This window comes from Phaseolus vulgaris, chromosome 3, assembly GCF_051622355.1.
Source record: "Phaseolus vulgaris cultivar YP4 chromosome 3, ASM5162235v1, whole genome shotgun sequence".
In the NCBI taxonomy this organism is placed as follows: Eukaryota; Viridiplantae; Streptophyta; class Magnoliopsida; order Fabales; family Fabaceae; genus Phaseolus; species Phaseolus vulgaris.
Genome location: NC_143500.1, coordinates 2,952,784 through 3,078,560, shown reverse-complemented (window position 1 = coordinate 3,078,560; position 125,777 = coordinate 2,952,784). Strand labels below are relative to the sequence as shown.

The following is a 125,777-nucleotide window of genomic DNA, read 5'->3' as shown; positions in this document are numbered from 1 at the left end:
TAATGTCAAATGTAAAAAAAAAAATAATCGTATAAATACTAAATGAGAGTATAAAATAAATGTTGGATAAAAGTCGAATAATTGTAAAAAAGAATAAAAATGATTAAATGGTGACTTAGAAATAAGTTATGAAACCAAAAAATCCGAATATAATTGTTTTAGATTATCTAATAAATTAAAAATATTTTAGTAATTTAAAACCAATAGAAGGACGTAAATGAATATAGAGACTATGTACATATTCATTTCCATACTCAATTTAAAAAATTAAATATTATCCATATTCATATCCATATCCAATAAATGTAGAAATTTCATATTAAAATTAAGATAAATTTAAATAATATCCGAGAAAATGGAATCATTTGTGATTTCTATTTAGAGAAAATATGATAGCAATGAGAAGGAGTGTAGAGTGAGCATGAAGGATTGATAGAATATGTGTTAGCAACGAATCTGATGCTTACTTGACTTATATCTAATGATTTCAGTAATTTAGTTTACCAATTGTTTAATTGAGTAATCATCTTAGTAAGAAACCGTGTTTCTTTTCTTTATCTGTTGCTTTCAATTTCAAAATAACACAAATTCTTTTATCTTCCATAAACTCTTGTTTTTAATTCGCCTTCTTTCTGCAAAATTTCCCAGATTTTCAACAACAAAATATTGATTTGAAGATGAGACTTCGAGGATCAGTAAACGAATTTGTGAGAGTATTTGCACTCATGTAATTGTTATAGTATAGTAAGTATTCTCTCGGTTAATATAGTCTCATATCGTTTATTAGTTAAAGTTATATCGTTTATGAGTTAAAGTTAAAAGTAACTTAAATACACATTTTAAAAATAAAATCGTAATGAAATATCGATCTCTAAAACGGACAATACTTCAAATATGAAGATCGTAAACTTTTTTTCTTACCCCTTACGGGAGAGTTATTGTTCATATAAGTATAATTTGTAATTATATTTGATAAAAATAAATTATAGATAGTTATGTCTTTATGGTTAAATATTTAATAATATGTTAACCCTTAAATAAATTTTATATCATACGTGATTTGTTTTTTCTCTTTCAATTGAGTACCCAAAAAAGTGTTAATTGTTTTTCTTAATAGAAATACACTTTATGGATTTTTTTAGTAGCAACATTCTTAATTGAATTTTAAAAAAATCATAAAAAGGATGTGGGAGATATCTCTTGTTTAATGAATCCCTATTTATTATGTAATTTTTTTAGAAAAATAACTAAAAAGAAAGAATGTAATAAAAAGGGTGTCTAAAAGGTGTATTCCTAATATATTTATTTTCAAGGACTGGAATTTTGTGACTAAAAGAATAAACTTTAATTAAATTAACTTATTTTAGGCCTGGATTATTTAAGATTCAATATAAAGTATAAAATAGACTTGTATTTTCAATAATTACAACCCTAGAAATGTATGATATATAGCATTCACTACTTAGACACTATCTAGTTAAATGTTCGTTTTGAAAAGAAAGACTAAATCAGTATTCAAATTTAGACATAAATGTTGAAAAAAATCTTCACAAAACACTTACACATAATATGAATGATTTTTTTTCTTAGTTTTTAATTATGAATATTCCTTTAACATTATCATCAACATAAACATATGTGAAATCACATAAATAAGATAGACACAATATTAAAGAGTGTTTGGTGAACTAATTATGTTATTGTGTTTATTAGTAGATGAAGGTAGAAAATAATTGTAGAGTAAAAATATAATTAAAATGACACCTTTAATATATATAATAAAAAAATTAATTATTTAGATTTCATTATATCTTATCTAATCTTTTCTATTAGTATATATACTTTGTTTGAATTTTTAATCTGAAAAAAATAATACAATAACTTTTTTTTTTCTATAATATACAGATTTTAATGCATGTTTTCGTCTTTACCACCCTCCTTCTCGTAATACTTCAACCCATAATTGTATCTTTAAGTTGAAAATTATATTTTTACATTTTTATAATAAAAAAGTTTACAAGAGAATAGTCTTTATAATATAACCTCGTGGAATATTTTTTTATATGTAATAATATATATTAAGAATCAACTCTTTAATCATATATTTAAAACATGAAATCATGTATTATTTATATTGCACATGTTTTGGATAAAGATATATAATTTAATGAAAAACACTTTAATACAATGCATAATCATTATACGTTATCTATGTTTTTTTTATTATTAAAACTAATATATAAGAGTTCCAAAAAGAACTAATTATCCAGGTTTAATAATTCTGATCCGATTGAATTTTTAATCTCACTAAAAAAAATAAAAATATTTCAACTATCAAAATAATAATCTCAATAATATTATAAGTTAATAATATTTTGAATTTGATACTCAACCTAATTCAACAAAAAATATTAGATAGTATTAATATTTATAATAATATAAGTACGGTTTCTAATAATATAGGTATAAATAATGTTTTGTCATTAAACTCTTAAAATTAACTCTTAATATGACCTGTATATAATTACACACAAAAAATCAAGAATCTTATCGTAAGTGAAATATATCATTGATTCAAACGTAAAAAACTTTTAATCTGTGAATTATTTTCTAAAGGTAAATTTCCAAAGAGTGCCTAAAATGTATTTCAAAATTAATTTTCCAAAAGGTCATTGAATATATTTTTCCAGAATTAAATTTTGTATTCATAGAAAAAATGTTTTGAATATGTTCTAGAAAGAAAATACAAGAATGTGTTAAGAAAGTTATTTTCAAAATGTTTTGTAAATCGCTTTCTGAATTGAAATTGTGGAAGATATTGAAAATGTGTTTTTGAAGATTCAAACACAAAGCAAAGAAACTTGGATTTGAAATTTACTGTGTTCTGTGTTGCTTGAGGAAAAACAAGATGTAGTAGAGTTGAGCACTGCAAAAAGAAACCAAGAATAAATACGATACAGTGTTGCACAAAATTGAGTAACAAAATTCAATAAATAGAGCAGAATGCTATATCTTTTACATTGATCTTTTGATTGAGTGTCAAGATAATTCTTTTCAGTACTTACTTGGTTAAGCAAAATTAATTTCTCTCCAAATTTGTATATGCCAGAGCACCATTCTGGCTGATTACAGTAGCAGACCTAACTAAAATGAAAACAAAACCTTTTGTCCAGCAGCATTTCAGCTGAACTTCCACCTCAATGTCTAAGATTGAGAATTTCAATTCTCCTGAGCACTCTTTTCTGGTGAACCGGTATTCAGAGAGTCAAGGCTGAAAAGAAAGAAGCAGAAGATAATAATGGCAACTAAAATGGATAAAAAAGAAAAAAAAACGTTTAATAAAGAACAGAATCAAAATATTGAATGAGAAAGCATGAGTGTGTGGTCAACCTGCATTTCTGAGGTACCCTCCAGGAAATAATTGATAACCTCTTCAAACTTGGAGCTAAGGTCAAATAATATTTCCAATCTTGAAGCATGATTCTAAGATCATGAAGTTTACTATCCATACCATAGCAACAATTTGCATGCATCGTGCAAACTTTATTTAAATCTTTACTTGGTTCACAAAGCCCACCAAAATTAGCTGTATCCAAGAATTTCATCTTCAGTCCTAAATCAGTAATGAAAGGGTCAACCTTGATAAAATTGAGGACATCCTGATCATGGTAGCCAGGGTAGGTTTCTTGTGAAGAATACCAGAACTTGTAAAACTCAATTGACCTATTATTGGACTTTACAAAGTTGAACCCTCCATTGGGTCTGTTCTCTACATCATCAAAGCTGCCTGTGAAATGATCACATGCTATCTGGAAATCTGCATCCCTGTGAAACCGAGGAAACGGGTCTCTAAACCACATGATATCAGCATCCTGGTTGAGGACATAAGTATCAAATTTAGATATGTTATATTTAAATCTCCTCTGAAAGGAAATCAATAAAAGCAAAATAAGAAAAAAAATGCATAGCTGGAATGATACGGTTTGCTGATACAGATTATCCTAACCTGCTGGATATAAAATAAGGCAATTTAAATGATTTGCTAACATCAGAATTCGTGAAAGTATTTCCATGGTCTCAAGGATTACACAAGTTAGTCCAAGTAAACATGAGAAAGTTAGTGATTAGATACTTACTGTGAACACAAAATTGTACCCCAACTCTAGAACGGAGCGCAGGAAATCAATTCGTCTCCACATCATCTTCAAATAATGAGGAGTCATGAAGAATGCCTCCTCACGAAAATCAACAGCTTCACTAGCAAGCAAATAGCAAAATGGGTGTATTGCCTGACAACGTATAAAAGCTTTCGGGTCTAATGCAACAATTACTAAATGATTCAAAAGCCTGCGAGTACGATCTCCAATTCTAAAACTCTCAAGGAATAGATCAATGATTGAATTTGGTGCTGCCCAGGCTTCATTTAATGTGGTCAAGATAACAGTTTTGTCTTTCATAGAAGCCTCATTCAGAATATTTTCAAGTGAATACTCATTGCTTACCTGCAAAAGAATCATTTCAGAAAGAAAAAAAAAGAATGTGAATGCCCCTTCCATTAATAAATTACACAAACAAGACCACAATTATATTAAATTCTTCCAATTTAGGCTATGCCTATCATATTTTTAAAGATCCAGCCAAAATAGTAATATTCAGTCATAATTTAAGAAATGAAAAGGCATCAATTGGATCGTACTTGACAGAACTACTAGAGTGGTGTAGATGCAACTAGGATGTAAAAGTATTAAGGAGAATAGTTAAACAAACAATGCATGTATGCTTCTAGAACCATTATTGGAATTCACCATTTGAAATTAATGTATCTAAAAGTAGTTAAAAATATCCAGTTTTCCTTAATTCCAATGAAGATTTTAATATTTTTCTAAGCAGCAGTCTGTGTTTAATTTTGTTGCCAAAATTGTCCCTGAGAGATTTAACCAGTTACTAAATCTTTGAATAATGTGCCAACAAAGGAAGTAACAAAATCTTGGACGAACTAAAATAAAGACAACAAATCATTGAATAATTAATTTGACGATCAAAATTTGTAGGGGAACAATGTGGTAACACATTTAGCTTTGGAAGGCAAAATTTAGGATTTCCTCTGGTCCAAAAAGAAGAGGATAACAAATTCTAACAGGAGCTGGTATTTTCGTTCACCTAATTATGCACATTAGACAGTGTTCCAAATTTTGTTTCCATCCTCCACCTTCAACTACTCCTAGAAAACATAACAATAATAAATGAAATTCAACAAGATTTCAACCTCTTCCATTACTCTTCCGTCATCACTTCAATCTTTCTCAAGTGAATAATAAACCAAACACACAGAAGGATCGACACAGCATTTTTCGAGAACTGAATTTCATTCACTATATACAAAGTATTGTTCCAATTAACAGAGTCCGTTAATCTAATTCAACTTCTCATCACACTCGGCATACACATAATCAAACAGACAATTCAACAACACAATTTTCCGCTCAGAACCAAGGTTTAAGTTGTGATCTCACAGTTTGGTCGAGATCATTAACACAGGAAATTACAGACAAATGCGATTGCGAAATCATGGCAACCGTTTACGTTCTTTCAAATCTTACTCAGAACTATCGTAATCAGTATACCTTCCACAGTTAGGAATATCATGTCGAAGATTTTAACAACAATTTCTGTCACCAAAGCAAATGTTTCTTTTGTCCGCATAAAAGCGCGATGAAACCGCCACCGCAGTTCAAAACCTTGATCATAGCTAACACACAAACACTTTCCAAATCACGCTAAATTCGGAATTATCAACGCTAACAGAAATTACAACGAGAGAGAGTGGCGAAACGGTACTCACCGAATCGTTGGACGGAAAAACAGTGGATACGTGAACCAAGGGATTGGAAGAGGCGAAGCGAGAGTAATCGGCATTTCCAAAGAGGAGTAGGCACGAGAAAGAGACGAGGAGGAAGAAGAGCGCCGCACCGATGCTCCGGCGGAGAACGAGGGCGGATTCCGGCAACATGAGGACGGTGAAGTTACCTGCGTGGCGGTAAGACGTCGCCGGAAGTCGTCGCCGGTAGGAAGGGAGCGTGACACGAGGCATTGGGTGGCGGTAGAGAGGTCATTTCGGTGAACGACGTCGTCTGAGCAAACCGAATTTACTTAAAACGAAACTTATTTAAAATATTAATCTGATTTGAGTTGTGTGAGCAGTGAGGTTTAGTGTTTGTGATTAGTGTGAGAGATGAGAACTGGTGCTGAATTCAATGAACATGCATGTAACGTAACTCTACAAATATTTATTATAAATAAAGAGTGAGTCTTATGGAATTTTATTCACTTTCTAATTTTCATACTTTACCTACTTTGACTCTTAATTATTTATTAAGTTAGATAGTTATGAAAATATCAGAAAAATTAAGTTTTATACAAATAGAAGTTATGGTTTGTAATAACTATTTAGTTTTACTATATTTTCTATTTTCTATTTATTTTAAATGTTTATTTGAAACAAACCTTTTAACTTTCTTTCTAAATTTGTTAAATACAAACTATACTTTCTTTCCAAATATAATACTCCAGAAAATATAATCACAAATACTTCGATTGATAAATATTTTCATATTTGAATAGTTTATTTGAACAATCTTTATTTGACAATGTTAAATTTTTTTAATTTATTTAAATTGAAGAATATTTATAAAACTAGAATAAATAGTCACTCTATAAAAATTGTTGATGCTTAAATTCTTAAAAATATAAAAAGTTTAAGAAAAGGTCATTAAATTCTAAAAATAGGCTATTTCTCTCTTATTTTTTCCTTTTCTCTTTCTCTCACTTTTTTTTTCTCATGGTTTCTAGCTTCCTTTTCTTTATCATCTTGTTTTAATTTCTAAATTATTTTTCTTATTTTTTGTTCACAAATATATTCTTTTAGTTAGAGGATAATTGAATAAAGATGAATTATAATTGACTAGAACTTGATTTAGAATAAATTTTTATTTTACTCAAATGTTGTTGTCCTTATTTCTTTGACTTTTTATCTAGTTCACTACCAAACTGGTGAACTGGTTATGAGTGAAGCCATCAGTGGAAACAGGTAGAGTGAAAACGGATGTACTTGTTGCATTCAACAATTTGAAACTTTGAATATGCGATTGTTAGGTATGCTTAAGCATCTTGTAACTACATGTATGATTGATTACCTTTAAATCCTCCACTAAATTTAGATAATTATCTTAAGATAATTGTAGTTATAACTTGTTACTTACTCCCACTAAAATCAAGTGAGGATAAATTAATAAATCTATCTGCTTATGCATAACATGAAATATTATCTTCCTTCAAAGTTATTTTTATTTTTATAAATATTAAAATAAAAAGTATAAATATTTGTTGAGGCCATAGGATTTTCCTATGGAATCTTCAACTTCATATTATAAATATTTTTTCAGTCACCAAATAGTTAACAAACATAAATTAATTAATATCAGATTGTTACCGGACAAAATCATTATTAGACTTAATTACAGGAATATAATCACTATTAATGAGTCTATAATTAGACTTAATTATAGGAATATAATCACTATTAATGGGTCTATAATTAGTCTTAATTACAAATGTTATGTTAGAAAAAGAATCCGTACGGTTCTAATGCTATGGTTATATATATATATATATATATATATATATGTATCATTGCTATAGATGAAAGATAGATTGAATAAAGCAGAAAATATTCTTTCATGGTATCAGAGCACAAAACTCTGATACCCGACAAACACAAAGCAAAGGCAACGGTGCACAACCATGGCAGATGCACCAGAAAAGAATAATGCCAACAAAGCAGAGCACGAAGGAGGAGGTCGCCATATGATCTCAACGCGAGTGACAATCCCGGAAACATAATCACGCAAGTCCAATTGCGCGGAGAAAATTACGACGAATGGACAAGAGCAGTAAAGATCTCGCTTCGTGCCCGGAGAAAATGGGGCTTCATTGATGGAACACATATCCAACCAGAGGATGAGGCACCCGACCTTGAAGATTGGTGGACCGTGCAGTCCATGATTGTCTCTTGGATTCTAAACACCATTGAACCAAGCTTACGATCCACAATAGCATATGCTGAGACTGCACATAACTTGTGGGAAGACATTAAAGAAAGATTCTCGGTCGTGAATGGACATAGAATTCAACAACTAAGGTCAGACTTGTCAAGATGCAAGCAGGAGGGAATGGTGGTGGCAACTTACTTTGGAAAATTGAAGGTCCTTTGGGATGAGCTTGCTAACAGTGACAAAATTTCATCTTGTACGTGTGGTGGATGCAAGTGTGGGATTGGTGCTCAGTTGGAAAAACAAAGGGAGGAAGAGAAGGTTCATCAACTCCTTATGGGGTTGGATGACGCAAGCTACGGGACAGTAAGATCAAACATTCTGGCCTCAGACCCATTGCCGTCTCTGAACCGCGTATATGCTATGTTGGTACAAGAAGAAAGAGTGAGAATGATGGCCAAATCAACGGAAGAAAGGGGGTTGGTCGTGGGTCTCGCGATGCAGGCCAACTACAAAGAAAAAGGGCGTGGAGATATGGTAGAAAAATTAATGACGTGCAGTCATTGCGGTAAAAATGGTCACGACATGAAGGGATGCTTCCAATTGATCGGATATCCCGAATGGTGGGGTGACATACCAAAAAGTGAAGGCAAATGGAACGGCAGGGGACGCCAAGGGATGCGAAATAAAGGTAACCCGACACGTGCAAATGTGGCACACGCTAGTGGAAGCAACAGTCAAGCCAACAATGACGACAAGAAACTTGAGATGGCAGGTCTGAGCAATGAACAATGTAAGGTACTGGTTGATATGATCAGCAAACAAAAATCAAATGAATAAGAGAAAATGACTGGTAAGAGCATTTGGGATTTGTGGATTATTGACAGTGGGGCATCAAACCATATGACCGGGTCACTGGAAAATTTGAGTGAAAAGGAAACTATACAAGGGTGCCCCGTAGGGTTACCCGATGGTGAACGTGTTCTAGCTTGCGAACAGGGAACAGTGACTCTTGAAGAAGGACTTGAATTGAAAAATGTCCTTTATGTTCCCAAATTAAAATGCAATTTACTTTCAGTACCTCAATTGACGGATGAAGAAAATTGTGTTGTAACATTCACTGATAAATTGTGTATTATACAGGACCGCACTTCGAGGACGCTGATTGGAGCAGGTGAACGGAAAGATGGGCTTTATTGGTATCGTGGGGTACGAAAGACTCAAGCATGTCATGTCAAGATGGAAAATCAACTAGCACTTTGGCACCAAAGATTAGGACATCCGTCATTTAAGATTGTGCAAATGCTTCCTGATATAAGTGGGAAATGTACTCGTGATGAGTTGAATAAAGTTTGTGAAGTTTGTGAAAAATCGAAACAAACGATAGATAAGTTTTTCTTAAGTGCGCATCAAGCTTTGAATATTTTTGATTTAATTCATTGTGACTTATGGGGTCCTTATAAAACTCCTTCATCCTGTGGTGCTTCATATTTTTTGACAATTGTGGATGATTGTTCACGGGCAGTTTGGATCTATTTGTTAAAAGAAAAAACAGAGGTATCAGTGACTTTGAAAAAAAATTTCACACTCGTTGAGAGGCAATACAACAAATGTGTTAAAATGGTTCGCTCTGACAATGGAACCGAATTCATGTGTCTAAAACAATATTTCATTCAACAAGGTATCCTTCACCAAACTTCCTGTGTCGGGACCCCGCAACAAAATGGACGCGTCGAACGCAAGCATCGGCATATTCTGAATGTTGCTCGGTCATTACGGTTTCAAGGCAATCTTCCCATTAAATTTTGGGGGGAATGCGTTTTGACTGCAGGCTACTTAATCAATCTCACACCATCCTCCATTCTAAAAGGAAAAACCCCTTATGAAGTGATCCATGGATGTGTACCCAGTTACGCGCACTTACGAGTATTTGGTTCATTATGTTATGCTCATAATCAAAATAGACAGCGGGATAAATTTGATAGTCGTAGCCGAAAATGTGTGTTTGTCGGGTATCCATATGGCCAAAAAGGATGGAAATTATTTGATTTGAAAACAGAAACTTTCTTTGTCTCTCGTGATGTACATTTTTTCGAAAATAAATTTCCATATTTTGAAGCCAAAAAGATGGACACTGCACCACCATTGCAAAACCCAATTATTGCCACCTCTTTAGAAACTGGAACGGACCCACATTTTCTTCATGAAGTTGCCTCCTCAAACCTAGATGAATGTATCGTCAACCAACCCATTGCATCTCCCATCCCAGCCAAGGAGGATGCTACCCTCACAGATGACTTCGACCACACTATCAACGACTCCGATCCGTGTATAGAAGCCTCGACGCTACCCGCGGATCCACCGCCGCGTCCGACGGAGACGGCGCCGTCGGTTTCTTCACCACCGCTGACGGCCGCGGTTCCCCTTGGGCGAGGGCATCGCGTGAAGCTGCCTTCCGTACGGTTACGCGATTTTGTCGCAGCCACCACGATACCGTCAAGCCCCTCTGTTCCGTCACCTCCTTCAACAGAATCCTCAGGTGTTTCGTATCCTATACATGATTTTGTGAATTGTGATTCCTTTTCTAAACATCATCAAAGTTTTCTTGCCTCTTTACACACCGAGCAGGAACCCTTGTTCTTTTCTCAAGCGGTCCGAGAACCCCCGTGGCGTGATGCTATGGCACAGGAGATTCATGCTCTCGAACTCAATGACACCTGGAAACTCACCGCTCTCCCTCCTGGAAAGAAGGCACTTGGGTGTAAATGGATCTACAAAATCAAATACAACTCGGATGGAACAATTGAAAGATTCAAGGCTCGATTGGTAATTCTTGGCAATCATCAAGTGGAGGGTTTGGATTACAACGAGACGTTTTCTCCTGTCGTAAAGACGGTAACCATTCGCACAACTCTAGCAGTAGCAGCCGCAAAAGATTGGGAGCTTCATCAGATGGACGTTCACAATGCGTTTCTCCATGGTGATCTTGATGATGAGGTTTATATGAAACTCCCTCCTGGCTTCCAAGAATCTCAACCAGGGGCAGTGTGCAAGCTTCAAAAGTCTCTATATGGCCTCCGACAGGCCCCCAGGTGTTGGTTTGCTAAACTATCTTCTTCTCTCACTCGTTACGGCTTCCAACAATCCCCGAAGGATCATTCCCTGTTTACTCTCAATAATAATGACATACAGTTGGTTGTGCTAGTCTACGTTGATGATCTTGTGATTGCAGGGAATAATGGTACTGCCATCCAATGTTTTAAAGGCTACTTAAATCAATGCTTTCATATGAAAGATTTAGGCCGCCTCAAGTACTTCCTGGGGGTTGAAGTTGCTCGCTCCCCAACGGAATCTTCCTTTGTCAGAGGAAATATGCCTTAGATATCATTACTGAAGTCGGATTGTTGGGTTCGAAGCCCGTCACTACACCATGTGAAGAAAATCACAAATTGAGCTCCGCTACTGGTTCTTTTCTTTCTGACCCGGCTACTTATCGTAGACTTGTTGGGAGGTTAATTTATCTGTGTTTCACTCGACCTGACCTTGCCTACAGTGTCCAAGCTTTATCTCAATTTATGCAAAATCCACGCTCCGAGCATTGGCAAGCTGCTTTTCGTGTTGTTCGATATTTAAAGGGGCATCCTGGACAAGGAATACTCCTACCCCGAGAGAACAACTTACAACTCTTTGGGTGGTGTGATTCTGATTGGGCAAGTTGTCCACTGACACGGAAATCTCTCACCGGATGGTTTATTCAACTCGGCACTTCCCCAATCTCTTGGAAAACCCAGAAACAACAAACGGTTTCTGCCTCCTCTGCTGAGGCTGAATATCGATCAATGGCTAAGACCACCCGAGAATTAAAGTGGATTAAAGACCTTCTCGCTTCTCTACATGTTCCTCATCCTGACCCAATTCGTCTTTATTGTGATAGTCAAGCAGCACTTCACATTGCTAAAAACCCGGTCTTCCACGAACGCACCAAACACATTGAAGTTGACTGCCACCTTGTTCGAGATGAAATCATTCACAAGCGCCTTCTTCCATCCTATGTGCCCACACATACACAACTAGCTGACCTTTTCACCAAAGCTCTCGGTGCTAAAAAGTTTGGAGCCATCTTGGTCAAGTTGGGCATTCAAGACTTACATGCTCCAACTTGAGGGATATTACCGGACAAAATCATTATTAGACTTAATTAGACTTAATTATAGAAATATAATCACTATTAATGGGTCTATAATTAGTCTTAATTACAGATGTTATGTTAGAAAAAGAATCTGTACGGTTCTGTACGGTTCTAATGCTATGGTTATATATATGTATCATTGCTATAGATGAAAGACAGATGGAATAAAACAGAAAATATTCTTTCACATCTCATTCTCATTTGACAAATCTCACATCTAGAAATAAAGTGCAGACAGAAAACATAAAGCAAACAGAAAACATAATCTGAGGCTCCTATCTCTCCGGCTTTATAAAATAGAAAACATGAACTAAGACCTCCTATTGTCCTCAAGATGTTTGATTTGTTGCTCAAGATTTTCCTTCCTTTCTATAAGCATGTCCACACGTTCTTGACTAGCTTTTTTCTCCATCTCTTGCCTTACCAGATGTTCGTTGTATATATTCATTAGCCTTGCGTTTTCTTCGTTTGTATTCCTTACTGATGCTTCACAGTTTTGAGAGTTACTCTGCCAAAAAAAAGTCCATCATATATTAATAATCAGATGAAAAAAACAAGTGAAAGTAGAGTGGAAATCACCTCATCGCGAGAGTAATTCTGCTTTGCAAGAGACACATTGCGAGAGCCATTCTCCACTGCAAGATTGTACTCATGCAGTGCTTGTTGAACCCTCTGCTTTCCCAGCTTGATCTCCTCAACTACGATTCTCCTCTCCTCTTTCAACTTGTTAATATCGGAATTCATTTTTTCTATTGTGAGTGGGTGAGTAAGTGAGTGGATGAGTGGAGTTTAAGTAGATGTGAATCATGCTAGGTGCATGAGAGGTGTCAGGTGCATGAGAGGTGCATTCAGTAGGAGGAGAAGTTGATTTTTATAGATAAAACTTTCATGTGTTTAGTTTTTTTTCTGAATTCTTTGGTTTGGTAAGTTACTCTAATTCACAATGTTTTTTTTTTTCTCAATTGATTGGAATGGTTGTTAATAGAAGCACTAGAGTGCGCTTATGTGTCTATATTTCTATGAAATAATAGAAAATAACTATCATAACATTAAAAAAAAAGTTACCAAATAGTAAGAGTAAAGTTGTATAACAAAATGTCTACACTAAAATCCAAATTATATTAGTATAGCAGCACTTCACATTGCTAAAAACCCGGTCTTCCACGAACGCACCAAACACATTGAAGTTGACTGCCACCTTGTTCGAGATGAAATCATTCACAAGCGCCTTCTTCCATCCTATGTGCCCACACATACACAACTAGCTGACCTTTTCACCAAAGCTCTCGGTGCTAAAAAGTTTGGAGCCATCTTGGTCAAGTTGGGCATTCAAGACTTACATGCTCCAACTTGAGGGATATTACCGGACAAAATCATTATTAGACTTAATTAGACTTAATTATAGAAATATAATCACTATTAATGGGTCTATAATTAGTCTTAATTACAGATGTTATGTTAGAAAAAGAATCTGTACGGTTCTGTACGGTTCTAATGCTATGGTTATATATATGTATCATTGCTATAGATGAAAGACAGATGGAATAAAACAGAAAATATTCTTTCACATCTCATTCTCATTTGACAAATCTCACATCTAGAAATAAAGTGCAAACAGAAAACATAATCTGAGGCTCCTATCTCTCCGGCTTTATAAAATAGAAAACATGAACTAAGACCTCCTATTGTCCTCAAGATGTTTGATTTGTTGCTCAAGATTTTCCTTCCTTTCTATAAGCATGTCCACACGTTCTTGACTAGCTTTTTTCTCCATCTCTTGCCTTACCAGATGTTCGTTGTATATATTCATTAGCCTTGCGTTTTCTTCGTTTGTATTCCTTACTGATGCTTCACAGTTTTGAGAGTTACTCTGCCAAAAAAAAGTCCATCATATATTAATAATCAGATGAAAAAAACAAGTGAAAGTAGAGTGGAAATCACCTCATCGCGAGAGTAATTCTGCTTTGCAAGAGACACATTGCGAGAGCCATTCTCCACTGCAAGATTGTACTCATGCAGTGCTTGTTGAACCCTCTGCTTTCCCAGCTTGATCTCCTCAACTACGATTCTCCTCTCCTCTTTCAACTTGTTAATATCGGAATTCATTTTTTCTATTGTGAGTGGGTGAGTAAGTGAGTGGATGAGTGGAGTTTAAGTAGATGTGAATCATGCTAGGTGCATGAGAGGTGTCAGGTGCATGAGAGGTGCATTCAGTAGGAGGAGAAGTTGATTTTTATAGATAAAACTTTCATGTGTTTAGTTTTTTTTCTGAATTCTTTGGTTTGGTAAGTTACTCTAATTCACAATGTTTTTTTTTTTCTCAATTGATTGGAATGGTTGTTAATAGAAGCACTAGAGTGCGCTTATGTGTCTATATTTCTATGAAATAATAGAAAATAACTATCATAACATTAAAAAAAAAGTTACAAATAGTAAGAGTAAAGTTGTATAACAAAATGTCTACACTAAAATCCAAATTATATTAGTATAGAAATAGAAAAGCATTATCTATAAAAGTAGTTACCAAAACAATAAAAGTAAAATTATACAACAAAATATGTATATCAAATACAGTGTATAAAAAAGTTAAAATCTACTTTTTATAATTAATATAAAAGTGGAAGAAGATACAAAAGGTGAAGAAAGAATTTGTCTAATTTACAATTGTTATAAATTTTAGGAAGGCTAAAAAGTGTTAGGCCCATATTTGTATTTAGTGACAATGTCAAAGAAAGAAAAAGTAATAAAAAATTATAGGTTGTTTGTTTCTTCATCCCTCATTATTTTGAAAGAAAACTGTTTTATCCCTTTTAAAAATATTTCTAGATTTTTCTTTCCAAAATATTTCCATAACATTTTTTTCAAAATAGGATTTATCAATCTGAAAATCCAAAAATATTATTACAGAAAAGATATTTTGGAATGATTTTTGTCTTTCAGATTTTCTATTCCAAAAACACTTTTTACTTACGTAACACCTATTCTAGAAACACTTTTTTATACAGAATCCCTATTATGAATCACATAAAACTGTTAAAGGGCAATTTTGGTATTTTATAAAATGTGGGGTGCAGGAAGAAAAATGTAGGGGTGCATTAAGAAAATCCCAAAATTATAACAAGGTGTGTCAGTTTTGAACCCAATCTAACTCTAAAAATGAGTAAAAGAAAAGTTCACATTGGTGTTAAATAGTAAAAAATGGGGGCAAAAGGAAAACGAATCAAATCCAATACTTTTATTATTATTTTTAATGCAAGTTAAGGCAAGTTGTCACATGTTTCTCTAAACGCACCCAATAAATCCTAAAAGGGTCTCTCTTTATTTTGCCTAGAATGCAAAGAGAGTTACCAATGGAGGTGGGTTGATTTTCTTGTTGCTTCTGAATATTTGTATTCCTTCTCAAATTCTCCTCTTCCTCTGTGTTTTTTTTTTTCAGAATCTCTCTGTTCTATTAAGTTTTGATATTTAAAATGTTAGAACATATCAATTGAAAACATATAGTGCACAGGGAAAGAGAGAGTATATGAGAAATCTGTGTGTCACTGAATAATTGAGGAGGAGGTGATGTTAAGGGTAATAAAATGAATTAATTCATGAAAATGTGAATGACACCACCCTTCCAACAGATAGAAGCAATTTTCTTGGTATGTTAACACTGGATTTAACTCCTCTAGAAAAACTAAAAGCAAGGTAATTATGTTCCTTAAAACCACTATTCATTTGTGACATTCAAATGGCCAAAGATAGGTCCACATTAACTGTGTTTGGAACATTAGAAGAACTAGAACAGCCCATGTAGTTGTTGTTGTTGGTGGTGTTAAACTTAGGGCATAATGAAAAGGCCTCACTGATGCTGCTGACTGAAGAAGCATTACTTTTCTGTGAAGAAGGATGTGGTTGTGGCAATGAGATGGACAGTGACAACTCACAACCTCCCATGTTTTCATCCTCTGATTGTACCCTGCAACTGTTCTCAGCTTCATTCAAAGGCTGTTTATCATTTAAGTGTGCAACCTGTGAAAAAGGAATGCAGCACCCATCAGAAAGTCACAAGGCCATTTTTTTTTCATTTTGCAGAAAGTTATTCACATGGACTTTATAACAAAAGGAATTCAGCATATGCACAAAGGGGGCATTGATAAGGGAACAAATTGGAGTAAGTAAGCAACTAGATTTTGTCATGCTGATAAAAAAAGAGTAGATTTCTCTAAATTATGAGGCCTTTAACAAAGTTGTAATGGCGCTTCCAATACAAGTGTTACTGTATCGTCTGACCCCGACCGATATAGAAAGATAACTCTAATATGTTACTAGATCATCCGGTCCTAACCGATACAGAGGATAACTTCAATACAAGATGTTACTAGATTGTCCGGTTTTGACCGATACAGAAACATAACTCCAATATAGGATGTTACTAAATAGTCCCCGGTACAGAAAAATATAAGTGACTAATTCTCTACAGCATTTAGCAAGGAATGAATGGTTGAACTGTTTAAATATGTAGAAAATAAAGAAATTAACTAAGATGATTTGAATTTATATTTTCCACAAGGGAAAGAGGAAACTAACATTTGAACTGTGGCTGTCATTTTCATTTTTTGTTTGTAGAGTAAGGGGGTCCTATTACTGAGAATTTTTCATGGGCCATATCACATGACAGTGAAATATAAAGCCCATAACCAATGTCACACTCCACTTGAACCCCAACAATAAATGTTGCAGGAGGAAGAAATGAAGTACAAAAAGAAAGATAGATTGTCTCTATAAGAAGAGTACCTGGAGCAAATCTGATTCTTGGCTTGGTAGCATGGGAAGAAAGGTTGTGGAAAGAGGTTGAGTCTGCAATATTGAACCAGCACAAATCTTCTTTATTCCCTTCTGCTCAGCCATGCTCTGCAGGTAATCATAAAAAGTAGTGTATGGATTTGGGACTGCTTCACATATTCTTTGGCTGCAATGTGGGAATCCTGAGAATAAACTTGTCTTCTCGATTCTAGCTCTGAGGAGAGAATCCAAAAGTTAATTGAGAATTTTTCTTTTCTTTTCTTGCTCAAAAGTAAAAGTTGCCTCAGAAAAGTCAGAGAGAAGCAAAGACCAATCACTTTTTGTTTTGTTACTTTACATAATGTACCACTTTTTAGTCCTTTCAAAAGTTTGAAATTATTTCAACATGCAAAAGAAGCCAAAGTTTTAATGTAGGGTAAAAGTTATGTGTTCTTGACTAATCATTCATCATTTTTGGCATACTTTCTAAACAATAAGTATAAAATAATGAGATTTATTGTATACTTGTTGATCTGTGATTGAAAAATGGTACAAAGTTATTGTATTGTTTATTTGAAAAGTAAAAGTTAAGCTGACCTTTTTAGGGAGAAATTACTGCAACTGGACTGGGAATCAGATTCTTTTCCAATGGATTTTAAGCAAGAGTGAAAACCAACATCACCCTCTTCATCATCATGCTCCTGAAAAGATTGTTTTCTATGTTGGGTGGAAGTCTTGTCTGTCACTGATAACCATCAGACAAAGAGTAAGGAGTAAATCAAAAGCAGAATAACATTCAACACTTTAAACCAAGGAAAAGTTTCTTTTCAATGCATGTAATAGCTTTTTCTTTTTTTAAGATTTTGGGATTTCAATTATTTGCATGAAAACAAAGAAGAATATAATTTGATAACTCTTGAAATTGTATCTTGATGTGATGGATTTATATTAAATTATATAAAAATATTAAAATCATAATATTAGAAATTGTAATATAATTGTAAAAGAAGTACCACTACCCTTTGATTGGTGGAGAGATGGGATGAAGATGGAGGAAAGATAATTGTTTTTGGTTCTTTGTGGAGATATGGGTAAAAATATTTAAAAAATAAAATTATTATTTGAAAAAAATATTATTTTTAATCAAACCCATTACTTTTATAAATATGATGTAATATAATATAATTTCAAAATTACTTTAATATCCATATTTTAGTAAAAAAAAATGTTTTTTTCAGTTGTACTTATACTTGTCAACATATTACCATTTTTACTATTTTTTCCCAATGTGTTTAGACCATGTTGAATAATGGGTATTATATTATTCAAATAATCAATTTTTCATAATTACCTAATATTTTAATTATTTTATGTATTTCTCTCTAATTTTTCCATTAAGATTGGCAATGGGGTTATGCAGAAAGTTGATGAATAGTTACAGTAATAAAATGATTGTACAGAAAGAATGAAAAGTTTAAATTAATGGGTGAAATTGAAGCAGCAATGGGATTTGCACAGAGGTGATTAATTAATGAAGGCATATTAAATGTTGAAAGCAGAAAAGTTGTGGATTTCATAAGAATGCCATTATAAGATGGTAAAAGCACAGTGGTTTAGCATTCTCCCTTGTTCTATTCTGGCATGAACTATAGACAGGAAAAGGAGTACTAAATGAGCAACATTGCAGTTGCCAATTTCCTAAACTCGTGCATGGAGGCTAGCTTTTGGCTCTGGTTTTCAACCACAACTAGTAGCCAATAAGGGAAACAACACCATCCATAGAGTGAGTCTATCTATCTGCATGCTTTCAATGCAGAAAGCATCTACATTATTCATTGTACCACATGCAGATATCATCAATATTAACCCTGTTGACCAATAAATGCTACAACCAAGCTACTCAATAAATGTTTACACTCTATCCCTTTACTTCCTTTAAGAAGTGTTGAGCTTAAAACAAAACTCAACATTTGAGTTTTGTTTTCAAAGTTAAACAAAAAAAAATTAACACTTAATAACTTTATAGCACATGAATCTTTCCCATTCTTATTGCACCAAAAAAATGGAAAACTTGATGAGTTCTCTAACTGACCCAGTTTCCTTTTCTCTTTCTGTTGACCAGTTAACCATAAAAGGAAAAAGTAAGTGACACAATAAAAAATCATAAGATGTTAAAAAAATCTTTTTTAAGTAATGATTCATTTTATAAACAAGGAGATGAAGAACTCATCCTAGTTACTTTATAAAATAAGAACACCTAACATAACAAATCTGCACACCTTATATTTTTATCTTCTATTTCTCCACTATTTTATGGTAAAAATGTTTTTTTTTTCACATACAAAAAAAAGTGGAAAAAAATGTTTTTTTTCTCTCTCTCTTCCATTGATTTGATGAGTTCTCTTCTGTCCATTTTTTTTTCTTCTGTAAGCCATAAAAAGGAAACAATAGGGGCTATGAAAGAAGAATACTATAGAGATACTTTCTATGTTATGTCTTATCTGTTATGCAGGTTTTATTTTTCAATTGGCAAGTCCTATTTTCAAACTGGTATGATCAGAATCACCAAAACAAAACAAGTATATATATAATATGCAGCATGAAAGGTAATATTTTAGAGTAATGGAAGAAAAAATGATGCAGGTATTAATATATATTACAGTATATAAAATCTTCACTTTTCTTCCTCCTAATGTGTATATTCTTATTATTTTATACATCCAAATCTGTTAATAAATATGACTTTATGAACACAAAGCAAAGGCAGATGAGGGTAGGAGAAAGTATTGAAGAGCCATACACGTTTTGCAGTAAAGAAGGTCAAATGAAAAACGTTTGGTACCTTGTCTGCAGGAATCACCTTTCATGCTTCTGTACATCTGGTTTTTTGTGAAGAAGAGAAAAAACCTCAATAAGAATCCCCAAATCAATGAATGCAATTGCCAATTTTGTATTAAGCAGATTCAAACCAACCTGCAGATGGCTCTTTACATGGGAAATTGTGAGCCCTTTAACATCCATCAATTGAAGAACAAGCTTAGGAGTAGCCTCTGCACATATGAATAAAAATCTTTCATTAGAAGTTCATCATAGTATAGAGCAATAAAAACAAAAACAAAAGAATAATCTTGAAAACAGTCAATATATATACACTTACTCTATTTTTTCTTTCATTTCATTTCTTTTTCTACCTCATTTTCTCATAATTTATTATTTTTTTTGTCTCTCTTTCAATTCCCTCAGCTCCACACACCCCATTTCCTACTAAGCTTCAATTCTGATAAAAAGTTAACATTAACAGCACATATAGTAATGCATCTAAGCTTTGTCCTTGTGTTTAAGGGATCTATGAAAAATGAAAAACCTACAAAAGCATAGAAATTTTGAACTGGGTAAGAACAATGTACTTACTGTGATGACCTCCGAGAGTTTCAATGGCATAAACAAAGCAACGATGCAGTTCAGGGGTCCATCTTAAACGAGGGACTTTTGATCTTATATACTGTCTCACTACACCTTCCCTTCCACAGCTACCCATTTTTTCTTCTCTTCAAAGACTTTCACTTTCCAGTTCTAAAGCAAAAAGGGTGTTCAAAAAACCAACCCCTATCACAATTCGTGCTCCACAGTTGGATCTCTCCCTATATATAATTAAGAAGAAGAAGAACAGAGGATTTAGAAAAGCATGCCATGCATGCAGCTTTTCCTCAAGCAAACAGAAAAAAATAAGCAAGAGAACACAGAATCATCATAGTGAAAGGGGAAAATATCGAGAGAAAAGGACAAGACAGGGGAAGAAGTCCTGCAAATTCCCGAACATGTCACTGATAATACCTTATGGTAGGTGCTGTTGCTGCTTCCAGCGTGTATGCAGCTAGCCAAATGACAAAAAGGAAAAACGAAAGAGTAAAAAAATGAAAGAAAGGAAACGAAAATATAATCACGAGGAGGCTTCTGAACTCTGAAATGTGTTTGTTTTGCTTGCTCATACGAAATGATTATGCCTAGTTATGCCAATATATATATAGTGTCTCGTGTGTTGCCAAACTTTGAACTTTGTCTCTCTTTCTAGTTTCCTTTTTACACACACACTCTCTCTCTCTCTAGATGCACCAGTAATAGTAATATATGCGACAACATCGTTATAATCACTTGGGGAGAATACATGGATGCCATGAAATTACTTTTCAGATTTTTGTTTTCTTCTCTTCTCATGAGAACTGTTTCATTGACACCATAATATTCATATATTTTTTAACAGAGTTATGATCTATGCCACTAATATTATTATAAACAATTTTATTTTTTGTTTAGTAGTACTAACAAGTGAGACTAGATTTGGTGTTTTTAAGAAAAGTTTCGAATTTGAAATTCATTACTAAAATATAATTGAAAAAAAAACTCTATCAAGAAAGGGTTAATTTAACGTATTACAAAGTGGACTTTAAAACCGGTTCATAGGCGAGGTTTGCACCCACTTATATACAATGAATGTATATAAAAGGCTCTAATCTCTAGTCGACGTGGGATCTCCAACAATATTAATTTCTTGATTATTATTATTATAATTACCAATCTATCAAAATACTTTTTATTGATTATGATGATGCATGCAAATTAAAATCTTTGTTATAACACTTATTTTCTTAAATTTAGTTTAGAAGGAGTCTAATTTAATTTTTTTTATCCTTTTCTATTTTTCTTTATTTTCAAACTGTATTACAAAGTATTTATAACTATATTATGGGTGGTGACCGGATAAACCCAACAAATACTCGCTAGGATAGATTCGAAAATCGCTCTGATACCATGTTACGAAGTAGGCTTTAAGCCTAACTCAACCCCATAAAACCGGCTCATGAGAGGTGAGGTTTACACCCACTTATATACAATAAAATGTCTTTATCTTTAGTCGATCTGGATCTGGATCTCCAACCATTCATATATATTTCACTTATATATAAAATTCTCGTGTAACTTTTTTTAAAGTCAAGCTGTTTTCAAGTACTTTATATTCTATTGATTATATTAATTAATATTGATATATTTTTCTGAGGCATTTTTCGCATAACTCATTTTATTTTGTTTTTTTTTAAACTTATTTATGTATCCTACTTTCTTCTATTCGTTTAATTCATTTCCTTCCACTTTGTGAGTTTTGGGGTGTTCTCATTCCTAAGTTCAAGATTTACATCTATAAATGAAGAACATTTTATTTATATACATGTTCTAAATGTTAATATGAGCCTACAAATTTTGTAGTTACCATGAAATTCTTTTCTGGTAAATAATATAACAGTTTCATTTCTGTCTTTTTCTTATGGTAGATTATATATGGGGGAAAACTGTGATATATATAACTTAAACTTTCCAAGGTATTTGATGATTATAAAAAAATACATATAAAGGTATTGAAATTGATATATAATGATAATGTTTGTGCCCTAAAATGGCTAAAAACTAAAAATGTGAGTTGCATATTGTGGCTAGACAGCTACAAGACCTAAGGAAAATACCTTTCTTGTGACTCAAGAACAAAAGTAAATAAGGTGACATTTTAGATTCATTTTGAAGGAATCAATGGTTGGAAATGGAAAGGAATTACATGTCAAACACTAGAGGATCATTCCTATCAAGAATGTTCTTGGAAACTTCTTACCTTTATTTTCAAAAAAAAAAAAAAACTAAGTCATTAGTTTAAGAGTTCACTTCAAAAAAATATGTGTTATCATCCCTTATTCCTACCTAAACTATCTCAGTTGACCAGTGCTTTAGACCAAACTTTTTAAGCTTCAATTTAGCATAAAATATTATTTATAAACTAACTCTATCACCAATGGACAATCACATGTATCATGTGCTGCAGGCCAAAAAGATTAATTACAGAACCACTATAAGAGTACATTCTTTTACCAGTTTCTACACTAGAATTTTTAAAAGAAAAATAAAAAAATTAAATTAACTTCTTTATAAATTAAATTTATTCTATGAAAAAAAAACCCAAAAACTTACTTAACATTTTTTAAATCAGTGTAAACATAAACTAATAATAATAATAATGATTTTTTTTCAATAATTTTTTATTCAAAAAATTAGACATAATATACCATATAACATTTTCAAAATGTAGTCATCTCTTCATTTATTCTTTTGTTAGAATATTCATTTCACTGGCATTTTAGTACAATTTCATTCCTTTCACTATTTTTATATTCTAATTGAATAATATTTCTTTTTTTTTACCAAATGTCACCTGCAGATTAAAGAAAGATTTTTTTATGAGATCTATTCTCACTTGCATTTTATTATCCATATTTAAGGGAAAATAAGACGGACAAGATTAAAAATTATAAATTAAACTAACACTTAAAAAAAATTATGAAATAAAAATCAATTTTAAAGATTAAATCAGTTGTTATAACTAAATTAAAAATATTTTAGAGATTAATTTTTTTTTTAAAAATAATTTCTACTATTGATATGTAATTAGATTAATTAATTTTTTTTCTAAATCAGGTAAATAAAATTAGGTGAAAGATCTATACTCAAATGTGTTTTCTCAAAATTTGAAGGAATAAGAAGAAAATAAAGCAATACAAATTAAAAATTAAATTATTCTTATTTTTATATACTTTTATTATAGTAAAAATATTATTTATCATGTCATGTATTTTTTTTTACTTTTTAAACAAATAAAAACTTTTTTTTTATATTTCAACACATTTATCTTAAATATTTAAAATTATTACACCAACAACACCCTTGTACAGCACATAAAATTATTCAACTATTTGAAAATATAGTATGGTATTATTTGAAATGTTACAAAACTGAAAATAAGATAGAATAATTGAATGAAAACTACAAGACAAAAATAGTATAAAATGACTGTTTTATTTCTGCATGAGGATCATTGACTCAACACAGTGTCTAAACTCTAATACAAACTCTTTAAACAGAAATTAACCATTAGCAACTTACCCAGAAGAAACAGAAACAGAAACACAATATGACAGTGTGATAAGGATTCAAAGAGATTGATGTAATGAAAGTATTGAGATGATGTGTGTTATTTATATGATGCATGTGAGGTAGTTGACATTGGAGAAAGGAAGAAGAGGAAGAAAGGAAGAAGAGGAAGAAGAGGAAGGTAGGTTATGAGAATGAGGGTGGCAGAGTGCAGAGGTGTGGGGCTAGAAGGCAAAAAGAATGGAGAGAAGGCACAGCTTCTCAAGATTTTCTGATAATGTCAGTCTTAAAGAGAGGGAATGATGGGAATTCCTGTGCACATGGCATCATGCTGTGTGCAACAGTCCAAAACCACATTAAATCTAATACCATCATTACCACTCCTCTCACTCATATCTCTCTCTGCATTAATTTAATACTTCTTCACTTTCTCACATTGGGATCACAATAACAAAGGAAACTTAACTTTTTGTGTTTCATTACTACACATACACACTGCTCAACACTCAAAACTCTAAACTGTGAACCCAAAACAAGGACACTTGGGACCATTTTCTGCCTAGAGAGGCTCTTTGCCTTCTGCAACCACAACCCAAATTCTAATCTACACTCTCTCCGTTACTGTGTTCTTGCTCTTTTTTTCCTCAAAATAAATTTGATTAACTCCCCCTCTCAGATTTAACGACATTAAAGTTGTTTTAACTTGTTTTTCATTTTCAGATCGTTATATTGATGATTTGGTTTACGTGTTTTTAATTAAAAATAAGTGATTTATCGTAGGTTGAGAAAATGATTGTTTATACTATTTGAGTAAAAAGAGTTTCTATTTTTATTTGGAATATTAAACTATTTTGTCCAAAGTATATAAGGGTTATCCAACTTTTGAAGTAATTCGTATTTATTGATTTTTTTTTTATATTTTGATCCTTTAAATGTTTGGAAGGGAATGTTGTTTTTGTTTAGAATATTATGGATTATTTGTGTAAGATGTATAAGAATTGTGCTATCTTTATGTAAAGTGGTTATTTAGTCGGACTAAAAAAATTATAAAATAGGAACCAATTTTAAAAATAATTTTAAAAAATCATAAAATAATAAAAATTAATTTTTTAATTTTAAAATGATTTTAATTTAATTATTATTGTAACTAATTATTTTCGTTTTTAAAAAATATTTTTATTTGTAGTGTTTATTTTTTATTTTTAAAAAAAAGTAGAGATGAATGTTTGGTATGTTAAATATAAGATGTGACTTAATTTAGTGTAGAAAGTGATTTTCTAAATTGGATCTGACACCATCCATGTAGAAATTTTTATAGCAGACTTTGGTTTATCTATTTTTTGTTCTTATCTCTGTCAAAAAGCTTTTAAGATGTGTTGTATTTTTATAAGTGATGACAGTTATTGCTCTTTGTGTTTTATTTTGTAAAGTGATTTTTCTATTGGATAACATTAGTGTTTTTTTGTATTTTTATTTCATAAGTGTTCAACCATATGTTACAGATGTAGATAAGTGCTTTATATTTTATATTTTCGTTCTATTGTTAAAATTGAATTCATAATTAACTTTTGAGATTTTAAGCACAAACAATAAATGAATATTTTTATAATTGTTCAAAAACTTATATTAGGGATATAAATAATTGCTCTATATTTATATTTATATTTTATTGTTAAAATTACATTCACCATTAATTTTTGAAATTTCAAGGACCAACAATTCTTGAATGTATCAATTGATGTAGATTATTTATTAATGATATTGAAATTTAAAAAAAAATATTTAAAATAAAAAACTAAATTATTATAATATATATAAGTAAAAACTTGAACACGTTAAGAATATGCCATTGAGCATTTCTTTAGATTTTTAATATGTATAAACTTCGTATAGTTAATTAGACTGTTAAGAAGAGTTTTTTTTTTAATTATTTTTTTCACGAATTTGATTACTCTATGTTTTTTTTTCATATTTTATGTGATGACATTGATGGAGTTTGGAGTGTCTATTTATAGTTGTGATATCATAAGTTTTATAAAAAATTATTTAAAATTATAATTCAAATTTTAGAAGTAAATATCTTGAGCTTTTGAAGTATAGGTATTAAATTATTGCAATAAAAAAAATTAAATTAATTAAATTATAGGAACTAAATTATTTTAAACCTTTAAACGGTTTAAATTTATGTGTTTTATATATGATATACCATAACCGATATTATGTATACTTGATGTATATTTCCATCACGTCCTTCTACTAAGTAGTCTTTTCTAAGATTGTTGGAGGTCTTTTAGTGGATGCTCCCTCAGATATCATTTGTTATTACATGTATATCGTGTTCGATCATTTTCTCTAAACATTGTGAGACGCTCAACCCTTTAGTGGCTGAGCACGGATACCAATTGAAGAAAATAGGAAAAACACAATAAGAGAATGTTAAATTGTGTTTTAATATCTTTTTAAAAGTTTATGTAAGTATCATTTAATACTATGGAACCAGACAATAGTTTTATACTGTCAATGACTTTTTAACAAGGATCGTGTCTGATGAGAATATGTCAAACACAATTTTAAGTTTAATAGATTTAATTGTTTAAAATCATTTTTCAGATATTTTTTTATAAAGAATCTCCTTAGATTAGTGCAGATAATTAATAACATGCAATGTAAAAGAGATAAGAAAAATGAGAAATACACAATACATTTTTATAATGATTCGTTTGAAAAAACATACTATGTCAAATTCTTAATCAACACATTGAATTTCACTAAGAACAATAATGATACAAATAATAAATGAGTCTTTGGACTCATAGCAACTCTTAACTAACTCCTTCAAGTGTTATTTGGGCTCATAGCCACCATTGACTAACTCCTTGAATATTGTTTGAACTTGTAGTCAATCTTGAATAACCCTTTAAGTATTGTTTGAAACACAACAACTTTTGATTAAAATAAGTATTTTTTAGAACACAACCACTATTATTTATCATCTTAATTATATTAATAAACATTTTTTAAAATTTAAATTAGTTATAGTTATTAATGAGGATTAAAAAAGAAATATAAACTTGCAATGTAAGTAAAATCAGTTCCTAGAGAAGATAATGGTATGCTAGAACTCCACAATATAAAGTTTTTATATAAACATGCTAGGAAAAGTTGAGAATATTAGAAAAACATATTTAGAAATAAATAAGTAAAATAACTGGTAAACCTACCATTTTGAAGTTTTAAACAGCCTATTATTACTACTAAGTATGTATATAAATAATTTTTTATTTAATATATATATATATAATAATAAAAATAAAACTTTTACTAAATATTACATTATTTAGTACTTTTTTTTGTTCAAAAATATATTTTTTCTAAATTTATCATTAGATTGAAAATCCTTTTTCGGTCAATTATAAATATATTATACTAATTTAAATTTATTTGATATAAATTAAAATGATATATTATATACTTTGTTATTATTTATAATTTTAATATATATATATATATAATAATTAAAAAATTAGTAGTTAAGAAGTATTAATATGATTGGTTCTTTAATTCTGAAGGGATAATGTTGTTATTTTATTAATTTATTTGTATGGGAAGAGATATGATTGGATGTTCTTTATTGGTTTTAAATGGGCTCATCATGCTCCTTTAATACAGGCTCATCATGCTTCCTGCACCACTCAATTCTTCTCTTCTAACACTGCTTTCAAACTTTTAAATAAAACTATAACTACACAAATCAAATAAATCTATTCATCAACAAAATTAATTTATGGATGGATAAGTTAAAAATTAGAAAAAAATTCATGAATTAATTTACGTATAAAATACTTTTTATTTATTTTTTAAAGTATTGTAAAAGAAATTTATCAAACTGAATATCCTTCAAGCACACTGTCGTCAAATATTCTTTCCATTACTGAAAAAAAAATAGATATATGAACGCAGCCGTTCACTAATTTTAATATATAAAAACATTAATATATCTATATATTAAAAAATATAAAGTTATTAATTTAATTTCATAAACTATTTATTTTTAAAATATTATAATTGAATAAGATGATTTAAATTTATTATATTTTAATTTTTAAAGTTCTATCTTATCTTTAATCTTATGACGTATTATACTAAAGTTTGATTATTTAAGAAAATTAAACCAATCATAAAACACGTGTATTTATCTTATATTTTGGTTTTTAGTTTTAGTTCCAAATCATTCAAATTGAATACGTAAACATTATTTATATCCATCAATTTTTTTAAATCAAAATAAATGAAACTACGGATATAATAAAAAAGATTTAAGAACTGAAGGGGAGGACAGTGCAAATTTTATAAAATATATAAAAAAATTACAATTAAATTATAAATTATTATGATAGTTAATATTTATAGTATTTTTTTTTGGATAAATTATAATTCTGGAGAATGAAATATTATACTAAGAGGGGGAATATACATTTATGAGGAATTTTTCTGACAAAACAGTTTATCATAAATAAATCAAAGTGGATTCAAATAAATTATTTAAAAAAAGAAAAATATTGAAAATGAAAGTGATGAGGTAGCATGATAGCATTTTGAAAAACACAATTGAAGGACCATTCATTCATTCATCATGAAGTGACCTTTCTGATCTGATCCTTGCATGCATGGTAAGAATTCTACTACTAACATTTATATCTTTTGTTATCCCATAAAACTCTCCATACAAAATTTTCCAATACAAACTTTAATTATTGTGAGTAATTCATTTTTGTATTTTTAATCATACTATTAATCTATATATTAATATTTAAAATACTTTTTAATAAGTTGTAATCATGGAAGTTAAAGTAAAGATGCCAAATTTTACATAATTAATAGTGTTATGATGCATGTTAGGTGATTTGTTGTAAGGGGTTAGAAAGAGAGGAAATGAATAAATCAAGATGGAATAAGTTGGATGAAACCGTTTCTAAATTGATATCTAATTAGCTATCAAGATTTTAACACCAATTATTTAGATTCTAAATTTGGTAGCAAAAATCTCGGTAACTAGATATCAATTTAAAAATCATTTAACAATAATAGAAACTAATTTAGAAATTATTTTTTTTTAGTCTTTAAAATGTTCTCTAATTTATTCACTATACTTTTTTTATCTAAAATTAGTTTTTATTTTATGTTTTTTTTTGTGTAGTGATGGTAAGTAAGAAGTTGAAAATGAAGTAGTAGGTTTAAATGAAATAAAACATAATTAAATGCAGTATATAATTTTTTTTAATATGTTAATGTTGAGTTCGAAATCACAACATAAATTTCCCATCCATGAATATTAATATATTAATAGACGAATTATACACCTCAAAGGTAAAATAATGGATTACTGTGCGCAGGAGGTTTGAAAATTCTAAATATTCAATTTAATCTATAATTATACTGATTTAAATAATATTAAGTTAATTATAGTGGATTTATTTTAAACCTAAATTGATAATTTCTGATTTAAAATTTAATCCAATTGATTGAGTATGTAAATAGAATACTCTCATGGTTTTAAAAAATAAAAATTAGTTTCATTTTAGTTAGAATAATCATATCGTTTTCAAATTTGTGGCTAATTTGGTATGGATAGAAAATAATTTTTTTAAATAGATATAAATATTGAATCGTTCGCTGAAGTTGAATCTATGGATTGGACTCTTCCACTAATAATTTAAAAAAGAAAAAAAATCATTTAATTTTTAGATAATTTAGAATTTTAAGGTTTTAATTCATTATATTATGTGAAAAATTATAATTGATAGATAAAAGTAATGTTAAACCATGAAAAACTTAAAATTTATGTGGATTGTGAGTTAGTTGTTGTGACATTTGTAGCTTTTTTAATTGATTAAATATTATGGAAGTTTTTATTTTTAATTATGAAGTTTCTTTTTCATATAATTTTTTGACATGTAGATATTCGGACTTTAAGTCGGAGAGATAATATCTTACTGAAATTTTTTTATTACAATTTTATATTTAAAAGATATTTCGATAAGTTAGAGGAGGAAGAAGTATATAAACTGCTTCTGACTTCGATTTCGGAGAGATGTGAAACTATATTGAAAGTATCAGAATAATAGATAATTTTATTTTTTATTTTAAAAATTATTATTTTCAATATTTAGGCCTATCAATCCATTTAATCCATCTATAGCATCAGTCTGACTGATATTTTGGAAATTACATAAATTTTTCTTTGATTTGGACACCAATTGAGCCATTGTCAAGTCTTGGTTGGTATATTTTGGAGACATCCTTAAATTAAGTTATTTTTAATGTAGAATTTATTATTATTAATTATATATGTATATTATATTTATGTAATATTTTTTATACATAAAATATATAATATGCTTATTTAAATATATTAGCCCACCAAGCTAATTTTTTGTTAAAGCTTAAAACTTAAATTTTATAGTTAAAAATACTTTTAAAAAGTATAAGCCCAAACCTTTTTAGTAGAAGGATAAGGCCTTTGTAGGTCAAAATGTGGGCCCTAAACAAATCATCCAATTTAATTATAATATTAGTCGCTGATTTTCTAAAGACAAGTTGGACTCTAAATATAATATCTAATATAATTATAATTTTGATATGGTTATATAATATCTAATATAACTCAATTTTAATATCAATTCTGTCCAAATTAAATCTATATTGAACTAAATTAATTAAACTAAATGCACAAAATTCAAATCAATTAATTTGATCAAAATAAACAAATTTAGATTTGAAAGTTAATCTATTTAATTGAATTTATAAGAATCTAATGCATAACTTGAAATTTATGAATCTTTTAAGAAAGCAAAAACTATGATTAGTGGTTAAGGTCTTATTTATAAAAAATCATACAATGTATGTTGTTTTGGGAATGTATGTTGTTTTGGGAAGGGAAAGTGCATATAAATATTAATAATATAGGGTTTAAAACTTAGTTAGAGTATGCAAATCCAACAAACCTTACCTTACCTAATAATCATGACCAAGTTATGAGTTGAGTCAGAGCAAAAATTTCCATCAGATCTGGTGTTGCATTTTTTAACATTGATTTCTCTGCTTCCAGATTTTTCTGTTTTAAGTTATTGGGCTCTTTTTTTTTTTTGGTCCAACTTTCCTTTTCTGTTTCAGCTGGGTCTCAATTTTTTTCTAATATATACACTATGTATTTTACTCTCTAATACACAAGTGAATAAGAGTTTCTTTTGTATTTTCTTTTCTCTGCTTTTATCTCTCTTACGCTTGAGTCATTATCTCTTTTTTATTTGCAATTAGGGTTCATCAGAACCTTTATTTCTCCATTGCGATTATGTGCGCTCCATTGAAGCACCACATCAGACAAGTAATAGTTCATCTTCATTAACTGTAATATGGTATAAGAGTCATTTAAAGCATATCCTAGCGAATGTTTGTTGGGCTTATCAGGCCGCCCGCTATCAGGTCGTTATCGGATCACCCATAATATGTTATCTCACGCACAAGCTGTCATTCTCGGCGTGAGGGGGTGTGATGGAAACCTACCCGGGTGTGTTGGAGATCCCACATCGATATTAGAGATTAGAACATTTCATTGTATATAAGTGGGTACAAACCTAACTTATAAGCCGATTTTATGAGGTCGAGTTAAACTTAAAATTCACTTCATAATAATAGCCACTCACATACAAGTTCACTTTATAATAATTTCATCTTCTAGATTAGATATAAATTAAAAATAAAAAAAAATAAAAAAAAATAAAAATATATATATATATATATATCGAGATAAAATAAGTATAAGAGATAAAATAATCCATAAATCTTTATATAATATAATATAATATATGTTTTGTCACCAACTAAAATGGTGGTTAGAATGCACCCTCAAAGTTGTAGCTTGACATACCTAATCTAATCACACTCCACACAAAATTAATTAATCAAATCTTTATCTAGTAATCATGAATTATATTATGAACCTATTGTACTTCAATGGATGAAACCTGCCTTATAAATAAACTGTTTTCAGTTGAAAATTCAGCCATAAAAAACAATAAAATTTGAATAGAAGGACAAAGAAATATAAAAGAAAGGTGAATCTTGGAATGTGAGTAAAATAATTTCAAAAGAAAAAAGAAAGATATTCTAATAGCTATCCCTTTCCATGTGAGTTCATAATTTCCAATAAAGAACAGAAAATTCACTTTATTGAGTTTCGTACACACTGTACATAATTGGAATTGAAGTGTTTCTTGAAACTAAAAGACAATTAGGAAGTGCACTCTGATATTCTCAAATTGTCGTCTCAGAAAAATTTGTTTATTCTAAGTGGTTGGATTAGGTGTTCCAATGCATGTTCCAATTAGTATTTTTCTCTTTTTATCCTCTTCAGTTCTAAATTATTGTGATAAATTCACCAATTATTGTGATAAATTTATCAATTATTGTGATATTTACAACATATAGTCTATCATATCTTTTCTTATACTAAAGTCTAACTTTTATTTTCATAATTTCTTGAATGTATAAATATTTTCTTCATAAAAGATTAATGTTATGTTTGATCATTAGAACTTTTAAAATTAAATAATTTTTTAGCATAATGTATTGTGATTTTTTTTTTCTTACATCACTATTAAAGTTTATAATTAAACACTACTACGAATGTTTTATTTAATTAAATATTTAATATTTTTATTCTTGAAGGGCATGTTAATATTTTTTATTAAAAAATTTAAAATGTATTAGTAATAAATAGTAATTATTTAACTTTAGAAAAAGTAGAAAACTAATTGTGTAATTAAATATTTATAATGACCAAGATTGCACATTTGTGAAAAGATAGAGACCAAAATTATATTTTAATTCTTTTATTATTATTTAAAATTCAAAAAATTATATAAATTTGACTTTATATTTAATTAACTCAACTCATTATTGTACAATTTTAATAATTTTTAATTGAAAGAATATATCAAGTGAAGTATAATAAGACAAGAAGTTAAAATGACTTGAGTGAGAATGGAAGGAGGGATAATAGAGAGTTATGCAAAAGTATTCCATTTATATACTTTGTGTCAAATAGAATAGACTTTACTTGAACTTAGTGAAACAATAGTATTTGTGATGAAACAAAAAGGAGGGATACAAAATATTATTTATGGAAAGTTCCATCATATTCAAAACATTGCTGATAAATAACTCTTTTCAACTTTTTAGAACATCAACTTACCATGTAATGTTATCTTCTTTGCTTTGTTTGGAGACTAATAATAATAAAGTATAAATAAAAGATAATTTGATAAAAAAAAAAATATTACTCTCAACTAATAGAGTATGTAGTTTCTGACATGTATCTATTACTACAAGAAAATCATTCAATAAAAACTAATTTTAGAGATCATTTTAAAAATTAAAAAAGTTATTAATTTCTAAATTAGTTTCTATTATTGATAAATAGTTTCTAAATTGGTATCTAATTAACGACCAATGTTTTTACTATCAAATTTAGAATCTAAATAATTGGTAGTTAAAATCTTGGTAGCTAATTATATACTAATTTAGAAACTATTTATCAATAATATAAACTAATTTAGAAACCAATAATTTTGTTAGTATCTAAAATGGTTTCTAATTTAGTCACTATAGCAACTAATTATTTTTTATCTCTAAAATTAGTTTTTATTTAATGTATTATGTTATATGAAAATTGTGCTAGAATTTGTTGGAGAGTTAAGGGTCATTCAAAATGATAATAAACTTCTTGCACATCACTGCCACCTTTTGTTTAAGAAAGTAGAGTTTAATAATAGTAAGAAAATGTAATCTTTAAATTCTAAGGGTTTCACAATTTGTGTCATTTCTAGTATAAAATGTTAGACTCGTTAGATCATGGATCTAACAGTTTAAAAAAAAACATTAGTTGGTCTAAGTGGGGCAACCGACCTTGTTAGTCGACCACCTTGTCATGTTGGTTATGACTAGGTAGATCCTAGTGTCATCGAAGAGATCACTTAATTTTAGATGTTGTTCTCAGTTGATGACTTCATATCGAGAGTAACCATGATAAAACCTCACTCATCGTTGAATGTGGTTACAATGGATAGTTGTAGTCCTTTTTGAAAGTGTTTGTCACAGTTGAGAAGAGAAATCTAAGATTTTATTTATGTTTATACTTGTTTTTTTTTATTGATCTTCATATTACCCTTTCTTTTGATGAGTTCACAATGGAAGTCCTTAGGATTCTCAACGTAACTCCAACCAAACTCCACTCTAATTTCTTTTTTTTATTATCAATTTATATATTTTTACATTTTTAATAAAGAAATAGAAAAATATAAGAAAAGGAGTTGAGGGGTTTTTTTTTAAAAAAAAAAACGTGTGAGTCCAATATATATGCATATCTTATGAAGTGTGTAATGTAGATATCATTATTGAAATGAGTATTTATACGTTTATTTCTTAGTTAATTACAAGTAAAAATATGATTATTATGTTAGAAATAAATTAGTATTTTTTTATGTTATATTTTCCTAATTTTTTATTAATTTAAACAATATATATTAATTTGCAAATTTTTATATTTTTATTTTTTATAGAAATAAAAAAATGAAATAAGTTTGGAGTTTGGTTAAGAGGAATTGACACAATCGAATTCATATATCTTGTATAAAATGCGAAAAGTAGATATACCTAAATGAGTATTTACACTATTATTTTTTAGTTATAGTAAAAATGTTGATACTTTGTTAAAGATATTTTTGTAATATAATTTCCTTTATTTTTTATTAAATAAAAAATTATTTTAATTTTTTCACTTTATATATAAAAGTATAAAGTAGATATATTTTCTATTTTTAACATAAAAGAAAAAAAAATAATAGAAGTTGGAAGTTTGATGAAGAGGAACTATAACATGCATAATTAATAAAAGCGTGTAATTTACATGTATATCTTAAATAAAATACGAAAAATAAATATAAATACTTAAATGAGTATTTACACAATTATTTTTTAATTATAATAAAAATACTAGTATTGTGTTAAAGATATATTATTTAATTTTTTATAATATATTTTCCTTTATATTTTAATTTTGTTTACTTTATATACATTTTCTACTTTTAACAAAGTAATAAAAAAATATTAAAAATGAAGAGAAGTTGAGATTTTGATTAAGAGGAACTAACATGCATAATCAATAAAAGTGTTTAAGTCAGATGCACATTAAGTTGTGAATGATAGATGTAATTAGGGAATTGAGTAATCACACGGTTATTTTTTAATTATAAGTAAAAATATTATTATTGTTTTAAATACAAATTAATACATTTTGCTCAATAAATTTTCTTTAATAAAAGCATGTGAGTCTAACACACATATATATCCTAATAAAATGTGAAATGTAGCTGTAAGTAATGATGAGATGGGTATTTACAGAGTTATTTCTTAATTACAAATAAATTTTGTATTAATGTGTTAAAGATAAATTATTATATTTTTTATAATATATTTATTATATTTTTTTATTAAATCAAATTGTATATCTTAATTTTTTTCTCTACATATTTTCTTTTTTAATAGAGAAATTAAAAATAAAAATTGAAGAAAAAATATAATTTGCTTAAGAGAAACTCACACACATAATTAATTAAAGTAATTTTCGTCCAATGCACATGTATATCTTAAATAAAATAAACTAATTGACTAAATTAGATATCATTTTGTTGATTTCTAAATTAGTTTCTATCATTGTTAAATAGTTTACAAAGTGGTATCTAATTAGCTACCAAGGTTTTAACTACCAATTATTTAGATTCTAAATTTGCTAGTAAAAACCTTGGTAGCTAATTAAATATCAATTTAAAAAGTATTTAACAATAATAGAAATTAATTTAGAAACCAAAATTTTTTGTAGTCTCTAAAATGTTTCTAATTTTGTCACTATAACAACTAATTATTTTTTATCTTTAAAATTGGTTTCTATTTGATGACTTTATTGTAGTGTCAGTGAATGAGTATTTTTACACGATTATTTCTTAATTATAATAAAAATATTATTATTGTGTTAAAGATAAATTAGTAAAAAATTTATAATATATTTTACTTTATTTTTTATTAAATTAAAGAATATTTTATTTTTTGTCACTTTATATATTTTCTACTTTTAAGAAAGAATGAAAAAATGAAAAAAAAATGAAGAGAAGTTGGGAGTTTGATTAAGAGGAACTAACATGCATAATTATGCATAATTAATAAAAGTGTATGAGCATGTATATCTTGAATGAAGTATAAACCATAAATGTAATTAGTAAATTGAGTAATTATGTAATTATTTTTTAATTATAAGTAAAAATATTATTATTGTTTTAAATACAAATTAATACATTTTTTACAATAAATTTTTCTTATTTTTTTATTAAATAAAAATCTATATCTTAATTGTTCACTTTATACATTTTTCATTTTTAATAGATAAATTAAAAAAACTATGAGAAACTGACATGCATAATTAATAAAAATATGTGAGTCAGACGCACATTTATATCTTGAATAAAATTCTAAAATGTGAAACGTAAATGTAAGTAGTAAGATAAGTATTTACATAATTATTTCTTAATTACAAGTAAAAGTATTTCTTCATGTTGTTTGAACTGGTGTGGGCTTTCTGTCCAAGATGTATAAGGATTAGACCATCCTTGAAGTGGTTTATATTTTTTTTGTTGATAAAAAAACATGTATATCTTGAATTAAGTGTGAACTGAGTAATCAAACGGTTATTTTTAATTTTAAGTAAAAATATTATTATTGTTTTGAATATAAATTAATATATTTTTTACAATAAATTTTATTTATTTTTCATTAAATCAAAATTGATATCTTAGTTGTTCACTATAGACGTTTTTCATTTTAATAGAGAAATTAAAAAAAATAAGAGAAACTGACATGCATAATTAATAAAAACATGTGAGTCGGGCGCACATTAATATGGCGATTAAATTACGTGAAACGTAGATAATAAGTAGTGAGATAAGTATTGACATAATTATTTATTAATTATACGTAAAAATATATTAATATGTTGAAGATAAATTAGTATATTTTTATAATATATTTATTTATTTTTTATTAAATCAAACTATATATCTTAATTTTTTTCTCTATATATCTTAATAAAGTTTGAACTATACATGTAATAAGTGAAATGAGTATTTACATGCTTCTTTCTTAATTATAAGTAAAAAAGATTATTGTTGTGTTGAAGATAAATTAGTATTTTTTTCATAACATCTTTTTGATTAAACTAAACAATATATACTTGTATGTATTTATTTCTATTTCATATAGTAAACAAACATTACTTGGTAAAGAAGCAAGAAGAGAAAACAGATAAAAATAAACAAAAGTTAACAGTGTTAGATGATGTTAAAAATAAGTTTCACCATTTTAAAAATGATTCGTCCTGGTACATTAGTTTGATGTTCTGAGATGATTTGAAGATAAAAAGTTGAAGAAGGGGAAAAATGAATGGTGTGAAAGAAAAAGAGAAAGAAAAAGAAAATGAGATTATGTATTATTATTGGGTGTCCCTTTGTGATGTGACTTTGGGATAGTAGGAGCCAGGCATTGCATTGCATCATTGCATGCAACCCAAGGCAGCCAAAGGTGGGTTCAGAAACCTTTTATGCCCTTTCCATGTCAATGTCCCTAAACGGTATTCACACAGTACACATTTTCAGACAACACTTCCTTCCCCAATCAATCTTCAGGTGCTTTTCACTTCCATAAAAGTTTTTCTATGCCCATCAAATATACAATAATCAAAAAATAATATATCATCTCACACCATTTTTACATTACCCTGTAAAATATTCAACTCTCATAAATACATTTGTTTTCTGTTTGGACAAACTCTTAACAATATATTTAAGGGGTGTCTCAATCTTTATACAGACATGTCAGAAGTGTCTGTCAAACACATATATAACCTACAAATATATCTGCAAACCACCAAACCAATTCAGGGTATCCCAATTCTTATACAGAAAGTAGTCAATGTCAACTTGTCCAACATCTGACCTACAGACATATTTCAGACTCTGCAAACCAACAAACCAATTCAGGAGTATTCCAACTCTTATACAGAAAGTAGTCAAGGTCAACTTATCCAACCTGACCTACAAACATAATTTACTCTGCAAACCACCAAATTAATTCTTAATTAAAAGGCATGACAAACCACGTCAACAGAAATCATCATGTAGCATAAGTGAGGTGCTTATAACTCATCATTGCTACAATCTCTTTTTACTTTATGATAAACCTTGAGTAACATCTTATTTTTATGAACTTAGTTTAAAGAGTAATTAGTGACCCTTTAAGCAAAGTTACTATCATTATCAGTGTCTGAGAGAGAGTTTGAATTGATGTAAGAAGACATAGGTCACTTAACCACTGAAATTAAAAGTTCACTTTGAAGAACCTTTTGTGTGTCAATTCAAACCAGGTAAGTTCCATCGTTTTACATATACGGTTTATGGATGAATTTATGTAAAATACACACAGACACACGCGGTTTCAGTTCATCACCTTTTTATTTGTTTTTGCTTATGAATTCTTGTGGGGTCCAGTGGGGCTTGGTGATTAGAGAAAGTTTGTCTGGAAGTGAGTCAGAATATGCGAAATAGGAGAGAGAGAAAGAGAGAGCATAGCTGTTTCATTTCATGTTGCTTACACACATTTCATGTCGTTATGTGTCTAAGGATTGGGTCCACAGTGCCGTAGGCCTTTCTCTCTCTCACACATCAATTTTCCATTTTCTGAAATTTCATTAAATGCTCAAAAAAGCATTCAGCAAAATCTGGAAAAAAGTTTCAAGACAGAAAAATCAAAATTAAATAACAAAAAGATTAAGCAAAATGGGGTGTGTGTGTGCATATGTGTTGGTGTATCTGCATGACACCAAATCACTGCAAGAGACTCACAAAACCTCTACCTCAAAATTTCTCATTTAAAACAAGGCCAAGTTGAGAGAAATTATTCATATCAAGTGGCCATGGGGGTGGATTGAATTTCCCTCTTTCTTCCTCTCCTACTCCTCCTTCATCTCTCTGCTTCAAAAACTTTCTTTTTCATGGAACTTTTTCCCTTTTAGCCTCTCTTCTCTATTCCTCTGTACACAATTCAAATTCCCTTGCCTTTCAACTCAAATTGCATGTGGCTTTTTCCAGAATTCTGATCCACTTGCAAGGTTTTGAGTCAAGAATCTGAGCCACATACATATAAAGAGAAAGGTTAATTGTGTAGAGAGGTTTTTGTGCTGTATAAGACATGGCAGCACCTTTTTCTGCAGCATCTCTCTTTGGAATCAGAGAAGAGGATCAGAATCAGATGAAGCAGCAGCATTCCTCAACCACAACACCATCATCCTCATCAACTCCAGCTGCACCACCACCCCAGAAGAAAAGGAGAAACCAACCTGGAACACCAAGCAAGTATCTTAAAAACTTTATACATTAAAAAAAAAATCTACTCTTCTGTTCATTGTTCATCAATTAAATGAATTGGTTTTTCTCTCTTTCTGGTTCCATGTTTGTAAAAATTTAATTTTTACACCACCCACCATTACAATTTTTTTTTCCAATGACTAATTCCTCTCTGGGGTGGTGAACCCTAATCAATTCCCAACTTTGGAACAGGAATGAGAATGGAATATGGAATTTAATGGCGGTCTGTTTTGGAAACCTTTGGCTTTGTCTTCAAGCTTTCAGAAAAAAAATCAATTTTTTCTTTAATGGTTTTTTTTAATCCTGTGAATTTTCTAATGATTTGTATTTTTTGGCATTATTTAAAATAACTTTTTCTCTTTGGAATGGGAACATGTATGTGTGTATGGATGTGTGTGTGCAGATCCAGATGCTGAGGTGATAGCACTATCTCCAAAGACTCTAATGGCAACAAACAGGTTCATATGTGAAGTGTGCAATAAAGGGTTCCAAAGGGAGCAAAACCTACAGCTTCACAGAAGAGGACACAATCTGCCATGGAAGCTGAAGCAGAAGAGCAATAAAGAGGCAAAGAGAAAGGTTTATCTGTGTCCTGAGCCCACATGTGTTCACCATGACCCTTCAAGGGCTCTTGGAGACCTCACTGGCATCAAGAAGCACTTCTCTCGCAAACATGGTGAGAAGAAATGGAAGTGTGACAAGTGCTCCAAGAAATATGCTGTTCAATCAGATTGGAAGGCACACTCCAAAACCTGTGGCACCAGAGAGTATAGATGTGACTGTGGCACCCTCTTCTCCAGGTATATGCAACAACCAAACTACCAAATTATCTCACAAATTGACAAAAAAATTCTTTGACATGGGATTTTTATTGATGCAACAGAGAATTAAGCAGTGGTGTTTGGTTTGATTTAGGTTTAGTTTGGTGTGTGTTAAGGCTTATTATTAGATTCTTCAAGTGACTATAGTGGGGAAAAGGGCTTAGATGCTTTCTTTTTCTATTGAGTTTGGCTTCCTTCCAATTCATTCAGATTCTGTCCTCTCTTTCCCTTTCCTTTGTCTTCTTTCTCTTATATTTGGTACAAGTGAAGTGCAAGGAAACATCCCCCCACGTGAATTATCTCTCAAAATCATAAAAAAACCACAACCAAGAACAGTTTACGGCACAGTAAACTACTATATCATCCTCAACCTCACATTTTCCTTTTCTAATTTTCAAAAACACTTTCTTATCGTAGAATATAAAACTTCTATATTAGATATCACTATATAACTTCACATCTCAGGACACTCAGACACTAGTTCAATTAACAACAATCATCTAATATCACACAAAATTCATTCATTTATGCACTTTGGTGAGGAATTGATTTATCTGCTATTCACGTGCTGTTTTGCTGTGTAGAAGAAGGGGGTCCTAGTGCAGTGTGGTGTTGTTAGGGCTTTTGTTCTCTTGTGAATTGGCTAGATGTGTTCAGTACTGTGTTCTCTTGCAGGTGCTCCTTTCCATGGCCTAACAAACTCTCTCATTTTCTGCTTCCACTGTTCTCCTCTTTCCTTTCACATTATTTCATGTTAAACTTTGAGAACCTACTTCTCATCATGCTTGCTTCAGAACTGCAGTCAAAATAAGTACACCACATTACATACACAATCCAATCTATATATATTTCACAGTTTTGGTAGATTCTTGGAATTATTACATAAACTAAACAAATGAACCATAGAAAATTATATATATATTGACATTTTTTGACAGACACGTGTCTGTGTATTTATGTATATATATTCTCAGACACATATGGGAAAAATTGAACCCTTTTGAACACAAGCCTTCCATTCAATTCTGATCTTGACTGATTGAAAACTTGACTTTAGCAAAAGTTATACACATTCTTCAGTTCCATTTATTGGACATGAATTTTTTCAAAGGGCATGCACATCTTGGTTAAGTTTTTGTCTAGTCTTTTAGTCAAGTTTTGGTTAAGTTATTTCACCTACCTAGTTTATATCTAACTTGTCCTTTTCTGAGTTTCTACACATTTTCTGAATCATTTCAAGTGTCATTCACATTGTTCTTTTCTTTAACTACTCGTTTCATAAGTACACGCATATATTTATCCTTGAGCTCATTATGATTTACTATTGTCCTTTGTGTTGACATTTTCCTTCAACTCATTTTGTTTTCTTTTACTAGGAATGCCAACTTCTGCACCTTCTATACCTCTCTTAATTTCATTTCATTTTGACTTGTTTATTTCTTGAGATTGATATTAGTAAAGCTCTTCTAAAATTCTTCCAAGATTATTTTATTCCAATTTCTCTTTATGATAAAAGGAAAGGATAGAGAAACTTGGCTTTTGTTGAATTTTCCTCTTCTCTCTCTATTTTACCATAAATGAGGTGGAGATAAGTACAAAAAAGTTGAGTGTGATAAAAACATTATTCAAACTCAATTATAACAATTTATTACAAAATTGCAGTTATATGAATTCACCGACAATGTGTGTAAAATAATACTTTTATATTGCATTCTAGTCAATTATTATTATTTTTTTAAAATATTTTATTCTATATGTACTTTTTAACATAACTTTCGATGCTTTCTATGAGAAACTTCCCAAAACCAGATAGATAATATTTTAAGTAAACATTTTCATTCACTAGGCTTTTGCAAAGCAAGGTTTTTATTTATTTGTATTATTTATAAATTAGCAAAATATAAACAATGATCATAGCCTCTTTCAAGTTTTATAGAGCTACAACACTCTCAAGTGTTTTTTTAAATTGATTTAATTTTTTGCCAATAAAAAAACCACTCTATTTTTTCTTTCCTTTAGCTCATTCAAGTGCTACTTCAAATAATACTAGTACGAAAAGTTTTAGATTTATTTTGAATATCATAGCAACTCTCTTTTTGTTGATTGTATGAGATTTCATATTCTTACAACCCTACTACAAAATTATTAAATGAAAATCAATTTTATAGACTAAAAATAATTAATTGTTATATTGACTAAATTATATACTATTTTAGAAACTAATAAAATTATTGATTTTTAAATTAATTTTTTTTAATAAATAATTTTTAAATTGATATTTAATTAGTTATCAAAGTTTTTAGATATCAACTTTAAAATCTAAGTAATTGATAGTTAAAACATAATTAGTTAATTAGATATACAAATTTAAAAACTATTTATCAATATAATAACTAATTATGTTTTATTTTTTTATGTTTTTTTTTCTACTGCTATAAAACAAATGATTAATTCTTTGAGATATACATGGATTGCAGACGTGACAGTTTCATCACTCACAGAGCTTTTTGTGATGCATTGGCACAAGAAAGTGCAAGAGAGCCACCCAATTTGAGCAGTGCCATTGGCAACCAACTCTATGGGAACAGTAACATGTCCTTAGGCTTATCTCAGATCCCTTCAATCCATGACCAAAACTCCCAATCCAGTGACCTATTGCGTTTTGGTGGTGCACCAAGAACTGGTCAATTTGACCACATTCTCCCACCAAACATGCCCTCACCCTTCAGACCCTCCTCACACCAAACCATGCAAATGCAAAACCCTCCATTCTTCATTCAAGAACCAAACCAAAACCAAAACCAGAACTACCATGATCACCAACAAGGCTTAATCTCAAACAAGCCATTCCAAGGAATGATACAACTATCTGACCTCAACAACAACACCCCTTCTAACCTCTTCAACCTCCCCTTTCTCTCCAACCGAAACCACACCCCCAACTACTCCGAGGAGCACCACTTCACCACCACTGAACCCTCAAATTTCTTCACAGAAGGCACCATGATCGAAACAAGCTCCGCCACCGCCCCTTCTCTCTTCAGCACCTCTCTTCAGAGCAGCACCAACATGTCTCACATGTCAGCAACTGCACTGCTCCAAAAAGCTGCTCAAATGGGTGCTGCGAGTTCCAGCAACAACAACAACAGTGCCTCCTCTCTCCTAAGAAGCTTGGCATCCAAATCTGAGCACAGGCCACTGATCAGTGCTGCGAACTACAGCAGCATCCTGAACTCCAGCGTGCAGGAGATGATGAACCTTCCCGGGTTCGAAGCATACGATCATGCCATGAACAAGGAGCCAAAACTGAGCGTTGGAGGGTCTAATAGACTCACAAGGGATTTTCTAGGAGTTGCACAGCAGCAACAACAACAACGAGGGTTTAACTTGAGTTCCTTGGAATCAGAGACAAACAATGCTGCGCTGTCAGGTCAATCTTTCGGAGGTGGAGGGAACTTTCAGTGAACAAGTACAAAAAGGTACGTCATAACATAAAAGTCTCTCACCTTTTACAAATTATCCTTCTTGTCTGCATCATTAAACCATCATTACTCATCAAATCTTATACATAATTATTCTTTTCCTTAATCCATATAAACATAAATATATACTTTTTTAGTTAACCCTTATACAGTTCAAAATATATAAAAACAAGGATCAACTCCACCACCCTAAAGTCTATATACCAGATATTCTAAACACCAGTTAAAAAAATAAAGATTCTAAACACCAGTTAATTTGAGACCAAACAACCTTAACATGTGAAAAGAAAAACTTATTATACTATTTTAATATAAAACATTTTCCTCGTTACACCTGCCGACTTTACAATGGTCTAAAACTTTTGACTATGCAACACGTGAAAACATACATGAAATGAGTAGATTCCCTTTGGAAAGTGTTTTTGGTTTTTTGAAAATATTCCTTATAGATTATTATATGTATATATTTTCATTCCAATCTACTCCATTTTGGGGCACAGAGAGAGGGAGAGAGATAAAAATGTTCACCTTTTCTCTCTCTTGGTTTGTATGGTGGAGTGGTTAAGATGGAGTTGATGATGATGATGAAAGTGTGAAGGAATAATTTAGTTTTGAGATTTAGAATATTTTTGTTGAGAGAAAAGGGCTGTGTTGTGATCCTGACATGTTGTCTTGCATGGGGTGGACAGCGATGTGGTGCAGAAGTTTGTTTCTTCTATTGTCTTCTCCTTTTCATTTGGTTTCATTTTTGGATATTTTAGTGTATAGGGTTGCCAGAGTCACGAGTGTCCTTCAACCTAATTGGAAGGCCATGCCTCAACATATCAACTTTTCTTATCTCTCATTTTCTCTCTTTTTTAACTCCCAATTACCCTAACCACAACCCCACCAATTAGTTAAAACTTTTCACACCTTTTACACTCTTCAAAAAAAAAAATATTATAAGCCACGTCTTATTTTTCTATATGTTTTATTTTATATATATATATATATATAGTTCATTTTATACAAGTTTTTGTAAGAAAAAAAGCATTGTTTAATAAAATGATTCCTTGCTTTTAATTACATCAAGAAAGCAGTAATAAATAAGAAACTGTTTTTAATTCTAGTTAAGATTTTTGTGTGTCATTTTTATATTAAACCAATTATTAAAGAGTTTTCAGTTTTAAAATTCAACGAACTAATGATTTTTTTTTGACTAATTGTTTAGTTCGTTACTGTTTATACTGTTGATGTATACAATGTATATGAAATACGATTGATTAAATTGATTTATTGATTGATGATATTTTGTCAATTAAATAAACCGGTTTTATCAATGTGGTTTTATTCTAGTGAAAGATAGATGTGTTAACAAATCATAATTCGGGTATTTAGAGAGATTTAGCATCTTAATTAAGATTATATGTATAAAACAAATAGATCACTTTCAAAGAATTTAAAATAACTTAGACTTGAATTAGTTATTATATTAAATTAGATACTAGAGTTAAAAAAATTATTAGAATATAAAATAGTTTCTATTATTAATAAAATTTATAAATTGGATTTTTTAATTAGAATTAGGTTCAAAATGCAGTAAATAGGGTTATATTATGTATGAGGAAAAAACTATTAATAATATAATAGATATGTGGGTAGAATCTTTACAATAGATAGCTAGATAAATACTAGATAGTGAAATTGGTCCCTAGAAATAAAAATATATATCACATATATAATTGCTTTAGGCATTAATTTAACAAATGAAATGCATAATATAAGGGGTTCATCTCATATAGTTATCCTTCCTTAGGAACTATTTTATGTTTACTTTTTTACCTTTTTAAAAAAAAACTAAGATGTGGATATGTGTGTTTTTTTTACTTGACAACATTTTGATATAATTTATTGCAAACAATTGGGATACAATTTTAACTATATTTATAACAAGAGATAGTAATTGAAATCATTTTTTAACAATGATTGATAAAATTTTAATATTCAATAATTGATTACATTAGGGTGGTCTTAAATTCATCTTACTTCGAAAATAGGATCTATTATTGTTTGATAACTTGCTATGATTGAAATGTGTTTATAAATAAAGTTACAATATTTGTATAAGTTTCTTTTAAAGTAAATAAATCTTCTAAAATATTCATTTATTGGTTTTTTATAAAGTTAAAAATTCAGTTTCTGTAAGAATTTTTTTTTTTTTTTTGTATTTGATTAGCTAAAACACAATCTAACAATTAGAATCTGTGAAGTTTGGTTGCAGGGATATGAACATGATCCATTGAAAAGTGAGTTATTGGAAGCAGCATAATTGGAGTTTGTGTATAGAAGGAGCTAGTTTCAAGATTTTCAAACAGTTGAAAATTGACTTCTTCCTCATACTCTGGAAACCATAAACAAATTGGTATTAGGATGGATTTCAAACAAAACTTGTTTCAATTTTTTCATGGTTTAACTTAATTACTACATTTTCCTATTATATAGAACAATGTTTTTTTTTAGTATATATGTATATGACTAGGAATACTAGTCATAACATTTTATATATATAGCCCTATATATTATTTATAATTTTTACTATATATCATCTACTCTTTTACACACACACAAAAATAAAAAAATTATTGTTTTAAAAGCCTCTCCATTCAGAAAACTATTTTTAAAATATAAAGCATATTTAAATATTTTACATAACTATCTAATTTCTTAAAGTTTTGTAAACATTAAGAATATAAATTTAATTACTATCTTAGATTAGTGAATCTCATATCAGTGATTTTACTTGTTCAAAAAAACAAGGGTTTCAACATATAACCAATTTTATGAACAATCTCATTATTTTTAAATTATTATAGCCATTAATAATTAAATAAATTATTATTATTTCTTTTCATGCGTAGCACATTCGCTGGACCAATATCTTCTTGAAAGGAATCGTTTTTGGCCGAATCAAACCAAAATTTTAAGCTTAGAAAAATCATTAGTAAAGAGGTACGAATTAAAGGCACGCATACACAATATATGCAAGAAAATATCATTAACAATTCGGAATTCAATAATTGAAGATATGCAAGGATAAAATTGCATATTCAAAGACAGTTCTTAAATAATTTATATAAATAGAAATTTGTCCTATGCAAAGGGAAAGTACAAAATAAAGAATAATAATATGTGTGTGTCTTTGCATGTATACTTTTTTTTAAAAGTTTAACCACTCTAAATTGTTACTCATTCTGATCGAGAATATCATGTAATTTTTTATTTTTAATCGGTGTAGATGGTATATTTAGAAAATATATGTTAATGTGTAAGTCAGTATTCAGTATGAGATACTTAAATATCATAAATAATACTTCATGTCTATCTTTGTCTTGATTGATGTGTCTATTTATAGGATTGTGAAGAATCTGTGACCATCGAGATTAATGGATTGGAAAGTTTTCATATAGATACGGAAGGAAATCATGTTACTTTATGTACTCAATTATGATTTTGTGGTTATAAGTAAATTATATAGCCTAATTTGCAGGAAAGAAGATGCCTAATTGTGACTTTTGCCTAGTAATCTATTAAGTTTTTTCTTCTAATGGTTCAATTAATTGACCATATAGTACTTTTTTGAAAACTTTTATGATCAGGTGATGAACAAATTTTGAATTTTGTATAGGGATTACAACACTATTGAAATGTCTAATTTAATTTTATTAATTCATTTTGTTGATAAAAAAAATTAGATTATCGAATTAACTTTTAAAATTTAGATAAAATTTTATACCATATGTTATTAAGTTTGTATTAAAAAATGTTTATAAAAATTATATCGATTACGTCATTCAAAAAAATTCGGTCAACGATCTTAATTGAGATCCCTTGGTCTACAAATAATTAGTTGCTATAGTGATTAAATTAGAGACCATTTTATAAATTAAAAAAATTGGTTTTTAAATTAGTTTATATTATTGTTAAATTGTTTCTAAATTGGTATCTAATTAACTATTAAGGTTTTTCTACTAAATTTAGAATTTAAATAATAGAATCTAAAATTTAGAAACTAAATTTTTTTTTAGTCCGGTCTCTAATTTAGTTACTATAACAACTAATTATTTTTTATTTCTAAAATTAATTTTTATTTCATAATTTATATATATATATATATTTAAATTCGTGTTAAAAGAGTTATTTGAATTTAAAATGTGGATATATAATACATATATTTACCTAACTCATGGAAATTAGGCGATCAATTAAGATCTAAATTTTATTGTGGAGTTTTATTCTTTCTTTTTGTCTTGAATATAATAAATTGGTTTCTAACAACTATTTTGATGCTATTTGGTTTTGGTGAAGACTTGCTTTTTACTTGCTTTATTAGGTAATGCATTAACTTTCTTTTTTTTCCTTTTTCCACTCCTTACGTAAAGCTTCAGATTTTCTTTTATGAAAATTTCTTTCCCTTTCCGAGAATCTATCTTTTTATTAGAAAAATAGAATCTAAAAAATACTTCTAAAAATGTAACTATTTTTTATCAATGAATGAATGAATTTAGGTTATATTTCAAACAATTTTTATTTGCAAATTTAAAAATATTCATGCATATGAGGCTCAAAAGAAAGATAAAAAATGTGATAAATGTGTAAATGTGAATAAGAGAAAGATAAAAAAAAATGAATGTATAATATAAGTTGAATACATGCTCTGTATAAATTTCTATAAATATATTTATTCTGCTGATAAAAAAATAATTATTATTCTAAGAAATTATTTATTGAATAATAGAGAGAAACCGTGCATGTGTTGTGGCGAGGGCAAGAAGATGAAGATGATGGGTTGAGGAAACAGTCAACAATGAGAATAATTAAGGCAATTCTCGAAAAAGTAAGAAAATATTCTTCAAACTCATCAATAAACCTAGTCTTTTTAAAATATAACTTTTATTTCTTGTTAAATAAATTTTGTTAGAACTTAAACTCATTAAATTAACAAAACTTTTAATTAATCTTTCGATCACTAAAAAAAATCATTAAATAAAAATCAATTTTAGAGACAAAAGATAATTAGTTGCTACGTTGACAAAAGTAGATACTATTATGGAGACTAAACAAATTATTGATATATAAATTAATTTCTATATTGATAAATAGTTTCTAAATTTGTATTTAATAAGATACCAAAGTTTTAGCTACTAACTAGTTAGATTTTTAAAGTTGGTATCTAAACCGTAGATACTAATTTAGAAACTATTTATCACTGTAGAAACTAATTTAGATACCAGTAATATTGTTAATATAACAACTAACTTTTTTTGGTTTATAAATTTTGTTTTTATTTAATGATTTTCTTGTGGATATACTCCATCACAAGAAAATTATTAAATAAAAATTATTTTTAAAGACAAAAAATAATTATTTGCTATATTAACTAAATTAAATATTATTTAAAAAACTAAAAAAAATATTAATATCTAAAATAATTTCCATTATTAATAAAATTTATAAATATCTAATTAGCCATCAAGTTTTAACTATCAATTAATTTAGATTATATAATTGATAGTTAAATTCCGGTTAACTAATTAGATAACAATTTAGAAACTATTATATAAACTAGTATGAAGTTAGCTATCAAAGTTTTAATTAACTACCAATTATTTAAATTTTAAAATTGACACATACAAAAATTATAAAATTAAAATATTAGTTAACTTTAAAAAGGATAATTTTATTTTATAAAATCAGTTTGGAAATTAATATTTATATCTACGTTAATAAGAGATTAATAACCAATAAAAGATTGCCGAAATAAAGGAGAGAAAGTATCATGGGTCTTATGGCTTCCTGGCCCATCATAGAGAACTTTTGGATTTTATAACAAAAATATGGCTATATTCTACTACTCAAATCACCTCATTTTCACTCACCCAATCTTACAATTTGTAACCAAAGCTAATAATTTAAAGTTATTAACCACGACCTACACGGCAAGAAAATCATTAAATAAAAATCAATTTTTAAAGACTAAAATAATTAGTTGCAGTAATAACTAAATTAGATATCATTTTAAAAATTAAAAAAAAAAATTGGTTTCTAAACTGGTTTCTATTATTGTTAAATAATTTCTAAATTTGGTAGCAAAAATCTTGGTGGCTAATTAGATACCAATTTAAAAACCATTTAAAAATAATAGAAACTAATTTAGAAACCATTTTTTTTCTAAAATGGTTTATAATTTAGTTACTATAACTAATTATTTTTTATCTAAAATTGGTTTCTATTTCATGATTTTCTTGTAGTGATATAACACCATAATCACAAAAAGAAAAACCGAGAAGTGAATAGAAAAGCATTGACTCAGCTCAAGCTAACATCAATTAATTTTTTCTATGAGCAAAAAATAATAAATAATTAGAACATTTAAGGGATAATTTAAACTTTACACAAATCTAAAAGAAAACATGTGTACCTTTCCACACCAAAAACCAGATCTTATTACAGATGTTCTTATAAGTGAGTGAAAAATAAAAATATTACATTGGTTAGAGACTATCAAAAAAATGTATGTGTTTGCAAGAAAACTAAGTCTAAGTAGACATAGATTTGAGTTTTGTAAGATTCTTAGACATGGAAGATGCTAATAGATTGGAAAAAGAGCTAGATGGAATGTTGATTTGATTGAAAATATGAAAATGCATGTCAATAGACCTAAATATAGAGGAGTGAAATGACAACATTGGGAAGAAAAAGCAACCACACAAAACTTATTCACAAATACTAAAAGTTTTATAATAATAAAAAATAGTTTTATAATAATAAATATTATTTAATGATATAATATATATATACACTTAATTAAGTCATTTACTTAATTAAAAGTTCAAAACAATAAAAAATTGTCTTTTATAAAAAAAATGGTTGGAGTTATCCACTCAAGCACTAAAAAGTAATTTCATTGAGAAAAAAAACATATTCTCTTTTCAAGTTACCTAAAAATGAAGTAATTTAATATTTGTTTAAATTTTGTAAACTATGTAGATATCGAAAACCGTTAGCATTAAAAAAAATGAACGAAAGGGAAAATGAATTTGAAAGGTTTTGTTGGTCACGGACTAAATGATTCCCATATGAGGAATCAGAAGGCAAGAGATGCGACAAAAGTGTCACATAATGGTTACTATAATTGCTCTAACGAACATTGCAGGCTACTTTTTCTGCAGGATACAGTACGGTCACCCACCATCTCATTAACTTCCTAAAAATCATTCACAACTTCAATAAATCATGTCAAACCTAACCCTCACGACTATGCAAGTACGCTACAGTGCATGCCATCATGCAAACAGATCAAAAATGAGAGAAAAAGTGAGCACCATTTTCAATGCTAGTCAACTTTCTTAGGAATGTTTACATGAAAAATCCTACACCCTTTTCACTCCTTCTTAAGCAAACCAATGTCAACACAATTAAGCACCTCAAACTAATCTCATTCTTAGTCCTTTTCCTAAAACATGCATGGTATTATTAGGTAGTCTGGTATTGATCTCGTGGAAATCACACATCTACTAGAGATTAGAATCTTTCATAATATATAAGTGGGTGCAAACCTCACCTCATTGAGCCGGTTTTATGAGGTTGAATTAGGCTTAAAGCATGGTATCAGAGTCTATCTTAACGAGTATTTGTTGGGTTTATCAGGCCACCCGCCATCGGGTCGTTATCGGACCACCCATAACATATATCTCCACACACGAGTTGAATTAGGCTTACAGCCCACTTCTTAACAATCTGGGTTTCTCTTTCTTTGATTAGTGTCTAAAATCTGATATTATATCCTTAACTAGTTGTGACAATATAGACGATATTTTTTAACTAGTTGTGACAAGATAGAGAGTTGGAATCGGAATTTTGTTGAGTTACATGATGATATTTATTATATCTTTTGTTAGTGATAAAAAAAAGGAAAATCATTGTTAATTGTCTTTATTTTGAAGTTTGAAACCTTTTTAGCTAGTCAATATTATATGACAGCAGAGGAGAATAGTTAAACTGATGAAATGAAATCTGCAGCTAGCATTTGTCGCTTCTCTTGGAATATAGCCAACATGTGAAGATTCTCAGAAAGTGAGAGCCAGCTTCCTCGTTTGGTGTGTTTGTGCAGAGCCTGGTCTTTACCACGTTAGTAACTAGTTTAATTTACCTCAGGGTTGTAAAATTCAATGCAACAGTAAATTTATTAGATATCTATCACTGTCAAAGAGAATGAAATTTCCACAGTGAAAGTGAGAGAAAGGGGAAAGGGACCCATATATGTTTCAAGAAAAATACATTGCATACTTTAGAAATGAAACTAATTTAGCAATTGCCACTGGAACTTTCTTCAAGAAGGAAAAGTCAAGAACTGGAACATATATCTAAAACAATAAACTTTTTTTTTTCTGCCTAATAAATTTACCCAGCAGTGTTTTTTTTTTTCTTTGTTTTTCAATGTGTGCTTCTTGTTGATGGGAAGAAGCTAGTCCCTTTGAAAGCATAGAACTTGTTAGAGTGTTGAGGAGCCAAAGTGTTGGTTTGGTTGTGGTGATTCCAATTTAGGATCCAAGGGGGTGATAGTTCCCATGGAGTGCTGTTGTGAAAACCCACCACTGTTCATGTTTCTGACCATCCCTCCAACCCCCAAAAAGTCCAAGGTCAACTTATCAGACCCTCCAAAGCAGAGACCAAGATTTTGTGACATCTTCTTAGGCTCCTCCACCACGTTGTGAAACTGGCCAAGGTTGTTTCCATTGGCAAAAGAGTTCATCAACCCACGCAGATGGTTATTCTGCTCCCTCTCCATCCTTGCCCTCATACCTAATTCCTCTGTTCCTGTTCCTCTCAGTAGAGAGGAGGGAGCATTGGTGGTTGTGGTTGAACCCATTTGAGCAGCTTTCTGAAGCAATGCAGTGGCTGACATGTGAGGGGACATGTTATCTTGTTGCATAGATGAATTGCCAAAGAGTGAACCAACATGGTTAGGGCTGCTAGTACTATAGAGTGTTGTTGTTGTTCCTTGGTCATTTCCTCCACTTATGTTGCTGAATTGGTCGTTGATCATGCTGCCACTGGTGTTGGTATTGGGAAAGAAGCTGAGGTTGAAGAGATTGGTGTTATTAGCTGAAGCAGACACTGATGAAGCATCTTTTGCTTGGAGATCAGGGAGTTGCATGAGACCGTGGAGTTGCTTGGTTGAGAATAAGGATCCTTGTTGCTGAGAGTGGAGGTCTTGGAATGCTTGGTTTGGGTCAGTCATGAAGAATGATGACTGGGGTGGTGACTGCACTCCAAATGAAGATGAGTTGTGCATATTAGGAGAGATCAAGTGCTCAAACTTTGGTGCACTCCCAAGGCTCAATAAGCTGTTAGCAGAGGCTGCTTGGTTCTGAAGTTGGCCACCTAGCCCTAGGCTCATGTGGTTTGTGCCATACAGATGATGAGTTCCCAAAGGGTTCAGGTTGGAAGGGTGTCTTGCACTCTCATGTGCTAGAGCATCACAAAAGGCCCTATGAGTGATAAAACTGTCACGCCTGCAACAACATATTAACCATTTCAGGGTTATCATCCAATCCATATACAAAGAAAGAAACATAAACACCCTAACAACCCAACATATCTTGGAATTAAAGAACACAAATGTTATTTCTATACACATATCTTGATTCATGAAGTATATCATTGGTTAAAGGGTTAGAGGAGAAGAAAGGGTCCCCTATATACATGAAGAATTCACATAATTGGACTCTATGCAATGCAGCCACAACAACTCACATAAACAAGTTCACACTTGTCAAAAGAAGAATGAAATATGGAATTGGAAAGTATATAAGATCTTTAATTGTGTGGTGATGAAAAACGGTTGTTTCACATAAAATTATGTATAGAGTGAATCAAATGCAAGGGTCCCAAAAGCATGAAATAAGAAACAGCAAAGGAAGTATTGAAGTTGGAAAATAATTTTGGTGTTGAAATTGGATCTTCTATTTTGAACTTAATGGAAGTATTGCAGCAGAGAGCTAGGGCCCAGAGGATTATGCTAAAAATGTGATACACACCAAGAACTCCTTATCGAACTACCACTTTGAGTCCTCTCTTTGATCACTGAGAAGAAGGAATTATTTACACATTTGATGAAAGTCAATTAAAATAAGCCCAGTATGGGTCCAGCCTCATAAATGCAAAGTGCCCCATGAGTTGTCCATTCTCTACCCTGAGAAAAATTCTTGTGAAAACGATCGTACCAGCAAAATGGTTGCTAAATTCTCGGAAATTCTGAGTGAGAGAAACAACATATGCAACATTAATGATGCAGAGGATTGAAGTGATTTGTTTAGGAGCAGTGTGAGAATTAATAGGAAGCATGAGTGAAGTGTACCATTGCAAGGAAAAGTTGTACCTGATGAAGCATATTTGAAACCACGTACACGTATGAATTATATACGTATCCAACACGAAACAAAACAAAACAATGCAACTCCAACTCATGTGAGAACAAACCCAGTATCACTGTGCCTGAGCCTGTGCCCCCTCTTTTTACATTGTTTCTTATAACTACACGTGAATGGGGAATAAGGATAAGGGGCGTTGTTCCCGAGGAACAAACTTGTTTTTTTCTTCTCAAAAACATTTCAAATTTTTCAAACACTTTCCTTCACTGTGCTCACGTGCGACCACTCTTCTGCATCTTCCACGTCCCTCCACTAACACCCACATAAACCAACACAACAAAACTCAATTTCATGCTTTAACCTTGCACTAATATCTTTCTTTGTTTTTTTTCATTCTCCCACCACAGTGTTCTCCCAGTTGAGTCAAGATAAAATTATGAAATCTGATATATGGAAAAAGAGTTCATACGTGAAAACATCAGAATTGGTCAGTATTTTGTTAGAGAAATTTCCTTTCTGTTTTTGTTTTATTATTTTCACAACCCTTTTCCTTAGTCACGGAAAAGGTCTACTTTTCGATTGTGTTGAGCTTTGATTCGCAGTTTGCATTACACACTTTTTACACTTGGACTATCCCATTGGAAAGCTCACAATGAAATAATTAATTAAAAGGAAAGACTGAGATAAAACAAAAAAAGTACATAGAATAATAGAGAATGAGTATGAAAAATTAATCTTTTTATCTTTCTTTTACATTAAAGCTTACCCAAATCTACTAGTCCTATAGTATCCATAAGAAGCTCATTTTTCTCAGAAGAGTTAGGTGAAAAGTGTGTATGTAATATATGATGTATATCTTTTTTCCCTGTCAAAATGCGCTTAGAGTGGCTTTAGCTGAAAAGTTGTTTTCTATGATAACATTTTAGCTACACCAAACATTCAATATTAGAAATATTAGAAATATTAGAATGAGAGTGCAAGGAGCTTAGAGAGCTTAGAAGAAAGATGTTTTAGGCTAGATTTGTATAAAGTTTGAGGTATATATGAAATACTTCTATTTTATTTATTTGTTTTTTCTGATTAAAAAAAAATCAAAGGTAATTTTGTGAGATAATTTGGTAGTTTGGTTGTTGCATATACCTGGAGAAGAGGGTGCCACAGTCACATCTATACTCTCTGGTGCCACAGGTTTTGGAGTGTGCCTTCCAATCTGATTGAACAGCATATTTCTTGGAGCACTTGTCACACTTCCATTTCTTCTCACCATGTTTGCGAGAGAAGTGCTTCTTGATGCCAGTGAGGTCTCCAAGAGCCCTTGAAGGGTCATGGTGAACACATGTGGGCTCAGGACACAGATAAACCTTTCTCTTTGCCTCTTTATTGCTCTTCTGCTTCAGCTTCCATGGCAGATTGTGTCCTCTTCTGTGAAGCTGTAGGTTTTGCTCCCTTTGGAACCCTTTATTGCACACTTCACATATGAACCTGTTTGTTGCCATTAGAGTCTTTGGAGATAGTGCTATCACCTCAGCATCTGGATCTGCACACACACATCCATACACACACATGTTCCCATTCCAGGGTTTTCAAGAAAAAACATTATTAAATGAAGCCAAACAAATAATTGTGAGAGAATCTAATGCTAATGCTTCAATTACATGCTGAGATGAGAGAGTGAATAGGTAAGATTTCTCAGAGTTGAGATGTCAATTTGGATAATGATGTCAAACATAAGCACAATATGTTGACATAAGCACAGAAGAAATTAAGAACCCTTGCCAATTCTAATTAATCTTTACCGAGTTAAAGAAACTCCTAGTCCTTGTAATATGCAGGATTTAGGGTTTCCTTAAAAGAATGTAGAAAGAAATGACAGAAGGGGTATTTTCCATGAACATGCAAATGGTTTTTTAAGTAATGGAATCTAATGAAGAATGCATAGAGGTACTTGCATGGTGTTCCTGGTTGATTCCTTCTTTTCTTCTGAGGCACTGTGGTGGTAGAAGTAGTAGTTGAGGAAGCAGCTGTGGAGGATTGGTGCTGTTGTGACACCTGAGTTTGGTTTTCTTGTCTGATTCCCAAGAAGGGTGTTGATGAGGAAGCAGAAGCCATGAGCAAATCTGGAAGTTCTCAAAAGAAAGCAAAAAAACTCTCACATATTGTTGTCTCTTGGAAATCATAGAACAGAAGAAGGGAAACAAAAGGCATATACATGAATGAAAAAGGAGAAAGAACTAGGACCTGAGTGAGGCTATATAAGTTTGATTTTGTGTTCTTTGTTGTCTCTTGAAAAAGGTTTGAGATTAAACTCAGAAAAGACCAAGAAGAACTGTGAGAGGAATTAGAGAGAGGAAGAAAACAATATATCACTATGAATACCTACTCATCTCTCTCTAGCTCTAGCTACCTAGCAAGGTTATTGTTTTGTAATGCATAAAATTTTGGTGCTTCACTTAGCAACCTTGTTGTTCTTCTTCTTCTTGTTGTTGGCTTATTTCTCAATCATTTGATGTGTTGTACATAAATAATACACAGCAAAGTTCTCCACCCATACGCATACCCATCTCTCATATTATTTTTTATCTGTTTTGTCCGTTTGTTTGGCTTATGCATTTAGGTGTGTGAAGGGAAATAATATAGGGTGGTGAAGTAGGAAAAAGAAGGAAGAAGGGTAATTTATGTCCCTATTATGCAGGTCTTACAGAGCACACAGCACACAGTGAAGTGTGTCCCTTAGCAGAGGGTGGTTTTGGGGCCACCGACCCGTAGGCCTTACAGTCTCCTTATCTCTCTCTCTTCTTCTTCTTTCGTATCTTATTGCCAACAACACACAACTTGTTCTTTCCTTCTTTCCTTTCCTACACGCCAATTCTCAATTATTATTATTCTCATTACCCTTCAATTTATTTTTAAAGGACATATTCTCACATATATACATATATATATATATCTCAAAACTTTATGTTTCATCAAATGGTGGAGTTTGGATTAATTATGTTTCATCAACTTAAAAAAAAAATCATTAATTAGTAATTAAATTTAGAGATAAAAAATAATTAGTCACTTTATTAACTAAATTAGATACTGATTTAGAGACTAAAAAATCTAAATTAGCAACCTAGGTTTTAGCTACTAATATTTTAGATTTTAAATTGGTCTCTAAGTTAGAGATCAATTTAGAATATAAAGTAGTAAGTAGTTAAAACCTTGATAGCTAATGGTTAGATATCAATTTAAAAATCATTTTATAAATCTTTTTATTAATACAAACTAGTTTAGATACCAATAGTATTTTTAATTTATAAAATGGTTTGTAATTTAATCAAATAGTAACTAATTATTTTGGTCTCTAAAATTAGTTTTTATTTAATGATTTTCTTGTAGTGAACATACAAGTATTGTATGTTTAGTGGTAATTAAAATTTTTGTAGTTAATTAAATACCAATTCAAAAATTATTTATCACTAATAATAGAACCTAATCTAGATATCGATAATTTTTTTAAAATAATATTTAATTTAATCAATATAACCATTAACTATTTTTTTTATCTCTAAAATAGTTTTTATTTAATGAATTTTTAGTATCTTCTTCGAAAATTACTCGGAAGTTTCCGTATAATTATATGTTTTTAAAAATATAAATAACATCTTTTATTATAATTTGTTTATATTAAGTAAGTAACGATAAATATATTTTTCTGATAAAAAAATGATAAATGTATTTAATAATACAAAAAAGTTGTATAACTTTACTGATTCCATTGATGAACTTGATACATTATTCGTGATGATGCAAAGACATATTATAAGCAATCCTATATTTAGAATCCAAATTTAAAATTCCTAATTAGGCTTGTGTTTCATGTGCTCATGTCTTTTCACCATTAATTATGTATCAATCTAGTTATATTACTTCAACTATTACTATGACTATGTTTATATATATATAAGCAATAATTATGAGTATATTTATTAAATATTTTAAACTACTTTTGTTTTATTGACTTTAAAGTCTGTTTGATTACATTAGTAATTTTGGATAAATTAATTTATATAATATTTCATAACATATTGTAATTCACTGATTGAAATAATATTTTATTTTCTAATTTTATATTTTTCTAATTTTATTTTTAAAAATATTTATTTACTCTTTTCTGGGATTTTATTTTTCTGGCTTTTTTATTTTAATTATTGTATTGTTTTTATTGTCTATTTTATTGTTTTAAAATATTTTGGAGATACATATATAGCAATGGTGTTTAAAAAATTGAAAAAAAACATTTATTTTGGAGTCCTTAAATGTATGTTATTTTGTAGACAAAAACATGTTAGGTCCACCATAGTGGCAAAATGTATATTATTTTTATTTTATTTTAAACTCAACTGAAATAATTTGAAGTTATATTACAAATTAAGCTTAAATATAAATGTTTTAAGTCTATTCATATTTTTATAATTGGTATTAAAATGTAAACAAATGCAAGGCACACGTAATTTATAAAAAAATGTTACATATATATATATATATATATATATTACTAGAAAACGAAAATATAGTTCACAAAATTTAACGTGGGTCAATATGTGATATTATTAACGCGATACAAACTATTTATAATATTTTTAATAATATACAATGCGTAAAATTATTATAAATTTTAATGTTATGGTATAAAAATTTATAATTTGGTTAAGCGAACACCTACACATAAAATATTTTTTAAAATATTATAGTAAAGTTATCTGACTTTAATAATATTATATTCAATAATTTTGTATCAGTTTGACACACCTATAGTATTATTATATGATTTAATTTTACTAATAAGTATTTTTAAGCATCACAGAATCCACATTATAATATTATATTATTATTTAAAAAAAAATTAAATGCTAGTGTTGATTAACCAAACATTATTATGTTTTCACTTCTTAAAAATTAATGAAAATATTTATCGCCTTTAATATTTCTTTAATTTAGCATCGATTAAATAAGAATTTTGTAAATTATTTTTAATTAAAATATTTAGATTTAAAGATGAAAAAAAAAATTCACTCACAATTTTTCTTTTTTCACTTTATATATACATCTCCTTATACTTATTTCATTCATTTCCTTCACTTACACTATTCTTCTCATCTCATTCATTCACAAATATATACATTTCATTCGCTTATCTCCTTACCGACAATCATCTCACTACAAGTTATTTTAGAGACTAACAAAATTTTGGTTTCTAAATTAGTTTATATTATTGTTAAATAGTTTCTAAATTGGTATCTAATTAGTTACCAAGGTTTTAACTACCAATTATTTAGATTCTAAATTAAAAACTTTGGTAGCTAATTTGATACTAATTTAGAAATCATTTAACAATAATATAAACTAATTTAGAAACCAAAAGTTTTTTGAGTTTATAAAATGGTCTCTAATTTAATCACTATAACAACTAATTATTTTTTGTCTATAAAATTAGTTTTTATTCCATGATTTTCTTGTTGTGTCTCCTTCGCTCGCATTCATCTTTTTCATCCACACTTATCTTCTTCCTCCATTCTTTCTCTCTTTGTCTCCTTCATTCACACTCATTTCCCTCCATCCACACTCATCTTCTTCGTCCACTATGTTTTTATATTTTATTTTATTAAAAATGGAGGCATTGTACGAATTTTTTTAAAAATTATTGTAATTAGCGTCAATCAAATTTACATATTTAGATTACATTAAAAATTTATATTACATGACCAACAAATATTATATGATTAACTTCCTATTCTTGCTCCTTGAGTTGGTCTTGTTGGTCATCTTCTTGACATTGAACTTAGTTTTTCAAATGATTTTTACAAAGATTGTTGTATTGTAAAAGTGTAGATTGAGCCAAAGAGGTATATTTGAGTTGTAGTGCCATGGATTGTTACATTTGTCTATTTATTATATCTTAGAAAAAAAAATACAATCGTACATTATAAAAGTATCTATGTAATAGGAAAAATCTTACATGTTTTATGTTTTAAGAACAATCTCAGCTATTAAAAAAAAATTGTTTATTAACAAAAAAAATTTATGAACTGTTTTATCTAATTGTAAAGTAAAAATATTTGCAATATGAAAATTATAGGCTATTAGAAAATATATTAAAACATATAATTTGATAATGAAATGTGAAATAATGAATTGGATTATATATTTATATGATAGGTAAAGCAAAGTTTGAAGAATTTTTACGTTATGTATTTTATTATTACACAACAGATCTCAGATTGTAGTAATATAAGATCTCTTAGATAAGAATCATTCCTCTTATTCAACAATTTCATTTCATTTTCAACATTTTATGTGTCTTTTTCAGTAACCATCCAAATTTTCTCTGAAAAAGTTGTCGGTAAAGTATTTCTTTCTGAGTAAAAAATATTTAAAAAAATGAATGAAAACTCGTGACTAAAAGGCTGAACTGTTCATTGACTCCATTTTTTCAGGAACTTTATACGACTAATCTCTTAGTATATATTATCCATTAATAATTCACTTTTGTTCTTGTAATGTCCATTCAATTTTTGTTAATTTTAATGAACAATGTTGATTTTTTATTTTTAATAAAAAGATTTTAAAGAACATTCAATTTTTAATGAACATTATTAATAAATTGTTAATTTTTTTGAAATTTTGATATCACTCATCCCTTCATTTAAAAATGGTCATGACATTCCTTCCCTTATTTTTGAACAACTTTCAATCTGAACTCTCTATCAAAAATTATAACAATTTCAAGTATTTTTCTATAAAATTTGTCAAATTTTTAATAATTCAATTAATTGTTGTATTTAGAAAAAATGATTTCAAGTAAAATTGTAGATTTATGACATGCAAAAATCGAACTTTTGAAAGTAACACGTTGGAAAAGCTTTATATTGGACCTATAATGAAAAAGGTATCATCCAACTCATAAACATATTAAGTAATTTGAATATTATAAAATTGAAATTAATATAATAATATAAAATAAAACTAAAATATAAAACTAAAACTAAAAATACATATTTTTTAATAAACTTTTAATATTAAAAAATTTACAAAAACATAATTGTTTGGTTTGAAATTTCGATAACAATAATAATAGTAGTAATAATAATAGGAATAATAATAGTAACAATAACAATAATAAATTTAAATGTAGACTAAAAAATAAAATAACAAAATTTATATTAATCTTAAAATTAAAATCAAATGACGCTGAAATAAAAAAAAATATGGTTAACTTACCAATTTTCTTGTTGTTTGGAAAGAGGACTGGTAGAATGAATGTTTCTCAATTAGACTGTTAGGTTTTTGGAACATAAATAAAAAATAAATAAAGTGTTAATTATATACAAATTTATATTGTCATTCAGTCAAAAATTAGTATACATTAATTTATAAAACTATTCTAATAATATTTTAATAATTAATAATATAAGATATTTTACTTTCACAATATATAAAAGTTATACTAACTTCAAATACATACACAATTTCCTAAATGTTCATAAAGTTTAAACTTCATAACTAAGTAATATAGCCAACAAATACATATATTTTGTACATGTTGAAATCAAATGCACTCTTACTCAAGGTAGAAGTACGAGTGAACAACCATATCACCATTCTTCTTAGACAAACAAATATGACATTAAAACAAGTGTTTTTTTCTATTATGGAAATCAAAATATAGGTTGAGTATGTTTGGTAATGTTAAAAAAAATGATTAATAAAAAGAGAATTTTATATAACTAGAAATTAATATGTATTTATTTATAGTAAAAAGTATTTTTTTAATCATAAGTTATTTTTAATCTATTTGGCATTATATTGTAAAAGTATTTTTTGAATAAAAGACTTTATAATAACACTTCTAAAGAACATATTTCTTTAAGGCTAAAACGTAATATTCAAATAGTTGACGCTAAAAAACCTACTCTTTATGATTGGATGTTATGGTATTTATATCAATTTCTAATAATGCACACTATTAACAAAGCTAAACTCATGCTAAGACAAATTTTATATATTAAATATTAATTAATTATAGAAATGTAGTGTCAATTTAGTCAACTTAAAAGTTATAAAATTTTAAATATGATACTAAATAAAATATATTTTTAATATTAATTTAATTTTTATCGGTGTGATCAACATTAATGAAAGTAATTTCTAAACAAAAAAGTTTTCATATAATCTCTTCATCTTCAATAAAATGAAATATAAAAGATAGTAAGAAGTGTAATGGATGAAACAAATGAGTGTGAATGAAGAAAATGAGTATAAATAAAGGAAATCAGAAGAGTGTAGATGAAGGGCGTGTGTGGATGAAGAATATGGGTATAAATGAATGAGATGAGTGTAGATGAAGCAGATGGTTGTGAATGAAGGAGATGATATGAATGAAGGGACGAGTTTTAATGAAGGAGACGAGGAGAAGAATGTTGGTAAAGGAAATAAAGGGAGGGTTGAATTGTGAGTTTAAAACTTAATACCGATTAGAGATTGAGCTCTAATATCGATTGTGAAAACAAGTAAACACACAAGAAGGGAGGGTTGAATTGTGAGTTTAAAACTTTTTACGAATTTTTTGAGTATATCATTTGATAGTTAATAGTCAGACAAAAGTTTTATATATTAAGAAATCACTTAATGGTAAATGTATCGAACAAAGACATTGGACTTAACTAATTTACTTATTTATTTATTTATGAGAAAAACGTTTTCAATGTATGTGATATTGTGATGACTCTCTTTCTATGTTAGTAGAGATGATAATAACATACAAAGTAAAGAGATAAAGAAAGAGAAAATGCACATTGTAGTTATATCAAATCCAAAAAATTTGGTTCTTTTTCAAATTTGTGATATTTTATAATGCATATACACTACAACAAAATCATTAAATAGAAACTAATAGTAAAGACCAAAATAATTAGTTACTATTTTTAGGTAACTAAAGTGATTTCTATTATTAATAGAGACTAATTTAGAATATAAAATATTAGTGGTTAAAACATTGGTAGCTAATTTAGATATCAATTTAGAAACCATTTTATAAATTTTTATTAATAATAAAAACCACTTTAGATACCAATAATTTTGTAGTCTCTAAATTAGTATCAAATTTAGTTAATATAGTGACTAATTATTTTTTTTGTCTAAATTTAATTTCTACGTAATGATTTTCTTGTAATGATAAAGGTAACTCGCAAATTATACCAATAAAATTACTTTATTTACATTCTAAAGTAAATAAAAGTGTTAGTGAAGAGAATATTACTAGAAAGAAAAAACGAATAGAAAAATAGGATAATTTATGTATTTTGAGATAGTGTAAGATAAATTTGATGAAATTAAGTATATAGCTTAGTTCTAAAATGAGGTATATGAACTTTTGCATGTACGAAAAGAAAATGACCTCCAACCAAAGATTTATTCGAAATTGAGTCATTTTCTAAATAACCTAGCTATAGTTGCCTATAGTTTCATCACCTACCTATATAAATTTAATAATACTCAATGAAAAATCAACATTTTTGCAGGTACATATCCAAAATTATGATGAACATGTACGTCAATAGGCCAAATTGAGAAAGAGCCATGTGAGGATACAAAAAGGACTACTATGCTTCCAAATTTGGTGTTCCCATTTACAAAACTCAAGACAAAACCCTTAATATACTAAAACATGTACTTTATTAGTCTGGGTGAACTTTGGAATCTAAAATATTCCATTACAAACGTATGAACACTACAAGAAAATTATGAAATAGAAACCAATTTTTAGATATCAAAATAATTAGTTGCAATAGTAGCTAAATTAGAGACCATTTTAGAAACTAAAAATTTTTTTGGTTTCTAAATTAGTTTCTATTTTTATTAAATAGTTTTTAAATTGGTATCTAATTAACAACTAAGATTTTAGAAACCAAATTTAGAAACTAAATAATTGGTAGTTAAAACTTTGGTTGCTAATTAGATACTAATTTAGAAACTATTTAACTTTAGAAACCAATTTTTTATTTAGTTTTTAAAATGGTCTCTAATTTAGTTACTATTGCAACTAATTATTTTGGTATCTAAAAATTGGTTTTTATTCTATGCTTTTCTTTTCTTGTAGTGCAATGGTTACAAGGTTTGGGATTTTATATATATATATATACCTAATTTAACTATAGAGTCACCACTCTCACTCTATCATAAAATAAATCAATCTTCAAAAAAAGTAAATTTATGTAGGTAGTGTGCTTTTTGTTTAGTTTGGAGTGTTGAGAGATTAAAATGATGTTCTGTATAAGAGTTAAAATATTTCTTAAATATTCTTATTTAATTTATTTTTTCTTTGTTGATCAAAAGAAAAGATTTTCTTGTTAAATTAATAAAAAAATTAAAGATGTTAAGTTAAGATGGTCAAAAATTAACTCAAGAAATAAGAATGGATCTCTAAGTTATAAACTATTGTTGTATATATTAATTATCAATATAAAGTTTCTAATTCTCTTTTACCAAAAATCAGACATCTACATATAAATTAAAAATAATATATATATATATATATATATAATCAGCAATAATAATAATTAATAACATATATTCATTCACATCAAGTCCTTGTGCAAAATAATGATATTAAATATTTATGAGTATTCTTATAATGGTTTGATAATATGACCTAATAGATTCAATAATAATAAAAATAAATTATGTTTTAGAATTGTAAATTTGGATTAGAAGTGACCTTCAAAAGTTAGTAAAATTGAAAATTGTTCTAATTTATATACTCTATTTTAATTATGGTATTATTCTTTAGACTGTATAATTATATAAAAGGATTGGAATATCCAAGTATTCTACTATAAGGATTGCTAAAAACTATTTTAGTTTCGTTGATAAAAAACAATTATATTACCACTCTACAGCATTGTTTAAAATGACATAAAATAGATTTGAAGAAATTTGTGTGATGATGAAAGTGATGGAAAAGATAATGAGAGGTAAAATGTCCCTTTTATGAAGAGAGAAAATAGAAGAATGAAAAAAGGGAGAAATGCAGAGACATGTGAATTGCTTGTTTGTTTAGGGCGACGCAGACGAGTGGATTTGACATTGGAAGGACACACTATGGACCCTTTTCTCTCTCACCCTTCCTTTTCAGACCAACCTAAAGTACTTCTAAAAGGAAAATCATTCCCACACAATAATATTAATAATAATAATAGTAATTATTATTATTATTATAATCCATACCAAAGAAGGGTAAGTAAGTGCATGGTATTATCAATTGTTCCATTCTTTTTATTAGTTTATCCAATTTTATAGGTGAAGGACATTTCCTCGATTTAAAAGCAAAATTCTTAAAAAGGTTCATATATATATATATATATATATATATATATATATATATATATATATATATATATATATATATATATAAATAATTGTTGTTTATAAAAACCTAAAAAAATTGATACTTGATAATCTACCTCTATTAATAAAAAATTCTAAAAAAAACTATGTGAAAGTTTATTATATCAATAAAATTGTTCTTTATGATCCAAAATTAATAAGTTAGTCAACACATGCATTACCTTCACGAGAAACGTTAGTCCTAATAATAAATAAAGTACAAACTAAGGCAAAAATACATTTAAATCATAAGCTAGTAAGACTCATCTTTTTAACTTCTTCAATAACATGTATAACTCCATATCATCATTACAAACAGAGTGATATTAAATTTAACACCATTTTTTTTATTCATTATCTTATCATCGACTTGATCAAATCTATCATTTTTTTTCCTTTCACATAACATTAGTCACATCGACTCTGAATCCAACTTTTTTTTTTATGTTTTTTTATAATATATACTAGATCGATGCAATTCTTTTAATTAAAATACTTTATTTAATTAAAGTGTTTACTTTCACAACAAAATTATATACATAATGATCATCTAGTTTGCATTAGTTAAGGTGACATTAATAACTTTCTCACAATAGGTTAACACAAAATTCCATAATTTTTACACCTGAAATGTAGACTTATTACTGTGGTAAAACAGGCACTAATCACATTTTATCGTTGACTTTTTTTTACTTGTCTCATTTTTTTGTAGTGACCTTTTCTGGACTATGTTATAGTATGTGGTTGATCAACATTAAATAAAGAACTTTCAATTTCAACACTAATAAGTTAGTCCTTTAATTAGAATTAGATTTTATGTGGATAAAAAAAATGGTTAAAAATGTTAGTTAAATTATTCAACATATAGTTATAATCAAATGAGAAAATAAAAATGTTAGTTTTATTGTTTTTACTGATAAGCTGGTGCTTACTGTAGTGTACTTGAGTAGCAGCAATAAGGAATCAGTGGCCATCTTTTCATGGCAGGATGTTTCATGCGGTAAAACATCCTTTCTTTATGAGACAGTCAAAAGAAGAGACAAAGTGTGTGTGTAGCTATGCATTTGCTACCACAGTAAAAAGGTAGAGAAAAAAGTGTATAATGATGAATGAATAGCGTAACATTTTATGCAACTTAACTCATATATATCTTCTTGTACGTGGAGCTTCAACAAACCAGTAACAGCTTTTTTTTGGCTCCCTACCTTCCTCTTTCTTTCGTAACTTGTCTTATTATCACCACATTTGGAACAACATTAAGAGGCTTTCCTTTCCAATACTTTCGACTTAATCTTCACATCTTTTTGCCACTGTTCCTCACATAAGCTACGGACAACTCAAACTAAATGTCAAAAGACTAAATGTCAAAAGAGTGTATGATAATAACAAAGAGTATTAAGAAATGAATTTTAAATTTAACTCAATCTTATAAAGCACTTATAAGATGAGATTTGTCCTCGCTTATATACTATGAAATGTTCTTATCTCTAATCAAGGTGAGGTATTCAATACACATCCACGCTGAGACTTTCTAACTTGTGTGTGATATTATATATTATACAGTCACTCACGCCGAATCCTTTTAACTCGTGAAACTATATATTATAGATAGTTTGATAACGGATCGATAGTAGGTAGTCTGGTAAGTTCAACAAACTCTTGCTATGATAGGCTTTAAATGGGTTTGATACTATATTAAGAAGTGAATTTTAAACCTAATGAATCATAAGGTGAAGTTTGCATTCATTTATATATTATAAAATATTTTTATCTCTAATTAAGATGAAATATCTAACAAAAAAAATAGTGTTTTGAGCACTGTTTAGCATAAAGACTCCTTCAACAATGTTATGTTAACTTGTGTGTATGATAATAGCAAAGACAATGTAAAATTATGTACGTTTTTTAACATAACTTCAACTTATCATGTATGTATCTTCTTAAACGTGATTCATGTTTATGCAATTATGCTTATGGAAAAAAGGGCTTTGGAAATTCTTGGCAGATTTAAACTATTTGTTCATGAGGGTACTGACTTGTTAGAAAAAGACGAAACGTGTAGAACAAAAAATGAAGCATGCATGCTTAATTACCCAACAAGTAATAAAGAGAAGAGTTTGATAACGATTTGTTTTATTAGTTATATAATCTTACAAATTCGTAACTTTTTGTTTGTGGAGGGTCTTGGAATCTAGTGCCGGAAATTAGGAAAGTGCGTTAGCAATTATTAAATAGGTTAATTACCTTTTCTTAGTTCTGATTAATTTGAATGATTATCATCTAAGAGGAACAAAATGAACTCGTTTATTTCTGTGAAAAAATAGCCCAGTTTGTAGGTTGCGGTGAGCCTAAGTGCTTATTCCAAAATTCGAGCTTTTTGTCAAAGGATTGTTCATAAAAGTGTTTTTCTTTAAGAAATGCACAAATCCATTAGATCCATTAAGTTAAGTAGCTTCTTGTAAAAGGTAAACTAACACTTTAAAAAAGATGGACAGTAGCTGTTATGATTGGATCTTAGTTGGTGAGAATTTCTTGGCAACTCTGAGTTGGAGGAACACATCTAAGTATCTCTTTTAATTCATTTATTTTATTCATTGTTAATAAAAAAAACTGTTATGATTGGTTAGAAATTTAGACAAACTAAAGAGTAAAACTAAAATCATGCATTAAGACTCTAATCTATCCAATTATAATAATAATATAATGAGAATAATCACTACTAAAAAATCATTAAATAAAAATTAATTTTAAAGATAAAAATAATTAATTATTATATTAATTAAATTATATATTATTTTATAAATTAAAAAATTATTGATATTTAAAATAGTTCTTAAATTTATAAATTATTTTCTAATTAATTAGTATCTAATTAACTATCAAAATTTTATCTATCAATTTTAAAAATTTAAAATACATTTAGAAATTATGCAATCCAAAATAAATTCATGAATTGTAATACATTTACAAATCATGCAATTGATAATACATACCAAAATACATTTCCGAATTATATATTCAAAACCATACAATCGAATCCAAAATACATTATTGAAATCCAGATTCCACCAGACCCAAATACAGTGTAAACTTTTTTGCTAAAAGAAATTATTGGTAACATTGATGTTAGAAGGATAAAGGATAGCTGTAAAAGGCCTCAAAGGAAACAAACCTCTTGGAATTCGACACAGAATGAAGGGGATCCTCATACCTGCTTTATGTACGTCATCTAAGATTTGTTCTTAACAAATTAACAGTAAAAGAAAAACGTCGTATATTTATAATCAATATTAACAATAAATGAAAAAGTCAACCATACATCTTTCTCGAGCAAAAACAAGATAAATCAAAGTTGCTATTCACATATGTTACAGCTGTATCTGACTGGTTAAAGGATGTGGCAGTCAGAAGAAAAATATAGACGTGAAAAATTTAAAATGCAGTGTAAGAGCTTTCTTCATTAGGGCTTCCGGAATAATGTTTCAACAAATTTGCTAATCTCTACCATGACTTTTAAACTAATTCTCCTATTGATTCTAACTAAAAATGATTCACTGTCATCAACACGTGAACATAAAGACTAATTTACATAAAAATACTGGTTACCACATTCTCAACCAATTTGTAGGGCAGGCAGATCAACAGATTAATTCAAGATCGGAACTATAGGAAAGGAGTAAAGATAAATTAAACTGTGTTTTCCTTAGCTCAATATTTTAACTTAATAAAATAGCAGACAATATCTCTCCCATGGTCTTCTCGGGCATGGCACCTTCATTAATCTCCTCCATGGACTCGAGGACGGCAGCGTCTAATACTAACTTTCTTTTTGCAATCTCATACACATTTTCATCTACTGTTCCCTTCGTCACTAGCCTTCAGTGGAAAGTGTCAAAAGAAAATAGTCACCAACACATTCAAACAGTTCCAAATTATAAGGCTTGGACTTTAACAAAAAGAAAAACACAGGATTTAGCACTTTTACGAATGTTAATGGGAGTGAGGAAAATAATAGGTAAATACCGATATATGGTTACAGGCTTTGTTTGACCGATTCGATGGCAACGATCTTCAGCTTGCCTATCAATCTGTGGGTTAAAATCCATGTCATGAATTACAACTGTATCAGCTCCTGTTAAGTTTAAGCCCTGTCCACCAGCTCTCGTGGAAAGTAAGCATGCAAATATTGAAGTATCGTTATTGAACGTATCAACTATTGTTTGCCTCTCCGCTACCTGTGTACTGGCAATCAAAGAGTAGGATTTCTAAGATTTTAAGGAGCATGGGAAAACAGTGTCTGCTGACCAATATTGAAAATGGTAACATTTTTACAGTCCACTTTATTAAAGGAGAGATGAATACTGAATTGAACGCTTCTCAACCTTTCAGTATTCATTAATTAAAAGGAGCCATGAGTGACTTCAGAGAATCAGCACATGAAAAAGGAAACATTTTGTAAAGCTAAAATGCCAATCTACGAAGAATTTTTCATCCAATCCTTAAACAAATTTACCAACCTGTTTTATTGCATGATGTGGTGAACACAACAAAAAATATGCACACATGTACACAAACACTAAAATACTTTCGTCATATTACTATCATAGAAAACTTAACTTACTCCTTGTTTGTTAATGTACTGAATAAAATAATCCTCTATAAAGATACCATACCTTTTTAACTTTAAAGAAGTGTCTAAATGTCAAAAAATAAAATTACCTTCCATCAAGCCGTCTATAGGTCAATCCAATGACATCCAAACACCACTCCAATATGTCAAGCATTGAGGTCCATTGACTGAAGATTAAGATTCGATGGCCATCCTTCTTTAGTGAAGGAAGAAGCTTTGATAAGGCCTACATTTATCCATGGAGTAGCTCAATCTCAGGATACCCAGCACATAATTATGCCGCCACTGTATATTTGACGATTACAGAAATTTTAGAGTCATAAATCCATACCCGACATTTTGCAGAAAGCATAACATGCTTATCCGGAAGGATACCCTTTTTATCATTGACACCATAATGAAGTAAAAGCTGCAAATAAAAAATTTACAGCTTGAAATTTAAGCCATGCTATCCACAATAAACAATCATCAAGTAAAATTCTATAATTACAATATCACTACAACAGCTTGTATTAATGAAATGGCAAGGGGAGGAGCATTAAGCAGAAAAAGGCGAAAACAGCTTTTCTGAGAAAGAAAAAAAAAAAAAAAAAAAAAAAATGAAATGGCAGCACCACATTCTACCTTGCCAGAATGAGAGCATGCATAATACAGAGCATAAGAGGTGTTATGACAAAACTTTGACATACAAATTGTTAAATAGATAGAATGGATCAGCAAACATAAATCAATTAAACATTGTAATTTGTACCTAGAAACCATCTAGTATAATGCAATTACTGGGCATCCATAGAATGGGAAAAAAAGGTTGGTTGAAAGAAAAATTTAGCAGAAGTCACTTAAAAAGTAATCCAAATGATTTTATTAAATTTTAGTTTCTAGCATAGCCTGATGACCCTGATTGGTCCATTTAGCTAACCCAATGAGATGGTTCAGGCTGGTCTTCATTCATTGCAAGCAGGGTTAGACAGTTAAAGCCAGTTTTATTTGCCAATTATCGAAACATCATGAGCAGGACCACAGCTTTATTAAAGCATGAAGATAAAGAATATTCTCAGCTAATTGGTTTACCTTTTGTTTGGATAGGGAATTTCACAATATGTTTTGAAGAGGTTCTGAAGCAGCAAATGAAATTTCAAAATTAACCTTAAAAAAAAGCTTGCTAGTGAAGAAAAGGGGTAGGGAAAATATGTGTTTTTGTCCATTATTGGGGCAGAGAGAGGAGGTAACACAAACTACTTTAGCATATTGATGGAATCCGAACATAGAGAGGGTTAGTAAATGCATTGTTCTGAATAGAAGATTTACCCGATGAATAGAGAAGTCACTGTAATTTTTAAGTTCTTCTATAACTCTGTCCAAAGTACATTCAAAACCAAAAGCACCTACTGGATGTAGCTTCCTACCAAAGCGAATGACATCCTCATCACTGTAGATTCGCCTTATTAACAAGGGGTGATTTGCTATCTAGAATAAGAATACAGAAATATATTACCAAATAAAAGAGAGCAGTATAAACCAAACAAAATATAGCTTCATTTTAAGTCAAAACATAAATCAAGAACCTTGCGGAACTGAACGAAATAGTTATTTATCTGTCGTCGAGGAAGCACTTCTAGTAAACTTTTTGAATTAAGCTCAGAACATTTTGCCATCCGAGCTTGTGAAACCGCACGATACTCTTCAATGGCATCCTTGTAAGCAGATTCCTGCTGCCTTTCCATTATAACATATTCAACCTGCAGTAACAAAAGTTGGCAAATAGAAACAAGGACATGTTGAAGATTGAGTATAATAAAACAAAAAACTTTGCGCCGAAGGTGACAGACATACCTGCTGTATTTTTGGAACAAGTTGTTGCATCACATCAGATTTCAATCGCCGCAAAATAAATGGCCCTAAGATGGACTTCATGCGACCAATTAAATCTCTATCTTCTGCATTTAGTAACTTTTTTAGGTCAACATCTTCAGAAGCAAAAATATCAGGCATCATAAACTCCAACAATGACCATAACTCCTGCAACAAATTCACAGAAAAGCTTGCTTCAGCAACTACATTTATATTAATGCCAGCAAAGTCAACAGGTTGAGACAAATCATAGAGATTTTGATCAAGATTTAAGTACATTATTGTCTCAAAAATACAAATGACTTGGTATCTCCCTTTTCTCTGCCTTAACTGTAACTGTGTATTCTTATCCTAGAAAGGAGCTCAACTCAGATACTAGGATATTTACAACAACTTACATACACTACTCAATCAACTAAGCTAGACCTCCTTGGTACACAAGCTTATTAGACACTTATAATTCTACATTGTGTTTGCTATGTATTTTCAAAAGGATTGAAAACAAACCAGAAATTGACAGTTTCCCAACCATCATTCACCACACAAATCTGATGTCAATTTGACAAAGACCCACAGTTTAAATCCTACTGGCTACTGTAATCATCAACAAGCACACAACAGCTTTTGTTGGTGTATATATTTTCTTATTTCATAAAATTGTCACGTTAATGAAAGAACCTGTTAGGCAAGCAGTAGTGTTAGACACGCAGGGAGTAGAGCTGCTGACAACAAAGGAACAGTATGAAAGCTACAGGGAATATCCATAAATGCTTTGTTTGGATTAAGTGTGAAATAGCAAAAAAAATAGTAAGAATACAGAAGAGGTTGTTTGAAAGGAGAGAAATAGGAGGCAAAGTAGAGGTGTTTATCTGTACTTGTTTGGATGAGCGGAAAAGAAAGTAGAACTAAACAAATAAATTGTAGAAAAAAATTATTTTATAATAATTAAAACGGTAATATTTTTAATCCGATATTTTATCATAACATAAAAGTAATTACTATTTAAGAAAGTATACTTTTAAAACAAAAATTAAACCCAAAAAAAGAGAGATAATCACTCTCTCATTTCATTCCAATTTCGGACAGAAGTGTTTTCTAATGGTTCACACATAAATAACTTCCATCCTTCCACTTTCCACTTAATATGCCCTTTCTTCCTACTTTCTTCCACACCATTAGTTCATTGACGATAGCAGAGCAGTCACCTCCCGAACCCACTATAGTGGGCTAACTGCTATTTTGATCCCAAATAATGTGTGTAAAGAAAAAAACCTAAAACTTAAAACATGTTATTAAATTTCATAACCAAGAGGTTCAAAACCAAAACAGCGACAGAATCGCGCCAGAATCATTGCTGCAAGCTTTTCCAAAATCACTACAGGTGTCTCTGTCGCACCTGATTCCAGCCGCCATCACAGTAGGTGTCCACTCAGGCACTATTAACTACTCTGTTTCTACCCCAAATAACATGGGGTAAGAGAATAAGATAATCTCAGAAAGCAGGGAAGAAATAAGGAAGATGCAAGGTGCAAATTCACTTTGAGATGATGATTAAAAAACACAAGGATTAAAGGAAAACACATTGATAGAATACTAGGGATTAGCTTATTTTGCAATGGGATTGTGAAAAAGTTCTTGAAAATAAGGGATGTTATTTCCCATAATGTAGGAGTTCCTAAACACATGTTTTGTGATTGAATAAAAATTTGGCATCTTTGGAAAGGAGGAATCAGAGCCACCTATTATCACTACCATTTTCCATTTTTGTTTCATTTATGCTGTTTCTAATCTTTAACTTTGTGGATGATAAAGTTTCGTTTGAACAAGAGAACAAAGTCATATCTAAATTTGAGCTTTGAAGGAAAAAAAAGTTTATTTCTTGTAGATGACACAGTTTTGATTGAGGAATAAAAGAAAGAGATTAACTCTATCTTGAGCTTTGGAGAAAGAAATGGGAATCACAGATTTTCTACACGAGTAGGGTTAAGACAAAACATACAAATTGCAAATTTAACAAGGAAAGAGGAAAATGACTTGGGAGGTAATGATTGGATGGTCACATTAAGAAATTTAATTATTAGGGATCAATATTACAAAATGATTGGGAAATTAATAAAAATGTCAACACAAATAAAAGCTAGGTAGTTAAAATGGAGAAAGGTATCTAAAGATTATTTGTGACCACAAAGTACCAACCCAGCTCAAAAAAGAGTTTTATCATATTGTTATATAACTAGCTATATTCTATGGTACATTGGTACTAAATACTGAACTTTAACTGGACAAATAAAAAATTGGAAGTAGAAACAAGTAACCACAGATCCGCTTATACATATTTGAAATCTGTCAAAATGGATGTGTGGTCACACAAAGGATAGAATAGAATACAGAATTATTGTATTTAACGAGATATTGGTCTGAATCCTATTGAAGATAACAAAAAGTCAATTAAGTCTAGTTGGATACGGGGCAAAGTAGACCACAGGAAGCATTGTGGAGAGGGCAAACAGCACGGGCTTTAGTCCTTTGAAAAGATAAGGGAGACCATAAGGGATTAATGGACTTTGGAGGAGATTATTAAAAAGGATTTCATGGTTAGAATCTTTGAGAAATTAGTTTTTTCACAAAGGCACTGTTTTTTCACAAAGGCACTGTGCACTTCACGTAATCAAACTCACATGGGTAGATAAAACTATTGATGTTTTGTGTTCTTTCTATGCGTCTGTTTTAAAGGATTTATAAGTGTAACCTCTTCTGTAAGGACTTACTGCCCATGATTCGGTAAATAAATTGAAGTTCCTATTAGAATCACTGTAAGTCCGTAACTAATCCAGTACAAAATATACAGTACAACTAAATCTGCAGGAAAGAAATGTAATAGACGGACTACCATTTTGCTGTCAAAAAGAAAAAAGTTGCCATCAGCAAAATGTAATTACAACTCACAAGTATCAGCCACTCTCAAAAACCCAAAACATTTAATAAGCCTAGTCACCTGACTAAAAAAACACTCAAGACAGGGTCTTTATGATAAGATCCTGATTAAGAAGGCCAGATAAAGTCAATGCTCAGCTTATGTCAGTTTTTTTCTCCATTTAGGGTGAGGACTGACTTGTACAGAACAAATGAGAGGGAAAATTTGTTAGAGGAGAAAGAGAGAGACAGACAGCACGCCTGTTGTATTGGCAGTTCAGATGAAGGGAAAGAGAGGTATATTTAGGGTAAGGACTGACTTGTACAGAACAAATGAGAGGGAAAATTTGTTAGAGGAGAAAGAGAGAGACAGACAGCAAGCCTGTTATATTGGCAGTTCAGATGAAGGGAAAGAGAGGTATATTTTCAGTTTCAGCTTGTCATTTAGGGTCATAGGTGTTTTACCTTGGTTGGGAGTGTTTGCTCTTTCTTTATTTTTCTTCTACTTCTTAGTCAACAAAACATTCTACCTAGTGTAGATAGGAATTGTTCCTATCAGTACACCCTTCCTATTCTCCCTAAAAGTACTTTACAACTTCAGCTTTTATTCTGCCTAATCCCATCCACACATTTTATCAGTCAAAATAGAGTCAGATTCTACGTTAATAGAATTAGAATGAAAGAAGGAGAATCCCAATTACAAAGGACACATCGAACAGTTTTGAAGCTTATAGTCACATTCAGTGGAAAATTTAGAGTGTTATGTAGTGTGACACGCCAGATATTGATCAGTTGAAGGTAAGCACTTGTTCTATGCTTCAGCAATGATCACAGTTTTCAAATATGCTCTAACATTACCTTTGTAATAGTGTCCAGCCACAACATACGAATCTTTTTTAAGAGAAGAAATTATTCCACTGGTGCCACAAAACTAATAGTTTTTTTTTTGTTCAGCAACAACAAAAACAGCTACAATGCTGCAAAGACATTCACTTATGTAGATACATACATGTAGATCATTTTGAAGTGGTGTCCCAGTCAACATCAAGCGTTGGTTCGCATTTCGTGCAACAGACATCAGATTTTTCCACCTAAAGCTATTTTTGTCCTTCAAAGCATGTGCCTCATCCATCAACACACAGCTCCATCTCCATCGCTTCAGAATTTTGCGATCATCTTTCTGCTGTGCACTAGCATGAATATAAATTATAAAAATTTAATTAACATTTGAAGAGAATATATATAAATGGCACTTAAGAATATTGGAATGAACCTGTGACGTTCAAAAAGTGAATAACACACGAGAAGAACATTAAATGGAGGAGGCAATCCAGCCTTGGACAGAGAGTTCAACTCCTTGCAGTATGCTGCACGTCCAGCACCATGATATTGCAGAACAGAAAAGTGCGGACACCACCTTTTTAGTTCCCTTTCCCAGTTTTCCAAAACAGAAGCAGGACATACTATAAGATGTGGACCAGAATCATTGTGCAAGCGATTCAACAAAGTTAAATATGTGATGGCCTGGAAGGAAATAACATATGATAGATTCTTAATTGAAAAAGTCAAGGACTACAAACAAAAGTAGAAACATGTTAAACAAGTTGTTAATAAAAAGGATAACAAACCTGAATTGTTTTGCCAAGACCCATTTCATCTGCCAATATGGCTGTGACACGTGAAATCAAGTATCAACACACAACTCGAGGCAATCATAGTGAACTCTAATGAACAGACTTATTGCATGATTAGAGCCAGAAGTACTCAAATTTCAAAAAGAAAAACAACTAAGCTTTAAAAAAAGCTATGCCAAACAGTAAACGCAAATCATAACGCCATTACATTATATTGTTTCAATAAACACAAAATCAGGAGATACAAAACCAAACACAAAGCAAATATGCAATTCCACAGTAAAGAACACCAGACCACAACATAAAAGTGTCACTATATTGAGAAATCCACAATGAAAGAGCCATCAATTAATCTACTCTTCCATTTTTCTCAAGGAAAACACCCAACATAGTCCATAAGGCAGCTACAACCAACACGAACACAAATTAAACTCAGCACAGCCTAAAACCCTTCAAAAACCCTAATAAATTACATCCTAATCACTAATGAACAAACCTATTGCATAACTACAACCAGAAATATTCAAATTTCATAAAAAGGAAACCAATCAAACTAAACAAATACATCAACTCCGCATGACCTAAACCCAGCACATAACAAAAAATCGTCAAAACCCTAACAATTACCTCCTCCAATCCCCTTCCGATACAACAGAAGCAAAAAGTTGACACCAACCAACTGATACGGCTTTAGCAATGGCTGAAAATCCGAATCCTCCGACGCGCACGCAACATCCACATCCTCCTACACACATCAACAACAGCATGCACTTCACCTCAAACGAACATAAAATCTCTAGTGTCAAGTTTCAACCTAAACAAAACAAAAACACAAAACAAATCGCCGTTTAACCTGAGTCACGATCCTCACTGACGAAGACTCCGCCTCCGAATACCTCTCGCACGCGGTCCCCGACGAGCCGAACAGTTCGCCCTTCAACTCCGCAGAGATTCGCGCGCACTTATGCAAAGCCCTACCAACGACATCGTTTTCGTTCAACTCTTCAACTTCTTCTTCTTCTTCTTCCACCTCGCTGGACTCCACCTCGTACAACTCCGCCACGCGTCCGTCTCCTCCGCCGTTCTCTTCCGCGTCCTCGTCTTCGTCGTCGATGATGAATCTCCGGCCTCGCGAGGCCGCCGCGTAACCGCCGACGCCGTTGTCCACGTCGGCGTCCTCGAGGTCGTCGAGGAAATTGGCGTCGTTCGGCGCGATTTCGACGCAATCGCTATCGTTTTCGCTTAAAACGTCGACCTTAGAGGTGTAGGCGAAGGACTCGATCGGTGGAGGAGATGGAGCAGACGAAGTGCGAGGTCGCTTGAGGACGCGCGAGGGTTTGAAGGAGTGGTTCTCCCATTCGTCGTCGGAGATTTCGTACAACTCAGGTTTCATTGCGTGCGTGCGTTTGCCCTAGTAGTAGTTGGAGAGAGAGAGAGTTGAAAGTGAAGGAGTGGTGCTTTTGTAGTTGAAGAAAACGTTATGGAATGTGAGAAAAAGGGAAGAAATGAAGAATCCGAGTGAAGTAAGAAGAAGAAAAATCGCGGTCTACCAAAGAGACGAACGAGCGCGGGGATTGTTACGCTAAAGACTAGTTTTCCAATTCTTTTATAATTATTTAGGTTTTTTTTTAAATGAAAAATTTTATCATCACAAATTTTAAAAAATAACTATTATATATATTAATTATAAAAGAAGGCAAGAAAATTACTTGTTTGAGGATGGTTGTTCAATATTTAACTCTAGATCTTTAATAAAAATAAAGAGTAAATTATATTAATTTCCTTTGAAGTTTTTTCAAATTATATATATACACAAACATCTCCTTTATTTTTAAAACATTAAAATAATCATTTTGAAATTACATTACACTTCTTTAAATTTTAAAGGCATTACACATGCATCCCTTGAGTAAAATTAATTGGAAGCATAGTAAATTTGGGAAAGGAAATTAAAGAGTAAATGAGAAATATGTGTATCATTGACTAATTGAAAAAGAAGAGTAATGTTAAGGGTGTTTTGTTGGAGGAAAAGCATAATGATGAGAAGAAGAAAAAAAAAAGTATCTTAGTACCAATTTTTTTTTTTTTTTGTTTAAATAAACAATCTAAAAGGTCAAGTAAGATATTGTAAATTAAAAGAAATAAACAATTGATCCAATAATGACCAAGTATCCTAACAAAATCTCTTTTAGTTGTAAAGAGATTTAATTTACTTTTTACTAAAACAACTTTTGGTTATTTGTAATAAAATGAAACTAATTAAAAAAATTATACACTTTTTATTTGAATTATCAAAATGTTTTTACTTGCTTTTAATTTCAACAAAAAAATACAAAAAAAGGAAATCTTTTTTAATTAACATTAGCATACAAAAGGGTTATTTAATTTAAAATATTCTTATTACATGTGTAAAAGGGATCAATTGGGTATTCATAGGTGTTTCTTTAGTTAAATTTTATTAGATAATAAGAATAATTAGAAGCTTTTGTAGTAGAATATAAGTAAATATATAAACACTAATTTTATTTAGGGATTAAAAGCGTAAAAAGAGGGACATAGGAACCTTGAAACATGAGAATAGGCACATGTACCCAAGACATAAATGTAAATGAGTAAGGGGTGAAAATTATATGAAGTATGCATATGGAACCCAAAACATATAAGCATTTTTTAGCAAAAAAAAAAAAACTCAAAATAAAGATAATGTGTTTCAAATGGAATAATGAGTGTAGGAGAGAGGGTAGAGGGTAGAAAAATGAATGAGCAACAAGACTCGGGTGTTTAGAATCATTAAAAAACCTATATGCAAACATAATACTACTTGGATTAAGTTAACTTAATCAAATCATATGTTTAACACTTAATTAACTCCTAGTTAATCTTAACATGCGGGTGGTTCCTTAAAATTAGGGAAAGACACATGATAACTCCTAAAATTAAAAAAAAAACTCATCATTACATCTCCAAAAGACACATGTGTTGCATGAATTAATTAAAAGTCATATGACGTAGTTACAACCATCATTATTTATGAAAGTGACATACGTTCGTTAGAAATTTTTCATACAACTTCTACACTCATAAATTTTGTTCACATAAGTGACTCTTGGATTAAAAAATATTTCAAGAGAATTAAAATATGTTCTATGATCTAATAATTTACCATCAATTTTTTTTCATATCTTCTTCCACTTCTCCTACTTCTTTCTTGTGAATCTTTTTTTTTCTTTTTCCTCTCCATTCTTATTTACGTCATTGCTCCAACCCATTTTGATGAATATCAACAAGAATAAAACATGCACACTTTATACTTTGGATTTAATTTAGCTAATCATAACTTGTACTAGGCATGACATTTAATGGTGTTTATTAGTATGATTGACTTTTGTGACACTTTTTTATATAATTACAATGATATAATTCAAATTATTTAGACTAATTACATCAATCATGTGATGTTTGTTATACTAATTTGGTCATGTGATGTTTGTTATACTAATTTGGTAGCAGAATCTAGAAATAACAAAATGGAAAAAAAATAATGTATTAATGAATTTCGAAAAAAAACATAATTTAATATAAAGTTATTAACTCGGGTAATATTTACTAAAATTTACTAGTATAGTTTAATTCTATATGTCTCTCTCTATATAACTCACCAAAAAACCTTATTAACTTACTTCTTTTTTGTAATTGTAAATTAAATAATGGATTATAATGATTCTATACTTAATTTTTTCTATTGTTTAATAGTTTTAGTTTTCAAATAAAAATAATAGTAATACACAATTAATAATAATAAAATATTATTAATAAAAACAAAATAAATAATATTAATAACAAAATCTATACCAGAGAGAAGATACAAATTCTTGGAATTGCATTTTTGTGTGATTTTTAATTATACTGTTTTATCATTTATTCAATTGAAGTAATTTTAATATTAGACATGATACAAACATAACTATACAATATCTTAATCCAAAAGTATCCTCCTAACCTCTAAACTAAAAAATAACGTATATTTTCCTAACTTTTATTTTTACAAAATTATTATTTTTTATATTTTAAAAATTGAAATATTTTAATATAATAAAAATATGGAGACATATTTAAGAAATCACATTTGTTTTCACTAATAAATAATATCAAATAATTCTAGAAACTACATTTTTCATTCTATTTCTTTTTAATCTTTACTCAATTTTTCTTCAACTTAATTTTATTTTCACTGTATTTTCATTATCTTATTTTCTCTTCTACACCCTTTGTTTTTTTCTTGCTATCATTACCATTGCATTGAGAAAGTCTTGATTACAAATAATGCTTAGCTTACTTTGTGCACTTATTGCTATTATAACTAAATAAATATATGAATTAAGCATGATTACAAAATAGATTACAGAGCCAATATTTCTGACTTTGTCCTAAAATGGTGATTAATTGAAACACTATACATGAACTGCATTGGTAGGCAAAAAAATAATTTCTTTATCTCAATGTGCCTCCTTTGAGGTTACAAATGAAGTTTAATGCCAAAAAATATATATAAGAGGTGATATCACCAAACTGGCAAGTGGCAATCTTCTTACATAAATCCTGCTGAAACATGTAGCTAAAACTGCATCAAAGATCAAAAGTTTCATTGACAAACCTAAAGTGAAATCCTTGAGGTTCTTCATCAGTGTAGAGAGGATTTTACCAAACATGTTATCAACAAAGTAGGAGAAAAATATTTACGATTCTGATTCAGGCAGAGAGAGCCTTCACACTATCTCTTTAAGAGCCACATCAAGTATCCCAATAGAAATTTTTGGTTGGTAATGTTCATCTGTATCCACTTCTTCAATTTCCTGGCATAGGATTGTGAAACTATCAGTATTAACTGTAATCCTGAAATCCAGTGTTGATTTTGAAGAAAGAGTGTGTGTGTTCAAATCAAAACTACAAAAGTCATATATAAATTAAATTATATTCACATGACTTGCCATGTTTTCATTCCCTACCTAATGTTACTGTCTTTAACCAAGTTATCCATGTGTCAAGATAAATATGGTATTGACTTCTATAACCATTATGGCTTATACATCATAGTATTTATATACACATGCAAATTGATGAATCAGCTAATAACTGAACAGAAAAAATTATTTAAAATGATGTGCAAAACACCTTAACCAATAAGAGTAGGAAAGGACATAACCAGCAACAATAGAAAAGGAAAAACAAAAACTCAGCATACAATATCAGACGTGATAATGAGAATTAAGCAGATTCAGCCACCTGAACAATATCCTCTCCCTTGATGACTCGGCCAAACACGATAAGCTTTTCACTTAGATCTGGTATTGGTGCAGTTGTGATGAAAAGATCAAATCCTTTGTTGAAGTAATTACCCTTCGAAGTTCCAAGCATGAATGCTTCATGTCTCATACTAGTTAATCATCACAATATTTAGTATTAGAAAAAATTATGCAGCTCACAGGTAGATTATCAATGGTATGAGATGATATGGTAAACATCAAATTGCAAATAAACAAAAAAAAAACACCTTGCATATTTCTTTCCTAACAAGTTCCAATCTTCAGTAGCTCCAGGCCCTTTGTTATGACCTGCCTGAATTACATAGTGCTTAATTACTTGGTGAAAAAGCATCCCCTTGAAGTGCCCTTTTTGACTGGAAAATTAAAAAATTTAAGTTTGGTTGGAAGCATGAACATGATACATTCAAAGGAATTTCATACAGCACACCACTTTGAAATAAACAAGCTACTAACACTAACCGATCCCTATAAAAGTTAATATATACCCATAGAGCTGCAGGATTTAATCTCTTCATTCAATAGAGAATACTCATTTCAGGCTGCAGATGTTATGCTGTATATCCAGCAATATAGCTAATTAGCAATGCTCGAGGTTATAGCATTCAACTTTATTTTCAAACCTGTTACATGGCTTTGTACTACTTCCCAGTTCCTTCATATTCTCCCACACTCCGTTAAATATTTGAAAAGCAGCACTCAACCTCTTAGAAAGGACCTTACTAATAATCCCTTACCTTGAATGTTCTATATTAGACACTCAAGTGAGGAAAGAGGAATTCATATATAACAGTTCTGAAAAAAAGAACAGTAAAACCATTGGATCCTGGAGCTGTTTCGTTATCCATACTCCGGATAGCTCTCTGAACTTCCTGCTCTTTTAAAGGCACTTTGTAATCATTAGTCCATTATCCTGAATGGACTTCCGTACAAACTTCAATGAACACAGTCTGTCGGAATAGCAGAGCTGTACAGAAACAGGTAATTTCAATTGCAAGTAGCGATACCAATGTCTCCTCCAACAATAAGACTCCCATCCACAAGATACTTATCTACTTTTGCGAAAACATAATGTATACTTTGGGTCTATTTGGATAATCTTCTCCTAAAATACTTCAAAAGAAAATAAGAAAGAAAAATGGAAAAACTTCTCCATTATCTTATAAGATACTTATCTTATCATAGAATTGACTTATAAGATAAGATCTATATACACTTATATACTATAATTTGGTTATATTTCCAATGGATACGGGGATCTCCAATATATCCCCTCATTCTGAGAATTGAACATCTAGAACGTGAGATTAGATATTTGTGGATGGTCCAATAGTGGGTGACGTTATAAACCCAAGAAACCTAGCTAGAATAGACTTTGACACCATATTAGAAAAAAAACTTTAAATCTAACTCGACCTCACAAAACCGACTAATGAAGTGAGGTTTACACCTATTTATATACTATAATTTGACAATATCTCTAGTTGATGTGAAATCTCTAATAGGTTTAGTCAAATTGTAGACTGAAGTGAACCACCATTGTCCTCTTCCTTTATTACCAAGACCAAGAAAATTTCATCAACCAACTTTTGAAGCCACTCCAACACCCTATAAGACTAGCTTGTAGCATAAACTATATGCCCTAGAAGATGAGAAGCCTTCCAAATCGGTGAAATCCATATGATCAAACTAAAACAATCTACCTCCACCTATTTAGTCTTTTAGGCTTAATTATTTTGGACTTCCAATAATCTAATTACCATAAAGCATGAAATTCTTCATCTTTTCCTTTAATGCTCTCCCCGAATCACAACCAAGAAAAATTAGTGAATGAAACTGAAAAATGAGTTCGTACCAAGCAAGCCCCAAAACATTCATCAGCCATCATTTTAATTTATGGGAATATAGACAGGATTAGGGGAGAACCAAGTACTCACCATAAATCTATGAATTCATCAACAACTTCAGGGGCACTTTCCTTATAAAGTTCTACTATAATAGAACCTTTAGAGGTAATTACAACCTATGATAAGGAAGAAATGAGTATCCATTTTGTAAGTTAATAATAATTTCAATTGACAAGCTCCTAGAACTTTGAAAAAACAAGCTAATGTGATCACGGCAGCATGGGGAATGGAAACTTACTGCATATCCAGGTAGATCAGATTTTTTGGATTCCACAAGTGTATTTTCATCCTGCAGCAAAATTAGTTACTAGAAATTATTAGATTAATCAAGGATCTAAGGAATATTCAGTATTTATTCACTGATGAGGAGGGAAAAACCTTGTCTTTCCAGCATCCTTATCTCAAAGGAAAAAGATAAGTAAAATACATGTTTGAATTATAAACTTAGAAACACGTCACAAGATACCAGAGAACCAATAAATTTAAAATGGATATAAAGTTATCGAAACCCTTTACAATATAAGTGCGTACCTCAGAGACTGATATGTAGTTCTCTGGTTGAAGTCCTGTCCTGAATGCAGCAGGTAATATAATGAATTATTAGATAACAGACAACCTCTTTTGAAGTTCATTTTGTATGAGAAAATGAAACACGTACTGTTTAATGTTAATCTCCATTTCTTTATTATCACCTTCTCAGAAACCATATTACAAATGGATGTTCCATTTAAATTCATTTTTTAATAAGTTTGAATCACTCAACAAATGTAAGAGAAAAATGGAAAAGCTTTTGTACATGTTGACAAACAAATATTGACAGAACAATAAAGCCAAAAACTGAAGTGTCATCAGCAAGCAAAAGGCTCAATTCAATCATTACACCAATAAAAAATGACCAATAGTAATAGTATCCCAAAAATTCTCACAATGATGCGGAAGAAATACAGACTAATCTCAGACAAGCTAGAGCTGAATTTGAACAAGTATTCATGTGTATAATTTCGTTAGTAATTTTTTATTCAGGAAACAAGTATCGTGTATCATTTGTCGCACTATAAATCTGCCTTCTCCAATGTCTATAAAATAGTGAAACACATAAGCATGACAAGAATCAATGTATAAAATATAATAGTGGTGGCACTTATGCGAGAATTTTCTTCCTTTTTACTAACCTGTTGAACCAATGTCTATAAAACAGGAAATACATTAGCATGACAATAATCGATGTACAGACTATAATAGTTGTGGCACTTATGCGAGAAGGCCCCTTCTTCCTTTTGCTTTGCTGTAGAAGAACATGAGGTTTGATCCTCCCCATATAGCCTAATCATCAATTTCAAGTCATCAGCAATTCAAAATCGAAATCTTCCAATTGAAAAACACATCAACCAAATGAAAATCAACATGACCACCAAAGAAATCACTGAGTTTATTCAATATCATATCACCAATTCGTGTTATTAACTTCTAAACATGTACCAGTTTAATTTCTATGCATTGTTAGTGTAAAAAATCTATACAGAAATCATATATAGGTATGACTTTTAAAGTAATTACTGTAAAACTCAACAAAATTACAATACAAGATAACTGTGATTAGATGACTGAGTAACTCAACGGTTAAAAGCATAAACCACCAAATCCCATGACTTAAAGTTTGAAACTTTCAACATGGATAAAAACTTTCCTCCAGTCTCAGCCAATTCCCATTGCAAGAAACTTCCTCTGAAACACAAATTAACATCCAACCAAAGCATAGACAGTTGCAACAGCTAAGGTTTTGGTCTCAAACAAAAAATGGTTCAACGCTAAGAGAAAAATAAGCAATACCCATTATTTATGAGAACTCAAATGTGGCATAACCCTTCTCCTACTACTTGTATAGTCAGAAGAAAACATGCAAACAAAACATGAAAATGCAAATAGAGAGAAGAAAGACCTTAATGAAATGGGAAGGAAATTGAAGCTGCGTGGATCACAGGAAAAAGTGTGTGTGAGAGAGAGAGAATGAAACAAATTGAAGGGTATTGTGTTGGATTTGTAAAGAGCGGAAATTGAAGGATGAGGGAAGCACGTCAATGAGTTTGAAGGAAGAGACATGAACCAAATTTGAAAGATAAATGCGCTCTTATTGATGAAACTGAAAACACAAAGCTCACCGTTTTGCTGTGTCCCTTTAACTTTCTGTTTTCTTTTTCTTTGTCAACTAAACAAATACTATATAAATAATAATAAATAATGCAAGTTATATATTAAACCCATTCTTGAAAAAAAAAACACAATAAATATCAAATTTTATTTAAGAATATTTTAATATTGATATTTTTAATAAAATTATGTATAAATTAAAATATATTAAACATATTTTATTTAATAATATTTAAATCTATTTATAGTTTTTTAAAAGATATTTCATTCTTTTTCAACTTATACTCTATTATCTATTTTCTTTTAAGTAACGGCTCACTATTTAATTGTTGTGAAATTGTTTTACTTTTTTTTATTCCATTCTTTTTCGTATGTTTCTTTTCTTAGTATAACTCTTGTCAAACATATACTTATTTTGTTTTACATCTTATATTCAATAACTCTTTTTTTTGTGTCTTTTTTCTTTTACACATTGCTTAATTTTCTTTTTTTCTACATATAAATTTATGTATTTTTAAAACAAAACTTTTAAATTATGTAGCACAGAACCTCACACTAGTACGACCTGGATACGGATACAAAAAATATATATAATTTCTAAAATATAAGATACAGAGACACGAATCTATATATTATATAATTATAAATTATATAAATTGACAATAAAGATTTATGTGTATATTTTTTTGTTTTTTTTTAAAAAGATGTTTTTCAGGTTTAGTTTAGAGTTTAATATGAGAAATTTAACAATGTGAATTAAATATTTCATCGTGCATTACCAATATATATCGGTATTCGATGTATGTGTACAATAAATACACCATTTAATTTAATAGATGTGTACCTCATAACTCATCAACCAATTTGGTTTATTTTCACAAATGTTTCAATGTGCACTAATCCATTACTAAAACAAATTATAACTAACATTTATAAACTATTTCTTGCCCTAAAATATTAGGAAGAACATGCATCACCATCATCGTTTCCACCAGCATGATCTTTGTTGATGGAAGTGATGAGGGACTGAATGACAGCAATGAGGTTGGTTACTGCAGAAACAAGGTTGGTGATTCCTTGGTGGCTCACTTGGTCTCGTGTTTGTTGACTGTGAAGAGCTCGGTGATGAAGGTCCATCATCTCTTGGTGCCTCTTCTCCTTCTTCTCCTCGCAGCTCCCAAGAGCTTGTGCCAACTCTGATGCACTCTGCATGATGCTTGATCCAAGCTTCTGCTCAAACTTCCTCCGTTTTGATTCTGAGTTATCGTCCTTGTGTTTGTTTTCTGTGCCACTTGATTCTGATCCCTCTGCAACACCCATCACATCACAACTATGTATAATCACTATATACCAGTGGAAGATTATAAAGATAAAAAGCTTTTGCTTCTAAAAACAAAATTTTAATGTTGATAAAATAAAATATTTTTCTAAAAAAAGTTATCATTAGATATAATTATGAAATTTAACATCTAACATAGATTAGAAATAGGAATTATTAGTTTATCATTAGATATTACTATCAAATTGAACATCTAACTTAGATTAGAAATAAATATTATTATAAAACTTGATATTTTAGTTAAATTGTTACTTCTGATTTTAATAATAATGTATTATTATATATATTTAATGAATAGAGTTTTTTTAAAAGAAAAATAATAAATAAAGTTAATAATATATTATAATTACTAAATATATAGTCAGTAAGTTGCTTATTTCAACAAATTTATTCATGTGAGAGAAAAAAAAATCATTTGTAAGGTGAACTAATTTGATGAATAAATTAAAAATATATATGGAACTTTCATAAATTAGTTTAAACATAATCATGTCATTGATGTGCTACTATACTTAATTACCAGCTTTTTTTAGTTTAATTTTTATAAATTGAAAAACAAAAGTGGTTGCTAAGGATGATCAATGAGTTATTTGATAATATAAATAGTTTTCTATGAATATTTATTGACATTTTTTTTTCTCAAATTTAGAGAGAGAAAATTCTTAAGATAAATTTTGTATCTCTTAACAAAGTTTGTTTTAAAACCTAAACAAGATTTTTTGGAACTCAATTATGAATGTGTACTCTTCTCAATATAACATTTATTTAATGAAAACTAATTTATACATAGTGGTTTATTTATGATTACAAAAAATAATACATAAAATATTACATCAAGACATGTGTGTTTTATTGCAAATATCAATAAATGTGCTATAAGACCTAGAAACATGCTAGGCTAGTTTTTCACATAATGAAGATGAATAATAACTATCTAGTTTGTCATTTATTTCAAACTGAAATCATTCAAGTGAAACATCTTCCATCTCAATTTTAGTGATGTCTCTTTATTTATTTTTAATAAGTTAAATAAAATAAAATAAAAACAATTTCATGCATAAGAACTCAAGAAGACCACATAAACGCATAAGGGTAATGTTATGTAAATTGTTGTAACATTCCACCTCAATTAGATATAAAAATATTTTATAATATATAAGTGAGTATAAATCTTATCTTATGAACTAGTTTTATAAAGTTAAATTAGGTTTAAAATTGACTTCTTAAGATGATATATTTTAAGAGAGTTTTTTGGGTTTATCAGATCATCCGTTACCAGACCACCTATAAATATATAGTCTCACACACGAGTTGGAAAGTCTCGACATGAGAGGATGTATTGGAAAATTCTATATCGATTAAAAATAAAGACATTTTATAGTATATAAACGAGTACAAACATCACCTTACAAATCAATTTTATAAGATTAAATTAGAGTTAAAGTTATTACATATAATTTTCTTCTATAAAGATTGATATATATTATTATATGATATATTACTCTTACAATAATATTTTACTAATTAAATTCATGGAACATGTATTAATAATGTTTAATAAATATTATACTAATATGTAATGTTTTAGTATCATGAACAATTTTATAATATATCATGGCTTGAACATTAGTAATGAACCAAAGCAATTTTTTAAAATTCAAATAAAACAAGACAAAGGTGATTAAATTATTATATGAAATTAATTTTTTCAACTGAAGTAAGAATTGAACTTTTTATTATTATTATTACTAGTAAGAATTAGGTATTCCATTAATCATTATAATTAACATTAGGGGATTAAAGAGGTAAATATTGGTTAATTATGTTGGCACAACCCACAAAATCCAAGACATGATGATATCTATCCACTAGTATGCATGATGGTACTTTTCTATAGTGGAGATCCATTATTCATACTCTTCTTTTTCTTTCTTTTTTTATTTTTTTAAAAATTAATAAAGTCTTGAAACTTAAATAAAACATCTCTTATGATTCAAAAAGTAAGTATATATTTTTTTATCACTAGTTTAAACTTACATTTTTTATGAAACTTAAATATAATTCTTATAATTAGATGAAAAAAAAGTAGAAAGAATGGTCAAATTAAAAAGAATCATGCACAGTTTATTTTGAACTGTGTTAGTACGGTGTTGTTAGTGTTTTTGTTTTAGCATTAGGCATTAGGCCCCAGGTATACCCTAAAAAATACTGACTGTACTTTACCAAAAAGAATAAGGTCCTATTAAATGTGCCAGTGTTTGCAGACAGTACAACTTTGACCAACATCAAAACAAAACACAACACATCCAAAACTTATATTAAAATAATAATAATAATGAATATACATGCATAATGATCATATAACAGATAAAACATACATATATTATAGTCTTTATTGTAGATTTTAATTTACTTGGGGGAGGATTAATTTTAATAATACTTTTTTTCTACTAAACTAAAATTAATATATTCTTTTACACGTGAGTATTAAAAAAATGAAATTAAGTTAATTAGTAAGATCAATACTAGAGAATCATTGTTTATTTATAATTTTTAAAATAAAGAATGAAAATGTAGGGTATTATTTTTGAACCACTCTTCTTAATTTTTTTTAAAAATATATTATTAATTATTCTACTAACTTAATGTTTTTTTATCAACAACTTCAAAGGTTATTATCCAACCAACAAATTCTCATTAAAAAATTAGCAAAATTCTTGTAAAGGAACAAATCAACTCTACATAAAACTATTAATTAACTAATTTCATATAAATCAAAAGATTAAAACACTGATTAAAGAAAAAGAGAAAAAAATTGAGGATGTTTTGGATGTGATCTACCACCAAACTTTTAACTATGTGTTAGGGTTTAATGTTAATTAACTATGAGTTGTATATGAATTACCTGAAATAGGAGGAGTAGTGGAGTCAACCGGCGGTGGTGGAAGAGACGGTGGTGGCAATAACAGCAGTGGCTGAGAAGCCACCGGAGCTGTCTGGGAGAGTGGCTGTGAGTGTGAAGCTAACAATGGCACATGTTGTTGTTGTTCCTGTGAAGGTGAATGGACAACGTTAACAACAAGATGGTGTTGGTGATGATGATGAAGTTGTGATGAAGTGTGTGATTTATTGTTCAAGATTTGTGTGACAGCTTGGTAGACTTGGAGGAGCATGTTGGAGGGTAGTTTCTGCTCCTTGCGCTGGTGTTTCTCCATGGTCCAATAAGATCGAAATTCGTTGTTGTTCGAAACATGCGATGATGAAGATGAGGATTTGGTGGCCTCGTACTCTCGAACCTTCTTGTAGTCACGTAAGAGGTTGTCCCATTTGTCGTTGCACTGGTTCTGGCTCCTCAAGCAGCCGTGAGTCCAGCAATAGTTCTCCACCCACTTCCATCTCAGTTCACCACTGTTTCTGGTGGAAGAAGAAGGAGAAGAGGAAGAAGAAGAAGGCCCTTTGAGCCTGCGTTCATCGTCGAGCTTCTTGGCTGTGATGAGAATGAGGGTTTCTTGGAGGGTCCAGTTACCCTTGCGGTATTCACGAGCTATGGAAGAAGGGTGAAGAGTAGGTTCAGACATGGTTGGTTGCTGTTATGGAATGTGGCATGAGATTTTGAAAGAGATGTGGGAAGGTGAATGTCTGAGTTACTGTCTGTGTGTTCAATTTGTGTGGGGACAGAATATATATATATATATATATATATATATATATGTATGTATATATATGTATACCTACAAAAATAATGAAAAGAGAGAGTCTATTAATGTGTATATTATTTACTCATTTATTTTTCAACTAAAGTAGATATAACAAGAACTTAAAACATGTAATATTGTGTTTTGTATTATATATAATTTTTAATATGTAAGGATTGAGAAAAATAGTTTTAAAGTAAAAGTGGTACAACTAAAATGGTATTTGAATATTTTATTATTAAAGTTAAAAGAGTATATGAAAAAATTCAGTTATTTAGGTTTTATTTTAAAAGAACCATCATCTATTTGAAAACTCCTTTTTCCTTTCCTCGGTCTTCTTTTTAAAATTCTGATTTTTTTCTCGTCAGTTTGACGATCGGAGTCCACTATATATAAGACTCCTGATAGTACAAGACCGTTCGATCAAAATATTTAATAGAGTAAGTTCATTTTTGTCATTCTCTTTGAGTTAAATTTTGAACTTGTTAGGTTTGTCTCCACATAGATTTTGTATGTGACTCTTTTAGCTTCAGGGTTAATCTATGTTAGCTCAGGGTCTTATTGATATTGTTAGATTTTTTATAACGACTTTGTTGTACATGTTAAGCTACCCTTATACTTTTGGTAAGTTTGGAGTTCTTAGTGAGCTTTTGTTCAAGTTCAGGTAAGGATAGTTTAAATTTTCAATAAAATCCTAGACTAAAGGATCTGGATGTGGGGGTGATGTGGTCACCAGTTCCAAACTTTTTTTGTAGGTTTGATTGTCTATGAGTAACCCTGAATATTGTTTGAAATAAAATGTGAATATGTTGATTTTGATATGGATGATTTATGGTAGATGTTTTTGTTTGAATCTGAAAAATTGGTTGATTTGTATAGTTTATATAGTATAAGTTACTTTTGAATTGAAAATAGTTATTGAAATTGTTTTCATTTGACTATGAATGATGAAATTAAGCATAATTATGCAAATTTCTCTGCATATCTCGTTCAGACGAGCTAATTCTTGCTCAAACGAGAATAAAATGGAAAGATGAGGTGCTCTCGGGTCCGTTTTCGTCAAAGTGAGAAGAAATCTCGCTCAAGCGAGACCTGGATGAATTTTTGGGTGCTATCGGGTTCAATCTCGCTTAAGTAAGAGAATTTTCGCTTAAGCGAGACCCATTATCACTCAAGCGAGATGATTTTTGCTCAAGCTAGATTATGTGGGAAAAAAATTAAAACTGAAATTTTATCTTTGTTTTTAAAAGGTTGGTTTATTTCTGTTTTATAGTTTTACTTATAAATTATGTAAAATTTTGTTTTATGTATATTTAATTGAAAAATCCTTTAATTAGATATTTATGTGATTATTGGATGAATATTTGTGTGGTTTGAAATTCTAAGGTTTGGTATGATTTAATTGTGTGATTTTGGACATTGTGAGATGTGGAATATAAATCTTAATCAAGACATAGTATTTTCAAGAAAGAAAATATGTGTTAAGATTGTTTATGATGTGCATTGATTAGGGATTCGTCTAAAAGGAGATATCCTGACTCTCTTGATATACTAGAGTGAGAAGATTATCCGGTGTTGAGAGTCGAAGGAGGTTCATATGATTTTGTCTGCGGTTTGAAATAAAATCTGGTTTTTCAGGTCATATGAATTAACCTTGTCATCTAGGTGATGTGATATTGAGATTATGTATGCACATAGTTGTGTGGATTTCACAGTGAGATAGTATGACATGTGTCGATCTCTAAGTCTAAGTCAATACACAAGTCTTTCAGAAGTAGAGTCAAGTGTCTATGTGTTGTGAGTTAATGAAAGTCTGACATGAAAATGATGAATTATGATCTAGATGGACATTTGATGGTTTTATGAAAGTATATGAGAATTTATGGCTTTATGTCGATGTTTAAAATTATAATTATATGAGAACTTTTAAAAATAACTAGCTTACTCTGTTCTTTGTTTTGATCTTGTGATCAAGTAATTACACGGGAGTATATGATGTTATAGGTGATAGAACTCCTTTGTGAGAGAAGCTAGAGGATGAAAATGTTTATTTTATTTTAATTTTATGAAAATATTTAAAATCCTATGAAAAATGATATATTTTGAAACATTGTATAAAAAAGTTATATATACAGCAAATGGTTATTTATTTTTATATCATTTAATTTATTTTTAGTTACACATTGATTTTATTTATGTATATTTATGTCATCTAATTTACTTTAAGTCACACATTGTTCCTTTTTATTTATTTATTTATATTTATATAATTTAATTTATATTTCATCTTATTTATTTTTTTATATTCATCTCGTTTAATTTATTCTTAGTTATGCATTTACCTTTTTATTTATTTATTTTTATAGCATTTAATATATCTTCAGTTACATTCTCATCTTCTTTATTTATATTTATTTCATTTAATTATCTTCACTTATACTATCATATTTATTTATATCTATATTATTTAATTTATCTCCAGTTACTTATTGATCATGCTTATTTATTTATATTTATATTATTTAAGTTATTTTCAGTTATAATTCAATTTGTTATTTTTATATCATTTAATTTATCTCGAGTTGTGCAAGTAGTCCGTTTATTTATTTATTTCCAGTTATGATCTGATTTATTTATTTAATATTTTAATGTCATTTAATTTATTTCTAATTGTGCATTGATTCATTTATTTATTTATATTAATGTCTTTTAATTATCCACTGATCTTATTTATTATTTTATTATATTTTTGTTATTTTATTTTCTTATAATATAGTGATCCATATACTTATTTAAAATTCTTACTTTAATTCTTATTTTAATTTATTTTATATTATTTAAAATATAATAATTTTTTAATTCAAATAATTATATGAAGTAATAACAAAATAATGTAAAAATAATAATTATTTTTATTTAATAAGTTTGGATAAAAGAAGTAACTTATATACTTTTGTATTATTTTTATACCTTTTGTATATGTTTGGATGGTGCATATAGATTATTAGTAAGATATATATGACGTATGTTAATAGTTATCGTGTCATATAATTCTTGAAAGTGTAAAATAATATGTCAGTTGAGTAAACATCATAAAATGTATTGAGTCAAGATCATGTCAATGTACGAGTCTTTTGTATTTGGGAAGTCACAATTTGGTACACTGTGGGATGAAAGACAGGGACCATAGTAGGTATATGGAAGTTACCAAGTAGGTGAATATCTGAATAGTTCAGAATAATGCTATGGACTATGATATTCATACACCAAACTTGAGACTATTTGATACATGCTTAGCATCACCAATGTTAGGTAGTGAGTATATATTTATTGTGGAACATTAAATGTTCGATATTCTCGAGGAAAATAGTTTTAATTGTACCAATGTTTTTAATGATAAATACTCAACTACCTAATCACTTTCCAAGTAACTTTTGATGTTCATATTAGATCATCAGAAGTGGAATATGGGCACCAACTCCTTGCTTTACTAAGCCTCACATTGCATACCACAAAGTACAATCACATAACTATCCAATAATATTTCAAATTTACCTTGATATAAGTCCAAAAACACCCAACAATTCTAGTTGATTTTTGCCTAAGTGACAACTTGGTCACTTAAGCAAAAAGACTATTTTCACTTAATCTAATTTTTTTCACTTGAGCTAGTTTTTTTTTTTAACTTGAGAAAAATTTGCACATGCTCTTACTTGAGGGAAAAATTATTAACTTGAACAAAATAGACTCGAAACAAATATTATCATGGAAACCTCCATTTTCACCCCCAAACACTAGTTTCCCACCCCTTAGATATCAAAAACAGGCAGATGATGACTTATACATCCAAACCAATATAAAGATAAGGTTTCAAGACAAACATATCATATTATAATGACAATGACACATACCATATCTCCAAGTTATTATTTATACCATATCTCCAAGTTATTATTTGTTTATGTTAACTTCCCCAATGTGGACTATGTTGGCTTCTTTTCTTAATCAAGAATGTTGTGACTTAAATCTTAGCTTCCATTTATCTCAAAATCAGACGATAAGTACACATAAAAACTACAAGTTTGCTTAAACTCTTAATATTCATGAAGTTTAAAATTTGTCACTCAAAGAATGACTTTAGCATTTGTCACCAAGAGGGATTGCGCTAAAACAAAACATCTTTCATATATCTATTGGGTTTCGAGCAAAAGTGGTAAAATATTAAACAAAGCATCTTTCAAATATCTTGTGACACGAGCTATTTTCAACTTTGGACCAACTATCTGTTATGTACGATGTGGACTTTTACCATTATTTGGTGTAAAATGTTTTGTTACTAAGGATGATAAGTATTATCAATTATTAAAGAGATTGTGTGAAGAAGAGAAAAGAAATTAATGTCACATGCAATGTATTAAATGCTTTTCAATGCTTAAAGCTCATCAAACGATAGTGAAAGAAGAAGACAATGATTTTTTTTTTCAAAACTACTCAATGGTTAGAAAATGGAACGAAACAACTACTTTTTTAAGCCTATATGAAGACGTACTTCAAAGATAAGATAAAGAAGAAGAACAATATTAAGGAAACACTAAAACTTTGTGAGCAAACTTAAGCCATTGTATACATCAAAAGATGCTACACTCTCAAGTGAGCAAAACTGTGATTGTTTGATCACTCAGACATTGTATTTGTCTTAAGTCAATAGTGGTTTGCTTAAAGAATACTTAATTAAGCCAGGGATGACTTGTGGTAAAGAATACTTAAACGAGGTCAGTCGGAAGTGATTGCAAGTCGAAAGAATATTTGGGTTAAACTAATAGTGACTTGTGAAAGAATACTTGGATAAAGCTAAAAGTGATTTGGTGAAAGAATATTTGAGTGCACTTCACAATGGTAGTCTACCTAGTAGAACTTAATTGGTTAGTCAAAAAATGGATGTGGGCTGTTGAGACAAACATACCAATATAAAGTATTATGTGAACTCTTTATTTTTTTCCCAATCTTTCTTGTGTGTTTTTGCATGTTATTTGTTCTAACTAACTTAAGAAGGAGTAGTCCTGAAACTAAGCTTGCAAAATATTTTATATATCATCTAATTTTAATCATACTTATCGTTTGATAACTCAGTATCGAGATTTGTGAAAAACACCAAATATTTTAAAAAAATACAATTCAACCCTGTCTTTCTCATGTATTCTATTTTATACCAAAACACAACTTCCAATTCAAAACATATAAAAGATATATGTTCCTTAGACAAACTACACTCCCCTTAGTGATATCTCTTACTCAAGTTCTACACATATTACTTAAATGATATCTCGTTCGAGGTAAATTATTTTACAACATAATTAAAGTACTACAATGCAAATATTATAATCAACTATCAACATTTGATTTGAGTTGTTAATCAAAAGATCATATACAACTCAACACAAATCAAAATTGACATTAATGTCACACAAATAATCAACATTTGAAATCTAAAACAACTTCTTCACCAAAGCACGCAACACGATTTTTTTAGTAACATTAAATTGCTGGTTCAAATCCAAGATTTTCGTAGAAGAACTCTTAAAAAATAACAAGTAACTTACAAAACTATACCTACATCATATACCACGCCGCACGATATAACACGATTTATTGTTTTATTTTAATTATATTTATTTTCTTCCAATTTAACATACTTTCTTTCCTTATACCTTAAACTATTAAATAAATAAATTTTAATTACTTTTAACTAAATAGTCAAATATTTGTGAAGTAATTTTTATTTTTATTTTTTAATTAAGATTTTTCAAATATTATTACATAAATGTATTAATATAGTTCAATAAAAATATATAAAACAAACTTTCCCTTTTTTTTTATGTCAATTTTCCAATTCCCTAATATTCCTATTTTTAAAATTTCATTTTCTCACATTATTCATTATTAATCATCTTTAACTTTTATAAACAAAATTAAAGCATAAAATTTATTCTTTAATAATCAAATTAAATTAATTATCAACATTTTATTTTTTATAATTTCTTTTCATCATACTAAAAAAATTCTTTATCATCATCCATTTATATATACATATATATTTCAATTTTTTTAATAATTATTACATTTATTTAGTTATTGTATTACATTAATTATTTATTATATTAACCTTTTTAAAGAAAAGAAAGATCCAATAGGACCAAAATTCAATTGTTGGAAAATCAAATTTTAGACATAAAGAATATGTGTGTTATCTTTGTAATTTAATTGCACATTATGCTATCTAAATAATAATTAAGAGTACAAATCATTTATGTAATTTATTTATGTTTCATGTCATTCACACTTTATTTACTGCTGCTTATGTCTGAAACTGTGTTATACCTCTTTCTTTGTACACAAAAAAAGCTTAATTTTCACCATTCTACAAATACAAACATGAATTGAATCATAGCAGTTTCATAAATTTCAAACTTCACCATTTTGAAAATCCCAACCAACCCAAATTTTCCGAACTTTTCATCTCTCTAATCTTAATGCATCTTCTTGCTTTTTCCCTCCCAATCACCATTTCCAATGTTTCTTCTTCCAATCTAAACCCTACCCACTAACACCATCACCACCACCGCCACACCCTTTTGAGCCATGAACTCTCTCTTTTCGCCAGAAAACCTTCCTCCACCGCCGGGAATCCCAATCCCCGCCTCTATCGCCGCCGCCACAGCCACCACCAGCGCCTCCCCAGCCCCAACAATAACCCCAAAGCTCGAACCTTTCGACGGATGGTTCAACACCCACACTTCCCAAGAACAACAACAATCCCAGGACCCCAATTTTTCAAATGGGTCCCTCGACCTCGACCTCAATCTCTTGTGCGACGGAACCTCCGAAGACCCGAACTTGTTCTCCGAGTTCAACAGAATCTCCCAGCTTTTCTGCACGGCGTTCTCCGCCAACGACCCCCAGAACGATGCCGTTCCCGACCCCATCACCGAAGGCCTGCAACAGCTCCGGAACGACGCCTTTTCCGACCCTTTTGCGGAAAACCCGCAGCACTTCCAAAACGGAGTCGTTTCGGGGACCGGGCTGCAGCAGACCCCAAAGGGCACCTCTCCGGACCCGGATTCGCGGGCAATTGTGCCTGTCCCGGAGGAGGAGCGGTCCTCTTCGATGACGGCCTCAACCACGCCGCGGCGGCGGTGTAAGGAGTTAGTTCGGGTGGCGGATCTAGGCGCGCCGGAGCAGCGGCACTTCCGGGACGTTGTCCGGCGGACCAGGAAGGTGTATGACGCGCTGCGCGTGCTGGCGACTGTGGAGGACGAGCGGCGGGTGGACTCCCGCAGGGGGCGCAGCGATTTACGAGCCTCGGTCGTGATGAGGAGCTGTGGTTTGTGGTTGAATCGTGACAAGAGAATCGTTGGTTCAATTCCTGGTGTTTGCGTTGGTGATGTGTTCCTCTATAGGATGGAGTTGTGCGTGGTTGGGTTACATGGTCATCCTCAGGCTGGCATCGATTATCTTCCTGGCAGCATGAGTTCGAACGGTGAACCAATTGCCACGAGTGTGATTGTCTCTGGTGGGTACGAGGATGATGTTGACGAGGGTGATGTCATCACTTACTCTGGGCATGGTGGCCAGGACAAGCATTCTAGGCAGGTTTGTCACCAGAAGCTTGAGGGAGGGAACCTTGCAATGGAGCGGAGTAAGCACTATGGGATTGAGGTGAGGGTGATTCGCGGTGTGCGCTATGAGGGTGCCGCCTCTGCCACCGGGAAGTTGTATGTCTATGATGGCCTTTATACGATTATAGATTGCTGGTTTGATGTTGGGAAGTCGGGTTTCGGAGTTTTTAAGTATAAGCTGTGTCGGATCGATGGGCAAGCTAAGATGGGGAGCATGATCATGAAGGAGGCGCATATGCTTAAGAAGGATCCCTTGAGTATCAAACCCATGTGTTGTGTTTCGCTTGATATTTCAAACAGGGTCGAGAATGTTGGGGTTCGCCTTTTCAATGATCTCGATCGCAATTTCGACCCTCTCAGGTATGAGTATCTTGTGAAGACAAACTTTCCTCAGATGGTGTTTCACCAGAGTGGGAGGGGTACGGGTTGTGATTGTGTAGACGGGTGTGTTGAAGGGTGTTTTTGTGCCATGAAGAATGGAGGGGAGTTTCCCTATAATCAGAGTGGGGTTCTCTTGAGAGGGAAGCCTTTGGTTTTTGAGTGTGGCCCCTTTTGTCACTGCCCTCCTCATTGTCGGAATCGGGTCACACAGAAGGGGATCAAGAATAGGTTGGAGGTGTTTAGATCCAGGGAAACTGGTTGGGGAGTTAGGTCCTTGGACCTTATTCAAGCCGGTGGTTTTATATGTGAGTACACGGGGGTTGTGCTCACTAGGGACCAAGCAGAAATTTTGTCCATGAATGGTGATTCCTTGATATATCCGAATCGGTTCACTGCTAGGTGGGCGGAATGGGGTGACTTATCTATGATTGACTCCAATTATGTGCGTCCATCTTATCCTTCAATCCCTCCTTTGGATTTTGCTTTGGATGTGTCAAGAATGAGGAATGTTGCCTGCTATGTGAGTCATAGTTCCACTCCCAATGTGTTGGTTCAGTTTGTCCTGTATGATCACAATAATTTGATGTTCCCTCACCTTATGCTGTTTGCAATGGAGAACATCCCTCCCATGAGAGAGCTCAGCCTTGATTATGGGGTACCTGACGAGTTTTCAGGAAAACTCTCTATAAGTAACTGAATTGTTTTGAAAGTTTCCCACACTTTGTGATATACTGAAGCCAAGTTTCAGGCATTGTTCGCAGAGGTACAGCCAAGTTCTTTCATCAACTTATTTGTTTTCAGAATTTTCACCGTAGTCTTCCATTGGATGCTTTAGCTTATTTCTCAATCTTAGTTTGCTCTGGATTGTAACCATACGAGTTGTAGTTATTCATTATGAGTTGCTCCATATTGTGGTCTTTCTAGATTCCTGGTGCACTTCAGATGACAGGAAGTTTAATATTTTTTGTGACTTTGAAGATTGAGATAATATGTTGTAATATCTTACAATTGTAGTTTTGGTTTTCAGATCCGTCAGTAGTTTCTTCTATTTCTATCAGTCCAATATGTTATCCTGTATTTGGGTTTGTGTGCGTGTTGTGTGTGTGTGTTCTTCCATTTATCTATTATGGGTGCTATTTCATTGCTCATATGCTCTTAAGACTTTCCTGCCTAAGAAATCCACTTTATTTACAGTCACATCATATTATGTATTAGTGTAATAAATTAACTATATTCTAATTCGTTAAGACCTTGAACTCTAATTTTTAAATTTACAATAGCCTCTAGCAGTAGAGAATTCCTGTGCTGATTTGCGATCTTGCTGGGGCAATTGCCACTTAATTGTTCATCTTGGTTCTTTATAAATATTTTGTGGAATTCAGGTGTGAGTGTTGATTCTATATGTGGTGTACCCTTGTCCTCGGTGTTCTGTCGTGTTTGGTGTCTATGTTGGAGTTGGTGCCTCATACTAATGCAAAACTAATATTACAGGCTTGAAAGGGGCTAAAAATATTGATTAAGAATCTTACAAATATGACTATTTTTACTAACTGTATTGTTCTGCTATAAACACTTTTTTGGAAAGAAAAATCAGAAGAAAAAATGGAAATGAGATTCTTCATCAGTTAAAATTAGGTTGGGATTGGGACAAGAACTTAACTAAAAGGATTGAAAATTAAGCAACTATTGACAACCTTAAGCTATCATTTTATGATGCTTAATCGAATAATGGTATTAAAAATTAGGCTTAAGTCTACTTTTACTCCTTTTAGTTTCATGTATGTGCAATTTTTGTCCTTATAAAACTTTAACTGCATATTAGTCATTTAGTTTTTCTAAATTAAGCAATTTTGATCCACTTTTAATATGTCATCAAATTGTTGACCGAAAATGTTACATGTCCCTTAGGGATGATAGTGTCCATGATGTATTCATATATGATACTTATAGCAAGAATAAACTCCAGCACTTGTTATTCTGAGGTAACATTTTCCACTAGCAATTCAGTGATATATTTACACTCGACCAAAATTGCTTTATTTTTTAAAGTTATAGGATCAAATTTGCAATCAAATTTTTGTAGGGACCAAAAGTACATATCTGTGAAACTCTAAAAGAGGATATAAGCCTAAAACTAAGCATAACATATAATATAATGAACCAAACAATAATAAATTAAAAAAGCATAATATATGATATAATAAATTAAGGAATAATAGAAATAAAAATATGTCTTGTATGTATTTTAAATGGGGAGTGTAGGATCTTGCAATCCAATTTAATTGACAGCCAAGACTTGGTACAAATAGTAGTGCTCCTGCTGTCACCTAAAAATTATGTTAATATATATATATATATATATATATATATATATCTTTATGCACAAACTAATTTGTCAGGAAGATGAAAGAGGCTACTAATTGCTCTTGGTTATAGATTTTTTCCTGCTCTAGTTGAAGTTGAACAGAAGCTTATTTGCCTACTATTCCATATCTGATTACATTGTGTATTCATTAAGTGCATTTCCTATTCTGTGTATGACTTTTAATTGTTCCAGTAAAATTATTTCCAAATTAATGATTTTTTTTTTCAGTTGTGCATAGATTGTTTTCTAGATTTATATGGGTTCTAATGTTATATATACACGTTTCAGAATCATGTCTCTGTTTGCAGTGTCCTAGTTTTCTCCAAGATGTTTGCTAGGCTAATGTAGGACTTGGAAATATTGAATTGAGCTTTTCTAGAAAAGCCATATTTTAACCAGACCTATTTAAATGTTTGTAGTTTATACTTAGTACTAGCAGACTAAGTTCTTCATTTTTGTCTTGTATTAATTTTAGCACTAATCTCTACTGATGGGATGAAAAGCTGGATAATTGCTTTCATATTTTTATAATTACTTATGGACCATTTATTGCCAAACCATGAATCTTTGCTTGTATAAAAAGTTAAGTTGTCATATTGTAGCGCAACAGCTGAAAGATATCAATTAGGCTCAAGTAATTTATGATGTCAAAATGTGTTTTGTGTTTCACTACATAGATTCTTTTCGCGTGTTTTTTTGCAGCGTCTTTTAGGTTTCTTCCAACTTCCTATCGTGCAAGATTGGTGCTTCAGATACTGTTGTGGATATGTAAAAGGTCAAACAGAAATTCATTGTTAATGTTTTACGGTCTAATAATTTTCCTTATGTTTGCAGTTGCTTTGAAAACTAGTTGATTGAAAATATTTGTGGTCTGTGTTAGGGAATATGATTTACCTTGGAATTGTCAATCATGTTTGAATCTAGTCATGAATTAACTATGTGAAAATCATTAGCTGTTTGAGAGGTCTTACACACCTGTAGTTATCAATCTTGCATGGCAAAGTGCATTGCCCTTAGTGTGATGACTACTATTTTAAAATATTTTTTATGAGTATATACTTCATCTTCCATCGCTTCCTCTTGTAGACGCTAAAAAAGCTAGTTCATTTTCAGTATGTTCCCCATTTTCACTCATTCCTCCTATCAACCACATGTTGAAATCATTAATAATGTCATCCAGGACAATGTGGTCAATCATTTCACAAATTTCACAGTGGTCTTTCAAAGTCTGATTATACTTTGCAAAAGCCAAATCTTGCAACTTTTGATCTTCAAGGCTGCTCCCTTTCTCAGAAAGAATCAAAGAAAACTTCATGCAATGGCAGATCTGCCAAAGACTGCTATAGCCCCCATCCCCACTGTGATAGTGCTGCTATTGCCCGTTATCAATAAAATATTGACATGCCTTTTTACGCAAGTGCCATGTTGGCTTAAACTAAAGTCAGTGCAGGGGGGCTGAACTATCTTGTTTTAAATTTAACTTTATTTAGAAGAATGGGTAATGAAGATTGGGCTTGTAGACTGCATTTTCACAGATGCTATGATAAATATGTCATGAACCAATTATTCTAAAAGCTTAAATTGTTAGGTGTGATGGCTCATGCATGGTTGTGAGTATAACAAACTGCTCGTCACTTGGAATGTTTTCAAAATGCAAACATTCCACTCCTTTTTAAAAATATTTATGTTTAATGCTATTAACTATGTTTTAGGTTGTAGTTATCTGGTATGTTTGTCCTTTTTGTTTCTATGATTTTATAGACATACATTTGTTGGTATATTTTATTCAGCCAGGCCATATTTGGACCTGCTTTTGTTCTCTTTGTGAGCCTGCCTTTTTTTTTTCAATACATAAAATAAAATTTAGTAAAAATCAATAATTTCTGAGTCAAATTAATTACTGCATTTTTTTCAAAGTTAAAGGAGCTTGTGTGCTTACATTTTTTATGGCATCCCCATTCATTACACTTGTTCCTTGTCCTATATTTTCTTTACTCCAGTTATATAACCTTATTTAATGCTAAGAAGTTGCTTCATATAACCGTATTCCTAAATTTGTGTGAATTGAGCTTTTATCTTAGTTTTTAACACTGTCATCCGATGTTATGTTTGGTAAAATTGTTGCCTTTTGAAATAACTGCTTTAAAGTATCTGAGGCGATTTTTGATTACTTGCCTTGTAAAATTCTATATACTAATAGTGCATGATGATTGATCTTTTTATATTAAAAGAAGATACTCAATTCAGAAATAACTGTTCTGAGATAAAATCATAACATAAATATTGCTGGTGAGATATTTTATCATAGATTTAAACCAGACCCTAGTCTATTGTTTTTTCCATTTTGCTTCAGCAAAGTCTCTTTATCATAGACTAATAAGGTTACATATGTTGCTGCTTTGAGATATTTTTTCTCAGAATGAGATAGACACCACTAATCTCTATATATTTAGTTGTGCTTTGAAAGTTTTACATGTGTTTTTATGTCAGCCCCATCTTAGCAGTTGAGTTTAGGTAGAAATGATAACTTGCTTTACTACTTCTGAAATTTTGTTATAGTTTCCTTGAAACTCTAGTGTGATTTTAACCAAATTTATTTTTCATTATCAGCAATGTCATTCTTCAGGCATGCCAATTTGAGTTGATATTCATTTGCAGATAGTGAAGATGATGTAGCATGACTTTCACACGGTTTCAACCCTGCCTGCCAAGGAACAGTAGAATTGCATGCTTGGTGTATGATGGTGTCAAAATATAAAAATTCTGACATATGGAGATCTCTGTTACCTTATTCTGGTTTTGTCCAACTCTCCATGGTTAGTATATTGTGCCCTTTGTGGTGAGGAAGATCAGGAATTATAGACTTGTGTGTAATTTTGGAACCTGTTGATGTCATTTGTTTGTTTTGTTGAACTGTTGATTTCTTCCTTCTCTTGGGCGAAGAAGCACTTTGGCACTCACATTTTTGTACGCACCAATAGTGTGCATCTGGGTCTACACTTTCATCTTCTGGTGTACTTGTTTGTATATAAAGTTCAAAGCTTGTATAGGTTTTGCAATAGTGAGTGGCAAAGATAGATGGATCAGATGCACATGGACATTGCTGCTAATGATCTTGTATTATGAAGAAACCCAATTATGATGACATATGGACAAGTTGGTTGTAATAAATGTAGCCCTATAATGTTGCTGAAAATCTGTAATAAGGCATTTTTGCATCAACATTTTACAATTTCAGCATTTTTCAGCATTTTGTCAATGAGACAATATAGCATATCATGATTATATATGAATCATTTTCCCTAGTTAAGGTGGGGTCTGTTATGTACTACTCTTTTCCTTTTCACTACTTTTACAACACTGTAGCAAATTATCACTTTACTTTAAATTTCATTTCTCTTCTCTTAACCTCTCTCTATATGTTATATGTAAAAATCCAACATCATCATAGGAAATATTATGATTATTTAAATAAAGAATAAGCTTTGATATATTATGATATACATAGATGAATTCTTCATGTTCAACTACAACATCATCATAGAAAATACTTTTTGCTTGTGTTCAAGACAATGCACCCATAATCTTGTTGAGTGACTTTGTAAATAAATTATTATATTATATTTTATTTTATTTTTATTCTTACTCTTTAAGCTAGAGGCTAGTTCTTTATAATACAGTTTAGTGAATCAAATCAAGGTTTTAATTATCACTAAAACAAATTTTAATATATAATAATGTCCAACCATCTCTCCAACAACTTTATCTCCATGAAAAACCAACAAAAATGTTAATGAAAGTAAAAACAGAGTTTTTCATGATACAAATATTTGAAGGAGTTAGCATGTGTATATTTTTCAGATTATGTATTTGATCCTTTATAGCTTCATCAAACAAAATTGATTCACAGTTTCTCTTAACAAAGATTTAAAAATTTCCAAACCTAGAAATCATTGATAGCAAGATTGTGAAATTCGAAAGTCTACGTAGAAGCGTGAAAGTTTTATAAACTCGTAAGAATTTACTTTACATAAAAAAAAAGTATAATTACTCTAAAATTATTAAAAGAAATAAGTCAACTATAAATATATAACTTTAAAATACCTTAAATAAAAGAAATTCATACAAATACTATAAAAAGTTAAATTATTTAAATCATAAAAATTAAATAAATAGAAATAAACAAATATCAAATTTTTATGTGCAATTTTTTAATATCAAATTTCTATGTCCAATTCTCTAATGTTGATAAATATTCATTCCATACTTTCATTCAATATCTGATTTATTTCCTCAAACATTTTTACTTCTATTAAAAATAGAAAATGCACTTAAATTGAAATTTGATCTACTCCAAAACATTAAAAAATACACTGTTACAAATTCAATTTCTAGCAAAAACAAAATAAAATTCTCCCAATTAAAAACGAACAGAGCGCATTCCAAAAAAATAACTGCAGCTCAATTAAATAAAAAAAATCCAATTTGGAGTCCATATTGTATTCTACAGTCCAATTAAAAAACAACAGAACTCTAATAACCTAAATCCCAATGCAACCCTAATTCCACATCACCCGACACCACTGGGACCACCGTCGACCTGCAACCCGCGACCACCGCACGAACCGTCACCACCGCGCGACCTGCTCCGCTCGATCGCCACCACCGCCGCACTCGTTCAGAGAAGACGCACCACCTCCGCACCAGAGAAGACGCAACGAATGTGACTGAAACCAACACGCAACGCGAAACCCTAAAGTGAGTTTACTCCATTCAATTTTCCCCATTCAGAAAGACACCGTGTTGGGTTAAAACGAAAACCCAACTGAACTCGCTAATTCGGAGCAGAATCGCGAGTTTGAACGAGTTCACCAAATTCACTCCGAGTCTGCCGAGTTTCCTCAAAAGCTGAGTTTATTACCGAGTTAACTCGGTAAGGTATGTGGAAACGTAAACTACTCGAGTCAACGAGTTGACTCGCGAGTTTGACACCTATGAATTGAATTTTATTGACAATATCTAGAAATTGATAAAGATACTTCAAACTAAAAGCCAGCTCCCATATTAAGGTTTACTTGGTTACTGTGAAAAGTTATTCCAAACAGATATGATAAGAAACACTCTATTTCTTTCTACATTAATCTTATTCAAATATTTAGGAATTGTTAAAAAAGGTTTAAGAATGGTTAAAGCATATATTTAAGATTCTTTTAAAAAAATCAGTTATTTTTTGGCATAGATATATTTGTTGGTATTATTATTAAATTAAAACAGAGCCTCGTCATTAACCAAAATTTTTGTAATATTCCATGATTAGTGAAGATATATTAGAATCATTCATATATTTGATCATGAATTTATTCTGCATTTAAAATATTCAGTTTCAATTTATTTATAGCAAATTTTAATTCATTTTAATTCTAATTAACTTACCTTTTGTATTTAAGTTCTCTATACTTTGCACACCTTCACTTAGGTTTAACGAGTTGAACAATGTCTTCTCAATGTCAAGGAGTGCAATTTTTGAAGGTTATTGTGGAAAGCATCCTTCAAAGTGGAACAATGGTAACAGTTTATTTTTCTTTAAATATCAATAACAAAATTTTATTAACAGCTTATATTAGTGTAGTCCAAAACCTATGAAATTTTTTGGTAATATATACCATGTTGTGTTTTGATTGAAATTGAATAGGTGATCTTACAAAAGTTTTCATTTTTAAATATTAATTACTGTGAATTTCTGTGATTACTGTTGTTAATGAATGTAGCAGGATATATACATTTCTATAATTGTGAGAAGATAAGTGTTATATATCAGACTGAATTAGGTTTTCATTTAATCTATTCAGATTTCTCTTCTATATGTCTTTATTATATTACAGTTATATTGATATACTGTGTTGATGAAATTCTATGACAGAAAGTTCCTACCAGTTTTGTGAGTAGACATTGGCAAGGAATGCCAAATCCTGTCATTCTAAGCCTTCCAAATGGCAGCAAGAGCAAAGTTTTTTGGCTGAATCAAGATGGTGGTGTTTGGTTTTGCTATGGTTGGAAAGAGTTTGCAAAATACTCCAAGTTGGATGTGTCACATTCTATAGTGTTTCGATATGAAGGAAATTCTTGCTTCAACGTGATTATTTTTGGAGAAAGTGGTTTAGAAATAGAATACCCTTTAAGCAGGGATGCTACTAATGAAGAAGTGGGAGAAATTGATGAAGCTAGTTATTTCTGTGCAAACCTTAGTGAAGAACGAAGTAAGAGGCCAAGAGAAGAAGCACAAGAAGAAGAAGAAGAAAAATCTAATAGGCAAAAGACATGTTCTGATTATTCCAAGCACAAGAACAGTGGTTAGTTAGTGTTATTTTTTTAAAAACTTTTTCCTACCTTTCATATATATATATGAATTCATACTCAAAAGTGAACATTTGCAGCAGGTACTAGTAGTAATGGCCAAGAAGATTTCAGGACGAAACTCAGAATGCTTCGTGAGAAGGTGGAGGAAATGTTCAACTATAACCCTAACCATTTCACATGTGTTATCAAAGAAAAACATACTGAGAGAGATCTTCTGGTATTCATTTTTCTTTTTCTTTTTCTGTTTATTATTGAGTATTTGTAATGTAGTTGTTTACACTCACTTTGCAAACCCTAAAGATCATGAACTGACCAGGTCATGCCAGCGGAATTTGCCAAACCATATCTACACAAGGAAGGAACTGCTACACTTTTTGTTGAACATGGCAGAACTTGGAAGGTCGAGACAGAGGCTAATTCCCATAAACAATTAGAAGTTGTCTTTGGGTGGAGGGAATTTTTGTTGGATAATAAATTGAAACTTGGTGATATTTGTGCTTTTGAGGTATTAGACAGGGAACTGCTTTTATTCAAGGTTACTATATGTCGTCTAGAATAGGACTCAAACACTCCCTCTTCAAAGGTATGCATTATTACTATTACCCAATATATATATTGTGACATTTCAAGAAAACTATGAATGAAAACTATGAATTTGTGAGTGCATTTTTTTGCATGTGACATTACCAACTTTTTCTATTTAACATTTTTAATGTACACTTTTAGGTCGAAAAGGAGTTTCTGATATGCCTTCTACATCCCTTAAAACTCCTGTGACCCCTAAAGCAAGGACACCAAAGCTCAGAGATGATATCTTCGTCTTCCTCAAGTCGGGAGTGCTGATATGACAAACTATAATCATGTGTATAAACAAAATCACATATAAATATTAGTTGATTAGGAACATCTTTTTATCTTCTGTGTTAGGTATGATATTAATTTTGGTAGTCATGTTATCCTTGTAGAGATGTGCTTGATGTTCTTTTGAAAAATGATGGTATCCTTTACATAGTATTTTGTATGTATAGAGTTGGAGTATTTCTTAAATACTTTAAATAATTTATTTATTTTTAGTTGATAAAAAATAGATAGTTCTGAATTGGTTCTAGATATGTAAAACATTCTTTACTAAATTTTTTGCTTGTTATTTTCCTACACAAGTGTAAATCTTAGCTTTTAAATCAATTTAAGTTTTTGTGAGATTCCCTTAAGTCTATCTTCTAATAATATTCATAATAAAAACTATAAAAACCATAAGAAAATCATTAAATAGACATTAAATTTAGAGATAAAAATAATTAGTTATTATATTAACTAAATTAGGTATTAGTTTAGAAACTAAAAAAAATACTTATATCTAAAGTGATTTATATTATTAATAAAAATTTATAAATTGGTATCGAAATTAATCATCAAAATTTTAACTACTAATATTTTAAATTATAAATTAGTCTTTAAAAAATAAATAAAAACCAATTTAAAATATAAAATAGTAAATAGTTAAAATCTTGATACCAATTCAGAAATTATTTTATAAATTTTTATTAATAATAAAAATTACTTTAATAATCTATAAGCAAATTTGATTGAAAATACTATTGTCTCGCTATCCTTCTAGACCCACTTATCCTCTATGCTTACTTGATCCTCCTCCTAAGTAGACAAATCCTTTCTCCACCTTAAGTTCCACTCCCCGGTCCCATTAGCCATTCACATATGTTTGCTTCCTTAAGAACAAATAAAGAGAATAACCTTGGGAATCTACTTTTCAAATCTCCAGATGTTACCCAATTATTTGACTAGAACAAAATGTCTTTCCCATTTCCATCCTCCCAATTAACACAATCTTCAAACTTCCTTCCCACTCCTTTGAACTCCATACCTTCATCAAATCTCTCCACCATAAAGAAACTTTGCTATTATCAGTCCGAAGTTCCTTCTGGCCTCTCCATCCACCATACTTAGATTTGATTATCTCCCTCCACAACCCTCCCTTATTCGAGTTCAGATGCCATATCCATTCTCCCAATAAGGCTAAATTAAAACTTCTAACATTAACTCGCCTGCATCCTTGGAATTACAAACCTTATCCCAAGCAACCCATGCAATCTTCCTCCCTTCTGACTCCCAACCCCACAAACAATTTCTCTGTAAACTCACAATCTTCTTCAACACATTAGACGAAATCTTGAGAAGAGAAAGATAGAATAGAGGTATAGACGATAGAACAGACTTAATCAAACATATCCTCCCTGTCATCGAGATGTATATACCCTTCCATCTACCTAGTCTGCTTTTTACTCTGTTGACCACTTTGTCCCAAAATTTGCTCCTCGTATGGCATCCCCTACATGCAATCCCAAATACTTAAAAGAAGTTCTCATTACTTCACAATTTAATATTGATGTGAAACATAGAATTTTCTTCTGTTCCACCCCAACCCCACCAATCCTACTCTTGAGGAAATTCACCTTGAGACCAGAAACCAACTCAAAACAGCTCAACATGACCTTAATGTTAAACACACTTTTGATATTTGTCTTACAGAAAAATAAAGTATCATAAACGTATTGTAGCATATTTACCTTAACTGACTTTTTGCTGATCTCCAAGCCTTCAACCAATTCTTTCTCGACTGCAGTCCTAGACACTCCTGCAAGACCTTCGACCACTATTAGAAACAAAAATGAAGATAAATGGTTGTCTTGTCTCAATCCTTATTTCGAAATAAATTCCTTAGTAGAACTCTCATTTACTATATAGTAATGTCCAACCATATCTCCATGAAAAACAAACAAAAATGTTAACGAAAGGAAAAAAAGAGAGTTTTTCATGATACAAATATTTGAAGGAGTTAGCATGTGTATATTTTTCGGATTGTGTATTTGATCCTTTATATCGTGTCATCAATAAAATTGGTTCAAAGCTTCTCTTAACAAAGATTTAAAAATTTCCAAAAAATCATTGGTAGGACACATTTATTTATTCACTGTACATTGAATTTTACTGACAATATCTAGAAATTTATAAAGATGCTTCAAATTAAAAACATGTTCCCATATATGAAGGTTCCTTGGTTACTGTAAAAAGTTATTCCAAACAGATATGATAAGAAACACTTTATTTATTTTTACATTAATCTTATTCAAATATTTAAGAATTGTTAAAAAAAGTTAGTTATTTTTAGGCATAGATATATTTGTTGCTATTATTATTAATTAAAACAGAGCCTCGTCATTAACCAAAAATTTTGTAATATTCCATGATTAGTGGAGATATATTAGAATCATTCATATATTTGATATGAATTTATTCTGTATTTAAAATTTTCAGTTTCAATTTATTTATAACAAATTTGAATTATTTTAATTCTAATTAACTTACTTTTTTGTATTTAAGTTCTCTCTACTTTGCACCACTTCTCTTAGGTTTAACGAGTTGAACAATGTCTTCTCAATATCACGGAGTGCATTTTTTCAAGGTTATTGTGGAAAGCACACTTCAAAGGGGAATAATGGTAACACTTTATTTTTCTTTAAATATCAATAACAAAATTTTATTAACAGCTTATATTAGTGTAGTCAAAATTATTTTTGGTAATAGTGTTTTGATTGAAATAGAATGGGTGATCTTACAAAAGTTTTAATTTTTAAAGCTCAATTATCGTGGATTTTTGTGATTACTGTTGTTAATGAATATTTGTATAACTCTAAGAAGATAAGTGTTATAGATCAGACTGAATTAAGTTTTCATATAATCTTTCAAATTTGTATTTAAACTAATGTCAATATATATACAAATTGATTTCATTTAATCTATTAGATTTCTCTTATATATGTGTTCATTATATTGATTGTCGTATTAGATGTAAAAAGTAGTCTTTTAAGTTCTTTTATTTATTGGATATTTGTGTTTGATTTTTTGTTTTATGTTTTATGGATTTTGATGTATTGGTATATTCAAGAAGTTGTCAATGGTGGATTAATGTGAGGTGATATTTTTGATTTTTGGGTTGGTCGACAACTTTTATTGAAAGATTGATTTAGGTTGGAATATAAGATTTTGTATATATATATATTTTTTTTATATAAAGGTTGAGTCACCCTTAAAATAATTCATATTTATTTATTATTTCTTGTTGATAAAAAAAAGTTATATTGATTTTCTGGGTTGATGAAATTGTATGACAGAAAATACCTACTAGTTTTGTGAGAAGACATTGGGAAGGAATGTCAAATCCTGTGATTCTAAGTCTTCCAAATGGCAGCAAGAGCAAAGTTTTTTGGCAGAATAAAGATGGTGGTGTTTGGTTTTGCAATGGTTGGAAAGAGTTTGCAAAATACTCCAAGTTGGATGTGTCACATTTTATAGTGTTTCGATATGAAGGAAATTCTTGCTTTAACGTTATTATTTTTGGAAAAAGTGCTTTAGAAATAGAATACCCTTTAAGCAGGGATGCTACTAATGAAGAAGTGGAAGAAATTGATGAAGGTTCTGATTTTTCTCTAAAATTTAGTGAAGAACGAAGTAAGAGGCCAAGAGAAGAAGCACAAGAAGAAGAAGAAGAATCACCTAATAAGCATAAGAAGAGAGCATGTTCTGATTATTCCAAGCACAAGAACACTGGTCAGTTAGTGATACTTTTTTTTTAAAAACTTTTTCCTATACTTATATACAAGAAATAGAATCAAAATTTAAGGATTAAAATAATTCATTATTATATTAACTAAATTAGAAACTATTTCATAAATTAAAAAAATAATTGATATCTAAAGTATTTTTTATTATTAATAAAAATTTATAAAATAATTTTTAAATTGATTTCGCTACTAAAATTTTATCTACTAATTACTTATATTTTAAATCAGTCTTTATTAGTCTTTTAGATACTAATTTAAAATTTAAAATATTAATAGCTAAAATCTTGATAGTTAATTTAAATACCAATTTAAAAACTATTTTTTATTTTTTATTAATAATAAAAATTACTTTAAATATCAATAATTTTTTTAGTTTATAAAATAATATTTAATTTAGTTAACTTTTTCGCACTACATGATTTTTTTTTTTTTTTTAAGTGATATATGAATTGATACTCAAAAGTGAACATTTGCAGCAGGTAGTAGTAGGGCAAGTGAACATTGCAAAGGAGATTTCAAGAAGAAACTGAGAATGTTTCACAAGAAGGTGAAGGAAATGTTCAAGTCTAACCATAAGCATTTTACATGTATTATCCGAAAAACATACACTGAGAGAGATCTTCTGGTAATCATTTTATTTTCTTTTTCTGTTTATCTTCTGATGTTTACACTCATTTTGCAAACCCTAAAGATCATGAACTGAGCAGATCATGCCAGCGGAATTTGCCAAACCATATCTACACAAGGAAGGAACTGCTACACTTTTTGTTGAACATGGCAGAACTTGGAAGGTTCAGACAAAGGTTAATTCCCATGAACAATTTGTATTTTCCAGTGGGTGGAGGAAATTTTTGTTGGACAATAAATTGAAACTTGGCGATGTTTGTGCCTTTGAGATGTTAGTCAGTGAACCATTTTTATTCAAGGTTACTATATATCCTCTAGAAGACAACTCAAACACTCCCCTCTTCAAAGGTATACATTATTACTATTAACCTAATATATATTGTGATATTTCAAGAAAATTAGTGAATTTGTGAGTGCATTTTTTGCATTTTACATTACCAAGTTTTTCTATTTAACATTTTTAATGTACAGTTTCAGGTCGAAAAGGAGTTTCTGATATGCCTTCTTCACCCCTTAAAACTCCTGTGATTCCTAAAGCAAGGACACCAAAGTCCAGAGATGATATCTTCGTCTTCATCAAGTCAGAAGTGTCAGAATGACAAAGTATAATCATGTGTATAAACAAAATCACATATAATGATTATTTGATTAGGAAAATCGTTTATCTTCTGTGCTAGGTATGACATTAATTTTGCTAGTTATGTTATCCTTGTAGGAGAGACGTGTATAATGTTATTTTGAGCATGGTAGTAAGTATTGTGCGATACATGATACGATTATGATGAATCGAAAGAATAATCGTTTTTCTCCTGTATTGCACGATACAAGTGCGAATCATTTCGCATAATTGCAGAATCGTTTATGTATCGTGCAATGTATTTGGGTTTGGTAATAATAACTCTAACTTTTTTTTAACCACGAGCTTGTTTCTCCTTCAACTATGATTTCCCTCTTCTCCTCCAACGGCCTAAACATAGTGACACATGGAGAACGACGACGAAAGTGAATGACGAGGAAGAGTGTGAAGCAACACCATGAGAAAAGGAAGAGACAATTGCAAGAGTAACATGACACTTGTGCAGAAGACAACCCTAATGTTGTCTCTCATTGGGCCACCAACCCAAATATTTTTTTTTTCATCTAACAAAAGAGTTGGGCCATATAATGCAGTCCAATTGAACCATTATAATATTAACCTAATATGGTGAAACCACTCTTTTTAAATGTGATTGTGAGTATTAATTATATTTTACATGTTTATATGTTTTATATTATATTTTTTAAATGTTTATAAATCTTACTATTCACGATTCAAGATACACTACAAGAAAAATAGTAACTAAATTAGAGACCATTTTAGAAACTAAAACAAAAATTGGTTTCTAAATTAGTTTCTATTATTTTCTATTATTGTTAAATAGTTTCTAAATTGGTATCTAATTAGCAACCAATGTTTTATCTACCAATTATTTAGTTTCTAAATTTAGTCTCTAAAACCTTGGTTGCTAATTAGAGACCAATTTAGAAACTATTTAACAATAATAGAAAATAATATAAACTAATTTAGAAACCAATTTTTGTTTTAGTTTCCAAAATGGTCTCTAATTTAGTTACTATTGCAACTAATTATTTTGGTATCTAAAAAATGGTTTCTATTTCATCATTTTCTTGTAGTGATATAAGCTCTTTGGTTCACAATTCAACTATCATGCTTTTGAGAAATAATGGTATCTTTTACATTGTATTTTGTATTTTATATGTATAGAGTTGGAGTATTTCTTAAATACTTTAAATAATTTATTTAATTTTAGTTGATAAAAAAACAGATAGTTCTGAATTAGTTATAGACATGTAAAACATTATTTACTAAATCTTTTACTTGTTATTTTCCAACATATATTTTATAGGTATATATATATATATATTATGAATGTGATGTATTCATATATAGCTAAGTGTAAATCTTCGCTTTTAAATCTATTTTAGTTTTGTGAGATTCCCTTAAGTCTATCTTCTAACAATATGCATAATGTTTTGTTGATTTATTCTTAATTTAGTTATGTATGGTTAATGTTTTATTTAACAAGTATTAGGTAGAAACAAAACTTTTGGGAAATTAAAAGCTATAATCACAAAAATTATTAAATAAAAATTAAATTTAGAGATAAAAAATAATTAGTTATTATATTAATTAAATTAGATATTATTTTAGAGATAAAAAAATTACATGTATATAAAGTAATTTCTATTATTAATAAAAATTTATAAATTAGTATCTAAATTAGTCACCAAGATTTCAATTACTAATATTTTAGATTATAAATTAGTCTCGAAAAAAAATTAATAAAGACCAATTTAAAATATAAAATAGTAAATAACCAAAACTTAGATACTAATTTAAAAATTATTTTAATTTTTTTATTAATAATGGAAGTTATTTTAGATATCAATAATTTTTTTTATATAAAATGATCTCTAATTTAGTTAGTCAAATAGTAACTAATTATTTTAGTATCTAAAATTAGTTTTTATTTAATGATTTTCTTGTAGTCCCATATGCTCCATACAATAGCTACTTTGTAAATAAATTATAATTAATTTATTTTTATTCTTACTTTTTTAAGCTAAAGGCTGGTTCTTTATAATACAACTTAGTGAATCAGATCAAGGTTTGAATTATCACTAAAACATTTTAATATTTAATAATGTCCAACCATATCTCCATGAAAAACTAACAAAAATGTTAATGAAAGGAAAAAAAGAGTTTTTCATGATACAAATAATTGAAGGAGTTAGCATGTGTATATTTTTCAGATTATGTATTTGATCCTTTATCGCTTCATCAATAAATTGGTTCAACTTAACAAAGATTTAAAAATTTCCAAAACTTAAAATCATTTGAAGGACACATTTATTTATTCACTACATTAAATTTTATTGACAATATCTAGAAATTGATAAAGATGCTTCAAATTAAAAACTTTCAGCACTAACAGTGATGAATAAAAAAATTATTGTCAATCTTATGGAACGAATCTGAGGCTCAAATCGCAGCCAAAACTCAATAGACACGGTGACAAATGTCTGGTAAAAATTTCAGACCAAAATACCCAAGGAGTAGGCGTAGTAAGTCCCACACCGAGAATGAACAAAACTGGTTTTCAGAAAACTAAACGTCCTGGCTTTTCTTCCCCGTATCTTCTTTTTGTGATTTGTTTATGGACGTGTCTCCTTACCTGGGTTCAAACAACATATGAAAGTACTTGTGTGAAATTTTTTAGCGCAATACGGACCCATAATCAAATTGCAGAAATTAGGCCGAAATTTCACAAGTTTCAGTAGAGTTCGCCTTGGTTTGCAAAAAATTTCTCAAAAATTCTCCCAAAATAGTTTTTTCCTGAAATTCCACACAAGAATATCCATTGAATTTGGGACAAAACGCGACAAATTTTAGCTCAAACCGATGAGTTTTCACCCACGAAAAAAATCAAACAGTTTCACGCACAAACGAACATTCCTTTCAACCCTGTCAATGATGAATAAAAATTTATTGCCAATCTTGTGGGACAAAATTGGGGCTCAAATCTCAGCCAAAACTCAATAGACAAAGTGACAAATTTCTGGTAAAAATTTCAGACCGAAATACCCAAGGAGTAAGGCGTAGTAAGTCCCAGACCGAGAGTGAACAAAACTGGTTTTCCGAAAACAAAATGTCCTGGTTTTTCTTCCCTGTAGCTTCTTTTTGTGATTTTTTTTATGGACGTGCCCCCTTACCTGGGTACAAACAACATATGAAAGTACTTGTGTGAAATTTTTCAGCGCAATCCGGACCCAGAAAAAAATTGCAGAAATTAGGCCAGAATTTCAAGAGTTTCGGTAGAGGATAGCCTTGGTTTGCACAAAATTTCTGAAAAGTTCTCCCAAAATAATTTTTTCCTGAAATTCCACCCAAGAATCTCCACTGAATTTGGGACAAAATGCGACAAATTTCAGGTCAAACGGATGAGTATTCACCAACGAAAAAAATCAAACAGTTTCACGCACAAACGAACCTTCCTTTCAGCCCTGACAGTGATGAATAAAAACTTTATTGTCAATCTTGCGGTACGAATCTGGGGCTCAAATCTAAGCCAAAACTCAATAGACACAGTGACGAATGTCTGGTAAAAATTTCAGACCAAAATACCCAAGGAGTAAGGCGTAGTAAGTCCCAAACCGAGAGAAAACAAAACGTCCTGGTTTTACTTCCCCGTATTTTCTTTTTGTGATTTTTTTATGGACGTGCCTCCTTACCTGAGTACAAACAACATATGAAATTTCTTGTGTGAAATTTTTCAGCGCAATACGGACCCATAATCAAATTGCAGAAATTAGGCCGGAATTTCACAAGTTTCGGTAGAGGATACCTTGGTTGGCACAAAATTTCTGAAAAATTCTCCCGAAATAGTATTTTCCTGAAATTCCACCCACGAATCTCCACTGAATTTGGGACAAAACGCAACAAATTTCAGGTCAAACGGATGAGTTCTCACCCACGAAAAAAATCAAACAGTTTCACGCACAAACGAACCTTCCTTTCAGCTCTGACAATGATGAATAAAAAATTTATTGTCAATCTTGTGGGACGAATCTGATGCTCAAATCTTAGCCAAAAGTCAATAGACACAGTGACGAATGTCTGGTAAAAATTTCATACCAAAATACCCAAGGAGTAAGGTGTAGTAAGTCCCAGATCGATAGTGAACAAAACTGGTTTTCCGAAAACAAAACGTCCTTGTTTTTCTATCCCGTATCTTCTTTTTGTGATTTTTTTATGGACGTGCCTCCTTACCTGGGTACAAACAACATATGAAAGTACTTGTGTGAAATTTTTTCAGCGCAGTATGGACCCAGAATGAAATTGCAGAAATTAGGCCGAAATTTCACAAGTTTCGGTAGATGATAGCCTTGGTTTGCACAAAATTTCTGAAAAATTCTCCCGAAATAGTTTTTTTTTCTGAAATTCTACCCAAGAATCTCCATTGAATTTGGGACAAAATGCGACAAATTTCAGGTCAAACGGATGAGTTTTCACCCACGAAAAAAATCAAACAGTTTCACGCACAAACGAACCTTCATTTCAGCCATGACAGTGATTAATAAAAAATTAATTTTCAATCTTGTGGCACGAATCTGATACTCAAATATCAGCAAAAAGTCAATAGACACAGTGGCGAATGTCTGGTAAAAATTTCATACCAAAATACCCAAGGAGTAAGGCATAGTAAGTCCCAGACCGAGAGTGAACTAAACTGGTTTTCCGAAAACAAAACGTCCTGGATTTTCTTCCCCGAATCTTCTCTTTGTGATTTTTTTATGGACGTGCCTCCTTACCTGGGTGCAAACAACATATGAAAGTACTTTTGTGAAATTTTTCAGCGCAATACGGGCCCAGAATCAAATTGCAGAAATTAGGCCAGAATTTCACAAGTTTCGGTAGAGGATAGCCTTGGTTTGCACAAAATTTCTGAAAAATTCTCCCGAAATAGTTTTTTCCTGAAATTCCACCCAAGAATCTCCACTGAATTTGGGACAATACGCGACAAATTTCATGTCAAACGGAAGAGTTTTCACCCACGAAAAAAATCGAACAGTTTCACGTACAAACGAACCTTCCTTTGAGCCATGGCAGTGATTAATAAAAAATTAATTGTCAATCTTGTGGGACGAATCTGATGCTCAAATCTCAGCCAAAAGTCAACAGACACAGTGACGAATGTCTGGTAGAAATTTCATACCAAAATACCCAAGGAGTAAGGTGTAGTAAGTCCCAGAACGAGAGTGAACAAAACTGGTTTTCATAAAACAAAACGTCCTGGCTTTCCTTCCCCGTATCTTGTTTTTGTGATTTGTTTATGGACGTGCCTCCTTACCTGGGTGCAAACAACATATGAAAGTACTTGTGTGAATTTTTTCAGCAAAATACGGACCCAGAATGAAAGTGCAGAACTTAGGCAGGAATTTCATAAGTTTCGGTAGAGGATAGCTTTGGTGTGCACAAAATTTATGAAAAATTCTCCCGAAATAGTTTTTTCCTGAAATTCCCCCCAAGAATTTCCACTGAATTTGGGACAAAACGCGACAAATTTCAGGTCAAACGGATGAATATTCACCCACAAAAAAAATCAAACAGTTTCACACACAAACGAAACTTCCTTTCAGCTCTGGCAGTGATGATTAAAAAATTTATTGCCAGTTTTGTGGGACGAATCTCGAGCTCAAATATTAGCCAAAACTCTATAGACACAGTGACGAATGTCTGGTAAAAATTTCAGGCCAAAATACCCAACGAGTAAGGCGTAGTAAGTCCCAGACCGAGAGTGAACAAAACTGGTTTTCATAAAACAAAACGTCCTGGCTTTTCTTTCCCGTATCTTGTTTTTGTGATTTGTTTATGGACGTGCTTCCTTACCTGGGTGCAAACAACATATGAAAGTACTTGTGTGAATTTTTTCAGCGAAATACGGACCCAGAATGAAATTGCAGAAATTAGAACGGAATTTCACAAGTTTCGGTAGAGGATAGCCTTGGTGTGCACAAAATTTATGAAAAATTCTCCCGAAATAGTTTTTTCTTGAAATTCCACCCAAGAATCTCCACTGAAATTGGGACAAAACGCGACAAATTTAAGGTCAAACGGACAAAACTGGGGCTCAAATATCAGCCAAAACTCAATAGACATAGTGACGAATTTGTGGTAAAAATTTCAGATCGAAATACCCAAGGAGTAAGGCGTAGTAAGTCCCAGACCGAGAGTGAACAAGACTGGTTTTCCGAAAAAAAACTACATGGTTTTTCTTCCCCATATCTTCTTTTTGTGATTTTTTTATAGACGTGCCTCCTTACCTGGGTGCAAAAAACATATGAAAATACTTGTGTGAATTTTTTCAGTACAGTACGGACCCAGAATGTAATCGAAGAATTTAGGTCGGAATTTCCCAAGTTTCGGTAGAGGAGCCTTGGTTTGCACAAAATTTATGAAAAGTTCTCCCGATATAATTTTTTCCTGAAATTCCACCCAAGAATCACTACTAAATTTGAAACAAAACACGACAAATTTCAGGTCAAACGGATGAGTTTTCACCAACGAAAAAAATCAAACATTTTCATGCACAAACGAACCTTCCTTTCAGCCCTGACAATGATGAATAAAAAATTTATTGCCAATCTTGTGGAACGAAACTAGGGCTCAAATATTAGCCAAAACTCAATAGACATAGTGACGAATTTCTGGTAAAAATTTCAGACCAAAATTCCCAAGGAGTAAGGCGTAGTAAGACTCAGACCGAGAGTGAACAAGACTGGTTTTCCGAAAGCAAAACGTCATGGCTTTTCTTTCCCATATGTTCTTTTTGTGATTTGTTTATAGACGTGCCTCCTTACCTGGGTACAAACAACATATGAAAGTACTTGTGTGAAGTTTTTCAGCGCAGTACGGACCCGAAATGAAATTGTAGAAATTAGGCCGGAATTTCACAATTTTCGGTAGAGTATAGCCTTGATTGGCACAAACTTTCTGAAAAATTCTCCCGAAATAGTTTTTTCCTGAAATTCCACCTAAGAATCTCCACTGAATTTTGGACAATACGCGACAAATTTCATGTCAAACGGATGAGTTTTCACCCATGAAAAAAATCAAACAGTTTCACACACAAACGAACCTTCTTTTCAACCCTGGCAGTGACGAATAAAAGATTTATTGCCAATCTTGTGGGATTAAACTGGGGCTCAAATCTCAACCAAAACTCAATAGGCATAGTGACGAATTTCTGGTAAAAATTTCAGACCAAGATACCCAAGGAGTAAGGCGTACTAAGTCCCAGACCGAGAGTGAACAAAACCGGTTTTAAGAAAACAAAACGTCTTGGCTGTTCTTCCCCGTATCTTCTTTTCGTGATTCATTTATGGACGTGCCTCCTTGCTTGGTTGCAAACAAAATATGAAAGTGTTTGTGTGAATTTTTTCCAGCGCAATACGGACCCAGAATGAAATTGCAAAAATTAGGCCGGAATTTCACAAGTTTCGGTAGAGGATAGCCTTTGTTTGCACAAAATTTCTGAATAATTCTCCCATAATAGATTTTTCCTGAATTTCCACCCAAGAATCTCCACTGAATTTGGGACAAAACGCGACAAATTTCAGGTCAAACGGATGAGTATTCACCCATGAAAAAAATCAAACAGTTGCACTCATAAACGAACCTTCCTTTCAGCCCTGGCAATGACGAATAAAAGATTTATTGCCAATCTTGTGGGACAAATCTGGGGCTCAAACCTCATCCAAAACTCAATAGACACAGTGACGAATGACTGGTATAAATTTCAGACCAAAATACCCAAGGAGTAAAGCGTAGTAAGTCCCAGACCGATAGTAAACAAAACCGGTTTTTCGAAAACAAAACGTCCTGGCTTTTCTTCCCCGTATCTTCTTTAAGTGATTCGTTTATGGACGTGCCTCCTTGCCTGGGTGCAAACAACATAACAAAGTACTTGTGTGAATTTTTTCAGCGCAATACGGACCCAGAATGAAATTGCAAAATTTAGGCCGGAATTTCACAAGTTTCGGTATAGGATGGCCTTGGTTTGCACAAAATTTAAGAAAAATTCTCCCAAAATAGTTTTTCCTGAAATTCCACCCAAGAATCTCCATTGAATTTGGGACAAAATGCGACAAATTTCAGGTCAAACAGATGAGTATTCACCCACGAAAAAAATCAAACAGTTTCACACACAAACGAACCTTCCTTTCAGCTCTGGCAGTGATGATTAAAAAATTTATTGCCAGTTTTGTGGGACGAATCTCGAGCTCAAATCTCAGCCAGAACTCTATAGACACAGTGACGAATATCTGGTAAAAATTTCAGACCAAAATACCCAACGAGTAAGGCGTAGTAAGTCCCAGACCGAGAGTGAACAAAACTGGTTTTCATAAAACAAAACGTCCTGGCTTTTCTTCCCTGTATCTTGTTTTTGTGATTTGTTTATGGACGTGCCTCCTTACCTGGGTGCAAACAACATATGAAAGTACTTGTGTGAATTTTTTCAGCGCAATACGGACCCAGAATGAAATTGCAGAAATTAGGCCGGAATTTCACAAGTTTCGGTAGAGGATGACCTTGGTTTGCACAAAATTTAAGAAAAATTCTCCCGAAATAGTTTTTTCCTGAAATTCCATTCAAGAATCTCCATTGAATTTGGGACAAAACACAACAAATTTCAGGTCAAACGGATGAGTATTCACCCACGAAAAATATCAAACAGTTTCACACACAAACGAACCTTCCTATCAGCTCTGGCAGTGCAGATTAAAAAGTTTGTTGCCAGTTTTGTGGGACGAATCTCGAGCTCAAATCTCAGCCAAAACTCTATAGACACAGTGACGAATTTGTGGTAAAAATTTCAGACCAAAATACCCAACGAGTAAGGCGTAGTAAGTCCCAGACCGAGAGTGAACAAAACTGGTTTCATAAAACAAAACGCCCTGGCTTTTCTTCCCCGTATCTTGTTTTTGTGATTTGTTTATTGACGTGCCTCCTTACCTGGGTGCAAAGAACATATTAAAGTATTTGTGTGAATTTTTTCAGCACAATACGGACCCAGAATGAAATTGCAGAAATTAGGCCGAAATTTCACAAGTTTCGGTAGAGGATAGCCTTGGTTTGCAAAAAATTTATGAAAAATTCTCCCGAAATAGTTTTTCCTGATATTCCACCCAAGAATCTCCACTGAATTTGGGACAAAACGCGACAAATTTCAGGTCAAACGGATGAGTATTTACCCACGAAAAAAATCAAACAGTTTCACACACAAACGAACCTTCCTTTCAGCTCTGGCAGTGATGATAAAAAAATTTATTGCCAGTTTTGTGGGACGAATCTCGAGCTCAAATCTCAGCCAAAACTCTATAGACACAGTGACGAATGTCTGGTAAAATTTTCAGACCAAAATACCCAACGAGTGAGGCGTAGTAAGTCCCAGACCGAGAGTGAACAAAACTGGTTTTTATAAAACAAAACGTCCTGGCTTTTCTTCCCCGTATCTTGTTTTTGTGATTTTTTTATGGACGTGCCTCCTTACCTGGGTGAAAAAAAAATATGAAAGTACTTGTGTGAATTTTTTCAGCGCAATACGGACCCAGAATGAAATTGCAGAAATTAGGCCGGAATTTCACAAGTTTCGGTAGAGGATGGCCTTGGTTTGCAAAAAATTTATGAAAAATTCTCCCGAAATAGTTTTTTCCTGAAATTCCACCCAAGAATCTCCACTGAATTTGGGACAAAACGCGACAAATTTCAGGTCAAACGGATGAGTATTCACCCACGAAAAAAATCAAACAGTTTCACACACAAACGAACCTTCCTTTCAGCTCTGGCAGTGATGATAAAAAAATTTATTGCCAGTTTTGTGGGACGAATCTCGAGCTCAAATCTCAGCCAAAACTCTATAGACACAGTGACGAATGTCTGGTAAAAATTTCAGACCAAAATACCCAACGAGTGAGGCGTAGTAAGTCCTAGACCGAGAGTGAACAAAACTGGTTTTCATAAAACAAAACGTCCTGGCTTTTCTTCCCCGTATCTTGTTTTTGTGATTTGTTTATGGACGTGCCTCCTTACCTGGGTGCAAAAAACATATGAAAGTACTTGTGTGAATTTTTTCGGCGCAATACGGACCCAGAATGAAATTGCAGAAATTAGGCCGGAATTTCACAAGTTTCGGTAGAGGATGGCCTTGGTTTGCACAAAATTTATGAAAAATTCTCCCGAAATAGTTTTTTCCTGAAATTCCACCCAAGAATCTCCACCGAATTTGGGACAAAACGCGACAAATTTCAGGTCAAACGGATGAGTATTCACCCACGAAAAAAATCAAACAGTTTCACACACAAACGAACCTTCCTTTCAGCTCTGGCAGTGATGATTAAAAAATTTATTGCCAGTTTTGTGGGACGAATCTCGAGCTCAAATCTCAGCCAAAACTCTATAGACACAGTGACAAATGTCTGGTAAAAATTTCAGACCAAAATACCCAACGAGTGAGGCGTAGTAAGTCCCAGACCGAGAGTGAACAAAACTGGTTTTCATAAAACAAAACGTCCTGGCTTTTCTTTCCCGTATCTTGTTTTTGTGATTTTTTTATGGACGTGCCTCCTTACCTGGGTGCAAACAACATATTAAAGTACTTGTGTGAATTTTTTCAACGCTATACTGACCCAAAATGAAATTGCAGAAATTAGGTTGGAATTTCACAAGTTTCGGTAAAGGATAGCCTTGGTTTGCACAAAATTTATGAAAAATTCTCCAGAAATAGATTTTCCTGAAATTCCACCCAAGAATGTCCACTCAATTTGGGACAAAACGCGACAAATTTCAGGTCAAACGGATGAGTATTCACCCACGAAAAAAATCAAACAGTTTCACACACAAACGAACCTTCCTATCAGCTCTGGCAGTGCAGATTAAAAAGTTTGTTGCCAGTTTTGTTGGACGAATCTCGAGCTCAAATCTCAGCCAAAACTCTATAGACACAGTGGCGAATTTGAGGTAAAAATTTCAGACCAAAATACCCAACGAGTAAGGCGTAGTAAGTCCCAGACCGAGAGTGAACAAAACTGGTTTCATAAAACAAAACGCCCTGGCTTTTCTTCCCCGTATCTTGTTTTTGTGATTTGTTTATTGACGTGCCTCCTTACCTGGGTGCAAAGAACATATGAAAGTACTTGTGTGAATTTTTTCAGCGCAATACAGACCCAGAATGAAATTGCATAAATTAGGCCGAAATTTCACAAGTTTCGGTAGAGGATAGCCTTGGTTTGCACAAAATTTATGAAAAATTCTCCCAAAATAGTTTTTTCCTGAAATTCCACCCAAGAATCTCCACTGAATTTGGGACAAAACACGACAAATTTCAGGTCAAACGGATGAGTATTCACCCACGAAAAAAATCAAACAGTTTCACACACAAACGAACCTTCCTTTCAGCTCTGGCAGTGATGATTAAAAAATTTATTGCCAGTTTTGTGGGACTCGAGCTCAAATCTCAGCCAAAACTCTATAGACACAGTGACAAATGTCTGGTAAAAATTTCAGACCAAAATACCCAACGAGTGAGGCGTAGTAAGTCCCAGACCGAGAGTGAACAAAACTGGTTTTCATAAAACAAAACGTCCTGGCTTTTCTTCCCCTTATCTTGTTTTTGTGATTTGTTTATGGACGTGCCTCCTTACCTGGGTGCAAACAACATATTAAAGTACTTGTGTGAATTTTTTCAGCGCAATACGGACCCAGAATGAAATTGCAGAAATTAGGTCGGAATTTCACAAGTTTCGGTAGAGGATAGCCTTGGTTTGCACAAAATTTATGAAAAATTCTCCAGAAATAGTTTTTTCCTGAAATTCCACCCAAGAATCTCCACTGAATTTGGGACAAAACGCGACAAATTTCAGTTCAAACGGATGAGTATTCACCCACGAAAAAAATCGAACAGTTTCACACACAAACGAACCTTCCTTTCAGCCTTGGTAGTGATGAATAAAATATTTATTGCCAATCTTGTGGGACGAATCTCGGACTCGAATCTCAGCCAAAACTCAATAGACACAGTGACGAATGTC

At 30.7% G+C, this 125,777-nt stretch overlaps 11 protein-coding genes across 25 annotated transcripts; 5 read left to right on the top strand and 6 right to left on the bottom strand.

Annotated features, from left to right (window-relative positions):
• Positions 1-1,560: 1,560 nt before the first annotated feature.
• On the bottom strand, positions 1,561-6,266 carry LOC137806079 (uncharacterized protein At4g15970). 6 transcript variants are annotated; one of them, XR_011080301.2, is made up of 5 exons: positions 5,843-6,264; positions 4,137-4,502; positions 3,391-3,872; positions 3,066-3,271; positions 1,561-2,926 (listed from the first exon to the last, which is right to left on the bottom strand). XR_011080301.2 is itself a non-coding variant. In XM_068606013.2 (4 exons), the coding sequence occupies exons 1-4, from the start codon at positions 6,089-6,091 to the stop codon at positions 3,220-3,222; spliced, it is 1,149 nt and encodes a 382-aa protein (XP_068462114.1). In that variant the 5' UTR covers positions 6,092-6,266; the 3' UTR covers positions 2,969-3,219. The 6 variants fall into 6 exon arrangements, 2 of the variants coding, with proteins under 2 accessions (XP_068462114.1, XP_090156754.1); XR_016519671.1 differs by having other exon boundaries at positions 2,790-2,926; positions 3,391-4,006; positions 5,843-6,226; XR_016519670.1 differs by lacking the exon at positions 1,561-2,926 and having other exon boundaries at positions 2,969-3,271; positions 3,391-4,006; positions 5,843-6,226.
• Positions 6,267-15,804: 9,538 nt separating this feature from the next.
• On the bottom strand, positions 15,805-21,104 carry LOC137805727 (uncharacterized). The gene is made up of 7 exons (XM_068605660.2): positions 20,839-21,104; positions 20,416-20,645; positions 19,978-20,054; positions 19,847-19,883; positions 17,602-17,749; positions 17,017-17,239; positions 15,805-16,251 (listed from the first exon to the last, which is right to left on the bottom strand). Exons 2-7 carry the CDS (start codon positions 20,540-20,542, stop codon positions 15,967-15,969), a joined length of 897 nt encoding a protein of 298 aa, XP_068461761.1. The 5' UTR covers positions 20,543-20,645; positions 20,839-21,104; the 3' UTR covers positions 15,805-15,966.
• Positions 21,105-38,701: 17,597 nt separating this feature from the next.
• IDD5 (indeterminate(ID)-domain 5) lies at positions 38,702-46,345 on the top strand. Of its 2 annotated transcripts, none has more exons than XM_068606014.2 (4): positions 38,702-39,484; positions 39,904-40,300; positions 42,799-43,800; positions 46,053-46,345. In XM_068606014.2, exons 1-3 carry the CDS (start codon positions 39,325-39,327, stop codon positions 43,784-43,786), a joined length of 1,545 nt encoding a protein of 514 aa, XP_068462115.2. In that variant the 5' UTR covers positions 38,702-39,324; the 3' UTR covers positions 43,787-43,800; positions 46,053-46,345. The 2 variants fall into 2 exon arrangements, with proteins under 2 accessions (XP_068462115.2, XP_068462116.2); XM_068606015.2 differs by having other exon boundaries at positions 38,734-39,484; positions 46,064-46,345.
• Positions 46,346-52,075: 5,730 nt separating this feature from the next.
• Positions 52,076-57,079, bottom strand: LOC137806078 (protein indeterminate-domain 4, chloroplastic). 2 transcript variants are annotated; one of them, XM_068606012.2, is made up of 4 exons: positions 56,454-57,079; positions 56,165-56,332; positions 55,356-55,752; positions 52,076-53,357 (listed from the first exon to the last, which is right to left on the bottom strand). In XM_068606012.2, the coding sequence occupies exons 2-4, from the start codon at positions 56,322-56,324 to the stop codon at positions 52,334-52,336; spliced, it is 1,581 nt and encodes a 526-aa protein (XP_068462113.1). In that variant the 5' UTR covers positions 56,325-56,332; positions 56,454-57,079; the 3' UTR covers positions 52,076-52,333. The 2 variants fall into 2 exon arrangements, with proteins under 2 accessions (XP_068462113.1, XP_090156452.1); XM_090300326.1 differs by lacking the exon at positions 56,454-57,079 and having other exon boundaries at positions 56,165-56,434.
• A 12,001-nt stretch (positions 57,080-69,080) lies between these two features.
• ETL1 (SNF2 domain-containing protein / helicase domain-containing protein) lies at positions 69,081-78,284 on the bottom strand. Of its 3 annotated transcripts, XM_068606011.2 has the most exons (12): positions 77,524-78,284; positions 77,298-77,415; positions 76,665-76,705; positions 76,310-76,560; positions 76,046-76,226; positions 72,106-72,291; positions 71,838-72,011; positions 71,581-71,739; positions 70,604-70,681; positions 70,362-70,498; positions 69,666-69,884; positions 69,081-69,518 (listed from the first exon to the last, which is right to left on the bottom strand). In XM_068606011.2, exons 1-12 carry the CDS (start codon positions 78,061-78,063, stop codon positions 69,359-69,361), a joined length of 2,244 nt encoding a protein of 747 aa, XP_068462112.1. In that variant the 5' UTR covers positions 78,064-78,284; the 3' UTR covers positions 69,081-69,358. The 3 variants fall into 3 exon arrangements, 2 of the variants coding, with proteins under 2 accessions (XP_068462112.1, XP_090156406.1); XR_016519474.1 differs by lacking the exon at positions 70,604-70,681 and having other exon boundaries at positions 70,362-70,557; positions 77,524-78,258; XM_090300280.1 differs by lacking the exons at positions 76,665-76,705; positions 77,298-77,415; positions 77,524-78,284 and having other exon boundaries at positions 76,046-76,219; positions 76,310-76,448.
• Positions 78,285-81,141: 2,857 nt separating this feature from the next.
• Positions 81,142-85,977, bottom strand: LOC137806076 (peptidyl-prolyl cis-trans isomerase CYP21-4). The gene is made up of 8 exons (XM_068606010.2): positions 85,838-85,977; positions 85,071-85,221; positions 84,430-84,469; positions 84,137-84,187; positions 83,929-84,014; positions 82,222-82,347; positions 81,954-82,104; positions 81,142-81,523 (listed from the first exon to the last, which is right to left on the bottom strand). The coding sequence occupies exons 2-8, from the start codon at positions 85,214-85,216 to the stop codon at positions 81,437-81,439; spliced, it is 687 nt and encodes a 228-aa protein (XP_068462111.1). The 5' UTR covers positions 85,217-85,221; positions 85,838-85,977; the 3' UTR covers positions 81,142-81,436.
• Positions 85,978-86,890: 913 nt separating this feature from the next.
• On the bottom strand, positions 86,891-91,023 carry LOC137805726 (uncharacterized). Its single transcript, XM_068605659.2, has 2 exons — positions 90,291-91,023; positions 86,891-87,353 (listed from the first exon to the last, which is right to left on the bottom strand). The coding sequence occupies exons 1-2, from the start codon at positions 90,961-90,963 to the stop codon at positions 87,004-87,006; spliced, it is 1,023 nt and encodes a 340-aa protein (XP_068461760.2). The 5' UTR covers positions 90,964-91,023; the 3' UTR covers positions 86,891-87,003.
• Positions 91,024-97,463: 6,440 nt separating this feature from the next.
• LOC137806075 (histone-lysine N-methyltransferase family member SUVH9) lies at positions 97,464-104,804 on the top strand. Of its 2 annotated transcripts, none has more exons than XM_068606008.2 (2): positions 97,464-99,900; positions 104,161-104,804. In XM_068606008.2, the coding sequence occupies exon 1, from the start codon at positions 97,720-97,722 to the stop codon at positions 99,832-99,834; it is 2,115 nt and encodes a 704-aa protein (XP_068462109.2). In that variant the 5' UTR covers positions 97,464-97,719; the 3' UTR covers positions 99,835-99,900; positions 104,161-104,804. The 2 variants fall into 2 exon arrangements, with proteins under 2 accessions (XP_068462109.2, XP_068462108.2); XM_068606007.2 differs by having other exon boundaries at positions 97,491-99,900; positions 104,113-104,804.
• On the top strand, positions 99,898-104,698 carry LOC150028622 (uncharacterized). The gene is made up of 4 exons (XM_090300792.1): positions 99,898-100,628; positions 102,205-102,277; positions 102,683-102,883; positions 104,413-104,698. Exons 1-4 carry the CDS (start codon positions 100,539-100,541, stop codon positions 104,481-104,483), a joined length of 435 nt encoding a protein of 144 aa, XP_090156918.1. The 5' UTR covers positions 99,898-100,538; the 3' UTR covers positions 104,484-104,698.
• Positions 104,805-105,996: 1,192 nt separating the features above from the next.
• On the top strand, positions 105,997-108,974 carry LOC137806074 (B3 domain-containing transcription factor VRN1). 5 transcript variants are annotated; one of them, XM_068606005.2, is made up of 6 exons: positions 105,997-106,260; positions 106,979-107,067; positions 107,423-107,852; positions 107,940-108,076; positions 108,176-108,442; positions 108,586-108,974. In XM_068606005.2, exons 2-5 carry the CDS (start codon positions 106,996-106,998, stop codon positions 108,416-108,418), a joined length of 882 nt encoding a protein of 293 aa, XP_068462106.1. In that variant the 5' UTR covers positions 105,997-106,260; positions 106,979-106,995; the 3' UTR covers positions 108,419-108,442; positions 108,586-108,974. The 5 variants fall into 5 exon arrangements, with proteins under 5 accessions (XP_068462106.1, XP_068462104.1, XP_068462107.1 ...); XM_068606003.2 differs by having other exon boundaries at positions 107,937-108,076; XM_068606006.2 differs by having other exon boundaries at positions 106,002-106,260; positions 106,950-107,067.
• A 2,330-nt stretch (positions 108,975-111,304) lies between these two features.
• LOC137808816 (B3 domain-containing transcription factor VRN1) lies at positions 111,305-113,725 on the top strand. Its single transcript, XM_068610098.2, has 5 exons — positions 111,305-111,376; positions 112,050-112,485; positions 112,979-113,124; positions 113,207-113,474; positions 113,613-113,725. Exons 1-5 carry the CDS (start codon positions 111,305-111,307, stop codon positions 113,723-113,725), a joined length of 1,035 nt encoding a protein of 344 aa, XP_068466199.2.
• The last annotated feature ends 12,052 nt before the right edge of the window (positions 113,726-125,777 follow it).

Excerpts from the sequence above, each read along its gene's own strand:
- LOC137805726 (XM_068605659.2), bottom strand. The coding sequence starts at position 90,963 with ATGTCTGAACCTACTCTTCACCCTTCTTCCATAGCTCGTGAATACCGC. Across the intron at positions 87,354-90,290 it reads CACTACTCCTCCTATTTCAG|AGGGATCAGAATCAAGTGGC; the intron begins GTAATTCATATA and ends TGGGTGTTGCAG.
- ETL1 (XM_068606011.2), bottom strand. The coding sequence starts at position 78,063 with ATGAAACCTGAGTTGTACGAAATCTCCGACGACGAATGGGAGAACCAC. Across the intron at positions 71,740-71,837 it reads ATTTCGTTCAGTTCCGCAAG|ATAGCAAATCACCCCTTGTT; the intron begins GTTCTTGATTTA and ends TTCTTATTCTAG. Across the intron at positions 70,682-71,580 it reads GTGACTTCTCTATTCATCGG|CTTTTACTTCATTATGGTGT; the intron begins GTAAATCTTCTA and ends TTTTATTTGCAG.
- IDD5 (XM_068606014.2), top strand. The coding sequence starts at position 39,325 with ATGGCAGCACCTTTTTCTGCAGCATCTCTCTTTGGAATCAGAGAAGAG. Across the intron at positions 39,485-39,903 it reads AAACCAACCTGGAACACCAA|ATCCAGATGCTGAGGTGATA; the intron begins GCAAGTATCTTA and ends GTGTGTGTGCAG. Across the intron at positions 40,301-42,798 it reads TGTGGCACCCTCTTCTCCAG|ACGTGACAGTTTCATCACTC; the intron begins GTATATGCAACA and ends CATGGATTGCAG.
- LOC137806075 (XM_068606008.2), top strand. The coding sequence starts at position 97,720 with ATGAACTCTCTCTTTTCGCCAGAAAACCTTCCTCCACCGCCGGGAATC.
- LOC137806076 (XM_068606010.2), bottom strand. The coding sequence starts at position 85,216 with ATGGGGAGGATCAAACCTCATGTTCTTCTACAGCAAAGCAAAAGGAAG. Across the intron at positions 84,470-85,070 it reads TATAGACATTGGTTCAACAG|GACAGGACTTCAACCAGAGA; the intron begins GTTAGTAAAAAG and ends TGCTGCATTCAG. Across the intron at positions 84,188-84,429 it reads ACTACATATCAGTCTCTGAG|GATGAAAATACACTTGTGGA; the intron begins GTACGCACTTAT and ends ATTTTGCTGCAG.
- LOC137805727 (XM_068605660.2), bottom strand. The coding sequence starts at position 20,542 with ATGGGTAGCTGTGGAAGGGAAGGTGTAGTGAGACAGTATATAAGATCA. Across the intron at positions 19,884-19,977 it reads ATGTAAAGAGCCATCTGCAG|ATGTACAGAAGCATGAAAGG; the intron begins GTTGGTTTGAAT and ends ACAAAAAACCAG. Across the intron at positions 17,750-19,846 it reads AGGTGATTCCTGCAGACAAG|TGACAGACAAGACTTCCACC; the intron begins GTACCAAACGTT and ends GATGGTTATCAG.
- LOC137806074 (XM_068606003.2), top strand. The coding sequence starts at position 106,996 with ATGTCTTCTCAATGTCAAGGAGTGCAATTTTTGAAGGTTATTGTGGAA. Across the intron at positions 107,853-107,936 it reads TTCCAAGCACAAGAACAGTG|CAGGTACTAGTAGTAATGGC; the intron begins GTTAGTTAGTGT and ends GAACATTTGCAG. Across the intron at positions 108,077-108,175 it reads ATACTGAGAGAGATCTTCTG|GTCATGCCAGCGGAATTTGC; the intron begins GTATTCATTTTT and ends TGAACTGACCAG.
- LOC137806079 (XM_068606013.2), bottom strand. The coding sequence starts at position 6,091 with ATGCCTCGTGTCACGCTCCCTTCCTACCGGCGACGACTTCCGGCGACG. Across the intron at positions 3,873-4,136 it reads GGTACAATTTTGTGTTCACA|GATGCTGATATCATGTGGTT; the intron begins GTAAGTATCTAA and ends GTCCTCAACCAG. Across the intron at positions 3,272-3,390 it reads AGGGTACCTCAGAAATGCAG|CCTTGACTCTCTGAATACCG; the intron begins GTTGACCACACA and ends CTTTCTTTTCAG.
- LOC150028622 (XM_090300792.1), top strand. The coding sequence starts at position 100,539 with ATGTGGTGTACCCTTGTCCTCGGTGTTCTGTCGTGTTTGGTGTCTATG. Across the intron at positions 100,629-102,204 it reads ATGCAAAACTAATATTACAG|CGTCTTTTAGGTTTCTTCCA; the intron begins GCTTGAAAGGGG and ends GTTTTTTTGCAG. Across the intron at positions 102,884-104,412 it reads TGATAGTGCTGCTATTGCCC|GAACTGTTGATTTCTTCCTT; the intron begins GTTATCAATAAA and ends GTTTGTTTTGTT.
- LOC137808816 (XM_068610098.2), top strand. The coding sequence starts at position 111,305 with ATGTCTTCTCAATATCACGGAGTGCATTTTTTCAAGGTTATTGTGGAA. Across the intron at positions 111,377-112,049 it reads CACTTCAAAGGGGAATAATG|AAAATACCTACTAGTTTTGT; the intron begins GTAACACTTTAT and ends ATTGTATGACAG. Across the intron at positions 112,486-112,978 it reads TTCCAAGCACAAGAACACTG|GTAGTAGTAGGGCAAGTGAA; the intron begins GTCAGTTAGTGA and ends CATTTGCAGCAG.
- LOC137806078 (XM_068606012.2), bottom strand. The coding sequence starts at position 56,324 with ATGGCTTCTGCTTCCTCATCAACACCCTTCTTGGGAATCAGACAAGAA. Across the intron at positions 55,753-56,164 it reads GAATCAACCAGGAACACCAT|ATCCAGATGCTGAGGTGATA; the intron begins GCAAGTACCTCT and ends GTGTGTGTGCAG. Across the intron at positions 53,358-55,355 it reads TGTGGCACCCTCTTCTCCAG|GCGTGACAGTTTTATCACTC; the intron begins GTATATGCAACA and ends ATGTTGTTGCAG.